General features: G+C 38.5%; 2 protein-coding genes across 8 annotated transcripts; one reads left to right on the top strand and one right to left on the bottom strand.

Moving 5' to 3' along the window:
* Positions 1-845: 845 nt before the first annotated feature.
* On the bottom strand, positions 846-39950 carry LOC122911610 (zinc finger protein 570). Of its 6 annotated transcripts, none has more exons than XM_044256512.1 (5): positions 39939-39950; positions 27920-28105; positions 22802-22928; positions 22183-22278; positions 846-4756 (listed from the first exon to the last, which is right to left on the bottom strand). In XM_044256512.1, the coding sequence occupies exons 2-5, from the start codon at positions 27950-27952 to the stop codon at positions 3399-3401; spliced, it is 1614 nt and encodes a 537-aa protein (XP_044112447.1). In that variant the 5' UTR covers positions 27953-28105; positions 39939-39950; the 3' UTR covers positions 846-3398. The 6 variants fall into 6 exon arrangements, with proteins under 6 accessions (XP_044112447.1, XP_044112446.1, XP_044112443.1 ...); XM_044256511.1 differs by lacking the exon at positions 39939-39950 and adding an exon at positions 29189-29282; XM_044256508.1 differs by lacking the exon at positions 39939-39950 and adding an exon at positions 29189-29272 and having other exon boundaries at positions 27920-28101.
* A 309-nt stretch (positions 39951-40259) lies between these two features.
* On the top strand, positions 40260-98508 carry ZNF569 (zinc finger protein 569). 2 transcript variants are annotated; one of them, XM_044256421.1, is made up of 6 exons: positions 40260-40408; positions 42102-42253; positions 51525-51579; positions 88624-88750; positions 89110-89205; positions 95337-98508. In XM_044256421.1, the coding sequence occupies exons 2-6, from the start codon at positions 42249-42251 to the stop codon at positions 97154-97156; spliced, it is 2103 nt and encodes a 700-aa protein (XP_044112356.1). In that variant the 5' UTR covers positions 40260-40408; positions 42102-42248; the 3' UTR covers positions 97157-98508. The 2 variants fall into 2 exon arrangements, with proteins under 2 accessions (XP_044112356.1, XP_044112357.1); XM_044256422.1 differs by lacking the exons at positions 40260-40408; positions 42102-42253; positions 51525-51579 and adding an exon at positions 84484-84817.
* Positions 98509-144179: the final 45671 nt, after the last annotated feature.

Here is a 144179-nt window from a genome sequence, read left to right on the forward strand (position 1 = left end):
AGTTGGTTCCTTGAAAATAACAGCAAAATTGAGACTTTTGGCTAGATTGACTATTAAAACAGACAAGAGAAAGAAGACTCAAATTACTAAAATCAGAAGTGAAAGTAGGGACTTTACCAACTTTTCAAAAATAAAAAAGATTATAAGAATACTATAGAGAAATGTAGGCTAAGCACTCTGACAATCTTGGTGAAATGGGAAAACTAGAAATAGACCCCTAGAAATACACAAACTACAAAAAGACCTACAAAAAAATAGAAAATCCAAACAGACCTATGCCAAAGGAAAAAAAAAAGAAAAGAAAAAAGAAAAAGAAAGGAAGAAAAAAAGAAAAAGAAATTAAATCATTAAGCAAAAGCCTCCTAACAAAGAAAAGCCCAGGTCCAGATGGTTTCACTGGTGAATTCTTCCAAACACTTAAAGAATTAACACCAATATTCCTCAAACTCTTCCCAAAACTTGAATTAGAGGGATCACTTCCAAACTTATTCTGTGAGGTCAACATTACCTTGTTATTAAAAAACTACAGGCCAGTATCCCTTGTGAATACAGATGAATATAGATGCAAAGGTCCTCAACACAATACTAGCAATAATAATATGCTAGTGAATTCAACAATCTATTTAAAGAATTATACACTATGACCAAATGCAATTTATCCCAGTCCTGTGAGGGTGGTACTAGCTATAAAAATCAATGTGATGTTAGGTGCCAGGGTGACTCAATTGGTTAAGCATCTAACTCTTGATCTCAGCTCATGTCTTGATCTCATGGTCGTGAGTTCAAGCCCTGCATTGGGTTCCATGCTGGGTATGGTACCTACTTTAAAAAAAATCAATATAATGTGCTACATTAAAAGAATGAAGAGACTGTATGATCAATTATGTGTCAGCTTCTCTCTGAAGAGAATGGTGAATATAGATGGGAATACCAGTGTCATGACTGAGGTATAGCAAGGAAATAACTTGACAAAAACAAATATTTAAATGTTCTTTATTTTTTTATTATGAAAGATACAGAGAATAAGAACCTACCTATAAACCAACAACCAGTTATATCGATTTATAAGAATTGGCCACACTTGCTTATTTTTTAAAGAAGTAAATGATTAAAACATATCTCCCTTTGCATCCTTTTCTCAATCTCATTTTTCCCCTTCCATATGTCACTCCTGTATTGGATTTATTATTTCCATGAATGTTGTAACACTAAATCTATATGGTATTTAGCCATATACACATAGCATCAATTTGCATATTTTCAAACTTTATATAAGTGGTACCATCTCATACAAAATACTCTCCAGTTCCATTTCATTAATATTATTTTAACATGTATCCTTTTTTTAAAAAGATTTATCCATGTTGATAGAAGTATCTCTACTTCATTCCTTTTGTCTTGGGCTATAACTTACATTCACCCTAATGGTTATTTTGATTGCTTTGAACTTTTCATTCTCAAATAATGCTGATATAGACTTTCATATACATCACCCTAAACACATGAGGAGAGACTATAGTAGGTTTAAGTATGGAACTGCTGGGTCAGAGAGTATGCACATTTTCAGCTTTACTAGATATTGCTAAATTATCCTAAATACAACTACTTCCAATAGCACTGTATGAACATCCTACTGTTCCACATCTTTCCAGTAATTGGCTGTGTGACACTTTTGCCAATGTGATGATTTTGAAATAGTTACCTGTGGTTTTATTTGCATTTCCCTTACTGTAATGGATATAAACAATTATTCTAATAACCTCAAATCCATCCTTTCTCTACAGGTATAAACCATCTTTCTCATATGCAGAATTTCTGTAGGTCAGACTCAATAATTTTCTTGGTGTCTTAAGAAGTCACACTTCATAGATGAATTTCAGAACAAAGTTGTGAAATTAAAGGGCAAAAAGACCTGAGGAGTTTTAGTTCTAATTGCAGTGAATTTGTGAATTAGGAATAACATAACATTATTATCCTGAGTCTCTTCTGCCTAGATTATATGCTCCTCCCAGTTTATTATTCTTCATTTTGCTGAGTTGAGAGAATCTATTTTATATTTAACTATGAACAATTTCAATTCAATTTGAGCCTTTAAATAACTTTAAACTCCATGAGGACATAGTCTTAGTATTGATCACTACTGTCTCCTCATATCTAAAACAGTGTCCAGCAAACAGTAGCTACTCAATATTCACTGAATGAGTGGAAACATATATATTTCAAATATGTAAAAGCCTATATATATTTGCAACTTCTTTCCCTCAATCCCCTTTTGGTTTCAATTTTACAACCACTGGTTAAAAAATTTACAAAATTTGTACTTTTTCTGTGGTATGGAACAATTAAAACCTTAAATTTACCTAGATTCACCCAATACAATTGCTTGAGCCTGGTGTCTTTTTATGGGATAGTATGAATTTTCTATGTTTATTGTTTTTTGGAGTTAATCGTGATAGTGTTTTCTTTCCTTGATCTAAATGTGAGTTCTGTATTCTGTGTGAATCCCCATTTTCTTTATATTGATTGGTTTATCCAATTATCTTTAGAAACTTCCTAAAACTGGTTGTAGGTATAGGTCTACTACTTGTGTCTATATTGATTACTTATCTAGAGTATGAAGACTCCCACTTATGTTTCTCAAATGTTTGGGTTTTCTCAATTCTGACCTGCTGCTTCCCAGGAATGTTCTACTTTATCCACTGAGGAATCTTATTCTAGCTGTGACGAGTGAGTTTATATATGTTGAGTATGTAGAACAGTGCCTGGTGCATAGTAGGCACTCAATACATGTAAGCTATCATGACTTACTGAAAATCTGCTGTTGTGCTATGTGAAGCACTTTACATGCAAATTTATTACTTAATATGCATCAATCTACGACAGACACTATTTCATTTAATAATCACATTTCTACAATACAGTATCCTTTATTATCCCTATTTTAAGAATTAAAGAAAACCCTGAGGTTTACATAGGTCAAACAAATTACTCAAAGTCACATAATGCCACAGTAGTTGTAGAGCTATGATTTTCCAGAATCTAAGCTCTTAGTCCTGGGAAGTGCCTAGTGCTCAGAGGAGGAGACTGGAACAAAATAAGGCTGAAAGGTTTAGAACCAAATATGAAATGCCTCATAGACAATTTTAAGACTGTAGATATTAGCTTAAGACCAATAGTAAGCCCCAAAAAAGTTTTAATTGGAGGCAGTGATGTATTCTTACACTCAAAAAAATCAGTTTGGGTCATGGTGGGAAATGAATTTAAAGGGACTAAAAGTTGATACAGGGAGACATGTTAGAAAGCTATAGCATGGTGATCCAGGTGAGATGAATTGTAGACTATGGCAACATTAGACATAGAGAAAAGAGTATAAATTCTGGAAATATTTATGAGAATGTCTAGAGGACCTGGTGATTGACTGGTTTGGGTGGTGATAGTGATTCCCCAAGATGGATTCTCTGATGATGAGCAAGGTGTGCATGCTGCCTGAAAGTTTTCTTGCATTCCTTACATTCATAAGGTCTTTCTCCAGTATGAATTCTCTGATGTTGGGCGAGGGATCCACAGTAACTAAAAGCCTTTCCACAAACATTACATTCATAAGGCTTCTCTCCAGTATGAACTCTCTGATGTTGAGTAAGGGATGAGTCATTGCTAAAAGCCTTTCCACATTTAATACATTCATAGGGTTTCTCTCCAGTATGAACTCTTTGATGTTGGGCAAGGTAGGCAATCTGGCTGAATGCTTTCCTACATTCTTGACATTTATAAGGTTTTTCTCCAGTATGAATTCTCTGATGTTGAGCAAGATGTGAATTCTGGCTGAAAGCCTTCCCACATTCCTTACATTCATAGGGTCTCTCTCCAGTATGTATTCTCTGATGTACAGTAAGGTATGCACGAAGGCTAAATGCTTTCCCACAGACATTACATTCGTACGGTTTCTCACCAGTATGAACTCTCTGGTGTTGAGCAATGGATGATCTATTGCTAAATGCTTTCCCACATTCAATACATTCATAAGGTTTCTCTCCAGTATGAACTCTCTGATGTTGAGCAAGGTAAGCAAACTGGCTAAAGGCTTTCCTACATACCTTGCATTCATAAGGTTTTTCTCCAGTATGAACTCTCAGATGTTGAACAAGGTGTGCATTCTGACTGAAGGCTTTCCTACATTCCTTACATTCATAGGGTTTCTCTCCAGTATGAATCCTCTGATGTTGAACAAGATTTGATCTCTGGCTAAAGGCTTTTCCACATTCTACACATTTATATGGTTTCTCTCCAGTATGAATTCTTTGATGAAGAGTAAGAGATGAACTCTGGCTAAAGACTTTTTCACAGTCATTACATTTCAAGAGTTTCTTCTCTGTATAGATACTCTTGGGCTTAATGGCCATTAAATTTTTTGTAAAGCTTTTCTTATGTGTATCATGCTTAAGAACTTTTTCCTCTTTGGTGATTATCTGTTGTGTATGAAGCAGTGTGTTCAGATGGAAACCTCCCCAAGATTTGTTATATTCTTGTGCTCTTTTATTAATAAGGGCTTCTTCATGAGTGATTGTCTCTTCTTTGAAACACGCCTTCTGATTAACTGACTGTTTCTCAAAATTGCCCTCACATTTCCATTCTTCTCTCAAACTAGAATACTCAAGGCCATAGCTTGTGAGTTTTTCTATTATCTTCTGTGATGACTGTGCTTCATAAATGTTCTGCTTTGAAGTTAATTCTTCAGTGTCACACATAGAGTCCCAGCCTGAAAAATAATAATTAAAGAAAACGTCTTGTGCTTGCTTCAACAGTACAGTTGAAGTATATGTTACATATATAGATATATATATACAGTTAGTATATGTTCATAAGTACATATACTAAAAAAAAGAAAACATCTCCTCTATCATGTACTAGAAGAAACATTTATGAAAGTACATTCATCCAGTGAAGTATGCAAATTTAATAAATCCACAAGAAAATTGGCTTTTATAGTTCTAATGTTTGCAAGAAACAAAACAGGTCACACAGAAACTTAAGGAGGAATGATTAGAATTATAAGGAAATCAATAAGGTAAATCTAAGGAATTTTAGAAGTGGAGGAACTAGTGGCACCTGGGTGGCTCACTGGGTTAAAGCCTCTGCCTTCGGCTCAGGTCATGATCCCAGCATCCTGGGATCGAGCCCCGCATCGGGCTCTCTGCTCAGTGGGGAACCTGCTTCCTCCTCTCTCTCTGCCTGCCTCTCTGCCTACTTGTGATCTCTGTCTGTCAAATAAATAAATAAAATCTTAAAAAAAAAAGAAGTGGAGGGACTTGGTTATAATTTTATGCATGTATGATTAACACAGGCACTGAAATAACTTCCATTCTTATAGTTGCTTCTTTCAAGAATATTCACTGAAACTTGTGCCATATAATCTTCTGAGTTTTTTAAGATTTTACTTATTTATTTGACACAGAGAGAGACACAGCAAGAGGGAACACACGCAGGGTGAGTGGGACAGGGAGAAGTAGGCTTCCCACTGAGCAGCGAGCCCAATGCGGGGCTCAATCCCAGAACCCTGGGATCATGACCAGAGCCAAAGGCAGATGCTTAAGGACTGAGCCACCCAGGCACCCCTTGGACCTTATATTCTTAGGAGGGATGGGAAATAAATGCTAAATGAATAAATTTTATTATATATTAGGAAGTACTACGTGCCACAGAAAATGAAAAGCAGGGTAAAAGAGATTAGGAATGCTGGTGAAGCAAGAGGTAAAAATAATTAGTAAGTTAACATTTAAGCAAATATTTGAAGCAAGCAAAGAAGTTAATCACTTAGATATATGGAGAAAGCATTCTGGGCAAAGGAAACAGCCTAAAAGTTTGTTTTCTATGTGTGAGAAATAGTAAGTAGGCCAGTGTTACTGGAGAGGTGTAGTAGGAGATGAAATCAGGAGATAAAAGATTATATAAGCTTAATAAGCTTTCTAAGGAATTTGGCTCTTACCTTGAGAGGGATAGAGAACTACTGAAGTGTTAGTGGAGTAAAGGAGTGATATCTATTTACAGTTTAATAAAAATACTGAAAGGTGGAAAATAGGGAAGAAGCAAGGGGACCTAAGATTTTAGTAATCCAGGTGAAGAGATGAGTAACCAGACCAAGGAGCTATCAATGGAGGTATAGTGAGATGGTCAGATTCTAGGTATATTTTGTAGGAAATGCCAAGAGTATATCCTGACAGATTGGATATGAACCGTAACAGAAAAATGAGACAAGCAAGCCTTCCAAATCTATGATCTGAGCAATGGCAGGATGGATTAACCAACAACAGTGAAGGGGAAGGCCATGGGCACAGCAGGTTCAGGTAGAGAGATATGGAAGATCTGGAGTTCAATTTTGAATATAGTAAACTTTTAAGGTATTTTTTTAGATAATGAAATGGAAATGCTGAGAAGGCAGATGGACCCATAAGACTGAGTTTAAGATAGAGGTCTGGAATTTTAAACTAGGAATTGCCAACATATACATGGTAGTTTGTATGCATGTGTTTCTTAAATATTTTATTTATAAAAGTATTTTATAATACCCTGCTGAGTAGGGAGCCCGATGCAGGGCTTGATCCCAGGACCCTAAGACCATGACGTGAGCCAAAGGCAAACGCTTAACCCACTGAGCCACCCAGGCATCCTAAATATTTTATTTATTTATTTATTTGTCAGAGAGAGAGAGCACAAGCAGGAGGAGCAGCAGGCAGAGGGGGCTTCAACCCAGGACTCGATCCCAGGTCTCTGAGATCATGACCTGAGCTGAAGACAAATGTTTAACTGACTGAACCACCCAAGCACCTGCCAACATATACGTGGTAGTTAAAGAGAATATATTACCAAGAGAATGAGTGTGGATAAACAGAAGAGAAAGAAGCAAGTAATGAACAACCCTAAAGCACTCCAACATTAAGATACCTGAGAAAACAAAACAAAGTAAAAGAGATTAAGAAGGAGTAAGTGTTAAAAAAAATGTTAAGGGGCACTTGGGTGGCTCAGTCAGTTAAGTATCTGCCTTGGGCTCAGGTCATGATCCCAGGGTGCTGGGACTGAGCCCTGAGTCAGGCTCCCTGCTCCCTGTGTTTATACTGAAAAAGAATAAAATACTGAAAAAGAATAAAATTGGGAGACCTGGATGGCTCAGTTAGTTGAGCAACTTGCCTTTGGCTCAGGTCATGATCTCAGGGTCCTGGAATCTAATCCTGCTTTGAGTTCCCTGTTCAACAGGGAGTCTGCTTATCCTTGTCCCTCTGACCCTCCTCCCTGCTTGTGCTCTATCTCAAATAAATAAAATCTTTTTTAAAAAATGAAAACCTGGAATATTAGTCAAGAAATGTCACAAAAATAATAATAACAGCTAATGATAGTAATCATTAAAAAGAATTATGTGCGGGGCGCCTGGGTGGCTCAGTGGGTTAAGCCTCTGCCTTCGGCTCAGGTCATGATCTCAGGGTTCTGGGATCAAGTCCCGCATCGGGCTCTCTGTTCGGCAGGGAGCCTGCTTCCTCCTCTCTCTCTCTCTCTGCCTGCCTCTCTGCCTACTTGTGGTCTCTCTCTGTCAAATAAATAAATAAAATCTTTAAAAAAAAAAAAAGAATTATGTGCATGTTGTGACTTGCAAAACACCAGAAATGAGTCATACATAAATAAAAGGTGCCTAATAGAATGTAGAAGCTATGTAGAAGGGAGATTACTGTAGTATTTATACTTACTCTTTCAAATAAGAATGTATCATTTTGCAATTTTATTTTATTTTTTTTAAAGATTTTATTTATTTATTTGAGAGAGAGACAGTGAGAGAGAGCATGAACGAGGAGAAGGTCAGAGAGAGAAGCAGGCTCCCCGTGGAGCTGGGAGCCCGATGTGGGACTCGATCCTGGAACTCCAGGATCATGACCTGAGCCGAAGGCAGTCGTCCAACCAACTGAGCCACCCAGGCGTCCCTCATTTTGCAATTTTAGAATCAATTTTAGAAAGCAATAAGGGAAAACATAAAGAAAATAATTAACCTCAGAAGAAAACTGTAACATTGACAACAAAAATGAAGAGGGAAAATAGCCTAAAAATAAACTTTACAAGAAATAGGCAAAAGCTTTACAATTCTAATGAGGGACCCAATGCCCCCCCACCATAAATCTGCATAAAGGGAGAAGATGCATACTTTGCTTTTCTATGTGAAGAACAACGTAAAGCCATTAATTCTAAATCAATATATTACTTTCACTCATAATCAGAATTGCATTGTGAATTTTTTTAAAAAATTGTTTAATAAAGTATTTCGCAGAACTTTGTGGTCCATCTAAAGCCTCTATATTCCTGGAAGGAGTGTCACTGTTATTCATAGTGAGCCCCTTGGACCACACCTGATAGTTTATAACTATAGTTTATGACTCCCCAAATACCCCTATATAATTTTTGCTAATGTGATGATTTAGTGTGGAGGCTGGCCATGCCAGAAAGACCAACCATGTAACTAAAGTATTGATGCTTTGAGCTACCATGGTATCAATTTGACTTTTGGGAAGGGAAGGAGGCTGGAGTTTGTATCATATTAAGGACTCAGCAGTGACTCACTCAATCATGCCTACATAATGAAACTGAAACACAAAAAAACAAATAACCCTGTACAATGATGCTCTCTAGAGAGCTTATTCTTTTAAACACTGAAATGTCGGGAGGGCCCCTTCATGTTTGCAGGTCTCGGAGACCTTGCCCTTGGTGTCTCTACTTTTGGCTGGTTCTTTGTATCTTTTATTAAAATAAAACTGTAATCATAATATAGTTCTTCCCTGACCTCTGTGAACCACTGTTGTGAATTACCAAATGTGAGGGTGTCTGCGGGTACCCCCTTATCTATAGCCAGCTCGTCAGAAATGAGGGCAGCCCTGAAGATCCAAACTTGCAGCTGGTGTCTGAAATAAGCACGGTCTTGTGCAGACTGTTCTCTCAGATTTTGAAGTTTGGAAAACTGACCTTTTTAAGAATCCAGGGGCGCCTGGATGGCTCAGTGGGCTAAGCCTCTGCCTTTGGCTCAGGTCATGATCTCAGGGTTTTGGGATCGAGCCTCACACTGGGCTCTCTGCTCAGAGGGGAGCCTGCTTCCCCCTCTCTTTCTGCCTGCCTACTTGTGATTTTTCACTCTTTCAGATAAATAAAAAAATCTTTAAAAATGTTTTTAAATCATAAAGCACATCAAAAAAGTAAACATGTATTTAGGATAGAATATGCGTTGTCCATAAAAGATGCATTAATAAAAAAAGATTGAAATCATACAAATTATCTTTCTCAATCATAATGAAATTAAACTAGGAATCAAGAGCAAAATGAAAACTGGAAAAATCCACAAATATGTGGAAGTTAAACACTTAATCAACCAAAGAAGATATCACAAGTTATCTTGAAACCCATGGAAATAAAAATATAACATACCAGAAATTATGGGATGCATCAAAAGCTGTGCTAAAAGGGAAATATATAGCTATTAATGCTTACATTAAAGAAGAAGGAGCCAAAATCAACAACCTAACTTTGCATCTTAACCAACTAGAAAAAGAGCAAACTAAATCCAAAGCTAGGAAAGACTAAGCAGAGATAAGCAAAATAAATAGAAAAATAATAGAATCAGCAAAACCAAGAGATAGTTATTCAAAAAGACAGGCAAAACTGACAAACTTTTATTTGGGTTGTCTAATAAAAAAGAAGACTTGAATAACTAAAATCAGAAACAAAAGGTGCCACATTATTACCAATCATACAAAAATAAAAAGGATTATAAGAGAGTACTATGAACAACTGCATGCCAACAAATGGAGTAAACTGGATAAAATGGACAAATTCTAAGAAACATACAACCTACCAAGACTGAATCATAAAGAAATAGAAAATCTGAACAGACACATAACTAGTAAGTTGACTGTATCAGTAATTCAAAACCTCCTAACAAGAAAAGGCCTACGACCAGATAGTGTCTTTGGTGAATTCTATCACACATTTAAAACATTCAGGCAAATCCTCCTCAAACTCTTCCAAAGAAATGAAGAGGAGTGATGAATTCCAAACTCATTCATTCAAACTCATACAGGCCAGCATTACTCTGATACCAAAGCAAGACTATAAGATACTATGAGAAAACTAGAAACCAGTATCTCTTATGAGCACTGATGTAAAAATCATCAACAAATACTATCAAACTGAATTCAACAGCATATTGTAAGGATTATACACCATGACCAAGTGGAATTTAATGCTGGACTACAAGGATGGTTCAGCAAAAATTAATGTAACACACATTAACAGAAGGAAAAATGATCATTTCAATTGGTTCAGAAAAAGCATTTGACAAAATCCATAACCCTTTCATGATAAAAAACACTCAACAAACTGGCAATAGAAAGAAACTACTTCAACATAATACAAATTATATATGAAAAGCCCATAGCTAAAATCATACTTAATGGTAAAGACTGAAAGCTTTCCTCCAAGATTTCCAGGAAAAAGGCAAGAATGCCTACCTTTACCATTTCTAGTCATGACAGTACTGGATGTTCTAGCCAGAGCAATTAGTCAAGAAAAATCTAAAAATCCATATTATAAAGTTAGAAGTAAAATTATGTGTTTGTAGATGACATGCTCTTCTATGTAGAAACACTAAAGACTCCACTTGCCCCCACCATCCATTTGAACTAATAAACAAATTCAGCAAAATAGCAAGATACAAAGTCAACACATCCCAATCAGTTGCATTTCTATACATGAACAATGAACAATCTGAAAATGAAATGAAAACAACTCTATTTATAATAGAATAAAATAGGAATTAATCAAAGAGGTGAGACTTATATAATGAAAACTGCAAAACATTGCAGAAAGAAATCAAATAAGCTGTAAATAAATGGAGATACCCTGAGTTCATGAATTAGAACATTAATATTGCTAAGAAGTATATACTATTAGGGGTGGGAGGTTGGGGTACCAGGTGGTGGGTATTATAGAGGGCACGGCTTGCATGCAGCACTGGGTGTGGTGAAAAAATAATGAATACTGTTTTTCTGAAAATAAATAAATTGGAAAAAAAAGAAGTATATACTATTAAAGCTATCTACAGATTCAGTACAATTCCTGTTAAATCCCAATGATTTTTTTTCAGATATAAGAAACAATTGATCCTAAAATTCATATGGAATCTCAATGGACCCCAAATAGTGAAAGTAATCTTGAAAAGGAAGATCAAATTTCCAGAACAAATCTGGAAAAGCAAGAACAAAGTCCCACAATTCCTGATTTCAGAAATTTCTACAGAGCTACAGTAATCAAAACAGTGTATTACTGGCATAAGGACAGACATACAGACTAATGGAATAGAAAATAGAAAGCCCAACAATAAACCCTCACATATATAGTCAAATGACTTTTGATAAGGGTGCCAACGTATATGAAAAACCCAGCAATTATCAACCTCAACAGGGAAAAACTGAGTTTTTCTATAGTCAAGAACAAGAGAGTGATGTCCACTGTCACCACTGTTATTTTTTCAAAAAGATTTATTTATTTATTGGAGAGAGAGAGAGAGAGCACTAGTGGGAGGGGTAGAGGGAAAGGAGAGAGAAACTTAAGTAGACTCCACACAGAGCGCAGAGCCCTCAAGTCCTCTTAAGCTGAGATTAAGAGTTAGATAATCAACTGAGCCATCCAGGCACTTCAGGAGAATGATAACTACAGAGAACAAACTTAGCATGCTGGAGGAGAGATGGGTGGAGAAGATGGGCTAAATGGGTGATGGGCATTAATGAGGACAGTTGCTGTGATGAGCACTGGGTGTTATATGTAAGTGATGAATCACTGAATTCTATTCCTGCAAGTAGTACTACACTATATGTTAACTTAACTTGGATTTAAATAAAATCTTGGAAAGAAAAAAAAAGGAAAGAAATTTGTTGCATTTCCATACATCAATAACGAAGCAACAGAAATATAAATCAAGGACTCAATCCCTTTTACAATTGTACCAAAAGCCATAAGATAGCTAGGGATAAACCTATCTAAAGAGGTGAAAGACCTGTACTCTGAAAACTATAAAACACTGAAGAAAGAAATTGAATATGCTACAAAGAAATGGAAAGACTTTCCATGCTCATGGATTGGAATAACAAATATTGTTAAAATATCTACACTACCCAAAGCAATCTATAGGTTTAATGCAATCCCTATCAAAATACCAACAATATTTTTCACAGAACTAGAACAAACAAGCCTAAAATTTGTATAGAAACACAAAAGACCCTGAATAGACAAAGCAAATTTGAAAAAGCAAAGCAAAACTGGAGGCATCACAATTCTGGACGTCAAGTTATATTACAAAGCATAGTGAACAAGACAGTATGGTACTGGCACAAAAACAGACATACAGATCAACAGAACAGAATAAAAAATCCAGAAATGAACCCACCACTATATGATCAGTTAATCTTTGACAAAGCAGGAAAGAATATCCAATGGAAAAAAGACAGTCTCTTCAACAAATGGTGTTATGAAAACTGGACCACTTTCTTACATAATACCCACAAAAATAAGTCCAAAATGGAGGAAAGACCTAAATATGAGACAGGAAGCCATTAAAATCCTAAAGAACATGGACAGTAACCTCTTTGACTTCAGCCATAGCAACTTCTTGCTAGATGTCTCTTGAGGCAAGGGAAACAAAAACAAAAACAAACACTATTGGGACTTCATCAGACTAAGTTTCTGCACATCAAAGGAAACAATCAACAAAACTAAAAGGCAACCTACAGAATGGGAAATGATATTTACAAATGACGTATCTGATAGAGTTAATATTCAAAATCTATAAAGAGCTCACCACACTCAAACCCCCAAAAACAAATAATCCAATTCAGAAATGGGCAAAAGACATGTATAGACATTTTTTCCCAAAGAAGACATACAGATGCTAAGGGTGCAAAGACCATTCAGTGGGAAAGGACAGGCTTTTCAACAAACAGTGCCGAGAAAACTGGGTATCCTTATGCAAACAAAAGAGCTGGGCTCTTACTTTACATCATATACAAAAGTTTACCTCAAATGGATCAGAGACCTAAATGTAAAACCTAAAACTAAAATACTTTTAGTTTCCAACATAGGGAAAAATACTCAAAAATACTCATGACATTGAATTTAGCAATGATTTCTTGGTTATGATATCATAAAGCATAAGCACCAAAGGAAAAGTAAAACAATTTCATGAAAATTAAAATCTTTTATTTATTAAAGGTTATAATCAACAAAGTAAAAAGGCAACCCACAGAATGGGAGAAAAACATCTGCAAATCATACATCTGAAAATGGATATATCAGAATATATAAAGAACTGCAACTGGATAAGAACACAACTAAAAAATAGACAAAGGACTTGAACAGACATTTTTCCAAAGAAGATATACAAATGGCCAACAAGTATGAAAAGATGTTCAACATCATTAATCATTAGGGGAATGCAAATCAAAATCACAAGATGCTACTTCATACTGATTAGGATGGCTATGATTAAAAAAGAAAGAAAGAAAGAAAAAGTAAATAACAGGTGGTAGTGAAAATGTGGGGAAATTGGAACCCTTGGCACTGTTGGTGAGAATGTAAAATGGGAGAGCCTCCATGGAAAATAGTATGGCATTTCCTCAAAAATTAAAAATAAGACCCAGCAATTCCTCTTCTAAGTATATACCCAAAAGAATTAGAAGCAAGGTCTTAAAATAGGCGGTTGTGCTCCTATGTTCACAGGAGCATTATTTACAATAGCCAAAAGATAGAAGCAACCAAAGTGTCATTAAATGGATGGATAAACAAAATGTGGTGTGTGTATATACACACACACAATCAAATGTTATTCCCCTTTTGAAAAGGAGGAAATTGGGGCACCTGGGTGGGTCAATGGGTTAAAGCCTCTGCCTTCAGCTCAGGTCATGATCCCAGGATCCTGGGATGGAGCCCAGCTCTCTGCTCAGCAGGGAGTTTGCTTCCTCCTCTCTCTCTGCCTGCCTCTCTGCCTACTTGTGGTCTCTGTCTGTCAAATAAATAAATAAATAATCTTAAAAAAAAAAAAAATGAAAAGCTGGAAATTGTGAGACATGCTACAATGTGATTCAACTTTGAAGACATTAACCCATGTAAAATAAGCCAGTCACAAAAAGACAAATGCTGTCCACTTATATCAAGTACCTAGATTATTGAAATTCAAAGAAAGAAGGTGGAATGGTGGTTGCCAGGGACTAGGGAAGGGGAGAATGGAGACTTAACTGTTTAATGCATATAGAGTTTTCAGTCTTACAAGATGAAAAGAGTTCTATGGAAAGATTCTGGTGATTGTAGCAAAACAATCTGGACAATATACTTTAAAAATAGTTAAGAGTAAATTTTATTACAGTAGCTTACTATAAAAAATTAATGTTTTTAATATAAAACAAATGAAAAAAATCCGTAATAAGGTAGAACCCTTATAAATATGCAAAATGTATTAATAATTCATTAAAAATAGACAAATGATGTGAAGACACAACTTTTAACTGGGTAACAAATGCATGTAACAATATCAATCTCATGTATTCAAAGAAATGTAAATTAAGAAAATACATTATGATATTATATTTAATCTACCATGTTATCAAAAGGTATAGATGCACTCTTTTCTCATTCACATGGAGTGTATATGGGTATAAAATTAGAGACCGCAACATGGTAGTGAGTTGCCAGTCCTTTTAACAGTGTCAGGATTCCTGTCCAGCAATAGAGCAGGCTGGTTAATATGACAAACCTGTCTGGTTAAAACAACTAAAAAACACAAGATGTTACATAAAATACAGAAAATTTCTTTTTAGATGTGTTGCAAAGCTGGCAAGAAATTAAGGTAAACTCCCAGAAGTCAAAAAGACTCCAGAAGGTACTTTCAAGTAAGTAAGGGGCAACTGAAGCTAACACCCTCAGTTTAACCCTAATGAGAAAGAAGGTCTTAGCCACATCTAACTGGAGTCTTAGGAAAAGAAAATACAGAGAATAGGGAAGTGATAATATGTGAAAAATAACCACTGATCATTACCCAGGACCTATTAAGACCTGAATGGTCAGATATCAGAACCATAATCCCAAGTAGAGCAATTAAAATGTTATTTAATTTAGATATGTCATAGTGAAAATACAGAATAACAAGGGCAAAGAGAAGGTAGTTTTTAAAAGAAGCAAGGAAGAAAATATTAATGAAAACTGACATCTTAAAACCAACAATAGAAGCCAGAAAAGTATGGAGTGGTATCTTTAAGGTGCTGATAAAAATAATGACTGTCAATTTATGAGTGCATATATATATTCTTATATGCATGAAAGCAAAATAAGTACACCAAACAAATGAATAAATTAGTAATAACAAAACAGACTGTATAAATAGTATATTTATTGATAAAGGAGTTGACATAGGAAAATGTTCTGGGATATAGAAAGGAATGATGAAAGAAGAAAATGAAACATGGGTAAATCTAAACAACACTAACTGAACAAAATAATGGTCTAATTTTGTAACTTCATAAAATGAAATAATTTATGGGATTAAAAAAACTGAAATGAGGGGCGCCTGGGTGGCTCAGTGGGTTAAGCCGCTGCCTTCGGCTCAGGTCGTGATCTCGGGGTCCTGGGATCGAGTCCCACATCGGGCTCCCTGCTCAGCAGGGAGCCTGCTTCCTCCTCTCTCTCTGCCTGCCTCTCTGCCTATTTGTGATCTCTCTCTCTGTCAAATAAATAAATAAATAATATTTTTAAAAAACTGAAGTGAGGATAAGTGAAATTAAATCATTCTAAAGTTCTTATATTTTTAAGGGAGGAAAATAAAGGTAAGGATTAATTTTAGACTTTTTTTTTAAAGATTTTATTTATTTATTTGACAGAGAGAAATCACAAGTAGATGGAGAGGCAGGCAGAGAGAGAGAGAGGGAAGGAGGCTCCCCGTTGAGCAGAGAGCCCGATGCGGGACTCGATCCCAGGACCCCGAGATCATGACCTGAGCCGAAGGCAGCAGCTTAACCCACTGAGCCACCCAGGTGCCCCAATTTTAGACTTTGTTAAGGTGATTATTAATGTTAACTTTTTTTTAAAGATTTTATTTTCAAGTAATCTCTACAGCCAAACTGGGGCTCAAACTTACAACCCTAAGGTCAAGAGTCATATGTTTTACTGACTGAACTAGCCAGATGTCCCATAAATGTTAAATTTTTTAAGCTAACCAATAGAAGAATAGAAATAGACTGTTTATCTTTCAAAGTAGCAGATGGAGTAAAAGTCAAGAAACAAAATATAGGAAAAGAATTTATAAAAGAAAATAAGATGGTGGAAATCAGTCCAATTCTACCAATAATACCAAAATATGTAACTATCATCATTTAGTTAAAAGATACAGATTATCAGAGTAGACTAAAAAACTCTTTAGCGGGGCGCCTGGGTGGCTCAGTGGGTTAAGCCGCTGCCTTCGGCTCAGGTCATGATCTCAGGGTCCTGGGATCGAGTCCCGCATCGGGCTCTCTGCTCGGCATGGAGCCTGCTTCCTCCTCTCTCTCTCTGCCTGCCTCTCTGCCTACTTGTAATCTCTCTCTGTCAAATAAATAAATAAAATCTTTAAAAAAAAACCTCTTTAGCTATAAATACTCTTTATAAGAGAAACACAGAAAGTAAGGGAGTAGAGGAATAGAAAAACTATACCAAGGAAGTATTAACAAAAGAAGGCTAGTATAGCTACACTAATATCAAGCAATATAGTTAAGGGAAAAATCATCACTAGATTTAAAGAGGGTAACAATAATATATGGAGGAATTTACCAGAGAAATAAAACAATTGCAAAAACATATGACCTTAAAATACTTTTAAAATATAAAAAACCAGTTGTCAGAATTACCCCAAAAATTATGTATTCACCATTAGAGTTTTTGGACAAGTCTTCCTATAATTGACTTCTCAGAGATTTTTTTAAAAATCAATGATACAGAAGATTTGATCAGCAAAATTAATGAGCTAATTCAAAGGACATATATCAAATGCTATATATTGCACAACCAGAAACAGATATTATTTCCTAGGACATACCAACTATTTATCAAAATTAACCACTAAGACATAAAATAAATTTTCGGCAGCACATATATACTAAAGAATTTGAATTAAATAGACCATATTCTCTAACTACAGTGCAGTTAACGAAGCAAAAACTTGAATTTGGAACTTAAAAATCCCAAGTAATTCATGGGTCTGCAATTTACCCCAAAGATACAGATGTCGTGAAAAGAAGGGCCATCTGTACCCCAATGTTTATAGCAGCAATGGCCATGGTCGCCAAACTGTGGAAAGAACCAAGATGCCCTTCAAAGGACGAATGGATAAGGAAGATGTGGTCCATACAAACTATGGAGTATTGTGCCTCCATCAGAAAGGATGAATACCCAACTTTTGTAGCAACATGGATGGGACTGGAAGAGATTATGCTGAGTGAAATAAGTCAAGCAGAGAGAGTCAATTATCATATGGTTTCACTTATTTGTGGAGCATAACAAATATCATGGAGGACAAGGGGTGTTAGAGAGGAGAAGGGAGTTGGGGTAAACTGGAAGGGGAGGTGAATCACGAGAGACTATGGACTCAAAAACAATCTTGAGGGGTTTGAAGTGGCGGGGGCGGGGGTGGGAGGTTGGCGTACCAGGTGGTGGGTATTATATAGGGCACGGATTGCATGGAGCACTGGGTGTGGTGAAAAAATAATGAATACTGTTTTTCTGAAAATAAATAAATTGTAAAAATTTTAAAAAAATAAAAGGAAAATGAGTATTACTGTAAATATCTCTGTCAGTATCACTCAACTCACCCCCCCAGTACTCCTCCCTAGTCTTTTATGTTCTTGTTAAATTTTTTTTTAAGATTTTATTTATTTATTTGACAGACAGGGATCACAAGTAGGCAGAAACACAGGCAGAGAGAAGGAAGCAGGCTCCCTGCTGATCAGAGAGCCCTATGTGGGGCTCGATCCTAGGAACCTGGGATCATGACCTGAGCCGGAGGCAGAGGCTTTAACCCACTAAGCCACCTAGGCACCCCTCTGCTATTTCATTTTTGGTCGTATGGAAATGCAACAGGTTTCTGTACATTTGGTATCCTGCAACATTTATAATCACTACTGAATTCATTTATCAGTTTTAGCAATTTTTTGGTGGAGTCTTTTGGATTTTTCTATTATATACAGTATCATGTCATCTAATAGTGAAGACATTCTTTTTGATTTGGATGCTTTTTATTTCATATAGTTTTGTGTGATGATAGCAAGCATTCTTGCTCACTTTTGGTCTTAATGAGAGTGCTTTCATATTTTGTTATTAATAACTGATATTTAAAGGTTTTTTGGGTCTTTTTGCTTCTGTTTGCTAGAGTTTCATTATAGAAAGCTTTTGAAAGGCATCCGGGTGGCTCAGTTGGTTGGGCGTCTGCCTTTGACTCAGGTCATGGTCCCAGGGTTCTGAGATTGAGCCCCACATTGGGCTCTTTGCTCAGTGGGAAGCCTGCTTCTCCCTCTCCCTTTGCCTGGAGCTCCCCCTGCTTGTGCTATCTCTGTCAAATAAATAAATAAAATCTTAAAAAAAAAAAAGAAAGCTTTTACGTTTTAACAAATGTTTTTCCAGCTCTGTAGATGATTAGATGGTTTTTAGTTTTTCATCTGTTAACATGGTGAATTACATATTACATTTTTAATGTTGAACTAACTTTATAGACATGAGACAAACCCATTTATATCTTTTTCATTCATGGCTACTTGCTGTTTGCCAATATATTTTTTAGGTTTTTTGCATCTACAGTAATCAGTGAGTAATGTTGATGTTCAATTTTTCCTTCATGTACTCTTCTTGTCAGATTTTGGAATCAAGATACTACTCTCTTAACATTTATTGGTGGGTATTCCTCTTTTTTCTTCCTTAGAATAATTTGTGTAAAATCAAAATTATTTGTTTTTTGAATGGTAGAACTTTGTTCATCTTGACCTGTGATTTTTCTTATGAAAAGAATTTAAACAACTAATTCAATTTATTACAAGATCTTGTTTCTCTTATAATCATGGAGTTATAGTATTTTTCTAAGAATTTCTATGTCTTATGTAAATATTCAAATTTATTATATAAAGTTACCATTATCTTCTCTTATCTAAAGTTGGCATTGTTTGTAATTATAACCTATTTTTTTCTTCCAAAAAGAGAGAAACAAAATTTTCCATGGATTTCTCTTTTTTTTTGTATTTTCAGACACTTTTCACTTCACTGATCCTCTCTAATTTATCTTTTTAAAAATTTCATGGGGGTGCCTGGATGGCTCACGTCAGGATCCCAGAGTCCTGGGTTCGAGCCCCACATCAGGCTCTTTATTCACGGCCTGCTTCTCCATCTCCTCTGCCTGCTGCTCCCCCTGCCTGTGCTCTCTCACTCTGTCAAATAAATAAAAATCTCTTTTAAAAATTTCATTTATTTATCTTCTTTATTATTTAATTCTTCCCTTGTTTGTTTATGCTAAACTTTTTTAACTTCTAAACTTTCTAAACTTCTTCCCTTGTTTATTCTAAACTTTTTTTATTCTAGTTTTTAAAAAAGATTTTATTTATTTATTTGACAGAGCTAGGTAACAAGTAGGCAGAGAAACAGGCAGAGAGAGAGAGGGAAGCAGGCTCCCTGCTGAGCAGAGAGCCCAATGCGGGGCTCGATCCCAGAATCTGAGATCATGACCTGAGCCGAAGGCAGCGGCTTAACCCACTGAGCCACCCAGGTGCCCCTCTAAACTTTTTTTTAAAAAGATTTTATTTATTTATTCGACAGAGAGAGAGAGATTACAAGTAGGCAGAGAGAAAGGGAGAAGCAGGCTCCCTGCTGAGCCAAGGGCTTGATGTGGGGCTTGATCCCATGACCCTGGGATCATGACCCAAGCCAAAGGCAGAGGTTTTAACCCACTGAGCCACCCAGGCGCCCCAATCTTTTTTTAACTTTTAAAGTTAGATAATTCATTGTTTTTGAGTGTCTCTCTTCTCTATTTTAAGCACTTAAGACTTAGGAACAGAGGCACCTGACTGGCTCACTCAGTGGAGCATATGACTCTTGATTTTGGGATTGTGAGTTCAAGCCCCATACTAGGTATAGTGATTACTTAGAAATAAAAATTTTTAAAACCATATTAGGAATATATTCCACATATATTATATGTTTATATCATGATATGTTGATATGATATGTTGATAGGTTGTGTTTTTGTTATCATGTATATCTAAGCATTTTCTAATTTCCATTGATTTTTTAAAAATTTATTTATTTTAATTAATTTATATATTTTCAGAAGAACAGTATTCATTATTTTTTCACCACACCCAGTGCTCCATGCAATCCGTACCCTCTATAATACCCACCACCTGGTACCCCAACTTCCCACCCCTCCGCCACTTCAAACCCCTCAGATTGTTTTTCAGAGTCCATAGTCTCTCATGATTCACCTCCCCTTCCAATTTACCCCAACTCCCTTCTCCTCTCTAACATCCCTTGTCCTCCATGATATTTGTTATTTTCCACAAATAAGTGAAACCATATGATAATGGAGATAGCACTGATAGCAACTAACAGCCTTTGAGTTCACAATATGAGAAGGGAACTGTCAAAGCACTTTTAAAAATATATCTCCAAAGACGACATACACATGGCTAATAGACACATGAAAAAATGTTCATCACCACCAGCCATGAGGGAGATTCAAAGCAAAACAACACTGAGATACCACCTTACACCAGTCAGAATGGCAAAAATTAACAAGATAATAAACAACATGTGTTGGAGAGGATGTGGAGAAAGGGGAAACCTCTTACACTGTTGGTGGGAATGCAAGTTGGTATAGCCACTTTGGAAAACAGTGTGGAGATTCCTTAAGAAATTAAATATAGAGCTACCCTATGACCCTGCAATTGCACTACTGGGTATTTACCCCAAAGATACAGATGTAGTGAAAAGAAGGGCTATCTATATCCCATTGTTCATTGTGGCAATGGCCACAGTTGCCAAACCATGGAAAGAACCAAGATGCCCTTGAATGGACAAATGGATAAAGAAGACATGGTCCATATACACTATGGAGTATTATGCCTCCATCAGAAAGGATGAATACCCAACTTTTGTATCAACATGGACGGGACTGGAAGAGATTATGCTGAGTGAAATAAGTCAAGCAGGGAAAGTCAATTATCATATGGTTTCGCTTATTTTTGGAGCATAAGGAATAACATGGAGGACATGGGGAGATGAAGAGGAGAAGTGAGTTGGGGGAAATTGGAGGGGGAGACAAACCATGAGAGACTGTGGACTCTGCAAAACAAAGGGTTTTGGAGGGAAGGGGATGGAAGGCTGGGTGAGCCTGGTGGTGGACATTATGGAGGGCACATATTGCGTGGAGCACTGGATGTGATGCATAAATAATGAATTCTGGAGCACTGAAAAGAAATTTTTTTAAAAGATTTTATTTATTTATTTGACAGAGAGAGATCACAAGTAGACAGAGAGGCAGGCAGAGAGAGAGGAAGGGAAGCAGGCTCCCCGCTGAGCAGAGAGTCCGATGCGGGACTCGATCCCAGGACCCTGAGATCATGACCTGAGCCGAAGGCAGTGGCTTAACCCACTGAGCCACCCAGGCGCCCACTGAAAAGAAATTTTAAAAAAGAAGTATATCCCATTTTATAGATAACAAAATAAAAATAGAGAGATTAAGTAACTTGCCTAAAATTTTATTGCATGTAAGAATCAAGACTTGAATCTAGCCCTTTAGTTACAGCTGTCTGTACAGCTCAAAAAGTTTATCAGATTAGGAAAAGATTAAAAGACTGGAAGAGACTTATGAAACTGGGAAGGAATGGGACTCAGAATAGATAAATGAGTTTTTAGAAAGGAGGGAGCAAAGTATTAAAGGAGGGACCATGAAGAATAAATGGGAGAGAACATTAAAAGGCCTCAAGTTTCTAGTAAGACCTAGAACATCAGAGAACATGCCAACAAAGAATGAAGAGATGATACCTCTAAGTCAGGCTGAGCCATCATCTCCAGAGGTTTTTGCCTGCCTATTTCCTCTTCACTCACCTGAGCACAAGCCTTTTGCCAGCTCTCTCTTCACCATCCAGGGCTCTTTCCCTTGTTCCAACAATAATATCACATTTGGCTTAGAAAAGCAAAGTCCTGCGTGTATGAAAAGAAACAATCTGGTCATGCAGAGGATATCCCATAACTTATAACCTAACTTTTTTTTTTACAATTTATTTATTTTCAGAAAAACAGTATTCATTATTTTTTCACCACACCCAGTGCTCCATGCAAGCCGTGCCCTCTATTATACCCACCACCTGGTACCCCAACCTCCCACTCTCCCGCCACCTCAAACCCCTCAGACTGTTTTTCAGAGTCCATAGTCAAACGCTATTATATAACCTAACTTATAACCAATCCTTTGATCAACAGGGAAGAGGGAGTTTACAGTAAGCCAGAGAAAAATATATAAAGGATGTGTATTCAAATTACAGGAAAGCTGAAGCTTCCAGCATAGATTAATAACAGACCCATCTACTGGCAACTTTACAAATATTAAACCATTACTCTGGCACAGCAACTTCAGCCAAGCACTGAGGATGCCACCCAAAGATTCAAAATAATGGTAGGCCTTTATGAGCAGAAGCTCAATTTTACAAGGATAAGATATCCTTACCTAGGGACACCAAGATCCGGTAGTTCTCCAACATCACATTACTATACAGATGCCTCTGAGAAGAATTTAGACAGTCCCACTCCTCTTGGGAGAAATCTACAGCCACATCTCTGAAGGTTACCAACTCCTGAAATGAAATAAGTGAAATAACTTCATCTCTTACTATATTCACCTTACTTGTTTTGCCCTAGGTATACTGTGCTTTCCCTGATATTACATCCTCAAATCAAAATAGTCAAACACGTTCCCCCTCAGGCCTCTTGGACTTCTCAGATCATTCTGTATTATAATAGCAAGCTCTTACTCCTGTTCTGTATTTCCCTAACCCTCCTTTGTTGTTTGCCATGGCACTTAATTATTTTGTTATTGTGTGCTCCCAACCTCCACTAAAATGTCAAGTCCAGGGGCACCTGGGTGGCTCAGTGGTTAAGCCCCTGCCTTTGGCTCAGGTCATAATTTCAGGGTCCTGGGATCAAGCCCCGAATAGGGCTCTTTGCTCAGCAGGGAGCCTGCTTCCCCCCACCCCCGCCTGCCTCTCTGCCTGCTTATGTTCTCTGTCTGTCAAATAAATAAAGTCTTAAAAAAAATGTGAAGTCCATGAGGGCAGAATACATTTTTCCTTTCCTCACTGTTACAGCCCTAGTTATAGGACAGTATTTGGCACACATGAGGCATTCAAATACTTGCTGAATAAACTGAATTAATGAATGATCAGTCTGAAGAGTCCAAGAAACTATGAGAGGATCAAAAATGAGACCAGGAAGTGCTGGGGTACCTGGGTGGCACAGTGAATTAAGCATCCCACTCTTGGTTTCTGATCAGGTCATGATCTCAGGGTCCTGAGATCGAGTTTCGTTGTCAAGCTCTGTGCTCAGCTTGTAGTCTCTCTCCCTCTGCCCCTCCCCTTGTGCATGCTCTCTTTCTCTCTCAAATAAATAAATAAATTTTTTAAAAAAGAGAGAGAGAGGGAGACCAGAAAGTTCTTGCTATATCTCTGAAAATTGTGCTAGACCAAGGACAGCAGATCATCGATTCTATTAAAATTCAAATACTTTAACCCAGAGTACTTAAAATTTTGTATAAAGAAATGGGTGGGGGTGCCTGGGTGACTCAGTGGGTTAAGCCTCTGCCTTCAACTCAGGTCATGATCTCAGGGTCCTGGGATTAAGCCCCGCATCGGGCTCTCTGCTCAGCAGGGAGCCTGCTTCCCCCCACAAGCCCCACTGCCTGCTGCTTTGTCTACTTGTGATCTCTCCCTCTCTGTCAAATTAATAAATAAAATCTTTAAAAAAAGAAAGAAATGGGTGTTCTTCTCAGAATATTGCTTCTGTCTATAGGGGCTGGGCAAAGTGCTTAAAATTTGGAGCTATGCTGTGATTCAGCTGGATATTAGTTTGCTATAATGTGACCACCTGCTGATGAAAGCTAACGTGTTTGTGTGTGTATATAATTTTTAGAAGAGGTGAATCTGTCAAGGCAAGAAAACATTTATTGGGCATTTGATACAATTTTGTCATAAACTGTCTCTACAGAATAAAAATTACTAAAGTGTTTTACAGAGGTGCCTGGGTGGCTCAGTCAGTTAAGCATCTCCCTTCAGCTCAGGTCATGATGGGATCCTGGGATCCCAGGTCCTGGGATCGAGCCTTGCTCAGCAGGGAGCCTGCTTCGCCCTCTCTTCCCTGCTTGTGCTCTTTCTTGCTATCACTGTCTCTCTGTCTCTCAAATAAATAAATAAAATCTTTAAAAAATTCTTTATTTTTTTCAAAGTTATTTTTTAAAACGTGTTTTACAACACTCAGTAACTTTTTCTTATTTATAATGTGAAGTAGTTTGTGAATTTCTTCATCTCTGCCCTACCAATAACATCCCTCATATATTGCAGAAATGTTCCTGTTAAGAGTTTGGTTCATATGCCATATATGCTTCCAAAAATGTTTTCCTTACCTTATATAAATATATATAATAAATGTATAACTATTTTTTAATATATGACATATACTTTTCAATGATTCTTTTAATGAAAGTTAATGAAAATAATGGCATCAACATAAGGAGCTTTAAATTATTACTTTAAAATACCTGATCTCTAACAAATAATCTCTTAAAAATATTTGACCTCTCTCTCTCTCTTTCTCTACACACACACACACACACACACACACACACACCATGGAATATTACTCAGCCATAAAAAAGAATTAAATCTTGCCATTTGCAACAACACGAATGGAGCTAGAGAGTATAATGCTAAGTGAAATAAGTCAGAGAAAGATAAATACCATATGACTTCACTCGTGCGGAATTTAAGAAACAAAGCAAATGAACAAAGGGGGGAAAAGAGAGATAAACCAAAAAACAGATCCTTAACTATAGAGAACAAACAGATGGTTACCAGAGGAGAGGTGGGGGGAGGCAGATAGGTGAAATAGGTGAAGGGGTTAGGAAAGCAATGGTTTTGATGCACACCCAGTAATATATAGAACCATTAGATCACTATATTGTACACCTGAAAACTAATATAGCACTGTAAGTTAACTACACTGGAATTAAAAAAAAATAAAAATAAAATGTTGATCTCTAAAAAAAAAAAAAAATGTTGATCTCTAACCAAATACTTGGTTTCAAAATCCATTATAATTATAATTAAGCCAGGATGAAGAAAGTCAACCGTTCTCTTCACCTTTCTGCCTGCATAGAAATATGGCTCCTTGCTGAGAGGACTGACTACTTCCCTTGAAGCCCTGTCATGTGGTGAGTGTTTTTATTTCCCACATTCCTTGTACCACAGCACCTGGAGGTAAGGCAGGTGATGTCTCTGCTCCTTACATTTATTTTTAGACCATTACTCCTCCCACCTCCCTGAAAGACACCTAGTTTTAAATCTTATGAAATCAGACTCTATCATCCCTCCCTGTTTTAGTCGTCTACCAGTTCCTGGTAGATACCAATACTCTGTCACTCCTTCAACACTTCAGCGCCTGGCTCACTGTCACTCTCTCCAATGCTGCTCCTATCATACATAATATTTGGTTATTTCAATATCTGTATAAATAATCCTCCTAACAACCAGGCCTCCCAGTTCTATGTCCCTTCTCTCCTCCCGTAGTGTTGTCCTCCACACTTCAATAGTCATTCACTTCCAATGCCATGCCCCAGACTTTGTCATTACCAGTAAGTAGCAAACCCTCCCTAATCTCAGCTCTCCCATTCTGACTTCTACCTCCTATATTCCAAATTTTGCCCTCTGGTACCCCAATTAGGATAATTCTTTGACCCCACTAGAACCTACAAATCACTGACTTACCATGTTTTCACTTCCTAGCACTACCATTTGTTATAATCACCCCATGGATATACCCTGGACTTCCCTGCCCTTACCAACCTGGTTAAACCACTGCCATCTCTCAGCATACTCTATTTCTGTACCTTGAACCACTGTACTTTCCTGGAGAAAATCACACCAATCATGTTAACTTCTCTCACTTTAAATTCATGACACGAACCTCAAGAGGCCCCAAATACTTTTATGATACATTTCTCTAGTCCATTCATGTCCCTACTCCCCTAAATGACCATTTCATACTTTCCCTCTCTCCTCAAATCTTCAATACCTTTTTCCTCATCCTTACCAATGATCTTGCTTTCTGTTTTACTCAAAAACCAAAATCCATTCTAGGAGAATTTCTACAATCTCCCACAACATCTACACATCTATCTGCACTGTCCCAACATACTCTAACTTGCTCCTATTACTAGTCTATATGAACAAACACTTTCTTAGCAAAGTCTGACCCCTCCACTTGTCCACTAGCCCTCAGATCCTCCTCCTACTCAAGCAGTGTTCCAGCAATCCCCTCTTCACTTTTCTTCATCTTCAAATTTCCCTTTCTACTGAATCTTAAATATCAGAATACAGCTATAAACCCATCTTGAAAAAACCTTGTTGACCACACTTCAGTTACTACCCTTTCTCTTATTCCCTTACAGCTAAAATACTTGAAAGAATGTCCTATACTTTCTATTGTTTCTATTCCTACCATGAAGAATCATATAATATGACTTGTGTAACAGAATCACTTTGACTGCTCTGTTGAGAATAGGCTAGAAGAGAGGAAGGGTGGAAGTAGAAAGAAAAAGTAGAAGAGCAAAGCAATAACCTAGATGAGAGATGACAGTTCAGACCAGAATGGAAGCAGTGTGGTAGTAAAAGTGGTCAACTTCTGGATATATTTTGAACATAGAACAAACCAGAACTTCATGATGGAAGACTTTTAGCTTGTGTAACTGAGACAGGGACGTATGTAAAAGTTTCCTAATTGGTTTCCCTATTTCTATCCTTGTCCCATTCAGTTTATTCTCAACAGTAGCCAGAGTGATTCTATTAAGTGAGAATTAGATCGTGTCACTTATGTGCCCCCAAACTTCTAATGGCTTGTTTCACTAAGTTTGAGACATTTGAGTTTGAGGTATCATTATACAACCAAATGAAGATGCTAAGTAGGTAGCTGGATATACAAGTCTGGATTTCAGGAGAGAGGTCTCGACTATATATAATTTGGTGATTGTTGGCATATAGATGGCATCTGAAGTCATGAGACAGAATGAGATTACCAAAGGAGTGAGTGTGGGTGGAGAAGAGGACCAAGGACTAAGCCTTCTTACTCAACAGGTGCTCAATAAAAATTTGCTGAGGGAATGAATGTTTGAGCAGAATCTATAATGAAGAAGTTAGTCTGTATCTTGGGGAATAGCATTCCAGGCAGAGGGAACAGCAAGTACAAGTCTATGAGTTAAGAATGTATTCAGGTAAAAAAAAAATTTTTTTTTTAAATGTACTCAGCTCACTACAAGGACATTAGTGTGCCTAGAGCTGAGTGAGTGAGTTACAAATGGAGTGATTACCTGAGCTCAAAAAGTGGACCAGATTATGTACAGCCTTGCAGGCTAAGGCAAGGACTTCAGCATTTATCCTGAATGAGGTGGGAATCAGCTGCAGGAGGGATATAATAAGTGACATGATTACTCACCCAGGAAAGTTTCAGCAAAAGCAAAGTTAATATCTGTTTGGTATAAAGAGCAGTAAAATATTTCAGGAAATAGAAAACACCAACTGACCTGGTACATGGCTTTAAGAAGTCCAACAGCCATTCTTTCCTCCTCTTAGCTCTTCTCTTGGGAAATGGCAGTGTCCTCAGATGACTGAGATGGGGAAGAGAACATGAAAAACTAGGGTTTCCTTGCAGCATCCAGAATCACCAGCCTAGAATTTTTCAGCTTCTCTTTCCTTCTGTTGCACCCTTCCTTCCAACAGAGAGAAAGCATAAAGGAGAGATCTAGAAATTTGTTTGCATGCAATTTAACCCATGATTAAATCACTGCCTAATTTGTTATTTTAGCAATAGATTTTCTAGGTTTTTACAAATAAAGACTCCCAAGGAATGTAATCATTTACATAAAGACACACAACTAATGAATAACAGTACTCAGATCAAACAAAGGTCTTCCTGACTCCAGTCTTTCTTCTCTCCAATAAATAGACCAGTGCTTCTGAAACTTGGTGGCACACTGGCATCACCTGGCTAGCTTCAAAAGATATTGGTGGCACACAGTCTCACTCAGTATGCCCACCTACTCATTCTTAAAAACTACAGCGCCATCCACGGTCTTACACATAGAACAATCAGTCGCCATGGGTATGGGCAGTCTCACCCCGTCACGCTCATCTGTAGCTCCAAGTCTCAAACACTAGGGTACCACAACCTACGTTTACCCTCAAACAACTCCAGTTATAAAGAGGCCGTGGGTACTGGAACAACGGGGGACACAATACCCTCCCACCCCCACTCACAGTCTCACACTCTGTAGCACCAACCATCGACTCGCCTGCGCCCACGGTCACAGATACGACGTGCACAGTCACATCAGATGACAGCCTCACGCTGTATGACAACCAACCACCATCTCGCACCTAGAGTCACACCGAGGGCCTGGGAACCGACGTCCGGGTGACCCCCAGCCCACTCCTCAGCCCATTCCCTACCTGCAGAAGTCAACTGCAGAAAGAGCCCGTCCCTGCTCCGAAGGCTCGGGCAATCTCTATTCCGGCCCACCTCCTGCCTTAAGAGTCTGATGGGAACCCACCCCCGCGGGCCCGGAAAGAAGCAACTGGGCCTCCGGAGGACACAAAGGGACCGCCGGCCCTGTGCTCGCAGGGGCCACTGGGAAATGTAGTCCAGACCAAAAAAAAAAAAAAAAAAAAGCGGCGCTGCAGAGTTCGACTGCACTGGCGCGGCGCTATTCGGGGGGTTAGTAACGCAGCCCCTCTGCCCTGGTCCTCCCCACGCCGGGCTGTTCCAGACCCTGCAAAGGGAGCCTAAATCTCACCTCGGATCCTGGGTCCGCCAAAGGAACCGGGTCGAGCGTCAACTAGAAGGACTGGGACTGAAGTGCGCAGGCACAAGTGCTTGGTCCACCTCCCTTTGCAACGGGGCGGAGAACTTAGAGGCGCCGAGTAGCCGCAGGGGGTGCGGTTCGTGTGTCCGGTCCGCACAAACGGGGTGAGGGACGTGCACCTACAATTGAGCTGGGGTACCCGAAAAAACTGTGTGGGACAGGGAGAGCAGAGAGTAGAGTGCGCAGGTGCATTGTAATTCCACCCAGCTCCGCCTTCCCTAGGGCGTTTTTGGTTCGGAATGGGTTAGCTTGAAGATCCGAAGGGAGTGAGTCACCCTTTGTGTAAGGTTCTTGTATTTGTGATTTGGTGATTATGGGTGTGAATGTGTCCCCCCACCCTTACTAAAATGGCTCTTCTGCTGGGTATCTTCAAAGTCCCCTTACTCTGTCCTTTCAGATATTAATGTCACACCTCCAAAAAGGCCTTCCCTGATCACTCCTCTCTGATCGCCTTAATCTGATCTATACTCCCTTAGAACAATAGCGTTTGTATTTTAAATTTTTATTTATTGTCTCCCCACAAGTTCTATCACAGAACTAATTTTGTGAGTTGCTGCATGACCCTTTGATTCTGTCATTGTGTGTGTTTCTGTGTAAAACTCTGGGTTTTAGGGTGGGTATGATGGTTTTCTGTGACCATGTGTAAGGTTGTATTATTGTGTGACATTTGTGGTGTTACCTGAGAGAATGTGTTATACAGAAAGGGACTGACTGGTGGAGAGTGGGGTAAGAATGTAATAGGATAGTGTGTGTGACAGGTCCTGAGCACTAGTCTAATGGATGTGGATAGTGATTGAAATTTTTCTCTGAGGTATCTAATTAGAAAGCACCAACTGTGTGCCAGATACTCTTCTAGGTGCTGGGATAGACATAGACAAAATAAACTTTAAAAAATCGCTAATAGAATACTAATGAGCAGAAGGACAACCTCAAGAGGCTAAAATATATGTATGATTGAATAACAAATAGAAATCTGGATCTACACAAGGGAATGAAGAGCATTAGAGATGATAACTGTAGGGTAAATATGTAAGACATTTTTATTAATTAAATCTCACCAAAAGATAAGTTACTGTTGAAAGAAAAACAATGTAGCTTTGGATATATATGGAAATCATAGAGTAACAATAGCAGAAAGGCCAGGAGAAGAGAAGGAAGTGGAAATAAACTATGTTTATTTCCTTATAGAAGTGGAAATAAACTATCCTAAGTTTACTACATTCTTTTTTTCTTTAAGATTTTATTTATTTATTCGTCTGAGAGAGCGCACACTTGAGCAGGGAGGAGGAACAGAAGGAGAGGGACAAGCCAACTCCGCGCTGCATGCAGAGCCCAACATTGGGCTTGATCTCTGAACCCTGAAATCACAACCTAACCCAAATTCAAGAGTCAGACACTTAACTGACTGAGCCATCCAGATACCCCTAAGGTTCCTACATTCTTTGTGAAGTAATATAGTATCACTTGAACAAACACTGTAACAAGTGAAAGATTTTCACTCTAAGCCCTACAGCAACCACTAACCTAACAAAATAAAAAGTTATAGCTAATAGTCCAACAAGGAAGATAAAGTGGAATCCAATTATCATAAATCACTCAATCCAAAAGAAGTTAGAGAAGGGAACAAAAACCAGATAGGAAACAAATTGGAAAATGGAAGGCTTATATCAATTATCAGACTAAATATAATTTACTGAACATCCAATTAAGAGGCCCAGAGTTTCAGATGGGATGAAAAAGTATGACTCAACCACATACTGCCTCTGAGAAGTTAAATAGAACTCTACCAATAGTTAGAAATACAAGGATGGAAATACACCACGGTAATGCTGTGTAGAGAAAGCTGGAATAACCTCAGATTTGGCAATGGGTTCTTAGATGTGACAACAAAAGCACAAGCAACCAAAGGGAGAAAAAAACATATATTAGACTTCCTCAAAATTAAAAACATTAACAAGAAAGGACCTTATCAAAGGACATTATCAAGAAAGTGAAAAGAGCCTACAGAATGGGTAAAAATATTTGTAAATCATGTATTTGACAAGTATTTAATATCAGTATATAAAGAACTCCTAAAGCTCAACAAGAAGACAATCCAATTAAAAGATGAGCAAAACACTTGAATTTATATTTCTCTAAAGAAGATATAAACGGCCAATAAACACAAAGATGCTCAATATTATTAAAAATGCAAATAAAACTATGAGATACCACTGTATACCTACTAGGATCAGTATTATCAAAATAGCAAATATTGATGAGGACATGTATAACTTAAAAGCTTTGTATGATGATGTTAAGAATATAAAATGGTGCAGCTGCTATAGAAAAGTTCGTCAGTTCTTCTAAAGCTTAGCATAGGTTTACCATATGACCTAGCAATTCCACTCCCAAAAGAATTGAAATCAGGGGCTTGAACAGATACTTGTATTCCAGCATTCATTATAGCATTATTCAAAATAGCCAAAAGGTGGAAACAACCCAAGTATCCATCAACAGATGAATGGGTAAACAAATGTGGTATGTACATACAATGGAATGCTATTCAGCCATAAAAAGGAATAAAGTTTGAGAACACATTACTACATGGATGGACCTTGAAACAATTATACAAAGTATAAATCATACACAAAGGGACAAATATTGTATTCTGCTTATATGAGATATTTGGATTAGGCAACTTCATAGAGAAAGAAAATAGTAGTTACCAGAGGCTGTGGGGAAGGAGGGATTGAGAGTTGATTGCTTAGTATGTTTAGTGATTATAGAGTTTCCATTTTGGATGATAAAAATTTTGGAAATAGACAGTATTTGTGATTGTACAACATTGTGAATGCACTTAATGCCACTGAATTGTACACTTAAAAAATGTTAAAATGGCAAATTTTGTTAAACATTTTATAGTAATATAAAATTTAATAATGTAACATACCAAAAATTGAATTGTACACATTAAAAGGTTGAATTGTATGATAGGTGAGTTGTATCTCAATAAAGCTGTTAAAAAAAAACTGGAGTAGCTGTATTAATGTATACAACATAGATTTCAGAACAAAAAATATAGGGATAAAGAAGATCATTTCATAATAATGAAGGTCAGTTCATCAAAAGAAAATAACAATCATAAATGTTTATGCATCTAACAATACTTTCAAAATACATGAAACAACAACTGACTAAACTGGAAGAAAAAGAAAAATCCACAATGGTAAATCAGAGAGTCCAATACCATTCTCAGTAATTGCTAGAGGGGCACCTAGGTGGCTCAGTGGGTTAAGCCTCTGCCTTCAGCTCAGGTCATGATCCTAGGGTCCTGGAATGGAGCCCCGCATCGGGCTCTCTGCTCGGCAGGGAGCCTGCTTCCCTTGCTCTCTCTCTGCCTGCCTCTCTGCCTACCTGTGATCTCTATCAAATAAATAAATAAATAAAATCTTAAAAAAATAATAACTGCTAGAACAAGTAGAAAGAAAATAAGCTAAAACATAGAAGATTTGAAAAACACTGTCATTTGAGCTAATTAATATTTACATGGCACTACAACCAACAAATGAAAAAAAATACTCATTTTTTTCAGGAGTACATGGATCATATACAAGGAATATATTCTGGACCACAAAACAAACCTCTTTCCAAAATGAAACTGAATTAGAAATCAATAGCTGAGGGGCACCTAGGTGGTTCGGTCAGTTAAGCATCTGCCTTTGGCTCAGGTCATGATCTGAGGGTCTCAGGATCCAGTCCCACGTGGGACTCTCTACTCAGCGGGGAGTCTCCTTCTCCCTCTCCCTCTGCCCATGCTCTCGCTTGCTCTCTCTCAAATAAAAAAATCTTAAAAAAATAAATAGCTAAAAAATATGTGGATAATTCTCTAATATTTGAAAACATACCGTTTTAAGTAACCCATGGATTTTAGAAAGTATTTTGACCCAAAAGAAAATGAAAACATAAAAATTATGGGATGCCACTGAAGCAGTAATCAGGAGGAAATTTATAGAATCAAATACTGTACTAGCAAAGAAGAAATCAAAGTCTTAAACCCATGACTTCATTTTCCACTTGAACATACCAGAAAAAGAGCAAATTAAACATAATGCAAGTAAGAAAAACAAAGGAAATAATAAAGATCAGAGCAGAAATCGATGAAATAGAAAACTGAAAAATAAAGATAAACCAATGCAACCTAAAGGTAATTCTTTGAGAGTAATAAATATAAAACTAGCCAGACTGAAGAGGAAAGAAAGGGAAATAACAAACTAACGCAAACCAGAAACGAGAGAGGTGCCATTACTACAGATTCTAACATTAAAAGGATAACACAGTATATCACAGCAACTTTAATCCAATAAACAACTTAGATGAACTAGATTTCTTGACAGTCATGAATTATTAAACCTTACTAAAGAAAGTAGTTAACCTGGGGCGCCTGGGTGGCTCAGTGGGTTAAGCCTTTGCCTTTGGCTCAGGTCATGGTCTCAGGATCCTGGGATCAAGCTCCACATCGAGCCCCACATTAGGCTTTCTGCTCAGCTGGGAGTCTGCTTCCACCCCCTCTCTCTGCCTGCCTCTCTGCTTACTTGTGAATTCTCTCTCTCTCTCTCTCTCTCTCTGTCAAATAAATAAATAAATTTTAGAAGAAGAAAGTAGTTAACCTGACTAGCCCTTATATCTATTAAAATAAATAGCATTTGTAATTAAAAACCTTCCTGAAAAAATAAAAATAAAAATACCAGTCCCAGACAGCTTCACTGATAAATTTTATTACACATTTCTATTTAATTTTAATTTCTAGTAAACATTTTAAATTCTCTTAAGCATTTGAAGAAAAAAATGATGATTCTATACTCTTTCAGGATACTGAAAAGAGGGGAAATCTTCTCAAATCACTCTAGGAGTTATCTAGACAAAAATACTACCCCCTCCCAAAAACCACAGACAAGCATCCCTCATGAATTATTAGTAAAACTTTAGCAAATTGAATCCAACAATATATAACAATAATGCACAATGGCCAGGTGATATCTGCCTCAGGAACCTAAGATTGGTTTAAGATTTGAGGCCCAGTGTAATTCACTATATTACTGAACTAAAGAAAAAAAAAGAGAAAATCAGTATTACCATCTCCATAGATGCAGGAAAAGCATTTGACAAAAATCAACATCCATTTTTAATAAACACACTTACTAGGAAAAGGAAAAAACCTTCCTAATAAAAGCTATCTAGCAAAAACCTTTCATCTCCCATTTCACGGAACAACACTGCATACTTTCCCTCTAAGATCAGATACAGGGCAAAGATATCCCTACTTCTATTCAGTCTTTTTTTAAATTAAATTTATTTTCAGCATAACAGTATTCATTATTTTTTCACCACACCCAGTGCTCCATGCAATCCGTGCCCTCTATAATACCCACCACCTGGTACCCCAACCTTGTATTGAAAGTTTTTGCTGGTGAAATCAGAAAAGAAACAGCATTCAGATTTGATAATGTAATGAAGAGTCTAATTCTATTTTTTGATGTTTGACTGCTCACAGATTGGAAAAAAAAACCCACAGCTTTTTTTAAACAAGACACTTGACACAAAGGGAAAACTATCTAGGGTTCATTTCTTTTAGAGTAATTTATCCTAACTTAAAGACAGATTGTCTTACATGTAACAGCTATGTACAAAGAAGTTATAAAATTATCCTTGGTTTAACAATTATAAATGAAAAACATTAAAATTATCCAATCAAACAAGGTAAACAAGGATTTTTGTTCTGTTTTTGTTAAACAGAGCAAAATAACTTAGAGTATATAAAGATAAAAGCTGAAGAGCATATTACTAATGGAAATGGGGTATTTTCACAAAACCAGTATTTTTCCCCAGCCCATCTCCATTTGATGTTAATTAGCATTTAGGGTTTTTTTTTTTTAAAGAGTTTATTTATTTATTTGACAGAGAGAGATCACAAGTAGGCATAGAGGCAGGCAGAGAGAGAGAGGAGGAAGCAGGCTCCCTGCCGAGCAGAGAGCCCGACGTGGGACTCGATCCGAGGACCCCGAGATCATGACCTGAGCCAAAGGCAGCGGCTTGACCCACTGAGCCACCCAGGTGCCCAGCATTTAGTTTTTTTTTAAAGCAATATGCTCATGCCACGTACACTATTTTATGTACAATAAGGGAATAGGGAAGAGGAAAATGAAAGACCAGAAAAACTGTATGGTAACAGTTAAGATGTGGTGGAACCAAATTGCATTTTTCTAATTGAGGATGTCTTCTTTATCTGGAGGAACACAGTTCTGGAGTAATGTAGCAGATCCCTTTTTAGGGATCTGTCTGCTGTTAGAACACATCAATTATATTTTCATCATCCATTTCCAACGGTGCAGATGAGTCTGTTTCACTGATTGGCTGCCTGTCAAATCAGAATCTAATTCACCTCATTAACAAACCCTATTGTTCACAGTAGGCTTTCATTTATACTAAGTATTGTATGCCCTCTTAATCTTAAAACTGCACCACAGGACCATTCTATAATCACCACCTCCAAGTGAATATGATCATTGTTCTCAATCTTGACTCATTCCTTGGGCTGTTTGCCAGCTGCATGGTGGTCTAGTCTCCTCAGCTGCTTCCTCACCAGGCGTGCACAGAAGGAGCATGCAAGCAGCGTGGAGAGTGGCAGAAGTTCCTGGTTTTTAAGCCTCACTCCTCCTCTTTCCTCTTGTGCCCACAAGCTCAGGTGCTCCCTCCTCTGGCACTTGCAGATTTAAACCCCACAAGCCCTGCCAATTTCAGTTCCTTCCTTTTGCAAACCATTTGCAGACTTTCTTGTGAAGCCTGCCCTGCTTCTCCTAGGAAGCTTCATTATGTGAGTAATAAAACTTTCATACCCTCTTGGGATGTGTGTGTGTGTGTGTGATCATCAGTCTTAATATGCCAACCAAATTTTATGGGTAGTACCTGAAAATTGGGAAAGAAATGGGTATCACTATTTCCAACAATTAGGAATAGGTACCGATGTCTTTTTTTCACAGGTGACATGATCATCTATGAGAAAATCCAATGGAACCTCCAAAATTGTAGTAGAAACACTAAGTGACCTTAGTAAAGTAACAGGCTACAAGATCAACGTACAAAAATCAATTGTATTTCTATACGCTGGCAAGGAACAACTGGAAATTGAAATTTTTAGAAATGCCATTTACAATAGCATCAACAAATCTGAAATACTTGGGGATAATTCTGACAAAAGATTTCACTACCTTCAAAAACTACACAATATTCCTGAGAGAAATGAAAGAGGATCTAAATGGAGATATATATTGTGTTCAGGGGTCACAAGATTCACCATTTTAAAGATGTCAGTTCTTCCCAAATTCATCTGTATTTTCAACACAATTGCAATCAAAATCTCGAGGTTTTTTTCCATTTCTGTTTTTTGGTATAAATTGACAAATTCCTTCTAAAACCTTTCCGAGGTATTCACCTAAAAGAAATGGAAATCTAGTTCACACAAAAAACTTTACACAAATGTGTACAGCAACTTTACTTATGATGGCCAAAAGTTTAAAACAATTCATGTTCTTCAGTGACTGATTGACTAAAGAAAGTGTAGTACATTCACACTGAATACTACTCAGCAATAAAAAGGAATGAATTACTTACACATGTTGATGAAGTTCTAGAACCTAGGTGAGGTTCGCTGGGCTGAGGTCCGGAGCCGATGACCAAGAAAGAATTCTTGAGACATCTTTGGTGCAGAATGGTGGTTTATTAAAGCACGGGGACAGGACCCATGGGCAGGAAGAGCTGCGGCCCTGGGTTGTGAGGGTAGGCATGTTATATACCTTGCGGTTGGGGGAAGGTGAGGGGAAGGGATGGGAGGTTTCAACAGAGTTTTCACATGTTAAGGAGGGCCTACAAGGTGCCGGGGGGAGGCCTTGCCCTTATGGCCTGATCAGTGTCGTCTTTGGGTCAGGCATTAACATCAAGATAGTTGGGAGAGGGGCGCCTGGGTGGCTCAGTGGGTTAAGCCGCTGCCTTCAGCTCAGGTCATGATCTCGGGGTCCTGGGATCGAGTCCCACATCGGGCTCCCTGCTTGGCGGGGAGCCTGCTTCCTCCTCTCTCTCTCTCTCTGCCTGCCTCTCTGCCTACTTGTGATCTCTGTCTGTCAAATAAATGAATAAAATATTAAAAAAAAAAGATAGTTGGGAGATTCTTGGTGGGGTGTTATGATCCTGCTATAATTTACATTCCCTTCTACCTCAGCCTCCTCCAGTTTATGGTGGGGAGGGAGACATTAGGGCTTTAGGAACTGAGAGTTATTTGCCTCTGGAAATTTGTGCTATTGATAAGGTAACCTCCCTGTTTAGATCTCTAGGACATCTGTAGAGCAAGGGAGATTCCTGTTCTGCAGGACTGCGATCTCTGCAAGTTAACTATTTATGGTTTTATGGCAGTCAGGGGTGCCTGAGGAATGCTACACATAATACGGAGGGGAGCCGGTGGAGAGGGGGTGCAAGGCACCAGCTTTTGCTTTGTCTTCAGCCAGCCTCCTGTTCCCTCATCAATGTAACAACATATCTGAATCTCCAGGGAATTAAGCTGCATGAAAAACCAATGCTTATATTACATATTTTATCATTCCATTTATTTAATATTCTTGAAAGGTAAAATTACAGAGATGAGAGAACAGATTAGGGTTGCCCAGCCTTAAAGAGGAGGCTGGGGGCAGAAATGACGTAGGGGTGGCTATAAATAGACACATGAAATATCTTTGTAATGATGAAAATATTTTAAATCTTGACTGTGTCAATGTCAATATCCAGGTTGTGATATTATATATAATATTATATATAGTTTTGGGAGATGTTGTCATTGGGAGAAACTGGATAAAGGGCACATGGGATTTCTGGATTATGTCTTACAACAAATAATTCTAGCAAATCTAGAATTATCTCAAGTAAAAAATTAAAATTAAAAAGCTAGGCCAAAAAGTAAATAAATTCTAAAGTGGTAGACCAAAATCCAACTACATTAAATGTAAATCCACTAAATGTGTCAAATTAAAGAGTAAGATTGTCATTATTTTTAAAGTAATGCTGTTTAATAACATACGCACTTTAAAAAATAAAACAGGTTAAAAGCAAAAGGGTAGAAAGAGATAAACCATGCACTAACCAAAAGAAGGATGGTGAAACTATAGTAATATCAATATAGACCAGACAAAAAAAGCAATTATTATAAAGAGAAAATTCTATAAGAGACTGTTGGATCAATCCATAAGAAAAGTTACCACAACTCAAAATATATATCATCCAATAAGAAAGCTTCAAAATATGTAAAGCAAAGTTAACAAATCAAAGGAGAAATAGACAAATCTACAAGCATAAAAAAATCAGGACGCTGGACGGACATAGAACAATTAATTCTGTTCTTTTATCATCTCTAAATAAAATAAGCAAAAATAATTATTATAATAATTCAGTAGACAGAAAAAAATTACTATTGGTAGAGACAAAAGACAGCAAAACTTATTTGGAGGACTTGTTCTGTCTTATGTAGTGTTTGGGAGTCTCTTGTCCCTTCTTATATATTCACACTACTCTGAAAAAAATGCCCTTTATCGCCTAGTGAAAGGAAGACTATCTTCTACTGCATCCTGGAGGTAACATAGTCATGTGGCCTTTATAAGGCTTCATGGTAAGCTTATGAGTCAGAATCCTCTCTGATACCTTCAACCACCACAAGGTCCTGATATTTAGCATGCTGTAGTCTGCAGCATTTTGTTCTTTGTGAACATACCATAGCAGAAAAACACTGGGTTAGTGTTTTCATAGACATTTTCTCCATTTTAGTATCTACTGAAAAATTATTGCAGTCTTCAATTTTCATTGTCAATAGTTTTTTAATTTTTCTGGAGTCAGAGCCAAACGCACAGGAAATGCTGAAAAAAAGAGTGAGATCTTTGGAGCAGAAGTGACATATAGCCTGCTTTGTTAGATTTTTAGGTTTTTGCTCCTGGTTATTTCTCTACTTTCCCCCGTAGACTTTCCACTCCCGACATGACCTTTCCATTTGATGGCTCATGTCTTTGCCCTCTTCAACAGTATCTTTCTAAATTACCAGTATCACCTTTGTCCATGTAACACACACTGAATATGGAGTAACACAGAATTAAAAAGCATGGGTGTTTCAGTAATATGGATTCACAAAGCTCTAAAATCCTTCCCATTTAATATCTTGGTGACTGTGGTTTATTGGTAATCTTTAAGTTTCAATATTGTAACAGGGGCCAGTCAGAAACGCAGAAACACACAAAGAATTAACAGAAGGACACGGTCTCTGAAAAAACCGCAGGATTCGAATCAAACGGTCACAAGAACATACACCGCGACCATGGTCACACAGATGATCGCGAATTCGCATGACCCCCAAAGTCACTGGATCTGAGAGTCTCTCGACTCCGCAGACACCCTACCCCAAGTTCCACGGCCGATATCTCCCACACACGGTCACACAACGCCACTCCTCTTTTCTGACTGCCAACAGAAGCTTGAGGCTCAAGCTGGCCCTTCTAGTCCCTCCACGGACGCCTGATTTTTTGGCCCACCTTCCCCCCACTAAAGTCCGGGAGGGGCCTGGACCAGACGGAACTACACCGACTCAGCGGCGCTTCCTTCACGGATCACGCACCATAACCCCGGGAACAGGAGACCCAGCCAACCATAAGGACCAAGAGACTTTTCGCAGAAAATTGACTTGGCCGTGAAGACCTCTGGGAAATGTAGTTCGTATCCTAAAGTTGTGCACCCTTTCAGATTCTTCTCAGCACCAAGTTGCACTCCCGGGCTCCGAGTAGAGTGCCCGGCTCAAGCGAAGCAGCTGCAGCAAAACTCAGCTGAACCTCCTCGGCAGATCTAGACAGTCCTTAAACGCAGCGGTAGATTATTCCCGCTACTCGCCGGCAGGAAAGCCGACCCGCCCCCCCGTGAGCCGCGGGGGCCTCTGGGAAGCGTTGGCCGGCGTCTAACGGACCGAAGCTCGTGCTGCCCTCAGGCACAGCCGGCGCTGACCTTAGAGGCTCCTCAGATTCGGTCCGCACCCGCGGTGCCCCTTGGGCGGCACTGAGGTGTGGAACTGTGCCTATCTCCGCGGGTTCGCTGGTGAGTCTCCGGGAGGCCGCGAGCTCTGAGTCCGGGACCCTTTGTGCTGGTTGGGAGTAGGGGCCTGCGGACCCGCTGCCTGTGGTGCTGGAGGAGGATGCCGGTGGGGCTGCACGGGTGCGGCTGGTCCCCCGAGGCCGTGGGAGGGGCCCGTGAAGGACTGGGAGTGTAGCGTGCTGTGACTGTTTGCCAGACATTTGTTTGCGACTAAGTGTGGCCGTGACACCGTGTGTGAGCGGATTTGGGGGACGTGCTTTTTCCTTCTGTTTCATTATGAACGTGGATGCGAACGTGCGTGATGTGGGATCGTGAGTGCTTGAGAAGCTCCGTGGAGGAAAGGTAGAGCACGGCTGTGTGTGTCGATTTGTGCGACTTTTTGTACCAGGGCTTCATTTCTTTGGTTTATGGTAACTGGAAATACGTTTTTATGAGAGCTACCAATAGCCCCAACACTTTTAGTATTTATTTATCTTAAATTTTATTTTTGTCTATTAGCCACGTTGTTTTATGTGCGTACTAACTTCCTGCCCCTTGTCCCCGACTGCCCGCCCCAATCGCAAAATATAGAAAAGCTCAAAGAAAATAAAAATCATTCCGAATTCTGCCAGCAACTATCAAAATTTACTTAACCATCTTTACCCCCTCTGTGAATACATACACACCCATTCATTTATTAACATATATGTGCATAATAGCTTGGAAATTGTTATTACACTATACATACAGTTCTGTAACCTACCTTTGTCATTTAACAATACACTGTATCTTTCCATTTAAATTTATGTCGTCATCTTAAAGTTTTTCATGCCATACATTTTTTTTAAAGATTTTATTTATTAATTTGACAGAGAGAAATCACAAGTAGATGGAGAGGCAGCCAGAGAGAGAGAGAGAGAGAGAGAGAGAGAGGGAAGCAGGCTCCCTGCTGAGCAGAGAGCCTGATGCGGGACTCGATCCCAGGACCCTTAGATCATGACCTGAGCCGAAGGCAGCGGCTTAACCCACTGAGCCACTCAGGCGCCCTCATGCCATACATTTTAGTACATTTACCCCTTTTGATGGGTAATTTGTTTTATCCAGTTTCTTGCCATTATGAACAACGTGTTTATCAGCAATTAGTTGTCATATGTTATAATGCGCTTTTCTAATTTGTGGGGGGTGGGGGACAGGTTCCTAGAAGTGTAACTGATTGGGCAATATGTATGTGTTTATTAAAGAGTCCCTAAGGGGTGCCTGGGTGGCCCAGTGGGTTAAAGCCTCTGCCTTCCGCTCGGGTCATGATCCCAGGGTCGTAATCCCAGGGTCCTGGAATCGAGCCCCGCATCTGGCTCTCTGCTCAGCGGTGAGCCTGCTCCTCCCCCCTTCTCTGCCTACTTGTGATCTCTGTCTGTCAAATAAAATCTAAAAAAAAAAAAAGATTCCCTAAGTCTATCCAATTATTGTCCTGTAAGGTTCAAATAATTTACACTATTATTGGCATAGTATAAGATTGCCTATATCCATACACCCTGATAACAATGATTATCTGCTATTAGTAATTTTTGCTAACTTCATAGATACAAAATTTTCTTAATTTGCAGTTGTTTGGTTACTACTGGTCAACATTTAAAAAAATTTTTTGTGTGTGTGTGAATTATGTATTTCCCAAAATGTTCTTCTAAAGCAGTATTCTGTTTTCAAATTTATTTTCTAGATTCTTCAGGTATTCATTTATTCATCAACACACCATTTATTGACTGCTGTGTAACAGGAACAGTTCTAGATGCTTCAGGTATAGCACTGAACAAAAGAGAAACACTCTGCTGTCATGGTACTTACATTGTCGTGGTCCAGATAATAAATGAGGTGAGTTAAATATCACATATATTCAGCAGTGAAAAATATTAAGAAAAAAACAGGAAAAAACAGAAAAACATACAGCATTTGAGAAGGGAATTAGAGTTTTAGATGGGGTAGCCAGGAAAGGCATCCTGAAAAGGTAATAATAAAGATTTGAAGGAAGTAAAGGGGCTATTTATGCATATAATTGAGAAGGCTATTTATGCATATAATCTAGGCAGCATGGACAACAGTTTAAAAAGTCTTGAGGTGGGACAAACCATAAGAGAGACTTAATCTCACAAAGCAAACTGAGGGTTGCTGGGGGAAGGGGGGTCCAGAGAGAGAGGTGCGGTTATGGACATTGGGGAGGGTATGTGCTGTGGTGAGTGCTGTGAAGTGTGTAAACCTGGCGATTCACAGGTCTGTACCCCTGGGGATATAAATACATTATATGTTTATAAAAAATTTTTTTAAAAAAGTCTTGAGGTGGGAACATGTCTGTTACAGCAAAGAGGTTGGTGTGGCTGAAAAAGAGCAAATGAAATGAAGACTAGTGAGAAATGAGAGAAGGGAAGTGGAGGGAAGGGGGCAGATCAGGTTGAATCTTATGGGTCATATTCTGATTTTGGCTTTCACTGTGAATGAGCTGGGAAGCTGTTGGAGATTTTTGATCATGGGAGTGATCTTACCTGCTTACGATATAAGTGGATCACTTTGGCTGCTCTGATAAGAGAACTATAGGAGGAAGACTGCAGTGGGGGGTCAAGGGCAGAAGCAGAAAGACCAATTAGGAATACAATACAATAAGTACAATAATCTAGGGAAAAGATGTTGATGATCTGGACCAGAGTAGTAAAAATGGCGAGAAGTCATGTATTAGATATAATTTAAAGATGGAGCTGATACAGTTTGCTGATGGAACTGATGTGGAATATAAGTATGACAAGATAACAAAACATTTTTTAATCTGAGCAACTTGAAGAATAGAGTTATCATTAACCGAGAAAGGAAAGACAGTAGGAAAAACTGACTTGGGGCATAGGGAGATAGTGAGATTTCAGTTAGGAATTTAGTATATGAAGCAGGGGATGTCCACTAGACATCCAAAGAGAGATACTAAATTGGCTGTATGGTATATAAGTCTGAAGTTCAAAAGGATCTAAGATCTAGGTTGAAGACATAAATTTGGTTATTATCAGTATTTAAATGATATTTAAAGTGTATTTACTGAATGAGATCAGTTAGAGGGTAAGATAGATAGAAAAAGGTAGAGGGGTCAGTCCAACAAAGTCTGGGAAATGAGGAGGAACCAGCGAAGAGGATTGACAGGAGCTAGTTAGAATGGCTGGAGGGAATGTAGGTGAGTTTTTTTTTTTTTTAAAGATTTTATTTATTTATTTGACAGAGAGAGATCACAAGTAGGCAGAGAGGCAGGCAGAGAGAGAGAGGAGGAAGCAGGCTCCCTGCTGAGCAGAGAGCCCGATGCGGGCCTCGATCCCAGGACCCTGAGATCACGACCTGAGCCGAAGGCAGCGGCTTAACCCACTGAGCCACCCAGGCACCCCTGTAGGTGAGTTTGATTTCCTGGAAACGAAAGGAAAAATGTGTGTTAGAAAGAACTGTGTCAGTGCTGCTGATAGGCAGGACTATGAGGACTGAGAAAAGAATGTTGACATTAGTAACATGAAAGTCATTGGTGATCCTGAAGATCAGTTTCAGTGGAGTATGGGGCTAAAGAGAGAAATGGAGAAGAAAATTGGAGCTACATGGGGTGTTTGGGTGGCTCAGTGGGTTAAAGCCTCTGCCTTCGGCTCAGGTCACAATCCCAGGACCCTGGGATCAAGCCCCACATGGGGCTCCATGCTCAGCAGGGAGCCTGCTTCCTCCCCCCTCCCCAGCCTCTCTGCCTACTTGTGATCTCTGTCAAATAGATAAATAAAATCTTTAAAATTAATTAATTTTTTAAAAAAATGGAGCTACAAAGTATAGACAACCCTTCAAGTTTTTCTCTGTAAATGGAAAAGGGAGGGAAATGGAGGGGTAGATGGAGTTGGATTTAACCAAAGTGTTGGTTTCATGAACTAATTAGGAATAATGTGAGAGGCAAGAGTGTCTAAGTTGGCAGGAATTAATTATATTGATTGACTGTGAATTTTAGTCCAGATAGGTAGAAAAGTCAGGATAGGAAGGTGAGGGACAGTGGAAAATTGGTAGAACAGAGGAATGGAAGTTCTGATGGGGTTGGAGAACTGTTGGGTTGGTTGTAAGGTAGAGAGATTGGAGGATATTTGCCCTTTAGTTGTCCACTGTTTTCAAAATAGAACTGTCTTCCTTTTTACCAATATACCAGTTTAAGAAAACATGAGAGATTATCAGCTACATTTTAGTAGGGGTTACAGAATGATTTCTATCTATATCCCTTCTTCATTTACTGGCTGGAATATTTTTTTAAAGAAAAAATTTCTGTCATCAACTCTTTGGTTACCTTGAGGAAAGTTTTTATAGGAAAAATAAAATAAATTGATTCTTTCCCCTTTTAGGTTTTCAGGCTATTGAATTGGTTTCTTAGCATTTCCCAGTGAATGATTACTTTACTGTTATATACACATCGATTTTGATATTGTGGTTATTTCCTTTGTGAAGCTCAAATTTTTCCCATCTTTGGTTATCTCTTTGAGAGGCCTCTAAGTCTTTTCAACACATCTCCAGAAGTCTTTGATAATGTTCTACATTCTGGTATGAAGGGATATTCCAAGATCATTTTGAACATTTCCTGCCCTAGGCATGGAATCAAGCATTTCTTTCTTTCTTTTTTTTTAAAGATTTTATTTATTTATTTGACAGAGAGAGATCACAAGTAGGCAGAGAGGCAGGCAGAGAGAGAGAGAGAGGAGGAAGCAGGCTCCCTGCTGAGCAGAGAGCCTGATGCGGGACTCGATCCCAGGACCCTGAGATCATGACCTGAGCCGAAGGCAGTGGCTCAACCCAATGAGCCACCCAGGCGCCCCTCAAGCATTTCTTTATGGTCAACTAATCTACAACAAAGCAGGAAAGAATATTCAGTGGAAAAAAGAAAGTCTTTTCAGTAAGTGTGTTACTTGGGTTACTTGTGTGTTAAATGGGTACTTTTTTTTTTTTTTTGAAGGGCACAAACTACCAATATTTACTCAATAAGAAATAATCTGAATCGTATATTTATTAAGGAAATTGAATTTGTGTTTAAAAACCGATGACCGGGGCGCCTGGGTGGCTCAGTGGGTTAAGCCGCTGCCTTCGGCTCGGGTCGTGATCTCAGGGTCCTGGGATCGAGTTCCGCATCGGGCTCTCTGCTCGGCAGAGAACCTGCTTCCCCTTCTCTCTCTGCCTGCCTCTCTGCCTACTTGTGATCTCTGTCTGTCAAATAAATAAATAGAATCTTTGAAAACAAAATAAAACAGAAAAAAACCCATGATACCAAAAGCGAAAGCAAGGAAGTTAAAAACAAACAAGTGGGACTACATAAAATTTAAAAGCTTATGCACAGCAAAGGAGACCAAGAAAATGAAAAAGCAGTCTTCTAAATGAGAGAAAATATTTACAAATCACATACCTGATAAAGGAGTTTATAAATATATAAAGAACTCATAAAACTCAATAGCAAAAAACCCCAAACAATCCAATTTTTAAAATGGGCAGGAGAGCTAATAGGCATTTTCCCAAAAAAGACATACATACGGCCAACAGATACATTAAAAAGATAAAGTGATATTCAGCAATTAGTGATCTGGAAGTGCAAATCAAAGCCACAATGAGGTGTCACTCACATCTGTTAGAATGACTATTATTGAAAAGACAAGGAAAAGCAAGTGTTGGCAAGGATGGGAAGAAAAAGAAACACACTTATGCATTGTTGATTGCAATGTAAATTGGTAGAGCCACTATGGAAAATAGTTGAAGGTTCCTCAGTAAATCAAAAATATAAATGATCCAGCAATTTTACTTCTTGTTATTTATCTGAAGAAAACAAAAACACTAATTTAGAAAGATTCATATACCCCCATGTTTGTTGCAGCATTATTTACAATAGCCAAGATATGGATACAACTTAAGTGTCCCATTGATAGATGAATATGTAAAGAAAACGTGTGTGTGCATGCACGTGCACATACATACATACATACAATGGGATATTATTCAGTCATAAGAAAGGATGAAATCTTGCCATTTGTGACAACATGGATGGACCTCGAGGGCATTATGCTAAGTGAAATAAGTCAGAAAAAGAGAAGTACTATATAATTTCTCTTTTATGTGTAATCTAAAAAAATAAAATAAAATGTCACCCTAAAATACCAAGATCATTGATAAAAAGAACAGACTGATGGTCGCTAGAGGAAGGGCGTTGGGTAGAGGATGAGAGAAATAGGTGAAGGTTGTCAAAAGGTGCAAACTTACGGTTTAAACTTAAGCCCTAGGGATGTAATGTACAGCACGGTGACTATAGGTAACAGTACTGTATTGCATATGTGAAAGTTGCTAAGATGGTACATCTTAAAAGTTTTCATACAATAAAAAAATTCTTGTAACTATGTAAGGTGATAGAAGTTAACTAGACTTATTTTGGTGATCCTTTCACAATGTACTCAAATATTGAATCATAATATTGTACACCTGAAACCTATATAAGGCCGTATGTCAACTAGACCTCTTTTTTTTTTTTTTAAAGATTTTATTTATTCGACAGAGGGAGCACAAGCAGGAGGAGCAGGAGAGGGAGAAGCAGCCTCTCTGCTTAGCAGGGAGCCTGATGCAGGGCTCGATCCCACAACCCTTGGGATCATGACCTGAGCCAAAGGCAGACAGATGCTCAACTGACGGAGCCACCCAGGCACCCTTCAATTATACCTTAATAAACAAAAAGACTTTCTAAAAAGGAAACTACACACCCAGAGAATTTCACAAGTGAAATCGCAAACATCTAAGGAAGAAATCATAACAATCGTATATAAACTTTCCCAGTTTATGTGAGCTGAACACTTGCCAACTCATGTTATGAGACCACCCTTACCCTGGTACCAAAACCAGACAGAGACAAGAAAAAAAACTGCACACTAATATTTCTTATGGACTAAAACCAAAAATCTTCAACATCAAAATGAAAAATTGAATCTAGCAATATAAAAAGGATAATATATCATGTCTAAATGATAAATAAATAAATAATCTTTAAGTTTAAAAAAAAAAATTATTTTGTATTCCCAAAATGAACCCTTAAAGATTTATTTGAGGGGCGCCTGGGTGGCTCAGTGGGTTAAAGCCTCTGCCTTCGGCTCAGGTCATGATCCCAGGGTCCTGGGATCGAGCCCCGCATCGGGCTCTCTGCTCCTTGGAGAGCCTGCTTCCTCCTGTCTCTCTGCCTGTCTCTCTGCCTACTTGTCATCTCTGTCTATCAAATAAATAAATAAAATCTTAAAAAAATTCTATAAAGATTTATTTGAGAGAGAGAGCATAATCGGGGTTGGGGGGCAAAGGGAGAGGGAGAAAGAATCCTCAAGCAGACTCCCCACTGAGTGGGGAGCCCAATGCAGGGCTCAGTTTCAGAAACCTGAGATCATGACCTGAGCCAAAATCAAGAGTTGGCCACTCAACTAACTGAGATACCCAGGCACCTCAAGATTAATTTTAAGTTCATTATTTGAAAATTAGTTACTGTGGGCGCCTGGGTGGCTCAGTGGGTTAAGCCGCTGCCTTCGGCTCAGGTCATGATCTCCGGGTCCTGGGATCAAGTCCCGCATCCGGCTCCTTGCTCAGCGGGGAGCCTGCTTCCTCCTCTCTCTCTCTCTGCCTGCCTCTCTGCCTACTTGTGATCTCTCTCTGTCGAATAAATAAATAAAATCTTTAAAAAAAAATTAGTTACTGTAATTCACCAGAAGAAAGTAAAGAATTATATGATCATTTTGATAGATGCAAAAGAAGCACTTGACAAAATCCAGCATTTATTCATGAAAAAAATAATTCTCAGCAATTTAAGAGCAGAAGGGAATGTTCTTTATTAAAGGTCAAAAAAAAAAAAAAACCCAAATACTAGAGCTTACATTATACTTTGTGTTGAGATAATGCTTTACCTCTAAGACTGGCAACAAAGTGAAGATATCCTCAGACCACCATTATTCACCGTTCTATTGGAAGTTCTAACTAGTGCAATAAAGCAAGAGAAAGACAAAGACACACAAATCAGAAAGGAAGAAATACAGCAGTTTCTGTTGGAGACAACACAACTATTAAGATAGAAAACCTCAAAGAATCTATAAAAAAGCTCCTAGACCTCTTATATGAATTTAGCATGGTTGTAGGATACATAATCAGTATATAAAGTTAAATCATTTTTATATTCCAGCAATGAACAATTGGAATTTGAAATAAAAATTTATTAGCATGCCCCAAAATAAAGTACTTAAAAATAAATCTCAGAATATGGGTAGGCCCTGTATGCCGAAAATGAAAAAAACTATGATCAAAGAAATAAAACATAAGTGGAGAAATATACTATATTCATGAATTGAAAGACTCCTATTTTCATTTGATCTTTAATTTGATTTATAGATTAGACGCGATCCCAGTCACGTTCCTAGCAATCTTTTTTATAGATAGCAATGAAGATGGAGGTGGAACTTAAAATGGAAGGCAGAATGAGACAAACTTATTTACATGTACTATTATATAAATGTAGGACCTAACTGTGTTGAAGGTGACATAGAAGAAACCCTCTTTAAATAAGAGCTCACATTTTGTAAGTCCTTAACGAAAATATAATTTTTTTGAACCATCCTTCCAGTTCACATACTGCTGCTATTAGAAATTTTTTTTTTAATTTGAGAGAGAGCAAAGCAGGGGGTGCAGAGGAAAAGAGAACCCCAAGCAGATTCCCCATTGAATGGGAACCCAATGCAGGGCTCGATCCTAGCACCCTGAGATCATGACCTGAGCCTGATGTGGCGCTCAATCCCAGGATCCTGAAATCGAGACCTGAGCTGAAGGCAGACACTTAACCAATGGAGCCACCTAGACGTCTATGCTGCTATTAGAAATTCTGTGATGAAATCCATCATGGGGCACCTGGGTGGCTCTGTTGGTTAAGAAGGGAAAGAGGAAAGAGAGTAGAGGGAGTTCTGATTGGTGTCCACTCTTCAGATAGTTGATGAATTCAGTTCACCATAAGCAATTGTTTTTAAATAAAATAATTCTCTTTTAGTCTGTACCCATGCCCACCTTTTTTTTTTTTTTTTTTTTAAGATTTTTATTTATTTATTTGGCAGACAGAGATCTCAAGTAGGCAGAGAGGCAGGCAGAGAGAGAGGAGGAAGCGGGCTCCCTGCCGAAAGTGAGCCCCAAGCGGGGCTATATACCAGGACCCTGGGATCATGACCTGAGCCAAAGGCAGAGGCTTTAACCCACTGAGCCACCTGGGCGCCCCCATGCCCACCTTTTAATAGACCGATGTCCACTACTAGAACTGGAACAGTCCTGACAACAGAATGTGCTGGTATGCACCTCCAGGCCCAAAGGGCTGCTATATTCAGGAGATAATATGCAGAAAAATAAAATATCACAAATTTTTCCATATCTCTACTCCCCCCATTTAAGGAGTTAAATACCTTAACTCCTGTTATCCAGTATTGTGTCACATTGTAACTCAGAGCTGCAAGGGTTGCTGGAAAAGCGGGTAACAGGAAAAGGGGAATAGAATTACCTTCACTGTCCTGGATCAATCATGATTCATCCTTGGGAGAATGTATATTGCCATGTGAAAAAATTAGTTTTCAAGGAATAAAGTGAGGGCAACTGGCTATTGTTGGTAACATTATCTGCCACATATAGCCTTTTGGAATATGCTGGTTCTCTCTCCTTAGCAAGGTATCAAATTTTCTTTACAGAATTTTGCACTGTTACTGCTGGGGAACTACTGAGACACCCATTTTATTCTGCCGTTCTCTCTCTCTCTCTCTCTCTCTTTTTATTTGAAAGAGAGAGAGAGACAGCGAGAGAGGGAACACAAACAGGGGGAATGGGAGAGGGAGAGGGAGAAGCAGGCCTCCAGCTGGGCAAGGAGCCCAATGTGGGGCTAGATCCCAGAACTCTGGGCTCATGACCTGAGTGGAAGGCAGACACTTAACTGCTGAGCCACCCAGATGCCCCTCTGCTATTCTCTTAAGGATTGATTGTAATGGTTCTAAGAATGTGGGGTTCCCAGGGTCACAGTGCTTATTAGTGGTAGAGAGACTAGAAAGCAAATCTTTGCTCTCAAGTCACTGTTCTTTCCCACTATAATTCATCTGTCCTAAAGCTTTTCTAAAAAGATGCTTTAAGAAAAAACTTCAAATGAGTGACAAAAATCAATTACAATCCAACAACAACCAAAAATATTTTTTTTACTTAGTAAAATAAGATTAATTTTCTTTAAAGTAAAACTGGGAAAGAAACTGTGCACGGTGGGGGAGGACATCTGCGTTGTTCATTATACACTATAGTACTGATTGCAATGGTATGTGTTTTCTTGATTAAATTTTATTTTGGAGAAAATAATAGGTGAATTTTTATTTTAAAAACTGAAATAATGCTACTAGACTTGTAATAATATGAAAAACTGTGTCCTGTTTCTTTTTTCCCCATCCCTAATTCCTGTTTCCAACAAGAAAGCACTTTTAGCTCCTAAATCTCTAAGTGTGATTTCTTAAATTTCTTCAGTTTTTCCAAATCACATGTTTATCTTGTTATTATTTGATACTTTACAGATTTATATGTATATTTTTTACTATGACAGATAAGAATTTAACTCTCTTACCACCACCAATATCTCTGATACACATCACTCAGACACACAAACTTCTTCTTACTCCTTCTTTGAAATATATTACCATTTTGGGCAAATTCCCATTTTGTTGGTAATGTCTCAATACATTAAAATACCTTAGGTATTTTGTCAATTTCGTAATTATCTTGGTTATGTTCTTTCATGGAGCTATATAGCTTACCGTTCCTTGTGAACTGTTTTGTTCTGTTTTCTCATACAGAGTTATTGACAAATTCATGGGACATCTCCCACATATGAGCTCTTATTCTGACCCACCTTATGCCTAAGCTATGCATGATCATTCTAGTCATCCTTATACCTGTCAGCACCTCTGGTATGAATATTCTTGGCCTTTCTGCTGGATCCAAGAATCATTTACAGGGCAACCTTTAATCCACAGTGTGGGTGCAGGTTTCTGAAACCACAAAGCGTGCCTGGTCTAATGGCTTTTCTTCTCTTTCACAGCTTTGCCTTTTCAAGCCCTGTCTATTACCAGAAAGAGGAAATGACTGAATCCCAGGTAAGTTTTAAGTAGTATATTTGTTCTCTACTATATTCTGTAATGTGGTTTAAAAGGATTACAATAATCCGTACAGTAAATTGGAAAATCCTATATAGATAAACTTTTTCAGAGGAAATAAAGTTGGAAGATTAAGATCAGGAAAGAGTTAAAATATGGTAATGCAGAAAGGTATTCATCTAGAGAGATTAAAGTTGGGCTTCAGTTTTCAGTTTCATTATTATAGGTGAAACAAACCAGAGCAAAAATTCATGACATAATTTGTATTGTAAATAAAAATTAAAATGAACTTTTCTTAGGAGAAGTAAGCTCTTCTTTGACACCTAGGTCAGTGAATATATTAGAGTGTGACCTCTTTTTTTTTTTTTTTAAGTTTTTATTTATTTATTTGACAGAGATCACAAGTAGGCAGAGAGGCAGGCAGAGAGAGAGAGGAAAGCAGGTTCCCTGCTGAGCAGAGAGCCGATATGGGGCTCGATCCCAGGACCTTGGGATCATGACCTGAGCGGAAGGCAGAGGCTTAACCCACTGAGCCACCCAGGTGCCCCTGGAGTGTGACCTCTTATACTTGACAAATCCAGCTATTGTGATGGTCTGTTTTGGTAAAGGATAAAACAAAGTATATGTGTTAAAAAATAGCCAGCATAGGAAAGAATGCAAATAAAGATTATCAGAAAAAGGGATTAATTATCCCTTGCATGCAAAGGAAGACCACACAACAGTTTTTTTTTAAATGGCAGATACTGGTTACCCACAACAATATAGATAAATTCCAGAAACATTGGAGTGAGAGAAGCCAGAAACAAAAGATATGGTTCCATTTATATGCAATTTGAAAGCTGGGAAAACTAATCTCTTGTGATAGAAATCAGGATAGTAGTTACCTTAAGAGGATAGTAACTGGGAATGGGCGGGAGAGAATCTTCTGGAGTGCTGAAAATGTGGTTGTTTTGACCTGATTACATAAATATTTAAATGTATAAAAGTGTATCATGTACATTTAAGATTAGTGCATCTTAGGGGTGGCTGGCTGCCTCAGTCGAGCATGTGACACTTGATCTTGCAGTTGTGAGTTTGAGCCCCATGTTAGGTGCAGAGATTACTTAAAAATAAAATCTTAAAAAAAAAGGTTAGTGCATTTCACCACATTATTCTATATGTGTCATACATAATTTTAAAGAATACTAGAATGTCCGAAGAAATAGATGAGAAATGTGTATCTCAATGACCCTACATAATTATATTTTTCGGTGGATATTTACTGTAGATTGGGCCACAGTCAAATAATTTCTGGTAAATTATTTTAGTCCACTGAAATGTGAACAGAGAATATGCTTTATTTGGTTTACTGATGTGTCTCCAGCCCCTAGAACATTCTGTGCCTTGTATACATAGTTTTTGTGAATATTTGTAGTTTTAATGTCTTGAATCCATGGTTCCTTGTTTTTTTACTCTTAAAATAAATGATATTGGGATGCCTGGGTGCTCAGTCAGTTAAACAATTGCCTTAAGCTCATGTCATGATCTCAGGATCCTGGTATCAAGCCCTGCATTGGAGCCCCACATTGGCTCCCTGCTCAGCAGGGAGTCTACTTCTCCCTCAGCCCTTCCCTCTTATGCTATCTCTCTCTCTCTCTCAAATAAATAAAATCTTTAAAAAAAAAAAAGTAGTTGATGTCCACCTCCTCTTCAAGGATAATCCTTTTCCTCAGAACTTCATCTTTCATACTTTCTTTGGAATCCTTATCTTTCAGATTTATCCTGCACTCTTAGCTGTTAAACATATCTCACTTTACTGCTTTTTCATCTTCAGGTCAAAGTTTTCATATACTGAGATATACCTTTCTTTGACTGTGTATCCGTATATAGCAGCTTCTCTATATATCCAGTTTTTTTCTTCAAACACGTTAATTTTCAAAGTGAACACACTGTCAGTGTGTAACTTGCAAAAGCAATAGATCGAGAATTAGAACATTACCCTAATAACCATGAGATTTCTTCTGCACTTTTCTTTTTTTTTTTTTTTTTAAAGATTTTATTTATTTATTTGACAGAGAGAGATCACAAGTAGGCAGAGAGGCAGGCAGAGAGAGAGGAGGAAGCAGGCTCCCTGCTGAGCAGAGAGCCCGATGCGGGCCTTGATCCCAGGACCCTGAGATCATGACCTGAGCCGAAGGCAGCGGCTTAACCCACTGAGCCACCCAGGCGCCCGTTCTGCACTTTTCTAAAGTCATTACCCCTACCCCAGGGGTAACCGCTATTCAATTTCTGTCACTACAGATTATATCTGTCCGAGTTTAAACCTCATTAATATATATACTCTGTGTCTGGCTTCTTTTGCACAATACTGTGTGTGTCAGATTCATGTTGAATTATTGCATGTAGTTATAGTTTGATTAATTTCATTGCTTTATATTATTCACTTATGTGAATAAACCATAATTTTATTTATCCATTCTATTATTGATTGCCATTTAGGTAGTTTTTATTTGAGGAAAATTACAAATATTACTGCTATGAATTTTCTTATAGCTGTCTTTTATTGCACATATGTACACTTTCTTTTGTATATAAACCCAAAAGTAGAATTTCTGAGTTCTAGGTCGTATACATAGGTTACCTTTTACTGATACTACCAAACGATTTCTGAAGTGACTGTCCAAAATTTTCTTTAAAAGAAAGGAAAAGTCTGTGTGTTAATATCAGGTATGGTAAAAGTCAAAACAGTAAGCTCTAAACAAACAAAAAGAACAGAGCTTTAAAATGAGTGCAATAGATAATACAGATCAATGGTTTAGGACTGCTTCCTTATCAGATAGCCAACAGCAAATTTACTATAAGTAACACTGAAAATAAGAAGATATGTATTGGTAGGGAAACTTTCATTAATGTCTTAACTCATGCTAGATGAACTAGATATAAAAAATGTATCTACCAATAATAATTTGATAGAGCTAATAGATTAAGGTAGCTTATAGCCTCAAAATAGTTACTATTCCTTATTTGGATGCGAAATAACTTAAAAACTGACCATGTATTAGGCATGAATAAAATTCAGTAAATTTCAAAAGTAGAAACTACATTTCAGTAGTTCCACAATGCAATTAAATATGAAGTTAATAATAAAAGATTCAAAAAGAAAAATATTCACATGGAAATTTTTTAACTAGCATAAACAACCCAGACCAACAGGGACTTAAAAATTTATGTTGCAGAACATCTTTTTTAAAAAAATTTTATTTATTTATTTGACAGAAATCACAAGCAGGAGGAGAGGTAGGCAGAGAGAGGGGAGGAAGCAGGCTCCCCGCTGAGCAGAGAGCCCGCCGAGAGGCTTGATCCCAGAACCCTGGGATCATGACCTGAGCTGAAGGCAGAGGCTTTAACCCACTGAGCCACCCAGGCGCCCCATTGCAGAACATCTTCAAAAATAAAACAATGCGCAGGAGCACCTGGATGGCTCAGTGGGTTAATAAGTCTCTGCCTTTGGCATAGATCTTGATATCAGGGTCCTGGAATTGAGCCCCGCATCCTGCTCTCTGCTCAGCGGGGAGCCTGCTTCCCCCTCTCTCTCTGCCTGCTTGTGATCTCTCTGTCAAATAAATAAAATTTTTTTTAAATCTTTAAAAAAATAAAACAGTGCACAGAAGAAAAGCTACAGCCTGAAAAAGTGTTAATAAACGTATCAGAATGAAATGAATGAACAAAATATACCATTCTAGTCATTAGAAACAAAATGAGAAAATTTAAAAAGGAATTGGTAAGAATAAAGTTTAAGTCAGTCAGTTAGAAAACACAAAATAATAGAACTAATAAAGAGCTGCTTTTTTCTTTTTTTTTTTTTCTTCTTTCTTTCTTTATTATTTTAAAATCTAAGAAGAGGGAGGGAGAAGTGGAATAAGCAGCCACATATGCAGGTCCCCAGATTAGCAGATTTTAATCTTTTGTCATTTTTGCCTCAGGATTTTTTTTCAACAAAGTAGTCAGAATATTATAGATACTTTGTCTCACAGGCAGTCACTTTTATGAATCTTATCTATATCCATAGAGCTCATAGTTTTATATTTTTACCACATGATTTTGTATATATAAATACTACTTGAAGTTGTTCTATGTTTTAGATTTTTAAATAACTGGGAACCCGATGGACTTACAGTTCTGCAACTCATCTTTTTTTTCATTCCACATTGTGTTTTCAGACCTATTCATGTTAGTATATGTATTTTTGACTTTATGTCCTTTTCCATAGTTTTGATTTCCTGTGTCAATCCAGCTACATCTTAATTACCGTATATAGTTATAAAAATATTTATTCGATAATGCAAGTTAATCCTTCATCTTTTTCTTCTTCAGCATTGCCTTAGCTACTTGTAGCTACTTCTATTTCCTTATCGATTTTAGAATTAGTCTGTTTCCACAATTAAAACTGCTGACATTTTGACATCGAATTACATTCAAAAATATATTATCTGCAAGTGAACAGTTTTCTTCATTTTAAATTTTCATGCCCCCTTTTTTTCTTGCCTAATTTTGATTGTTAAATGTAGTATAATGTTGAACAGATGTGGTGGTGGGTGATCTTTGTCCCATTCTGTTTTAGGAGTATATATTCAGTAATTATGAGTAAGTATGATAATTTGGTATAGGTATTTTTGTAAATACTCTTCTGGTTCAAAGAAATTTCCTTGTATTCCTAGTCTGCTAAGAGTGTCAGTCATAAATTGGTGTTAAGTTTTGTCAAACACTTTTTGTGTATGTATGATCTTGATCAAAGTTTTCTCCATTTTTCTGTTAATTTGGTTAATCACGAAACCAACCTTGGTGGGTGTATACTCACTTGGGTTTTTCCTGGAGAGTTAATATAGTAGTTTATAATAAGGTATATTTGACAGACATCAGAACTTTCTTGAAAGCAGATTTTGGTAGGTTGACTTCTGGCATTAGAAGGTAGGGTGGAGGGACGCCTGGGTGGCTCAGTTGGTTAAGCAGCTGCCTTCGGGTCAGATCATGATCTCAGTGTCCTGGGATCGAGTCCCACATCGGGCTCCTTGCTCGGTGGGGAGCCTGCTTCTCCCTCTGCCTCTGCCTGCCACTCTGTCTGCCTGTGCTCGCTCTCTCCCTCTCTCTCTCTGATAAATAAATAAAATCTTAAAAAAAAAAAAAAAAGAAGGTAGGGTGGAACCAAGATATAAGTGCCTTTGCAAACCTGTTTTATTTAGCAGTTCCTGTAGTGCCTACCACAAGTGCTCAATGAATGCTCTTTGGACAGAGATGTCCAAAACTATGAAGACGAATTTTGCCTAATGCCAGTGCGATTCTAGCATTGTCAATTTTGTGACTATAAATTCTTTAGAGAATTTGAACATTGTCAGACTCTCATTTACCTCCTCACAGCATCCATATTTTTTGTCTATTAACTTTATTCAGTGATTTCATATATATAAAGGTTACAGAATTACTGTACTACACTGAGATGTGCATTAAAAATAGTTTATTAAAAATATGTTAACATCCTTTATGAGTTCTGTTTAACAGAATGAAAAAAGCTAGTTTTGTTTTTTTTAACATTTTAAAATTATTATTATTTTTTAAAAGATTTTATTTATTATTTATTTGACAGAGATCACAAGTAGGCAGAGAGGCAGGCAGAGAGAGAGGGGGAAGCAGGCCCCCTGCTGAGCAGAGAGCCCAATGTGGGGCTCGATCCCAGGATCCTGGGACCATGACCCGAGCCGAAAGCAGAGGCTTTAACCCACTGAGCCACCCAGGTGCCCCTAAATTATTTTTTTAATAACATATGATGTATTATTTGCCCCAGGGGTACAGGTCTGTGAATAGCCAGGCTTACACACTTCCCAGCACTCACCATAGCACATACCCTCCCCTGTCCATAACCCAACCACCCTCTTCCTACCCCCCTGCCCCTGGCAACCCTGTTTGTTTTTTCAGATTAAGAGTCTCTTATAGTTTGTCTCCCTCCCAATCCCATCTTGTTTCATTTTTTCCTTCCCTATCCCCCAAACCCCCCACTTTGCCTCTCAAATTCCTCGTATCAGGGAGATCATATGATAATTGTCTTTCTCTGATTGACTTATTTTGCTGAGCATAATACCCTAATACCCTCTAGTTCCATTCACGTTGTTGCAAATGGCAAGATTTCATTTCTTTTGATGGCTGCATAGTATTCCATTGTGTATATATGTGTGTGTGTGTGTCTGTGTGTACACGTACATATATACATATGTGTGTGTGTGTGTGTGTGTGTGTGTACTTTATCCATTCATCAGCTGATGGACATCTAGGTTCTTTCCATACTTTGGCTATTGTGGACATTGCTGCTATAAATGTTTGGGTACACGTGCCCCTTTGGATCACTACATTTGTATCTTTAGAATATATACCCAGTAGTGCGATTGCTGGGTCGTAGGGTAGCTCTATTTTCAACTTTTTGAGTAACCTCCATGCTGTTTTCCACAGTGGTTGCACCAGCTTGCATTCCCACCAACAGTTTAGGAGGGTTCCCCTTTTTCTGGATCCTTGCCAGCATGTGTCGCTTCTGGACTTGTTAATTTTAGCCATTCTGACTGGTGTGAGGTGGTATCTCATTTTGGTTTTGATTTGTATTTCCCTGATGCCGAGTGATGTGGAGCACTTTTTCATGTGTCTGTTGGCCATCTGGATGTCTTCTTTGCAGAAATGTCTGTTCATGTCCTCTGCCCATTTCTTGATTGGATTATTTGTTCTTTGGGTGTTGAGTTTGGTAAGTTCTTTATAGATTTTGGATACTAGCCCTTTATCTGATACGTCATTTGAAAATATCTTCTCCATTCTTTCTATTGTCTTTTGATTTTGTTGACTGTTTCCTTTGCTGTGCAAAAGCTTTTGATCTTGGGGCGCCTGGGTGGCTCAGTGGTTTAAGCCTCTGCCTTCAGCTCAGGTCATGATCTCAGGGTCCTGGGATCGAGCCCCACGTCGGGCTCTCTGCTCAGCAGGGAGCCTGCTTCCCCCTCTCTCTCTGCCTGCCTCTCTGCCTACTTGTGATCTCTCTCTATCAAATAAATAAATAGAAATCTATTTAAAAAAAGCTTTTGATCTTGATGAAGTCCCAGTAGTTCATTTTTGCCCTTGCTTCCCTTGCCTTTGGTGGTGTTTCTAGGAAGAAATTGCTGTGGCTGAGGTCAAAGAGTTTGCTGCCTATGTTCTCCTCAAGGATTTTAATGGATTCCTTTCTCACATTGAGGTCCTTCATCCATTTTGAGTCTATTTTTGTGTGTGGTTTAAGGAAATGGTCCAGTTTCATTCTTTTGCATGTGGCTGTCCTATTTTCCCAACACCATTTGTTAAAGAGACTGTCCTTTTTCCACTGGACATTCTTTCCTGCTTTGTCAAAGATTAGTTGACCATAGAGTTGAGGGTCTATTTCTGGGCTCTCTATTCTGTTTCATTTGTCTGTGTGTCTGTTTTTGTGCCAGTACCATACTGTCTTGATGATGACAGCTTTGTAATAGAGCTTGAAGTCTGGAATTGTGATGGCACCACCTTTGGCTTTCTTTTTCAACATTTCTCTGGCTATTCAAGGTCTTTTCTGGTTCCATATAAACTTTAGGATGATTTGTTCTATTTCTTTGAAAAAAATCAATGGTATTTTGATAGGGATTGACTTAAATGTGTAGATTGTTTTAGGTAGCGTAAACAGTTTCACAATATTTGTTCTTCCAATCCATGAGCATGGAACAGAAAAAAGCTAGTTTTAATGCAATTTGTTCAAAACTTAGTACATCAGTAAATTGTTTCTTTGAGTAATTATTCAGTCAGTCTGTACCCTGTCCTCTTTTAAGGTGGTGTCTGAGGTATGGAAGAAGATCTTTCTGACTTGGGGAGGAAGATGTTCCCTGGTCTCTTCATGAATCTGTGCTAGCTGGTATCTACTGAATCTGATTTATCTGGCTTCTTTTTCTTGGCATTCTATAGCTGATAAATTTGTGTTATGTTTCATCTCAGTCATGGTGCAAGAGCCTCTTCTTTTCAACTGTCCTCCTTTGGATCTTGCTTCCTCCATAGATTTCTTGAGTCTCTGTCATGTCCTTCAAAGAGTTGCTGGATTCCATATATCCCACAGTCTGGGGTCCTCTTGTCTTCTGCAAGAGCCCTGTCATACCCTACTCAGGATATATGCTACAATGGGAACCAAAGGCTACTTAAAGTCCTTCTAACTTTTGACCATGACACTTTGCCCTCCTAACTACTGTCTATCTCACTCCTCCTGAATGTGCTGGAGTTGGGGAGTTCTGAGCACACATTTAACTGCCTACCTCCCTATGTCCCAGTCTTTCTTTTCTATCCCAGGTCTCCAAGGGGAGGGAGAAGGTTTTCCTCTTCCAATTTATCCTCCATCTTGAGTCTGTGAGTGCCAGTATGAAGCCTGGCATAGTATAAAAGAAGGCCATGGAAGGTCCCAGGATATTGATGACAAAGTGCATCTATTCAGAAGGAAGAAAATTAGCCACTAGAGGAAGACTATTTTGTGCTTTTCTTTCCATATTATCTGTTTTTCATCTGGAAATAGTAGGTTCATTTCTCCAGAAACATAGAGCAGAGTGCCTAGGAAAATTAAATTGACAAACCTACTGTGTACTCTGCATTTGGCTTGGATTAGTCCTTTACTTGAACTACTTATTTTTTCATGAAGATTTTAGTTAATGTTTAGTGTCACTTCCTTTGAGTCTAAGGAACTTCCTTTATTATTTTTGGTGAGGCCAGCTGCTAGCAGTGAATTCTCTGTTTAACTGGAAATATTTTTCATAATCCTTTTCTTAAGGTGAAATTCACAGAATATAAAGTAAATTATTTTATTTTTTTAAAAGATTTTATTTATTTGTTTGGCAGACAGAGATCACAAGTAGGCAGAGAGGCAGGCAGGGGGAGGGGGGAGCAGGCAGAGAGCCTGATGTGGGGCTTGATCCCAGGACCCTGGGACTATGACCCGAGCTGAAGGCAGAGGCTTAGCCCACTGCACCACCCAGGCACCCCTAGAGTAAATTATTTGAAATTGAACGTTCAGCAGCATCCACTCTGCCATTCATAGTGTTGTGCATCTACCACCTCTACCTAGCTCCAAAGCATTTTCATCACTCTAAAATAAACCCTATGCATTAAGCATTTACTCCTCCATCCTATTCTTCCCCTAGCCCTTGGCAACAACCAGTCTGCATTTTGTCTCTATGAATTTGCCTATTCTGTATAATTCATACTGGTAGAATAATAAAATATGTTACCTTTTCTGTCTTGCTTATTTAGTATAATCATTTTATTTTTTTATTTTTTATTTTTTTTAAAGATTTTATTTATTTGTCAGAGAGAGACAGGGAGAGAGAGCGAGCACAGGCAGACAGAATGGCAGGCAGAGGCAGAGGGAGAAGCAGGCTCCCTGCCGAGCAAGGAGCCCAATGTGGGACTCGATCCCAGGACGCTGGGATCATGACCTGAGCCGAAGGCAGCTGCTTAACCAACTGAGACACCCAGGCGTCCCTAATCATTTTATTTTTGAAAGATCACCTTGCTAGATATATCATTATTATTTGAGGGGTACCTGGGTGGTGTAGTTTATTAAGCATCTGACTCTTGGTTTTTGCTCTGGTCATGATCTCAGGGTCATGAGATCAAGCCCTGTATAAGGATCAGGCTCTGCACTGAGCAACAGAGTCTGCTGGGGTCTCTCCCTCTGCCTGCCTCCCCCCACAAACCCCCATGTGCATGTTCTCTCTCTCTTTGTAAAACAAGTAAATCTTAAAAAAAAAAAATTATTAGTAGATAATTTTTTTTAAGTATTTTGAATATATTGTCTCAATGCCATTTGGCTTTCATTGTTTCAGATGAGAAATCAGCTGAACAGTTCTATCGTGGTCTATAGATAATGGATTGAAACTCTTGCTGCTTTTAAGTTTTTATCTTTACTTTTAGCATTTTTAAAGTTTTATTTTTTAAAATTTAATTTTTTTAAAAGATTTTATTTATTTGACAGAGAGAGAGATCACAAGTAGGCAAAGAGACAGGCAGAGAAAAGGGGGGAAGCAGACTCCCTGCTGAGCAGAGAGCCTGACATGGGGCTCAATCCCAGAACCCTAAGATCATACCCAAGTGGAAGGTAGAGGCTTAACCCACTGAGGTACCCAGGCGCCCCTTTAAGTTTATTTTTTCAGTGTTCCAAGAATCATTGTTTATGCACCATACCCAGTTCTCCATCCAATACGTGTCCTCCTTAATACCCACCACCAGGCTCACCTAACCCCCCAAGCTCCTCCCCTCCAAAACCCTCAGTTTATTTCTCAGAGTCCACAGTCTCTCATGGCTTGTCTCCCCCTCTGATTTCCCCCAGTTCACTTTTCCTTTCCTTACTCCTAATCTCCTCCATGTTATTCCTTGTGCTCCACAAGTAAGTGAATCCATTTGATAATTGACTCTCTCTGTTTGACTTATTTCACTCAGCATGATCTCCTCCAGTCCTGTCCATGTTGATACAAAAGTTGGGTATTCATCCTTTCTGATGGAGGCATAATACTCTATTATATATATGGACCATATCTTCTTTATCCATTCGTCTGTTGAAGGGCATTTTGGTTCTTTCCACAGTTTGGCGATTGTGGCCATTGCTGCTATGAACATTGGGGTACATATGGCCCTTCTTTTCACTGCATCTGTATCTTTGAGGTAGATACCCAGTAGTGCAGTTGCAGGGTCATAGGGTGGCTCTATTTTTAATTTCTTAAGGAATATCCACACTGTTTTCCAAAGTGGCTACACCAACTTGCGTTCCCACCAGTAGTATAAGAGGATTCTTTCTTCATATCCTCTCCTCTTGTTTACTGTCTTGTTGATTTTAGCCGTTCTAACTGGTGTAAGGTGGTATTTCAGTGTGGTTTTGATTTGAATCTCCCTGATGGCTAATGATGATGAACATTTTTTCATGTGTCAGCCATTTGTAAGTCTTCTTTGGAGAAGTGTCTGTTCATGTCTTTTACCATTTTACCCATTTTTTAACGTGATTATCTGTTTTTTTGAGTGTTGAGTTTGAGGAATTCTTTATAGATCTTGGATATCAGCCCTTTGTCTGTAGTGTCATTTGCAAATATCTTTTCCCATTCCATGGGTTGCCTTCTTGTTTTGTTGACTGTTTCCTTTGTTTCCATGAGCAGAGAATGCTTTTCCATCTTTTTGTGTCTTCTTCAGTTTCTTTCATGAGTGTTCCTCGAGTACAGATCCTTTGCCTCTTTGGTTAGGTTTATTCCCAGGTATCTTATGGTTCTTGGTGCTATAGTAAATGGAATTGATTCTCTAATTTCCCTTCTGTATTTTCACTGTTAGTATATAAGAAAGCAACTGATTTCTGTGCCTTGATTTTGTGTCTTGTCACATTACTGAATTGCTGTATGAGTTCTAATAGTTTGGGAGTGGAGTCTTTTGGGTTTTCGGTATAAAGTATCATTAATCTGTGAAGAGAGAGAGTTTGACTTCTTCTTTGTGAATTTGAATATCTTTTATTTCTTTTTGTTTTCTCATTGCTGTAGCTAGGACTTCTAGTACTATGTTGAACAACAGTGGCAAGAGAGGGCATTCTTTTTTTTTAATTTATTTTTTTTATAAGCATATAATGTATTATTAGCCCCAGGGGTACAGGTCTGTGAATTACCAGGTTTACACACTTCACAGCACTTACCATAACACATGCCCTCCCCAATGTCCATAAACCCACCACCCTCTCCCTCTCCCTCTCCCTCTCCCCCCGCCCCCCTCAGTTTGTTCTGTGACATTAAGAGTCTCTTATGGTTTGTCTTGAGAGAGGGCATTCTTTTTGTGTTCCTGATCTCAAAGGGAACACTGTCAGCTTTTCCCCATTGAGAATGATAGTCACTGTGGGTTTTTTATAGATAGATTTTATGAAGTTGAGGAATGTCCTCTCTATCCATATGCTTTGAAGAGGTTTTTTTTTTTTTTTCTGAAAGCACTTTTAATTTGAAAAGCACAACATCCACAGAGTAAAGCCTTCAAACAGGGCATAAAGGTATATAATGAAAAACAAATCCTTCTCCTTAGAAGAAATGGTTTCTTTCCTGAAATTTGTTATGTATAACACAAGCATGTTTACATCGGGTTGACTCATATTTTTTTTAAGATTTTATTTATTTATTTGAGAGAGCGAGAGTTCACATGTGAGCGAGTGGGAGCAAAGGGAGAGGGAGAGAGAGAGAATCTCAAGCAGACTCCATGCTGAGCATGGAACCCAAAGTGGGGCTCAATCCCAGGACCCCAAGACCATGACCTGAGCCAGAATCAAGTCAGACACTCAATCCACAGATTGAGTGTGTACAGAATACACACTCAGGTGCCCTGGTTGACTCACTTTCAATGGCACTAGGATTGATCAGTGTGTTCCAGTGAGGTAGTCTGGTCCTCCATTATGAAGTTCCCCATCAACTTTTCACCCAATGGTATCATCCATTGATGATCATTGCATGATAGTGATTTTCTGATTCAGTCATTTCTCCTACCTTTGTTAGCCAGAATCCATTCATTCGTCCATCCATTAATCCTGCCATTCATTTCTTTCTTTCCTTTTTTCTTTCTTTGAAGAGTTTTAATTGGGAACGGATTCTGTACTTTGTCATATGCTTTTTTTGCATCAGTTGAGAGGACCGTGTTGTTCTTCTCTCTTCTCTTATTGATTTGTTCTATCACATTGATTGATTTGTGAATGTTGAACCATCCTTGCATCCCCAGGGATAAATCCCACCTGGTCATGGTAGATAATCTTTTTAATGTACTCCTGGAGCTTATTAGCTAGGATCTTGTGAGAATGTTGGCATCCATATTCATCAGGGATATTGGTTGAAATTCTCCTTTTTGATGGGGTCTTTGCCTGGTTTGGGGATCAGGGTAATGCTGGCTTCATAGAAAGAGTCTGGAAGTTTTCCTTCCGTTTCTATTTTTTGAAACAGCTTGAGGAAACTAGGTATTATTTCTTCCTTTAATGTTTGGTAGAATTTGCCAGGAAATCCATAGGGTCCTGGCTCTTGTTTTTTGGGAGGTTTTTGATCACTGCTTCAGTCTTGTTACTAGATACTGGTCTATTCAGGTTGTCAGTTTCTTCCTGTTTCAGTCTTGGAAGTTTATACGTTTCCAGGAATGCATCCATTTCTTCTAGGTTGCTTAACTTATTGGCATACAACTGTTGATCATAATTTCAGATGATTGTTTCTATTTCCTTGGTATTAGTCCTGATCTCTCCCCTTTCCTTCATAATTTTATTAATTTGGGTCCTCTGTCTTTTCTTTTGGATTAGTTTGGCCAGTGGTTTATCGATCTTATTGATTTCTTTTAAAGAACCAGTTTCTAGATTTGTTGATGTGTTCTACTGTATCTCGGGTCTCTAACTCATTGATCTCTGCTATAGTCTTGATTATTTCCTTTCTCGTGTGTGGAGTTGGCTTAATTTGTTGGTGATTTTCCAATTCTTTAAGGTGTAAAGAGAGCTGGTATATTTGGGATTTTTTGGGTTTTTTGAGTGAGGCTTGGATGGCTGTGTATTTCCCTGTTAGGACCATCTTTGCCATATCCCATAGGTTTTTGGACCAATGTGTCTTCATTCTCACTGGTTTCCATTAATTGTTTAAGTCCTTCTTTGATTTTCTGGTTGATCCAAACATTCTTGAGCAGGTTTGTCTTTAGCTTCCAAGTGTTTGAATTCCTTCCAGACTTTTTCTTGTGGTTGAGTTCCAGTTTCAAAGCACTGTGGTCTCAGAATATTCAGGGAATAATCTCAGTCTTTTGGTATCGGTTGAGCCCTGATTTGTGACCCAGTATGTGGTCTATTCTGTAGAAAGTTCTGTGTGCATTGGAGAAGAATGAGTATTCTGTTTTAGGGTGGAATGTTCTGTATATATCTATGAGATCCATTTGGCCCAGTGTGTCATTCAAAGCTCTTGTTTCTTTATTGAATTTCTGCTTGGATGATCTGTCTGTTATTGAGAGTGTTGTGTTACTATCCCCTCCAATTAATGTAGTCATATCAATATCACTCTTTTTTTTATTAAATATTTTATTTATTTATTTTTGACAGACAGAGATCACAAGTAGGCAGAGAGGCAGGCAGAGAGGAGGAAGCAGGCTCCCCGAAGAGCAGAGAGCCCGATGTGGGGCTCGATCCCAGGACCCTGAGATCATGACCTGAGCCGAAGGCAGCAGCTTAACCCACTGAGCCACCCAGGCGCCCCTCAGTATGACTCTTTATTTTGATTAACAGTTGGCTTCTCCCATATTGGGGGCATAAATATTTACCTGTTAAATCTTCTTGGTGGATAGACCCTTTCAGAATGATGTAGTTTCCTTCTGTATCTCTGACTAGAGTCTTTAGCTTAAAATCTAATTTTATCTGATATGAGAATCGCTATCCCAGCTTTCTTTTGAGGCCTGTTGGCATGAAAGATGCTTCTCCATCACTTCACTTTCAGTCTGGATGTATCTTTAGCTTCCAAGTATGTCTTTTGTAGACAGCATGCAGATGGATCCTGTCATTTCATCTGATCTGCAACCCTGTACTGTTTTGTGGGAGCCTTTAGGCTGTTCACATTGAGAGTGATTATTGAAAGATAAGCTTTTCTTGACATCGTGTTGCCTGTGAAGTCCTTGTTTCTATAGATTGTTTCTGTAAATTTCTGTTCTATGTCACTCTTGCGTTCTTTCTTCTTTTATATATCCCCCCTTAAGATTTCTTGTAGTGCTGGTTTGGTGGTCACATACTCTTTTCAACCTTGCCGGGCTTATAAGCTCTTTATCTCTCCATCCATTTTGAATGTCAGTCTTGCTGGATAAAGTATTCTTGGCTACAAGTTCTTCTCATTTAGTGCCCTGAATATGCCTTGCCAGCCCTTTCTGGCTTGCCAGATTTCTGTGGACAGGTCTGACATTATTCTGATAGACCTTTCTCTGTAGGTAAGGAATCTCTTTCCCCCAGATGCCCTTAGAACCTCTTGTCTAAAATTACGATTCATGAATTTGACAATCAAGTATCTGAAGATCTTTCTAGATTCATTGATTTTGGCAGGTGTCCTTTCTGCCTTTATCTAGGACACGAATGCTTGTTCAATTCCCCATATTGGGGAAATTTTCATATAGAATTTGTTCAACTATATCTTTTATAGTCTTCTTTCTCCACTCCCTCAGAGATCCCAATAATTCTGACATTGAAACATTTCACGGTATCATTTATTTCCCTAATTCTGTTTTCATGGCTCATGGCTTCTAAGCTATTTGTTTCATGCCACCTCTTGATCCTTTTTCTCTATCAGTTTGTCCTCTAGATCAATAGTTCTGTCTTCTGCCTTGGTTACCCTCGCTGTTAGAATATTTAGATTAGAGCGGGGGGACAAGATGGCGGGGTACTAGGAAGAGGCGTCTTTTCAGCTGGTACCCCAAAGTGAGCTGATAATCTACCAAAGAACTCCGATCACCCATGAAATCAGCCTGAGATCAGAATTACACACGTCTGGATCTCTACAGGGGCAGAAGACGCCAGTAAGCAGGTAAAGCGGAATGGGAACAGCGGACTGATATCGGAAGATAAACAAAAGGGGGAGGGAGCCACCAGAGGCGACCGGTGCAAAAGTAATACCCCGACACGAGCGAGAGTGCCCTGCGTCTGGGGACCAGCATTAACTTGGAGACTGGTTGAAAGCACTCCAAAAGAGCAAAGGATCGCGGGGGGGAAATTGTGGGAATCGGGGCAGCTAGGGACAGGGGCTTAAATCCCTGGACCCAGACGGCCTCCCCGGAGTGGAGGCAGAGAGAGTGCGGCGGAGAAACCGGCTCCTGGTCCCTAAGCCGCCAGCGCGCCCCAGAGCGCGGGGGTTCCGGCTCCTGTGAGGGGATGGGAGCTGCGCCGGTCTGCAGAACGCGCACTAGCCCTACCACAAAGCTTGAGATGCAAGCGCACGTCCCTCCAGCTCTCCAGGGTTTCTAAGGCCCGGGGGCGCTTCTTGACCCCCGCCATTGTTTCAAAATCTAAGCCGCCCGCGCGCGGGAAACTCTTCCCCGGACAGAGGCGCGCAAAAGCCCAGCCTGCGGCTTACAGACCAGCGCCCCGTTCTCAGTGCCCCAGACGCGCGCCCGACCCATAGCCGCCTCTGAAAAGAGGTGCGCGCAAGCCGGGCACTCCCAGCCCGGGCCGGCGGCAAAATCTCAGTGTGCGATCGCTGCTTGGAACCTCTCTGGCGGTCAGGAGCTCCCAGACAGCCGCCACTGCCTTGGCTTTGGGGACGAGCAAAAGATCCTGCGCCCACAGGGTCTTTAACTTGGAACCTGCACTGCCAGCATCCAAGGGGGAATTTATTCAGCTTCTGCACCCAGACTGAGGCTTCTCTCTGAGACGGAGATCAGGAAGTGTTCCAGGGTGCACCTTGACTGCACCAGAGTTGATACATCCAGCTACATCTGTTCAGTCTTCTTCCACCAAAATGACTAGGAGGAGGAATGCCCAACAGAAGAAAAATACAGAGGATGGACCTTCTGCAACAGAGCTAACGGCTATCAACATAGACAATATGTCGGAAAGAGAATTCAGGCTAACAATTATCCAGGCAATAGCTAGGTTGGAGAAAGCCATGGATGACCAAACAGAATTGATTAGGGCCGAACTGAAAGCGACCAGACAGGATGTTCACAATGTTAGGGCGGAGCTCAAAGCTACCAGGGAGGAGGTCCACAATGCTCTCAATGAGTTCCAATCTAATCTAAACTCTCTCAAAGCTAGGGTAACTGAGACAGAAGATAGAATTAGTGATCTGGAAGACAAACAGATAGAGAGAAAGGATCAGGAGGAAGCCTGGAACAAACAGCTTAGATCCCACGAAAGCAGAATCAGGGAAATAAATGATGCCATGAAGCGTTCCAACGTCAGAATTATTGGAATTCCTGAAGGGGAGGAGAAAGAAAGAAGTCTAGAAGATATCGTGGAACAAGTCCTTCATGAAAATTTTCCGAATCTCGCGAATGAAACCAGCGTTCATGTACTAGAGGCTGAACGGTCTCCACCCAAGATTATACACTCCAAAAAAACATCACGACACCTGATAGTCAAATTGAGAAATTATAATTGTAGGTATAATCTCTTGAAAGCCGCCAGGGCAAAGAGGCTCCTTACTTACAGAGGGAAGCCCATCAGAATAACGTCAGACATGTCCACAGAGACCTGGCAAGCCAGAAGAGGCTGGCAAGATATATTCAGGACACTAAATGAGAAGAACATGCAGCCAAGAATACTTTATCCAGCAAGACTGACATTCAAAATGGATGGAGAGATAAAGAGTTTCCAAGACCGGCAAGGCTTAAAAGACTATGCAACCACCAAGCCGATACTGCAGGAAATATTAAGGGGGGGTCTATAAAAGAGGAAAAATCCCAAGAATAGCATTGAACAGAAATATAGAGACAGTCTACAGAAAGAAAGACTTCAAAGGTAACTCGATGTCAATAAAAACGTATCTATCAATAATCACTCTCAATGTGAATGGCCTAAATGCACCCATAAAACGGCACAGGGTTGCAGATTGGATAAAACGACAGGACCCATCCATTTGCTGTCTACAAGAGACCCATTTTGAACCTAAAGATACACGCAGACTGAAAGTGAAGGGGTGGAGAAGCATCTTTCATGCCAATGGGACTCAAAAGAAGGCTGGGGTAGCGATTCTCATATCAGATAAATTAGACTTCAAACTAAAGACTGTAGTCAGAGATACAGAAGGACACTACATAATCCTTAAAGGGACTATCCACCAAGATGATCTAACAATTGTAAATATCTATGCTCCCAATATGGGAGCAGCCAATTACTTAAGAAAACTGTTAATCAAGATAAAGAGTCATATTGATATGACTACACTAATCGTAGGAGATCTTAACACACCTCTTTCAGAACTAGACAGATCATCGAAGCAGAAAATCAATAAAGAAACAAGAGCATTGAATGACACATTGGACCAGACGGACCTCATAGATATATACAGAACATTCCACCCTAAAACAGCAGAATACTCATTCTTCTCAAGTGTACACGGAACCTTCTCCAGAATAGACCACATACTGGGTCACAAATCAGGACTCAGCCGATACCAAAAGACTGAGATTATTCCCTGCATATTCTCAGATCACAATGCTTTGAAACTGGAGCTCAATCACAAGGAAAAGTTCAGAAGGAACTCAAACACCTGGAAGCTAAAGATCACCTTGCTTAAGAATGCTTGGATCAACCAGGAGATCAAAGAAGAACTGAAACAATTCATGGAAACCAATGACAATGAAGACACTTCGGTCCAAAACCTATGGGATACAGCAAAGGCGGTCCTAAGAGGAAAATATATAGCCATCCAAGCCTTGCTCAAAAAAACTGAAAAATCCAGAACACACCAGCTGTCTCTACACCTTAAAGAACTGGAGGATCAACAACAAATCAAACCAACTCCACACATAAGAAGGGAAATCATCAAGATTAGAGCTGAGATCAATGAGGGAGAAACCAGAGATACAGTAGAACGTATCAATGAAACTAGAAGCTGGTTTTTTGAAAGAATCAATAAGATCGATAAGCCACTGGCTACACTAATCCGAAAGAAAAGAGAGAAATCCCAAATTCATAAAATTATGAATGAAAAGGGAGAGATCACAACTAACGCCAAGGAAGTAGAAACAATCATCAGAAGTTATTACGAACAGTTATATGCCAATAAGCTTAGCAACCTAGATGAAATGGATGCATTCCTGGAAAAATATAAACTACCAAAATTGAACCAGGAAGAAATCGACAACCTGAATAGACCGATATCTAATAACGAGATTGAATCAGTGATCAAAAATCTCCCAAAAAACAAGAGCCCAGGACCTGACGGATTCCCTGGGGAATTCTACCAAACCTTCCAAGAAGAAATAACACCTATTCTCCTGAGGCTGTTTCAAAAAATTGAAGCAGAAGGAAAACTTCCAGACTCTTTCTATGAAGCCAGCATTACCCTGATCCCCAAACCAGGCAAGGACCATACCAAAAAGGAGAATTTCAGACCAATATCACTGATGAATGTGGATGCTAAGATTCTCAACAAGATCCTAGCCAACAGGATCCAACAACACATTAAAAAGATTATCCACCATGATCAGGTGGGATTCATCCCTGGGCTACAAGGATGGTTCAACATTCGTAAATCAATCAATGTGATACAACAAATTAATATGAGAAGAGAAAAGAACCACATGGTCCTCTCAATTGATGCAGAAAAAGCATTTGACAAAATCCAACATCCGTTCCTGATTAAAACGCTTCAAAGTATAGGGATAGAGGGAACATTCCTGAACCTCATCAAATCTATCTATGAAAGACCCACAGCAAATATCATCCTCAATGGGAAAAAGCTTGCAGCCTTCCCATTGAGATCAGGAACACGACAAGGATGCCCACTCTCACCACTCTTCTTCAACAGAGTATTAGAAGTCCTAGCAACAGCAATCAGACAACAGAGAGAAATAAAAGGTATCCAAATTGGTAATGAAGAAGTCAAACTCTCTCTCTTCGCAGATGACATGATTCTTTATATGGAAAACCCAAAAGACTCCACCCCCAAACTACTAGAACTCATACAGCAATTCAGCAACGTGGCAGGATACAAAGTCAATGTGCAGAAATCAGTGGCTTTCTTATACACTAACAATGAAAATACAGAAAGGGAAATTAGAGAATCGATTCCATTTACTATAGCACCAAGAACCATAAGATACCTCGGAATAAACCTAACTAAAGAGGTAAAGGATCTATACTTGAGGAACTATAGAACACTCATGAAAGAAATTGAAGAAGACACAAAAAGATGGAAGACCATTCCATGCTCTTGGATCGGAAGAATAAACATTGTTAAAATGTCTATACTGCCTAGAGCAATCTATACTTTTAATGCCATTCCGATCAAAATTCCACCGGCATTCTTCAAAGAGCTGGAGCAAATAATCCTAAAATTTGTATGGAATCAGAAGAGACCCCGAATCGCTAAGGAAATGTTGAAAAACAAAAATAAAGCTGGCGGCATCACCTTACCTGATTTCAAGCTTTATTACAAAGCTGTGATCACCAAGACAGCATGGTACTGGCATAAAAACAGACACATAGACCAGTGGAACAGAGTAGAGAGCCCTGATATGGACCCTCAACTCTATGGTCAATTAATCTTCGACAAAACAGGAAAAAATATACAGTGGCAAAAAGTCTCTTCAATAAATGGTGCTTGGAAAACTGGACAGCTATATGTAGAAGAATGAAACTCGACCATTCTCTTACACCGTACACAAAGATCAACTCAAAATGGATAAAAGACCTCAACGTGAGACAGGAATCTATCAGAATCTTAGAGGAGAACATAGGCAGTAATCTCTTTGATATCAGCCACAGCAACTTCTTTCAAGATACGTCTCCAAAGGCAAAGGAAACAAAAGCGAAAATAAACTTCTGGGACTTCATCAAAATCAAAAGCTTCTGCACAGCAAAGGAAACAGTCAAAAAACCAAAGAGGCAACCCACGGAATGGGAGAAGATATTTGCAAATGACAGTACAGACAAAAGGTTGATATCCAGGATCTATAATGAACTCCTCAAACTCAACCCACACGAAACAGACAAACACATCAAAAAATGGGCAGAAGATATGAACAGACACTTCTCCAATCAAGACATACAAATGGCTATCAGACACATGAAAAAATGCTCATCATCATTAGCCCTCAGAGAGATTCAAATTAAAACCACATTGAGATATCACCTTACACCAGTTAGAATGGCCAAAATTAACAAAACAGGAAACAACATGTGTTGGAGAGGATGTGGAGAAAGGGGAACCCTCTTACACGAATGCAAGTTGGTGCAGCCTCTTTGGAGAACAGTGTGGAGATTCCTCAAGAAATTAAAAATAGAGCTTCCCTATGACCCTGCAATTGCACTCCTGGGTATTTACCCCAAAGATACAGATGTCGTGAAAAGAAGGGCCATCTGTACCCCAATGTTTATAGCAGCAATGGCCACAGTCGCCAAACTATGGAAAGAACCAAGATGCCCTTCAACGGATGAATGGATAAGGAAGATGTGGTCCATATACAGTATGGAGTATTATGCCTCCATCAGAAAGGACGAATATCCAACTTTTGTAGCAACATGGACGGGACTGGAAGAGATTATGCTGAGTGAAATTAGTCAAGCAGAGAGAGTCAATTATCATATGGTTTCACTCATTTGTGGAGCATAACCAATAGCATGGAGGACAAGGGGCGTTAGAGAGGAGTAGGGAATTTGGGTAAATTGGAAGGGGAGGTGAACCATGAGAGACTATGGACTCTGAAAAACAGTCTGAGGGGTTTGAAGTGGCGGGGGGGTGGGAGGTTGGGGTACCAGGTGGTGGGTATCATAGAGGGCACAGCTTGCATGGAGCACTGGGTGTGGTGAAAAAATAATGAATACTGTTTTTCTGAAAATAAATAAATTGGGAAAAAAATAAATAAATATTAGGCATTTAAAAAAAAAAGAATATTTAGATTAGATAGGATCTCATTGATAGCATTTTTAACCTCTGCCAGGTTGGCTCTCACCTCTGCTCTTAGAGATTCTGTGTTATCACTAATGGTTTTCTCCAACCTAGCCATTGCCTGGATAATTGGTACCCAGAATTCCCTTTTCGACATACTGTTTATATCCATACCCAACAGTTCTGTGAGAGGGGGCATATTCTCTGAATTTTTCCTCTCTTGGGTGTTCCTCCTCCTAGATATTCTGATGAGAGGTGGTTGAGGGGATTTATAGCTGAATATATGAACCACAATCCAAGCAACGTGCACCCTGGAAAGTTTCAGAGTGATCAGAAGTCACCACCAAAAAGAAAGAAAAAAAGAGAGAAAGAGAGAGAGAGAGAGAAAAAAGAGAACCTACCCAGAATGAGCCCCCAAAGTAAGATTTATGACGTATATAAACAAAAATGAACAAAGAAAAAGACCGACAAAAGTATATGATAAGAAAAAAAGAACTCAGCCAAAATGAACCCCAAGAATAAGATTTGTATAATAGAGCAAAAACAAATACACAGAAACACTAACAGACAAATAAGATGGGAGAGTAGTTATGAATCCTTGAAGTGGGCACAGAAGGTTATTTTGGTTCTTCTTGGGTGTATCTTGATATCTTTGTTAAAGGACTCAACTTTCCAGAGATAGAGGAAGATTAAAACTGATTTATATATAGAGATATTATTGAGTAGGGACAAAGAATTATCGTGAAACTTAGATCTATATGTATATTAAGGAAAAAAAAAAGAAAAGAAAAAGAAACAGGTATATGTATGAAAAAAGGTCAATTTTAAAAGTTATGGAATATGTTGTATTAAACCTCTAGTTGTAATGGTAAGTAGGTTAAAAAAATTAAAAGAATAAGAAGTGTGAGAATGAATTTTTTTTAAAAAGTTGTGTCTATGAAATAAACAGGTTTTAAGGCAATACCGGGAGCTTAATATATTGTTTTTCCCTGATGTTGGGGTTTTACAGTTTTATGTGGACCCGGTGGTGGTTTTCCTCCTGTTCTTTCAGCTTGCCTTCTGAGGGAGAGGCCTGTTGCATTGTTCTGTCAGTCTTGCTTGGGTTGAGTTGCCCTGCAGGTTATCCCCTGGGCTGGGCTTTGTGGAAACCGGTTTTTCAGGCTTTTGTTCTCTGGAGGTATTTGTTTTTCTGAAGCTTTTTGCCCTTTTTCAGAAGGTCAGAGTAAAGAAAAAGAGAGAAGCCTTAGACTGTTCCCCTCTGGGTGGTCCAGAACACACAGACTTTACCTCTACAAACTCCACTGAACAGTGCAACCACCCACAGGCGTTTTGTACCTCCAGCAACCATCATCCCAGTGGTCACCCGAGGCACTCGCTTGTCTCTGCACCTCCGTGCCACTAAAACCGCGAGGGAGCCCGCTTCCAGTGGCTGCCTTTGCCAGGACTGCTGTCTGGAGTCCAGGCCCACCGGCAGGTGTGCTCGGACCTAGTGGTCCCTCAGTTCACCGAAGGGTGCCACCAAGGGATCCCGACCAGAGATTGTGCTGGGTTCTCTCATGTGGGGGCTGGTAGCATTCAGACCCCATGGCCGGTCACGGAAGGCTGTGGTCCTAGAGACCGCCGTCTGGCGCCCACACTAGGCTCTCTCGGGTGCTGGCAGAAGGGGGAGTGTGCCCAGTTGACTGGTGGTGCAAGCAGTGGAAAGGCACGAGCTCAGGGACCTCGGACTGGAGGCTCCACTGGACTCTCTGGCAGGGGTGGTCATCTGCGGTGGCTGTCCTGGTGCCATGGGCTTAGGCCTGTGCCCGAGACCGCCCAATTCTACCAGTTGCCCCTTAGGATCTTTTGCTCTTTTTGAGTGCTTTTAACCAGACTCCAAGTTAATTCTGGTCCCCAATCACAGGGCAGTTTCATATTGGAATATTACTTTCCAGTGGGTCGCTTCTGGTGGCTCCCTCCCCCATCTGTTTATCCTCCAATATCAGTCCGAGCGTTCCCACTCCACTTTTCCTCTCCACTGACGTCTTCTGCCCCTGTGGAGATCCACAAGTGTATAATCTTATATTTCAGTCTGATTTCATGGGTGTTCAGAGTGTTCTGGTAGATATATAGCTCACTTTAGAGGACCAGTTGAAACTCCTGCTGCTCTGCCATCTTCCCCCAGGAACCAAGTTTTTATTTTATTTTAATGCCAGTATAGTTAACATACAGTGTTGTATTAGTTTCATGTGTACAATACAGTAATTCAGCAATTCTGTATATCACTCAGTGGTAATTATACGTGTACTTTTAATCCCCTTCACTTATTTTACCTATCCACCCCATCCACCTCCCCTTAGGTAACCATTAGTGTGTTCTCTATAGTTAAGGACCTGTTTCTTAGTTTGTCTTTTTTTTGTTGTTAGTTTTGTTTCTTAATTTTATATATGAGTGAAACCCTATGGTATTTTTCTTTGCCTGAGTTGTTTCACTTAGTATGATACCCTCTGGCTCCATCTGTGTTGCTTCAAATGGCAAGATTTCATTCTTTTTTATGTCTGAGTAGTACTCCTGTGTGTGTGTGTGTGTGTGTGTGTACCACGTCGTTTTTATTCATCTATCAATAGACACTTCGGTTGCTTCCATAATTTGATTATTATAAATAATACTGCAATAAACATAGGGTTGCATGTATCTTTTCAAATTAGTATTTTCTTCTTCTTTGGGTAAATACCTGGTAGTGTAATAACGATTATTTTTTTAAAGGTTTTATTTATTTATTTGACAGCGATCACAAGTAGGCAGAGAGGCAGGCAGAGAGAGAGAGAGGAGGAAGCAGGCTCCTTGCTGAGCAAGAGGCCGATGTGGGGCTTGATCTCAAGACCCTGGTATCATGACCTGAACCGAAGGCAGAGGCTTTAACCCACTGAGCCACCTAGGCGCTCCTTACTTTTTAATTTTTTGCAGAACCTCCATACTGTTTTCCACAGTGTTTGCAACAGTTTGTGTTCCCACCAACAGTGCGTAAGGGTTTATTTTTTTTTATTATTATTATTTTACAGTGTTGCCAACACTTGTGCCTTCTGTTGTTGCTCCCAGACTATTACTAGGGCAGCAGTATGATAATTGCTTGTAGATATCTTTCCTTCTAACCAGGGCAGGAGTCACTTTGGAGTGGTGGTGGCCTCTATAAGGGTTGCTTACACGCTGACAGACTTGTGGCACTGCTTTGGATGGGCTTTCAGTAAGCATTTTGCAGGGGGCAAATCCACAGAAGCAAGTAGGAAGAGTTCAGGAGGTATGCTATTAGCAAGGTTTGCGTGGGTCTGCTATGTAATGGGATCTGGAGCTGAGGCCTGGCTGGAAGGGGTATGTCCACAGAAGAATGTGGAAGCAGGGCACCCTGTTAGCAAGTTAGGTGGCAGCAACTGTCAGCACTGTACTGGTTCTTGTTATTCCTGGAGAAATCTCGCAAGGATCCCGGTCTTCTAGCACAATGCTCTGAGATTAGTAAACAAATCCCCCCCACCCGCCCCGGTTATACCCCAGAGTTTTTCAAACTGCTATTTCTATGTTGTATCTCTGTAGGGGTTTTTGTGCTCTCTTTATGGGTGGGGGCTCAATTTCCTCTCACCCAGCTCTCCCAGAGCTGAGCCGGCTGATTTTTCAAGTTCTAGGATTTGAGTCCCACTTACTATAAGAACACCTGAATCTTAGCCCCCTTGGTTTTCAAAGCCAGTGTTCCGGGGATTCATCTGACTGGACTCCCCAGTGAGAGAGTCCATTTCTCTCCACTTTCTGTGCCTGCGGCATCCTTCCCTCTTGAATGTGATTCCGTGGGGTTGTTTAGTTCCCAACTATGTCTCTACCCTTCCTACCCTCTTTGATGGTGCCTCTTCTCCGTATTTAGCTGTAGTGAGTTGTTTTGACGTTTCCTGGGTCATTTTCTGGGTTACACTGATGTGAATGTTCTCTAGTTGTCTTTGTAGGGTCCTCCTGCTCCACCATCTTCCCTGGAATTCTCCTTTCAGCCTCTTGAATATGAAGTGTTTGGGTTTGACTCTCCATGTTTATCCTGCTTAGAGTTCATTGACTATTTTGGATTTGTGTATTAGGGGGTTTTTAAATATCAAACCAGGATGTTTTCAGCCATTTCTTTTAATTCTTTTTTGTCCTTTCCTCTCTTTCTGATGTTCATCTATACCTATGTTCATATCCTTATTGCTGATTCACATTTCTAAGTCTGTGTTCATTTTCAAAAATTTTTTTCTTTCTTCCTCAGATTGTATAGTTTCTTTTAATCTATTTCTTTTTAAGCTTGTTGATTCTTCTGGTAACTCAGATCATCATGCAACTCTGATAAAGCCTTAGCCAGTTCAGCGACCAAACATTTCTTATTAGAAGAGTCTCACATCAGGTAGAAATGGTCCAGGCTTTAATACCCTCACTGTTAGTCTTAGCTGGAAGTATCTTGGGAAGATCATGGTCTCAGCATGAACTCAATAGTAGAAGCAAAGAAAGAACAGCTGGAGGATGTCCACCAACTATGCTTCTCAAAGTTGATTCTGTTGAAGGGGATCTTAGAACATATCTTCATCGTTGCTGCAAAGGTAGTTTGAAATGCTCTCTGTCTGGCATGAGCATTTTTATCTGTCTATGTAGATTTAACTATTGATGGCTTGTGATAGCAATCCTAGATAACAGTTGCTTAAACAGGACAGAATTTTATTTGTCCCTCATGTAGAAGTTCAGGTACCAACAAACAGATCTAGTCCTCTGTCTCCAAGGTATAGGAAACCAGAAAACTTCTATATCATTACTCTATCTCATCCTCTAATAGTTCGCTTCTGCTTCATTAGACCAAATGTGTATTTACCTGGCTGTCACATTTCCTTACTATTCCATAGGAAGGGGGAAGACAGAAAAGGTATCACCTCATCCCTTTAAACTCACTTACCAGTAGTTACACATAATATTTCTACTTTCATCTCATTGTCTAGAATTATTATTATATAAAAATACCTTTTCCAAGGAATTTTAAAATGATAATTTATTTCAGGAGGCCATGAGCCCAGGCAAAACTTTGGAAAAGGGGAAGAATACATCCTGGAGTAAAAGAGTAATGTTCTGTGCTACGGTAGCACACTGTTAACAGATTTCTTCTTTTTCTTTTTAGAGGGTGTAGGTTTCATATTTCCTTTTATTTATTTTATTATTGGAGTATGATTGACAAACTATGCCGTTTCCTTTCAAGTGTATAGTATTTGATTCAGCAATTCTTAAATTACTCATTGCTCACCATGATAAGTGGTTACCACCTATCACTATACAAAAATATTATAAAATTATTCACTTTGTTTTCTGTGCTCTACTCTTCATTTTTGTGACTTATGTATTTTATAAGTGGGAGGTCACACCTCTTAATCTCCTTTATTTCACTCATTCCCTCCACACATCTGCCCTCTGGCAACCAGTAGTTCTTTGTATTTGAGTATTTTGTGGGGTTGTGGGTGTTTTTTTGGTATGTTCATTTGTTTTGTATTTAAGATTTCATATAGAGGTGAAATCAGCTGATATTTGTCTTTCCTTCTCTGGCTTATTTCACTAATACCCTCTGGATGCATCTATATTTTTTCAAATGGTGAGATCTCATTTTTTATGGCTGATTAATATTCCATCATGTATGTTTGTATATATATCACATTTTAAAATCTATTCATCTATCAGCGGACTCTGGTATCTTGGCTATTATAAAGAAGACTGCAGTAAACACAGGGGTGCATACTTTTTTTTTAAGATTTTATTTATTTGACAGAGGGAGAGAGAGATCACAGGCAGGCAGAGCAGCAGGCAGAGGGCAGGGGAAGCAGCTCCCTGCTGAGCAGAGAGCCTGATGTGGGGCTTGATCCCAGGACCCTGAAACCAATCCCAGGACCCTGAAATCATGATCTGAGCCGAAGGCAGAGGCTTAACCCACTGAGCCACCCAGGTGCTCCTGCATATATCTTTTTGAATTAGTATTTTCATTTTGCATTTTGATGTCCAGTTTTCCCAACACCATTTGTTGAAAAGACTGTCTTAACCATTGGATATTCTTTTCTGCTTTGTCAAAGATTGACCATATAATTGTGGGTTCATTTCTGAGTCTTGTGTTCCTCTGAGCCATTCCATTGTCTGTTCTTGTGTCAGTACCATACTGTTTTGATTATTACAGCTTTGGGCTTTTATTTATTTAATTTTATTTTTTCAGTGTTTCTTGTTCAGTTTTCATTGTTTATGCTCAATGCCAAAGATACAGATGTAGTCAAAAGAAGGGCCATATGTTACTCCAATGTTGATAGCAGCAATGTCCACAATCGCCAAACTATGGAAACAGACAGAATTATTATAGATTTTGTAATAAACCTTGAACTCCAGAATTGTGATGCCTCCAACTTTGCTTTTGTTTTCAAAACAAAACTGGGTCTATTCTGGGTCTTTCATGGTTCCATACAAATTTTAGGATTGTTTGTTCTAGTTCTGTGAAAAATGCTGTTGATATTTTGCTAGGGATTGCCTTAAATATTTGGACTGACTTGGGGAATATAGGCATTTTAACAATATTTGTTCTTCCAGTCTGTGAGCATTGAGTATCTATTTCTTTGTGTCATCTTCAGTTTCTTTCATCATTGTTTTATAGTTTTTAGAGTACAGGTCATTTACCTCTTTGGTTAGGTTTATTCTTAGGTATTTTACTGTTTTTGGGCATTTGTAAGTAGGGTTGATTCCTTGATTTCTCTTTCTGCTGCTTCACTGTTGAAGTATAGAAATGCAACAGATTTCTGATTGATTTTGTATCCTGTGGTTTTGCTGAATTCGTTTATCAGTTCCAGCAGTTTTTTGGTGGAGTCTTTGGGTTTTCTCTATATAGTATCATGTCATCTATAAATAGTGAAAGTTTTACTTCTTCCATACCAGTTTGGATGCCTTTTATTTCTTTTTGTTTTCTCATAGACTTCCAGTACTATGTTAAATAAAAGTGGTGAGAGTGGACATCCCTGTCTTGTTCCTGACAGTACAGGAAAAAGCTCCGAGTTTTTCCTCATTTAGGGTATTGTGGGTTTTTTATATATGGCCTTTATTATGTTGAGGTATGTTCCCTTTAATCCTACTTTGTTGAGTGTGTTTAGTATGAATAGATGCTATCGCTATACTTGGTTCAGATGCTTTTTCAGCATGTACTGAAATGATCATGTGGTTCTTAGCCTTCTCTTATTAATGTGATGTATCATGTTGATTGATTAGTGAATATTGAACTGCCCTTGCAACCCAGGAATAGTTCCCACTTCATCATGATGAATGATACCTTAAATGTATCGTTGGATTTGGTTTGCTTGTATTTTGCTGAGAATTTTTGCATCTATGTTCATCAGGGATATTGGCCTGTAGTTCTCTTTTTTAATGATGACTTTATCTGATTCAGGGTAGTGCTGGCCTCATATAATGAATTTGAAAGTTTTCCTTCCTCTTCTACTTTTTGGGATAGTTTGAGAGGAATAGGTATTAACTCTCCTTTAAATGTTTGGTAGAGGGATGCCTGGGTGGCTCAGTTGGTTGGACGACTGCCTTCGGCTCAGGTCATGATCCTGGAGTCCCGGGATCGAGTCCCGCATTGGGCTTCCAGCTCCATGGGGAGTCTGCTTCTCTCTCTGACCTCCTCACTCATGCTCTCTCTCACTGTCTCTCTCTCTAAAATAAATAAATAAAATCTAAATAAATAAATAAATAAATGTTTGGTAGAATTCACCTCTGAAGCCATGTGGCCCTGGACTTACTTTGTTGGGAGTTTTTGATTACTGATTCGACTTCTTTGCTGTTTTTGTTTTTGTTTTACTATCCAGGTTTTCTATTTCTTCCTGTTTTAGTTTTGGTAGTTTATATGTTGGAGGAATTTATCCATTTCTTCCAGGTTCTCCAATTTGTTGGCATATAGTCTTCATAATAATTCTCCTATAATTATATGTATTTCTGTGGTATTCATTGTTATTTTTCCTCCCTGGTTTGTGATTTTATGTATTTGTGATTTCTCTGGTAAATTTAGCTAGAAGTTTATCAATTTTATTAATTTTTTCAAAGACCCAGCTCCTGGTTTCAATTCTCTTTCCTGTTGTTCTTTTAGTTTCTATATCCTTTATTTTTGTTCTGATCTTTATCATTTCCTTTCTTCTGCTGGCTTTAGGTTTCATTTGTTGTGCTTTTCCAAACTCCTAGGGTATAAGGTTAGATTGTTTGAGAATTTTGTTTCTTTTTTTTTTTTTTAAAGATTTTTATTTATTTATTTGACAGACAGAGATCACAAGTAGGCAGAGAGGCAGGCAGAGAGAGAGGAGGAAGCAGGCTCCCCGCGGAGCAGAGAGCCCGATGCGGGGCTCGATCCCAGGACCCTGAGATCATGACCCGAGCCAAAGGCAGTGGCTTTTTTTTTTTTTTTTTTTAATTTTTTATTTTTTTTATTTTTATTTTTAAAGATTTTATTTATTTATTTGAGAGAGAGACAGTGAGAGAGAGCATGAGCGAGGAGAAGGTCAGAGGGAGAAGCAGACTCCCCATGGAGCTGGGAGCCTGATGTGGGACTCGATCCCGGGACTCCAGGATCACGCCCTGAGCCGAAGGCAGTCGTCCAACCAACTGCGCCACCCAGGCGTCCCAAAGGCAGTGGCTTTAACCCACTGAGCCACCCAGGCGCCCCGAGAATTTTGTTTCTTGACGTAGGCCTGGTATCACAATAAACTCTTTTCTAACAGCTTTTTCAACATCCCCCAAATTTTGGACTGCAGTGTTTTCATTTTCATTTGTCTCCATATATTTTTAAATTTCCTCATTGATTTCTTTGTTGACCCATTGGTTGTTTAATAACCTGTTTTTTAGCCTCCATGTGTTTGTTTTTCCCAGTTTTTTCCTTCTGTTTTCATTTCATATTGAGGTAGAAAAGATGCTTTATGTGATTTCAGTCTTCTTATATTTATTGAGACTTCTTTTGATGTCTAAATATTATCTGTCCTGGAGAATTTTTCATGCCCCCTTGAACATAATGTGTATTCTGCTGTTTGGGGAAGTAATGTTCTGTATGTATCTGTCAGGTCCATCTTGTCTAATGTGTCATTCAGAGCCACTGTTTCCTTGTTGATTTTTTGTTTGATTGATCTATCCATTGGTTTAAGTGGGTTCTTACAGCCTTTTAATACTACTATATTATTCTCAATTTCTCTATGTCTGTTAATGTCTTTTATATATGTATTGGGTATGTAGATATTTACAATTGTTATATCCTCCACTTGTATTTATCCCTTTATCATTATGCAGTACCCTTCTTTGTCTCTTGCTAGTCTTTTTTAAAGTCTGTTCTGTTTATATAAGTATTGGTATCCTGGCATATGTTTTTTCATCTGTTCATTTTCAGTCTCTGTGTTTCCTTAGATCTGAAGTGACTCTGTTATAGATAGCATATAGATAGGTATTGGGTTTTTTATCCATTTAGTACCTTGTGTCTTCTGATTGGAGCATTTAGTCATTACATTTAAAGGATTATTGATAGGTATATACTTATTACCATTTTGTTGTTTTCTTACTTTTAGCTCTTCTGTTTTTTTCTTAAAAAGATCTCTTCCTGTGTGGTTTGATGGGGTTTTTCTTGGTCTTATTCTTGGGGTCTTTTCCCTTTAGTTTTTGTGTATGTATTATAGATTTTTGATTAGTGGTTATCTTTAGGTTCATATATAACATCTTTTGTGTACAGCAGTGTATGTTAAGTTGTTGCTTGAGTTTGAACACATTCTAAAAGCTCTGAGTGTTTACTCTGCCTCGACATTTTATATATATAATGATGTCATATTTTACATCTTTTACTTTTGTGCCCCTTGACTAATTTTCATAGATATAATCAATGTTGCTACTTTTATGTTTTAATTTCTGTACTGGCCTTTTAAGTGATTAATCTACTACCTTTATTATATATTTGCTTTTACGTGTGAATTTTTTTCTTAGATAATTTTCTTACCCCTAGTTTTAGCCTTTTTTTCCCACTTAAAGATTTCTTGTTAACATTTCTTATAGAGATGGTTTAATGGTGATGAGCTCCTTTAACTTTTTTTTTTTTTCATCTGGGAAACTCTTTATCTCTCTTTTTATTCTGAATGATAACCTTGCTGGATAGAGTATTCTTGGTTGTAGGTTTTTCCCTTTCAGCACTTTGAATATTTCTTGCCACTTTCTTGTGGCCTGCAAAGTTTCTGCTGAAAAATCATCTAATAACTTTATGAGGTTTCCCTTGTTATGTAACTTTTCTTGTCTTTTGCTGCTTTAAAATTCTCTCTGTATCAGGTTTTTCCCATTGTAATTGTGTGTCTTGGTGTGGACCTACTTGGGGTCATCTTGTTTGGGGCTCTCTGCAGCTCCTGGACGTGGCTGTTTCCTTCCCCACAGTAGGGAAGTTTTCATTTATTATTTCTTTGAAGTTTTCTGCCCTACCCCCATTCCTTCTCAGATATCTATAATACAAATGTTATTTCTCTTAATGACATTGCAGAGTTCCCTTAACCTATTCTTCTTCTGCATCTGCTTCCTTCTTATATCTTTCTTCTTCACTTTTCTTCTTTCTTTTCTTTTTCTCCTCCTCTTCCACTTCCTCCTCCTCCTCATTATTTTTATTTTGCATTCATCTCATTTCATTTCTTCCAGATCACTGATCATTCTTCTGCATCCTCTAATCTGTTAATGTCCTCTAGTATTTTTTTATATCAGTTGTTGAATTCTTCAGCTCTGGTTGGTTCTTTTTCATATTTTCTATGCCTTTGCTGAATTCTGAGTTCATCCACTCTTTTCTCATGTCCTGTCAGAATCTTTATGATCATTACTTTGAATTCTTTTTCAGGCATATTGCTTATCTCCATTTAGTTTAGCTTTTTAACTCTGATTTTGTCTTGTACTTCCATTTGGGACATACTCTTCTGTCTCCTTTTGTCTGATTTTCTGTGTATGTTTTTTGTGTACTACGTAGGTGAGCTACATCTCCTGGTTTTGAAAGTTGAGGCTTATGTAGAAGAGGTCCTGTGGTTCCATGTAATGCAATCCCTACTGGTGACCAGAACCAGGTACTCCACTGGTGTCCCCTGTGTAGGTTTCATGCTCCCTCCTCTTGTGCCTGAACTGTATTTGCCTTAGCCAAGCCAGCTGCAATGACCCGATTTGCTTTTTTTTTTTTTTTTTTTTTAATTATTTGACAGGGAGAGAGAAAGCACAAACGGGATGTGGTAGAGGGAGAGAGAGAAGCAGGCTTGAGCAGGGAGACACTTAACTGACTGAGCCACCAAGGCACTCCCTGCTTTGCTTTTTGTGGGCATATTGAGCAGAATTTGCTCCCTGAGTTTTCAGGGGGCCTGGCTACCACCAACATGTGCTTATTGGTGGGTAGGGCCAACTTTTAGCCTACCTGTCTACAATTAGCCTCTCTGTCACAGCTGCAGGTGCACTGAAGGGCAGAGTTTGCTCCCTGTACAACCAACTAAGAGACCCTGCTTCAGGAACTGCATGTGCACTAGTGTGTGCTGTTATCGGTCCTCCTCCCCAGAGCAGGAATCCATTGAGAGTGGCACAGTTCTGTCCAAGGCTACCTGCCAAGGGTAAGGAGGTAGAAGCTGCTTTAGAGGAATGCCTACTGAGGTGGATGAGTTGGGTGGGGAAGGTTGGCAGGGGGACGTCGGGTTGGGGCAGGCAGTGCTAGCAGGGTAGATAGGGTTAGTGTTTGTCTGCTTCATTATTTATGTTTGGTTTTTTTTTAAGATTTTATTTATTTATTTGACAGACAGATCTCAAGTAGGCAGAGAGGCGGGCAGAGAGAGAGGAGGAAGCAGGCTCCCCACTGAGCAGAGAGCCCGATGCGGGGCTCGATCCCTGGACCCTGAGATCATGACCTAAGCCAAAGGCAGAGGCTTTAACCCACTGAGCCACCCAGGCGCCCCCATTATTTATGTTTAAAACATCAACTTTTAGGGTCGCCTGGGGGGCTCAGTCAGTTAAGTGTCTGCCTTCAGCTGAGGTCATGATCCCAGGGCCCTAGGTTCAAGTCCTGCATCCTCTGTCTGACAAATAAATAAATAAAATAGAAACTTTTAAATCTGGAGATTTATGTATATGTCTAGATTTCTCATTTTTAGGCTATTTTCACATTTGCAAAATTATATTAAGTATTTTCAAGATTATTTAATTATTTCTTTTTGAATTCTCTCACTCTTGAGTTGGGTGCAGTTAGGATTTTCTTGCCAAATCTGTGGTGTTTGTTTTTAAATTTTATTTACTAGTTTATTGATCCATCTTAGGAGAAATATGAGGCTGAGGCAGTATTATCAAGAATTCATCTTACATGGTTCTGTCCTTCTATGTGATTAGTGAAACCATTATGCTAGGACCAGCTTTCTGCATTATGTTTTCTCCTCAGCCCTACTTCTTAACCAGGCGCTTTGTTCAAGCTTAGGTTGGTCATTAGCCCCATTAAAGGGAATTCCCAAGAACTCCCTGAATTTCAGGATCTTAAAACTTTGGCACTTTGCTTTTTAAAAAAATAATTTTCAGCTTTATTAAGTTTAAAGAATACAGTGGTGGGTACCTGGCTGGCTCTGTCAGTAGAGTATGCTTCAGCTCTTGATCTCAAGAGTTGTGAGCTTTATGAACTTGGATAATACAGTCTCCAGATTTGGAAGTTTTCAGGCATTTTTTCTTTAAATAGGCTTTCTGCCCCCTTTTTCTCAGTCTTCACATTCTGAGATTTTCATAATATGAATATAGTTTTGTTTGATGATGCACCATGATTCATGTAGACTTCACTCTTTTTCTTCTCTGAACAGATCATTTATAGTTCTGTCTTCTAACTCACAGATTCTTTCTTCTGCTTAATCCATTGTGTTGTTGATGCTCTTTAGTGCATTTTTGTTTCATTTATTGTATTCTTCTGCTCCAGAATGTTTGGTTCTTTTTTATGATTTCTCTGAGAAATTTTGATTTTGTTCATGTCTGTTTTCCTAATATCAAGATATGTTTCTGTGTTTTTTATAGCTCTTTGGGTTTCCTTAAAACAGCTACTTGGAAATATTTATTGGGAAAATCACATTTCCATGTCTTTGAGATCAGTTACTGATAGATTATTGTGATCCTTTGGCAGTATCATGTTTCCTTGATTTTCTTCATATTCCTTGAAGTTTCTGCCTTGCTGTCTTCACATCTGAAGTAGCTCTCACATCCTCCAGTCATTAACTACTTAAAAGTAGTTAATTTCTCTCCTGAAGGAGAGAAATAACTTTCATCAGCACTGCTAGGGATTCTGAGGCTTTCTTAGAACTTCTATTAATACACCTGCCCCACTGTTCTTGCTCTTTCTTGTAGCAGAATTCTTAAGCTTGTCTACCTTCTCTTCATCCTACAGCACACTAGGTTGCTTGCAGACAGCCTCCTTGTTTTTCCAAAGGCAGCACTAAAACTCACGTTTCTGGTCTCTTCCTTGCCTGCATTCAGACTGGCTCTCTGCTGTGGGGTGGGAGTTTGTGGAGATGAGGTCTGCAGAACTCTGAGGGTGCCCACGGGTGAGGGGGATTTGTAGGCAAAAAACATGCAGCAGCTCATGAGCAGTCTTCTTAGTGGAGTTTGCAACACAGTAAGATGTGGATCCCTTTAATGCCTTATGAGATTCTTTTATCTGCTATTCTCCCAGACTCATTAACCCTCCAGGGATGCAGCTCAGAATTAAGTACTCTGGATGCAGTGAAAGAGAAATAAGCCACTTTGGCTCTATCCCACGCAGCTAGGAAACCAAGTGCTCACTCATACATTCTCACTTTCCTCCATGGATAAGTTCATCGGCTATGAACATCCCTCATGGTCCTAAACTGTGCTACCTTGGGAGATAGGTGATGTGAGTAAAATCACACTGTTCTTCTTATCCCCTGTGATAAGTCCAAACTCATATATATATTTTTTTTTTTTTCTCTCAGCAATATGCTGGGACATAAGAGAACAAAAGTTCTCTTATTCATGGGTGATTGTCTAGACAGTATTTTCCAAAGGTCCAGGACCTCAGCCAAGAGGGGTAGATTGGTTTATGGGTCATTACAAAATCCACACCTAGAGCTGAGCTCTTAAATGCCTGTTACCCCAAGCATGAGTAGGCGAGTCTCCTCCTTCGCCTCTTGGTGTATGGTGCTCTGACAGCTCCCACAAAAGCACTTTTGTCCATAGATGGAAATCAAGTTGTTGAGTCAGGGAAACAAATGAGCCATATTCAGGCATATGGCCTTTGGTTTCTTAAGCCTGTTTACTTCAAAGGTCTTGATACTTATTAAAAAGGATTCCAAAAGAGGATTTCAATCCTACAGCCTACTCTGAACCCTTTGTGTTAGTAGATGTTCATATTCGTAGGGTCCTTTTAGACCTACAAATAAATTCTTAAAAACATGGATTGTGAATTAGCTCCTGGTGATTTCATCTCACCCAGTCTCTCATAGAAATTCCTCAAAGGGTAGGAAGTTTGGACAGACCTCTTTGTTCTGTTGCTGTTGAAGATTTTTTTCCTCTGTTAATCTTTTGAACATTTCAGGTTTTTTATTATTATTATTATATTTTATTATTATTATTATTCAGGTATTATTATTTTTTTATTATGTTCATTTAGCCACTGTATAGTACATCATTAGTTCTTGATACAGTTTTTAACTAGGAAGATTGCATTATATTTCTATATACAAATCATATTGCTCTCATAAAACTTGTCACGGGTACCTCATTTCTGAACTTACTCTAAAGCTTTCTTGATACTCTTTTCTCATGCTTCTAGTTCAGCATGGTTCAGACCATTTAAAAAACTTTGTTAATCTTTTTAAATTGTTTTTATTTATCTGTTGTTTGCTAACAAAGTTAGCATTTCCCATTTTCCCATTTTCATGGCTGCATACACTTATTATAGGCTTATGAACAAAACATCCTCATTTTTCTAAATTTCTCTTGATCTAATGAACAATACATCCAGCTGCTACTGCACTTCAAATTGTGTATATCATTCTCTCCCTGTTTCTGCTTCCACCCAAATCCAGTTTTCATTTTTGCCTACCTTAATGAGTCACAAGCATCTAGTGAGTTCCCAGACCACATGAGTATAGTTTTATATTCCTCCCATTTTCCACACTCAGTATAATTTGGTGCCGAAGATCTCTTTAAACCTATGGTAGGTATTTAAGATACATGCTTGCTGATTCTGTGAATGAACACAGACTGATAGAATGTTGTTAATATGTTGGGTTTTTTTATGTTGTTGTTTGTAACAAAACCCCATAAAATTTTAAATAATCTCGTACCTTTGGATACTCTGAGAACATGGTTCAGTATGTTTTCTACATCATTTAAAATGGATTACTTCAGATTAAGTAGGAGTGTGTTGTTACAGGGAACAGTGACATTCAAAGATGTGGCTATTGACTTCACCCAGGAAGAGTGGCAGCAGTTGGATCCTGCTCAGAGGAACCTGTACCGGAATGTGATGCTAGAAAACTATAACAACTTAATCACAGTGGGTAAGGGTAGTTTCTTGTATAACTCAAATTCTGGGAGTAAAATACTTTTCCCCCAAATTTCTGAAATGTGTGGAACCTTTAAATGTTAGACTGGTTTCGCCTTGAGGTGCCTTTGCTTACATGAATATATGTGCTGCAGCTTTCAAAACTAATGGTCATCCCCCTTATGTTTCAGGGGCAGCATCCCCACAAACCATGTCCTTGTCCTTCAGAAAGCCTGGTTTCCCTGGACCAGTGTCAATTCTTGAATGATTTTTTTTTATTTTTTATTTTTTATTTTTTTTTAGTGTTCTGAGATGTTGAATGATTTTTTTGTTCCTGGTGTTTATGCCCAAATCTTATGTTACTTACCTTGACAGGCTGTCCATTCACCAAACCTGATGTGATTTTCAAGTTGGAGCAAGAAGAGGAGCCTTGGGTGGTGGAGGAAGAAGTGTTAAGGAGACACTATCCAGGTTAGTTAGGGAGGGAACAGACAAGTGAGGTGGGACCAGAACTCTTTAATGGTTAATCCATGACTAGTTGACCCCTCTGAAATGTTCTCCAAATATATTTTCCTAGAGACTGTAGACTTTTAAGTAATAATAGTCTATATGAATAATTTACTAACCTAAGATGTCTTTTCTAGATAACATTCTTCTTTCCACAGAACTTAAAGGACTAGTTGGCCTTTTTATCCGTGTGTTAGCATTTCCTAATTCACTTCCAGCTTTACTTTGACAATCATTCTGTTACTAGCATCTTCAGTCCCTCTGCCCACCTTGTTACATAGGATTCTTTCATTTTGCATTCGCATATTCACATAACCAGTTGCTCAACTAAACTGTTGACATTTATGTTAAAAACTTTCTTTTCTTCCTTCTATTATAAATGCCTTAGTATTTTATTTTGTACTTAGTTACATTTCCCATTGTATTTTTAGCTTTTGCTTTCATACTTCAGTAATGGCTACAGCTGTTTTACTCAGTAAGTTTTCAAGTCAGTGATACTTTTCTCATAGCTTTATTTTTCTGCTGCATTTGCCATGTATTTGTGCACACAGTTGTCTGCACATGTATTTATACACACACATAGACCCACATACATATACATACACATATAGGCAATATGTATATACACATATGTGCATATATTTCTAATTTGGTAGTAGATAGTGCCAAGTCTTTTTTTGCTCCAAAGAAACTACATTTTTATTTCTACCAGGGATTTCTGCTGACATAGTCTTAGCATTTTTAAAAACTTTCCCAATTTGATAGGTGAAAAACAATTCATTTTAGTTTGAATTTGTATTTCCTTTATTATGAGTGAAATCGAGGATGTTTTCATATGTTTAAGCTCTGTATTTCTTTATAAATGGCCTATGTCTTTTGCCTGTTTTTCTGTTGAATTTTTAATTTATATGACTATATTGATGTGAGAAGCCTTTTATCTTTTGTATCTTTTTCCAGTATTTTTTCACAGTTGGACATTCCTCTTTGAGGTACTTTTGGAACCTTAAGTTTTTTTTTAATGTTCATTTAGTTAAAATAATCTTTCCTTACAAGAGATTATCCTATGATTTTTTCATTCATGTATATAGGTGAATTATGTCTTCATACTTCTTCGTAATTACTCATGCTTACATTTTTACCATGAATTTAAATAATTGTTCAAACTTTTTCAGGCTTTGGATGCACTGTTACACTGGTTTCATAATTAGAATTTAAAACCATTTCTCCTTCTTCTGGAGTACTTGTAATAGCAAATAACTCCCTTAAAATTTTGGTTTATCTTACTTGTTCACCTATTTGGGCCTTGTGGGTTATTGAGGTAAAGTGCTCTTGACAGCTTTTATCCATTGTTACTTTATACTGTTCTCTATAGGTGTTTTGTATCTTTTGGCATTAGTTTTTGGTAATAGGTTATAGTGTTCTAGAAAATTACCTACTTAATTCTGGTTTTCAAATTAATTTTTACAGAGTTGAACAACCTAATTTCCATAAATACTTGTTTGCTCTGTATCTGTAAAGTTTTACTATACACTCATGTTCCAAGGTAGTCTATTTAACAACTTGTTTCATCTGTATTTTCCAATCTATTAGTATAACATTTCCCATGATGCTCTTATTTTTGTCTTCCTTAATGCTGTAGATTTCTTAGCCAACATCATCAGATATTGACTTCCTTCATTCTCTCTACATCTCCTTCTGGGACTCCTAAAGACAGAGGCTAGATCTTTTTTCCTCCATATTTTTTTTCATTTCCTTTACTATTTTGTGTCTCCCTTTCTGTGTTGAGTTCTCAGTAATTACCTTAGATATCTTCAGATTTACTCATTCCTTCTTCAGCTGTGTCTATTCGTCTTTTATCTCGTTTTCTTTTCTTTTCTTTTTTTTTTTTTTTTTTGGCTTTTTTTCTCCTATGTCTTTCTCGCCCCTGATTTCTGTGGCTTGTTCATGTTTGTGTTTTTATCCTTTGCTTTTTTCAAGATAGTCTATGTAGTTGTTCTGTTTTTTGTATCTGACAATTCTAATATTTTATGTCCTCAGGATTAAATATATTGTTTTGATGATTTGCTTATTGTACTTGATTCTTCACATGCTTGATGACTGCTGATTGTGAATTCAGCATTTTTAAACCTTTTTGCAATAATCTTGTTGTCCTAAATTGGGGTTGCATTCTTCCAAAGATGATTCCTATGTGCTTCTGATAGATGCCAACAGCCATTACCAAGTGAAGACCAGTTGACCATTCTTTGAATATGCTGGCTTTTTGTAGGAACCTCAGTTGATCTTCTTTTCCTTATTCCTGGCCCGAAGCTTATGCTTCAGTTAATAGGCTTTCATTTGTCTAGGAAGTCAAGTCAAATTCATCTTCCCACTTGCTTTCTAAAACCCTCTTGCAGACCTGATTTTGCCTAATACTTGTTTGTTTTTGTTTTATTCATTTTTTAGTGTATGGTATTCAGGTGTGGTTGGTGGAGTGTGTTGTGGTGGTCTTGGAGGTTTATGCTACTTTATGTAAGCCCAGTGATGCATCAGAATTTGTTTTACCATTAGCTTATTCACTGTGAGGCTACCGTACCATAATTTCAATACTAAAAGTACTACCTAGTCTCTTTTCCTCCACATTTGCATGGTATTCTTCATTTTGCTTGGTTTTATTTTTCTCTTCCATTTCTTTCCTTGGTACTACCACTTATTTTTTTCACCTATCCCTTTCTGTTTTCTTATTTTCACCTCATTTGTTTATATTTTCAGCTCTTGATTTATAGATTTATTATCATTAAGCCTTGCCATTTGTGGAAATAGCCAACATTTTCCTTTACTGTGTGCCATAATTGTTTAGCTGGTGCCTTTTTTCTTCTTTCTTTATATCATGTTTCTTTTATGTTTTTTCTTTTGTAATACATCTTACAGATCTGGTTTTAGCACCTTCTCATTTTTAGTGGTAGGCTAGTTCTTCCTTGACTTGCTTTTTTAAAAAAGGGTAATGTTAGGGAAAGAAAATGAGTACTCTGATCTAGAACAGGGATCATCAGCAAACTATACTATGGTTTGTAAGCCTGCCTCTTATTTTTGAAAATACAGTTTTATTAAAACATAGCCACACCCAGTCATTTACATCTTGTGTAGGATTGCTTTCACATTATAATGGCAAACTTGAATAGTTGGATCAAAGACTGTATGACCCACAAAGCCTAAAACATTTACTATCTGACACGTTAAGAAAAAAGTTTACCAATTCTTGTATATGAATGCATCTGTTTTTCATATTGAAGCCCTTTATTGTTGTGGAATCAAATTCTTTTTCATTTCTCTTTGGATGTACTTTGGCAGCCTAATCTGACCTTCAACATCATTTGCTTAATGGGACTTCTCTTTTTCTCCTAAGTTACCCAAAAGGTTAGTATTCTGCCTTTTCACATGTGTAATGTGCAACCAAGTCTCTTAAGTTTACCTGCTTTACAGTTGCACAGGAATTTTCCCTTCCTTTATTATCAGTCTGGCAGAGAGGGAGAAAAATCTCCTTTTTCCAACCTCGGAGCTAAGCAGCAACAGGGAACTGAATGTTATACTTCAGTAAGTAGGTAGGTTTGTAGTTACTCTATGCTTGAGGCAGTTCCTTTATTTTGTATCCTCTGCCTCATGTTCCTGACTTGACAGCATTTCTGTTTCCATTTCTTAAGAGAATGGTCTTCCATCTATTCTTGGATAGTCTTTGTAAGTTTATGCATTTTTCTTTATCTCACATTGGTGTGATTTGGGATTGGATGAAATAAATTCATGTATTTATTATACCATATTTAAGCTTAATTTCTCCCTCTTTGTTTTCCCTTCTGCTCACCTTACCTACTCCCTGTCCAGTCATGCTAAGTAGGCTCTTCCAATTTTATGTTCCAACTCTTTGATTGAGTTTTTATCTGCCCATTGTTTGTTCTCACTTTATTAGTGCAGTACTCAGAACAATTTTATTTACTTTTGAAAATACATAATACATGCTTATAGTATAAAAGCTCTAAGGTACAAAAGGATACATATTGAAAAATAGCTCTTCTCTTACACATTTCCTAAGGTGGTAACCCCTAGCATCGTTTTCCTTTGAGCTGTATGTAACCTGTATTTTCAAATATTTTTAATGAAATTACATTGATAGTTTAGTTTGTGAATAAACGTCATTTTTGTGGTTGAATGTTCTTTTCCAGCAATGTGATTTTCTTAGTTTCCTAGGGATGCCATAATGAAGTACCACAAACTGGGTGGCTTAGAATAACGGGAATTTATTCTCACAGTTCTGGAGGCTAGAAATCCTAAATCAAGGTGTTGCCAGGCCATGCTCCCTCTGAAATCTATAGAGGAAGGACCCTTTCTTCCCTCTTTCAGCTTCTAGTAGCCCTAGACATTTCTTGGCTTGCAATGGCACAAGGCCAGCCTGTGTCTTTATTCTCATGTTGTTCTCCCTGTGTTTGTCTGTTCACATTGCATCCTTTCTGTCAGAACACCAGTCAGATTATGAGCTACCTACTCTGGTATGACCTCATTTTAAGTAGTTGCATCGGCAGTGACCCTTTTTCCAACTAACTTCACATTCTGAGGTACTGGGAATTAGGACTTCAGCATATCTTTTTTGCAGTACACACAATTCAACCTGTAGCACCTTTCCATTTGATCAAATCTGTGTGCACATTTTAATTTTCTGGAAATCTTGGGATCTTACTTACTAAATTCCCATATTTTTCATATTTTTTGTTGTGATTGTAAGTATAGTCTTCTGTTATGTTTTCTAAATAGTTCTTTGTATTTATGAATGTTATTGAAACTATTAATTTCTAAGATACAGTGAATTTAATGATGTTTACTTTTATAATAATTTTTCACTTTTGATCTTGCATGTAAATTGTTTTATTCCTGACAAAAATGTTAATCTTACCTTTCCTTTCCACATTTTCTACCTCTGATTTTGTCTCTCAGGGCACTACACAGTACTGTAATAATAGTGCTGATAGTATACTCTTTTTATTATGTCAGTGCTTCGGGATTTTTCTTTTTTGGGCGTTTTTTGGCTGCGGGTAGATTTTTCTTATTAAATATAGTGCTGTTGAAGTTGCATTGTACTTTTTCCCAAGTTAAATAAGTATTCCCATTTTTTGAAAGTTTCATTGTGGAAAATTGATGTTTAGTTTTATCATTTTTAGAAATATCTTTGGAAATGATTAGATTTTAGAAGTAGATTTTTCTAATAGTAAAATAGTTAAAAAAATAGTAAAATAGATTTTCCTAATAGTAAAACATACTTCTGTACCTTAAAACCTACACAAATATGATGTAATATATTTAATGTTCTCGAGGTCACTTTTTTTTTCCTTCTGGGTTATTTTGATGTTTTAGGTAGAATTTTTACATTGATATTCATAAGTGAAGTTGGTGTGTAGTTTGTTTTTTTGGTTATCTTTTTCATGTTTTGGTATTGTTACATTTTACACACACAAAAATGGGAAATTCTCTTTTTCCGTATTTATAACGTTTTTGCAAATCATGAAAGCGAATGTCCCCTAAATGTTCAAATTCCCATATGGATCTCTGTGGGCCTTTTGGATTTGTTTTTATGGGATTGCTTTGTCATATTTTTCCTTTATTTTGTGAAAGTTGGTTCATACAGGTTTTCTACCTCTTACAGGGTCAGTTTTGGTAATTTGCATTTTCCAGAAAATTATTTATGTTAAGCATTTTGTAAAAGCTTATTTTAATAGAGTCCTACAAAATAGTTTTATAATTAACTTCCTATTTTTTTCCTCTGTCATTTTTTCTTACTTTGTACATTCTGCACTCTCCCTTTTATTTATCTGGCAGTTCATCTGTTTTGTTTCAGATCCCATTTTTAAACACAATCAAAGCTATTTGTATTCCTATTTTCCTCTACTCATATTTTTCCTGGGATCTCCGAAAGCTTCAAAAATAGGAGATCTACACACCTGAAATTTGCTTTATAATGGGGAACTAAACCGTAAACCAAGAATCAATCCCATGATAGCATATTTCCTGACATTTTCTTCATTTTACAATATTGGAAAATTTTTCAAGTGATATTTATTTGCAATCTGTTTTAGGAGAAATGTGGGGGATTGAGCATCAGAAAATCCAGGACAGACTTTTGACACAATTTGAAGATAAATACACAAAAACACTGACTGAAGAAAAAGTCAATGAATGTCATAAGAAATTTGCAAATGCATTTCCTCTTAACTTGGACTTTTTTCCTTCCAGTCACAATCTCTATGAATATGACTTGTTTGGAAATTGTTTAGAACATAATAATTTTGACTGTCATCATAATAGAATCCTTATAAGAAAGGAACATTCTGAATTTAGTGAACCTATGAAATCATTTTGCATTAATCCATCCCATCTTGCAGTAACTCCCTTTAAGTGTAATCATTGTGGGAAAGGATTCAGTCAAACTTTGGACCTCATCAGACACCTGAGAATTCATACTGGAGAGAAACCTTATGAATGTAAAAAGTGTAGCAAAGCTTTCAGCCACAAGGAAAAACTCATTAAACATCATAAAATTCATAGTAGGGAGCAGTCTTATGATTGTAACGAATGTGGGAAAGCTTTCATTAAAATGTCAAATCTCATTAGACATCAAAGAATCCATACTGGGGAGAAACCCTATGCATGTAAGGAATGTGGGAAATCGTTCAGCCAGAAATCAAATCTCATTGATCATGAAAAAATTCATACTGGAGAGAAACCATATGAATGTAATGAGTGTGGGAAAGCATTCAGCCAGAAGCAAAGCCTCACTGCACATCAGAAAGTTCATACTGGGGAGAAACCTTATGCATGTAATGAATGTGGTAAAGCCTTCCCTCGAATTGCATCCCTTGCACTTCATATGAGAAGTCACACAGGAGAAAAACCTTACAAATGTGATAAATGTGGAAAAGCCTTCTCTCAGTTTTCTATGCTTATTATACATGTAAGAATTCATACAGGTGAGAAACCCTATGAATGTAATGAATGTGGAAAATCCTTCTCTCAAAGTTCAGCCCTTACTGTACATATGAGAAGTCATACTGGTGAAAAACCTTATGAATGTAAAGAATGTAGAAAAGCCTTCAGCCACAAGAAAAACTTCATTACACACCAGAAGATTCATACTAGAGAGAAACCTTATGAATGTAATGAATGTGGGAAAGCTTTCATTCAGATGTCAAATCTTGTTAGACACCAGAGAATTCACACTGGAGAAAAACCCTACATATGTAAGGAATGTGGCAAAGCCTTTAGCCAGAAATCAAATCTCATTGCCCATGAAAAAATTCATTCTGGAGAGAAACCCTATGAATGTAATGAATGTGGTAAAGCCTTCAGTCAAAAACAAAACTTTATTACACATCAGAAAGTTCACACTGGAGAGAAGCCTTATGATTGTAATGAATGTGGTAAAGCCTTTTCTCAAATTGCATCTCTTACTCTTCATCTGAGAAGTCACACCGGAGAAAAGCCTTATGAATGTGATAAATGTGGGAAAGCCTTCTCTCAGTGTTCACTACTCAATTTACATATGAGAAGTCATACTGGTGAGAAGCCCTATGTATGTAATGAATGTGGAAAAGCTTTCTCTCAAAGAACTTCTCTTATTGTGCACATGAGAGGTCATACAGGTGAGAAACCCTATGAATGTAATAAATGTGGAAAAGCCTTCTCCCAAAGCTCATCCCTTACTATACATATACGAGGTCACACAGGTGAGAAACCCTTTGACTGTAGTAAATGTGGAAAAGCCTTCTCTCAAATCTCATCTCTTACACTTCATATGAGAAAACATACAGGTGAGAAGCCTTATCATTGTAATGAGTGTGGTAAGGCTTTTAGCCAAAAGTCACACCTTGTTAGACACCAGAGAATTCATACTCAGTAGAAATAGAAACACTATGAATATTGTGAAGATGGAAAAGCCTTCAGAATTAGCATCTCCTTTCACATTACATAACTGATTTTAGAGCAGAAAACTATGAATGTGGAAAGCCTTTTGAAGAAGTCACACAATTGTGAAACATGAGTTTCACAGCGTGACAAATTGTGTAACAAATAAGTTGAACATCAAAAACCTTGGTAGACCTCTGTTGATATTTATTCAGGATTCTTATTAAAATATGAAACAAGATGGCTGCTACAAGCATATCAGCATTACAGTTGCTCTCCTTTTGTAGCCAGTACGTTAAGCAAGAAAAAGAAGATTTGGGGGGAAGGAAGAAACTATAAAAATATCCTCCTATACAGGAAATAGTTAATTGGATAATGTGTTGATATAAAATGTATAAGGATAACAACAGCAATTACAAGACACACATATATATAAAGTTACAAAAAACATTTTGAAGAACATAAAGTAGGACCTGAAATTCTGAGAAAAATAACACTGAAAACACATTTTCAAAAATATAAATTCACAAATCTTTAAGGTACTTCCATTCTAAGTTTTCACTAAATTTTAAGAATTTCACAAACTGATTTAAAATTTTGTATGAGAACATAAAGGACCACAAAGAGCTGAAACAAGTGAAAAACAAGAGAAAACACAGTCTACCAGATAGCATCACATATTTAAAGCTGGTATCTAAACAATGTGTTCTTGCTAAATAAATGAATCAGTGGAAACAAAACAAGGATTGAAGAAAGGAGATAAGGAAATTTTTTGTACGGTATTGCTATTGAAAAGTCATTGGAGAAAGAATGGCCTATTCAATAAACAGAAGATGCATTTGCAGTCAAATGCTCTACCACTGAGCTATACCCCCTCTCAGAAGATGCATTTGAACAAAAAATGACAGTTGTCTACTTTATACTATATATAAAAATAAAATCCAGATCGACTGAAGACTAGAATATAAAAAGCAAAATTCTAAAACTCTGATGAAAATGAAATAGATTTATTACTTTAGAGTAACTGGATCACTCTAAAAACACATAAATATGAAATAGTCATTTCTATTTTGGTGTATTGCACACAGATACGGGCACGAAGATACACATCTATGTTCATCGTGGTTTGTATTACACTAAATTGGACATAACAGATTCTCATTAGTAGAAGGATAGATTAATACCATGTAATTATTGTTATGATAGAATACAGTATTTAGAGAGAAGGTACAAATTTGACATATAGTACCTAGATCACAATATAAATATTGAGAGGAAAAAAAAAGCAAAATGTACAATGAAAAGATGTAACATTTGTATAAGTTTAATAAAATAATGCAAAGAACAGTACTGTGTGTTGGTCATATATTCATTTATGACATTGGTTGCCTTGGTGGAAGTGAGAGGGGTTTAGATGGAATTGTTATATTTATCTGTAACATTTCTTTAATTAAAAAATGAAAGAATGAAAGCAAATATGGTGGTAACAAATCTGGTTGTTAAGATATGTTGCTATCTTTTGTATTCTTTGGCCTTTCCTTATTTTCCTGTTTCTCTAAAATAAGAATCAAATGAGAGGAGGACACGACCTATAGGAACAACTTAAAAATTGATTGTCTATGACCAAATACTAACATTTATAGAAGACTATATTTACTAATACACAAACCAAACTGAATTAAGATGATACTTTGCTTACCCTCTCCTCACAATGTTAACTTAGATAATAAAAACCAGCAGTATATACATAGCATTTACTTGCTGGGAATTTTAAAATTTTTATTTTTATTTCAAACACAAATTCTCTATGCTGAAAGCAGTGAAGAAACAAAAGAAATAGTCAATTCTTGACATAACTGGCTCTTCATTGGGAAAAAAAATCACCTACATTTGGCTTGGTTTCAGATCGAGGAGAGACTGGCCCTTCATACATACTGTAAAACATGATTAATATTCTGACAGTGTCAAGCCAAGTATAGGTGCCTGTATCTGAGCAGAATATTTAGGATATCCCAACAAAGCTTTATTTGGTTTCTGAATCCTTAAATGAGGGTGCAGATGCTCGTGATTTTAGACATTGTGAGGTATGTGGCCAGCGGATATGAAAGTTCACTTCCCTGTATCAGATCTAAAATGTTTTATATTTAGACCTTTCAAATATTTATTGAACTCAAATATCCTTTTCTGTGAATAGCTGATTCATTATTTTATCTCTGTTTTCTACTGGGACTTTGAAAAGATGTCTTTATTGGGGCACCTGGGTGGTGCATTTGGCTCAGCATTGGACTTTTGGTTTCAGCTCATGCTATGATATCACGCCCTGCAACAGGCTCTGTGCTCACCTCTGAGTCTGTTTGAGATTCTCCCTCTTCCCCTCTACCTCTCTACCCCTTCCCCACTTTCTCCAATAAATAAATCTTTTTTCTTAAAAAGATGTTTTTATTTAGAAATAATGATTTATAGGAGGTTGCCAAAATAATATTCTATAGTACTGTTTAGTTCGTGTGTCCTACATCCAGATTCCCCTAATATTAACATTTTACATAATTCAAGTACAATATCAAGTTTGACACTGGCATGATCTGTACATGTTTTCAGGTATCAGTGGTTCTACATGCACTCAAGTATGTGTCCATGTAGTTATATATGGTTTTGTCTCCTGTTGATTTCTCTGCCACCACAATCAACATACAGAACTTCCACCACCACAAAGATCCCTTGTTCTAACCCTTTGCTGTCATACCCTTAACCCCTTTGGCAAGCAGTAATCTCTCCTATAATCATGTCCTATCAAGAGTGTTTTACAGGGGCACCTGGGTGGCTCAGTCAGTTAAGGGTTGACTCTTGATTTGGCTCAGGTTATGACCCCAGGGTTGGGAGATCGAGCCCTGCATCAGGCTCTGTGCTGGGCAGGGAGCCTGCTTGGGAATCTTTGTCCCTCTCCCTCTGCTGCTCCCCCTGTGTGCCCTGCTCACTTTACAACAACAACAAACAAAACAAAACAAAACAAAAAACACATTATAAATGGAATCAGGGTGCCTGAGTAGCTCAGTCAGTTACGCATCCGGCTCAAGTCATGGTCTCAGGGTCATGAGATTTTTTCATTTGTTTTTTAGTTGTCACATATAAGTGAAATAATACAGTATTTGTTTTTTTCTATCTGAATTAGCATAATATCCTCTAGACTCATCAGTGTTGTTGCAGTTAGCAATATTTTGGCTTTTTATGGCTGAGTAATATTGTTTTAAAGATGTCACATCTTATTTATCCATTCATCTATCCTTAGACATTTAGGTTGCCTCCGTGATGAGCATAGGGGTACATATGCCTTTTCTAATTGTGTTTTCATTTTCTCCAGATAAATAACTAGAATTACTGGCCCCTATAGCAGTTTTATTTCCCATAGTGATACACCAATTTACATTCACACTGACAGTGCACAAGAGCTCCCTTTTCATTACATCATCACCAAACGTCTTTTTTTTTTTTAAAGCCATTTTGATAGATAAGAGTTAATATCATATTTTGGTTTTTACTGGCATTTCCCTGATAGTTAAGTGATACTGAGCATCTATTCATGTGTCATCTTCCTTGGAAAAATGTGTATTCAGATTTTCTGCCCACTTTTAATCAGATTACTTTTATGTTGAGTTGTATGAGATTTTTAAATATTTTGAATGTTAACTGTTTATCAGACAGACTAGTGGCAAATACCTTCATTCAGTAGGTTGCCTTTCTTTTTATTTTTTTAAAAGATTTTATTTATTTATTTGACAAGAGATCACAAGTAGACAGAGAGGCAGGCAGAGAGAGGGGAGGGGAAGAAGGCTCCCTGAGCAGAGAGCCTGATGTACGGCTAGATCCCAGGACCCTGGGATCATGACGGGACCGAACACAGAGGCTTTAACCCACCGAGCCACCCAGGCACCCTGCCTTTCTTTTTATTGATGGTCTCCTTTGCTGTACAATAGCCTTCTCATTTATGTAATCCATTGTATATTGTTCTTTTTGTTCTCCTTGCCTAAGGAGATCAAAAAAGATATTGCTAAGACTGATGTCAGAGTTTACTGCCTTTGTTCTAGGAATCTTATGGTATCAGGTCTCAATTTAAGTCTTTAATCCATGTGAGTTTATTTTTGTATACACTATAAGAAACTGGTCCACTTATGAAAGAAACTGTCTTTCACCATTGTATATTCTTACCTCCTTTGTCATAGATTAATTGGCCATTTTAGCCTGGGTTTATTTCTGGGCTATCTATATTTATCCATTAATGTATATTTCTGTTTTTGTGCCAGGATCATCCTATTTTGATTACTATAGCTTTGTAGTATAGCTTGAAATAAGACAGTGTGATACCTTCAGCTTTGTTATTCTTTCTCAAGATTGCATTGGTTATTTGAGGTATTTTGTGATTCTCTTCAAATATTAGGATCATTTGTGCTAGTTTTGTGAAAAATGCCATTGATATTTTGATAGGGATCATACTGAATATGTAGGTTGCTTTGGGTATAAATTCTTCCAATCCATGAGCACAGTATATTTCCACAAGTTTCTGCCATCTTCAGTTTATTTCATCATGTCTTACAGTTTTCAAAGTACAGGTCTTTTTCCTCTGTGGTTAAATTTATCCCTAGGTACTTGATTCTTCTTAGTGCATTTGTAAATGAGACTTTTCTTAATTTATCTTTATGATAATTTTTACTTAGTATGTAGATGGGCAAGATTTTTGTATACTAATTTTAGATTTTTGTATATTCACTTTCTATCCTGCAACTTCACTGATTTCATTTATTCTAATAGTTTTTTGGTGGAGTCTTAGGGTTTTCTATATATAAGATCATGTCATCTACAAATAGTGACCATTTAACTTCTTCCTTTCTGATTTGGATGCCATGTTTATTTTTCTTACCTAATTGCTATGGCTAGGATTGCCAATACTATGATGAATAAAAGTGGTGAAAGTGGGCATCCTTGTCTTGTTCCTGATCTTAGAGGAAAACTTTTAGCTTTTCTCCACAGAGTATGATGTTTGCCCTGGGTTTATCATGAATAGCTTTATTATGTTGATGTACTTTCCCTGATAAACACTTGGTTGAGAGTTTTTACCATAAATATGATGAACTTTTGTCATATGGTTTTTCTGGATCTATTGATGATAATATGATCTTTATACTCTGTTAATGTGGCATATCGCATTGATTGATTTGCATGTATTGAACCATCCACTTGACCATGGTGTATGATTTCTTTGATCGTATTTTTTTATTCAGTTTGCCAATATTTTGTTGAGGATTTTAGCATCCATGTTCATCAGGGATAATTGCTGCTAAATAATTATCTTCCTCCCTCCTTCCCTCCTTCTCTCCTCTCCCTGCCTTCCTTTTGTGGATGTCTGGTTTAGGTATCAGTGTAATGCTGGCCTCGTAGAATGAGTCTGGAAGCTTTCCTTCCTTTTTTTGTCTTGACATGAAACTGTACTGGTATAATCTCCTGTTAGAACAATTTTTGCTGCATCCTATAGATTTTGAATATTGTGTTTTCATTTTTATTTGCCTCAAGATTTTTTTTTAATTTCCTCTTTGATTTCTTCATTGACCCACTGGTTGTTTAGCAGCATGTTGTTTTGTCTTCACATACTTGTGTTTTTCCAGTTTTCTTCTATTACTTGATTCATAGTTGCGTTCATGTGGTTGGTAAAGATGCTTAAATGACTTCAATATTTTAAATTTATAGAAACTTGTTTTCTGCCCTAACATGTAATTTATCCTGGAGAATGTTCTATGTCCACTTGAGAAGAATGTGTATTCTGGAGTGGAATGTTCTATATATATATCTGATAAATCCATCTGTTCTAATGTGTTTAAAGCCAGTGCTTTTTTTTTCTTCTATCTAGATGATCTACCAACTTATGTGAGGTGTTAAAGACCCCTGCTATTATTAAATGACTGTCAATTTCTTCCATTATGTCTGTAAATACTAGATTTATACATTTAGGTATTCCAATGTTGAACACCTAAATAAATGTAAGTGCTGTATCTTACTGGATTAATCATTTGTTATTTAATGCACTTCTATGTCTTTTGTTACACCTCAACTTTAAAGGCTATTTTGTTAAGTATTGCTACCCCAATATTATTTCCATTTCCATAGAATCTTTTCCCATCCATTCTGCCTTAGTCTGAATCTTTAGATCTGAAGTGAGTCTCTTGTAGGCAGCATATAGATTGTTATTGACTTTTAATCCATTCAGCCACATTTCATCTGTTCCAATTTTGATTGTAGCATTTATTCCATTTACAGCTAAAGTAATTATAGATGTGTTATTGCCATTTTGTTGGGGGTTTTTTATTGTTTCAGTAGTTCATCTTCTCCCTCTTCCCTTGGGATTTAAGAACTTTCTTTAGTTTCATGTTTGGATTCCTTTCTCTTTATTTTTGTACATTGCAGTATATATTAGATTGGTGATCTCTTAAGTTTAAACACATTCTAAAAACACTACATTTTTTCACCACTACCACCCCCATGCAATAAGTTTTTTTGTCATAGTTGACGTGTGTGTGTGTGTGTAACCCTTAAAAAACTGTTGTAGATATGATTCATCTTACTTTTGTCTTTCTTTAATAACAGCTTTATAAATGGTTGGTCCACTACTATATGATCACCTTTGTCAATGAGATCTTCTCTTTCATGTATTTTCTTGTATCCAGTTATGGCCTTTCCTGATTAGAAATGTCTCTTTAATATTTCTTATGAAGTTCATTCAGTGACAAACAACTCCTTTAGCTTTTTCGTATCTGGGAAACTCATTATTGCCTCTACAATTGTTTTTATACCTATCTTATTTAACTATAGTTGACACACATTACATTATGTCCAAGTGTACAACATAGTGATTCAACTTCTCTATGTTATACTATGCTCATCACAAATGGAGCTATCATCTGGCACCACACAATGGTACTACATTATCACTGACTAGATTCCCTATACTATACTTTTTATTCCCATGATTTATTCATTTCATAGCTTAAAGCCTATATCTCCTCCCACTCCCCTTCATCCATTTTATCCACCTCCCCTATGGCAACCATCACCTCGTTCTTTATTTATAGGTTTGATTTCATTTTTGTTTCTTTACTCAATTTTGTTTCTTAGATTCCACATATGAGTGAAATTATGTATTTGTTACTTGGTCTGACTTATTGCACAGCATAATACCTTTTAGGCCCATCCATGATGTGGCAAATGGAAAGATCGAGTATTTTTTTTGAAGATTTTATTTCTTTATCTGACAGAAATCACAAGTAGGCAGAGAGACAGACAGAGGTGGGGGTGGGGGGTGGGAAGCAGGCTCCCTGCCAAGCAGAGAGCCCAATGAGGGACTCGATCCCAGGACCCTGGGATCATGACCTGAGCTGAAGGCAGAGGCTTAACCCACTGAGCCACCCAGGTGCCCCAAGATCTAGTACTTTTGTGACTACATAATTTTCCATTGTACCACATCTTCCTTATCTGTTCATCCATTGGTAATCACTTGCTTCCATATTTTAGCTGTTCTAAATAATGCTGCCATAAACATAGGGATGCATGTATCTTTTCAAATTAGTGTTTTCATTTTATTTCAGTAAATACCCAATAGTGAAAATACTGGATCATATGGTATTTTTGTTTTTAATTTCTTGAGGAACCACAATATGGTTTTCTGCAGTGGCTGTACCAAATTCCATTCCCAGCAGCATTGCATGAAGGTTCATTTTTCTCCACATTCTTACCAACACTTGTAATTTTTTCTTTGTCTTTTTTAGTTTAACCATTCTAACAGGTGTAAGATAATAGCTTATTGTGGTTTTGATTTTTTTGATAATTAGTGATAGCATCTTTTATGTGTTCCAGGTATTAACTTTATATCCTGCAACTTCACTGAATTCATTTATTCTAATAGTTTTATAAGTGGGGGAGCTCTTTAGGGTTATCATGTATATTATCATGTCATCTGCAGGTAGTGACAGTTTAAATTCTTCTTTCCAAAATGGATGACTTTTATTTCTTATTCTTCTCTAATTGCTGTGGCTAGGAATTCCAGTACTATATTGAATAAAAGTGGTGAGAATGGACATCCTTGTCTTGTACCTAATCCTAGGAAAAAAGCTCTATTTTCACCATTGTGTATGATGTAACCTGTGGATTTTTCATATATGGCCTTCACTATGTTGTGGTATGTTCCCCCTAAACATACTTTGTTGAGAATTTTTATCATGAATTCATGTTCAATTTTGTCAAATATTTTTTATGCATGTATGAGATGATCTTATAATCTTCATCCTTCATTTTATTAATATGGTATATCACATTGATTAATTTACAAACACTGAACCATCCTTTTTTCCCTGGAATAATGTCACTTCACCATGGGGAATAATCCTTTTAATGTATTGCTGAATGTAGCTTACTAATATTTTATTGCAGACTTTTCCATCTGTTTTCATCAGAGAGATTTTTGGTGGTGTCCTTGTCTGGTTTGGGTATCAGAGTAATGCTGGCTTTGTAGAATGTATTTGGAAGTTTTCCGTTCTCTTCCACCTTATGAAATAGCTTCAGGAGAAGAGGTACTAATTATCCTTTAAATGTTTGGTATAAGTCCCTGAAAAAATATTTGATACAGGACGTTTATTTCTAGGTAGGTTTTTGGTTTTTTGGTTTTGGTTTTGGGGTGTTTTGTATGTTTTTGTTTTGTTTTGTTTTTTGCTTTTTTAGGGGTTCATTTTTTTTTCATTTTGTTTTGCTGATTCAATTTTGTTACTAATAATTTTTAAAAGATTTTATTTATTTGACAGAGAGATCACAAGTAGACAGAGAGGCAGGCAGTGTTGGGTGCATAGATATTTATGATTATTATATCCTCTCATTGGACTAATCCTTTTATGATTATGTAAGGATATTCCTTTTGTTAAAGTCTGTTTTAAAGTCTATTTTGTCTGATATTAGTATTAGACAAATTTTTTAACTTTTTTGTTTGCATGGTAAATATTTTTCCATCCCTTCATTTTCACTTGATAGGTGTCTTTAGATCTGAGCTGAGCATCTTGTAAGCATTACATAGGTAGGTCTTGTTTTTTTCTTATCCATTCTGCCAATCTATGTCTTTTGAGTATTTAGGCCATCCACATTTAATTGTTGATAGGTATGTGCTTGTTGCCATTTTGTTAATTGTTTTGTTTTTGTAGTTCTTCTCTATTCTTTTCTTCTTCTCTTGCTTTCTGTGTGATTGATGAGTCCCTCTAGTGTTATGCCTGTAATCTAACATGTAATCTATCAAAGAGATTGTTTCCTATGCAGGTCAAAACAGTATACTCTGCTCTTTTTGGATGTAATATCCTGTATGTGTTATGTCTATTTGGTCTAATAATTTGCTTGACGACAGTATTTCTTTATTGATTTCCTGCCTGGTTAATCTATCCATTGATGTAAGTGGGGTGTTAAAGTCCCCTTCTATTATTATAGTACTATCAATATATCCCTCTATGTCTGTTAGTATTTGCTTTACATATTTACTGCTCCAATGTCGAATTTTTTGTTGGATTGATCCCTTTAACATTATGCTTTGTTTTAAAGTCCATTTTGTCTGATACTAAGTATTATTTATTACCCCATCTTTTGTTTCACTCCCATTTGGATGGTAAATGTTTTCCCATCCCTTTACTTTTAGCCTGTGTGTCTGTCTGAAGTGAGTCTCTTGTAGATAGCATATAGATGAGTCTTTTTTTTTTTAATGCATTCCACCATCCTATGTCTTTTGAGTGGAGCATTTAGCCCATCTACATTTAAAGTAATTATTGAGAGGTATGTACATTTTGTTGTCTTCTTGTTTTTGTACTTTAATGTGTTCCTTTCTTGTTTGTGGTGGGTGAGTTTCTATAGTGTTATGTTTGGCTTTCTTTTTGTTTCTTTTTTGGGTATCTAGTATAGGTTTTGAGTCTCTGGTTACCACAAGGTTCATATATAATATCCCAAGTAAATGGCAGCATATTCAAAGTTGATGGTCATTTAATGTCAAACACATTCTTTGAAATCAACTTTAACTCCCTCCTCCAGGTTTTATTGTTTATGTTGTCATATTTTACATCTTCTATTCATAATTTTTCTTACCTCTAATTATGGCCATTTCTTTTCTTCCAGTTTTTTTCTTGTAAGGCCAGTTTGGTTGTGATACACTCCTTTAATGTCTGTTTGTCTGGGAAACTATCTCTCCTTCAAAAATGAATGATAATCTTCCTTGGTTTCTTAGTTGTAGTTGTTTTCCTTTTAGCCCTTTCAATATATCAAACCACTCAATTCTGGTCTGCGAAGATTCTGCTGAAAAATCAGCTGATACCCTTAGGAAGGTTTCCCCTGAACATGTTTTGCTTCTCTCTTGCCACTTACAAAATTCTTTAACTTTTGGCATTTTAATTTTTATGTATTATGGCATGGGCCTCCTTGGGTTCATCTTGTTTGGAACTGTGGTGCTTCTTGAACCTGGATATCTATTTCTTTCCCTAACTAGGGAAGTTTTCAGTTATTATTTCTTCAAGTAAGTATTCTGCCCTTTTCTCTGCCTTCCCCTCCTCCTCTGCCCCTCCTCCCCTCCTTCTCCTTCTTGAGAACATTTATTTCATTTGATGCCATCCAAGAGATCCTTAACCTACTCTCATTTTTATTTTTTAACCTGTCCCACCCACCCTCTTTTATTTCTCTACATGTAAAGCGCACTTCACAAACCCTAAAGCAGAGGGATCATAAAATACTTTTCTTTTATATTTGCTGGTAGGCTTCGGTGATTCCCATTATCCTGTCTTCCAGACTGCTGATCCATTCTTCTGCATCCTCTCTCTAATCTATTGTTGATTCCCTTTAGTGTATTTTTCATTTCAGTTATTGTATGCTTCAACTGTGATTGGTTCTTTTTTATGTTTTCTTTTCTAAAGATCTCACTGAGTTCTTCTACTAGTCTCTCCAGCCCAATGAACATCTTCACAAATATTACTTTATTCTTTTAAAAAGATTACTTATTTATTTGAGAGAGGGACAGTGAGAGAGCGCATGAGATGGGGGAAGGTCAGAGGGAGAAGTGGACTCCCCGTGGAGCTGGGAGCCTGATGCGGGACTCAATCCTGGGACTCCAGGATCATGAACTGAGCCAAAGGCAGTTGCTTAATGAACTGAGCCACCCAGGAGCCCACAAATATTATTTTAAATTCTTTGTAAGACATATTGCTCATCTCCAATTCATTTAGTTCTTTTTTAAGGTTTTATCATGTTCTTTTGGGGCATAATCCTTTGTCACCCCATTGTGCTTGATATTCTCTGTGTGTTCCTATGAGTTAGGCAGAACAGCTCCTTCTCCTAAACTTGAATGGTCTCATGTATGGTCATCTCCTGTGTAGACTGTGTGTGCTTGGTGACTTTTGCTGGCTGGCTGGAGCTGCGGGTTGTATGGGCTGGGGGTGGTGGGGTACTCTGTGCTGGGGCTGCCCTGACAGGATGGCTGGGGCCAAAGTGGACACACACTGGGATGGTCCTGAGGCACTCCACATAGAAGGTTCCCAGCAGGAAAGCTGATGCTGATATAAGTGCAAGGGGAGGTGTCCTGGGACCCTACACACAAACGGTATCTTGGTAGGATAGCAGAAGTTGAGTGAGTGTAAACCAGAACTCTACACAGATGCCTTGGAAGATGCTATTGTTGAGGCGGGGTAGAGGCCAGGGGGGGGTTGGGGTTCCCTGTGCTTGGGAAACTCTGCTGGGACAGCTAAAGCTAAATTTGGTGCAAGCCAGTGTGGTTTCTGGGATTTCTATGCAAAACATGCCCTGGGAGATGGCTGAAGTTGGTTGCGAGCTAGCATGTCTCCATATGCTCAGAGCATGAGGTACCCTGGCTGAGGCCAGTGCAGGCAGCAGTGTGGTGGGGCACTTCCTGCAGGTTGTGGCCTGGCAGGGTGGCTGCAACCAGTAGACACGGGCTGGGTACTCCACACTGGGACACCCTACCAGGGCAGCTAGATCCAAGGCAGATGGCAGCCAGAAGTTTCCAAAGCTGTCTTACTGCCAGGAGTGCTCAAGCAAAGAACCTGAAACTGACTTGGTGAGGGCCTGGAGCGTTGCAGGGTCCAGTGCACCTGCATCATCCTAGTGCAAAACCAGGGCTGCCGTGCACATTACCTAGGAGTATCCTGGTGTGCACTGCCCTGTGACTGCCTTGGTGGGATAACTTGGACTGGTGTGGGCCAGGAGCCTGAGGAATCAGGCTACAGGCGGGTTGTGGTACTTGGACCATTGACTGGTCGTGCTTTCTGTGTAGAAGGGGAACATAGGCCATGTCCCTCCCACCTGGGGAAAGTTCCAGCAGCAACCTCATAATTTGGTGGAGTTCTAGGGGTGGATCTGTTCTATGCTGCTTGTTCTTTCAAACCAGAGCTTTTTTCTTCTTCTTCTTTCTTCTTTCTTCTTCTTTTCCTCAGGGCAACCAGGGCTGGTGTGGGCTAGGGATCCCTAGTGTTCTCTGAGGCAGCATGCTGGTTAGGGTGCTCAAGCTCTATTCCTGTTCATGTTTTTAAGCTGGGGGGTAGTGTAAACCACGTCCACCAGTCCCTCCCACCTACAGATTTTTCCAGCAGTCCCCCATCCCCAATTTGATGGAGTTTAAACAGTGGCTTTTTTTCTGTGCCCCAGTGTATCAGGGGCTGGAGTGAGCTAGGGGACCTGGCATGAAGTGGCTGGCCAGCTATGGTGTCCAGACCCAAATCCTATCTGCACTTTCAAGGTGGAGGGAGGAGTGTAAACCATGTCACTCTCCAGTCCCTCTGACCACCACCCCCACAACTGCTCCAGAAGCTTTTCTGCCATTTGGCAGAGTTCTGGGGCTGGCTTTTTTAATAAACTAGTTGCTCTTTTAAACTATGGCTTTTTTCCCTGTGCCCAAAGATAGACAAATCTGTTCCCACTCTCTCAGTTCTAGCCCTCCCCACTGCAGTTCATATCGATGGGGATGGGGGTTTCATACATTACCATGTACCCATCTCTCTTGGTTCTCTTTTGCCATCCTATATTTTGTTGTATAGAAGCTGTTCAGTCAGCCTTCAGTTCTTTAGGAAGAATTGCTCTATAAATAGGTATAATTTGATATGTTCTGTGGAGGAGGGGAAGTCAAGGTCTTATTTCACCATCTTGGACCAGAACTCGTCTCTTCAATTTTGAAAGATAAACTTGCCAGGTAGCATATGTTGGTTGTACATTTTTTCTTTTCAGCACTTTAAATACATTGCACCATTCCCTCTGGCTCAAAAAATATCTCCTGGAAAAAAAAAAAAAAGCAACTGATAATCTAATCTTAGGGGAGTTTCCTTATATATAATGTGTTGCTTTTCTCTTGCTGATTTTAAGGTTCTCTTTAATTGTTGATGTTTTAATTATGTGTCCTGGTGTGGATCTCTTTGCATTCATCTTGTTTAAGACTCTCTATGCTTGGGGCGCCTGGGTGGCTCAGTGGGTTAAGCCGCTGCCTTCGGCTCAGGTCATGATCTCAGGGTCCTGGGATCGAGTCCCGCATCGGGCTCTCTGCTCAGCAGGGAGTCTGCTTCCCTCTCTCTCTGCCTGCCTCTCCATCTACTTGTGATTTCTCTCTGTCAAATAAATACATAAAATCTTTTAAAAAAAAAAAAAAAAGACTCCCTATGCTTTCTGGACTTGGTGTTTCATTTACCAGGTTAGATAAGTTTTCGGCTGTTATTTCTTAAACTAAGGTTCCTGCCCTTTCTTCTCCTTCTGGGACCTTTATAATGGGAATGTTAGTATATTTGATATTGCCCCACAGGTCCCTCAAACTATCCTCATTTCTTAAAAAGATTATTTATTTATTTATTTGACAGAGATCTCAAGTAGGCAGAGAGGCGGGCGGGGGGGTGGGTAGCAGGCTTCCTACCGAACAGAGAGCCCGATGCGAGACTCAATCCCAGGACCCTGGGACCATGACCTGAGCCGAAGGCAGAGATTTTTAGCCCACTAGGCCACCCAGATGCCCCTAAACTATCCTCATTTAAAAAAAATTTTGGGGGAGGGGGGCGCCTGGGTGGCTCAGTGGGTTAAAGCCTCCGCCTTCAGCTCAGGTCATGATCCCAGGTTCTGGGATCAAGTACCACATCAGGATCTCTGCTCAGCAGGGAGCCTGCTTCCCTCTCACTCTCTGCCTGCCTCTCTGCCTACTTGTGATCTCTGTCAAACAAATAAATAAATTGAGAACTTGAGGTTCTCACTGTGTTCAAACTATGTTTATGACTATTACTTTAAACTCCTTATTAGGTTGACTGCTTATCTATATTTCATTCAGCTATTTTTTAAAGATTTATTTGTTGGACAGGGATCACAAGAAGGCAGAGAGGCAGGTGGGGCGGAGTTGGGGGAAGCAGGCTCCCTACTGAGCAGAGAGCCCAATGCAGGACTCGATCCCAGGACCCTGAGACCATGACCTGAGCTGAAGGCAGAGGCTTAACCGCTGAGCCACCTAGGCACCCCTCATTCAGCTATTTTCGTGAGTTTTTTTCTTATTCTTTCATTTGAAACATATTTTTCAGTCTCATTTAGCCTCTTTGTTTCTAGGTATTAGGCAGTTCAACTACAGCTCCCTGACTTGAAGGAATGGCCTTACATAGAGATGCCTTGTGAAGCCCTGAAGTGTAATCCTCCCTGGCCACTAGAGTCAGGTGCTCCAGGGGTATCCAGTGTATGGGTTGCACCCTCTTGTCGTGATGGGGCCTTACTGTTGCATATGTGCTGGTAGGTAGGGCTGGCCCTCAGCCTGCCGAAACTGCCATGGGCATGCTGGTGAGCAGGGTGGTCATCCTGTTGACTGCAAGGCCTAGCCAACATGCAGGGTTGTGTGGGGGCACTCAGCAGCCTCTACCCTCTGGCATTAACAGTCTATAGGGAGAATTAAAGAATGGCACCCACCAGAGCAGAATCACCAGGGCACAACAAGAAAACAAAAATACCATCCACCACTGTAAAGTGTCTCAGTCCCCAGGGAAAGGTCCAGGTTCCTTTTGCCTCTCCCAACAGATGCTCCAGGATTCATAAGTGAATCTCCTTCATGTATGATTTATGCACTCTTTGGTGTTTTTCTACTGGTTTCCAGGCCAAGTGAGTCTGTGTTAGCCTTTTAAGAGCAAGTTTTCCTTTATCTACATTTCTATAGTTTTCCTGGACATATTCCCTGTTAGTTTTCAAGGTGAGGTGTTCTGGGGGCCTAGCTCTCCTGAATCTCTTGTTCCTCTGATAAAAATTCTATACCTTTGAGATACCTCAAAGGTATGGAACACCATACCTGGGGTGTGGTTTTTCCTTAGCAAGACCATGTCTGTGTTTATTCTACCCAGTTTTTAGTTCAGAGGAAGTTGTTCCCATGTGTAGTCATAGATTTGTTGTGTTCATTGGAGGAAATAAGCTCGGGATCTTCCCATGCTGCCATCTTGAACCATTCTTTTAACTCTTAAATTTGAGTCATTGGTCCATTTCAAGGCAATTTTTATAAATGGAGTCAGTCAAGGGTTTATTTTAATTCTTTTACTTAGCTTAGCTAGTAGTCCCAGCACCCAGCATTTTTTTTTTTTGAGAGAGAGAGATAAGGGATAAGGTCAGAGGGAGAAGCAGACTCCCCATGGAGCTGAGAGCCCGATATGGGACTTGATCCCAGGACTCCGGGATCATGACCTGAGCCAAAGGCAATTGCTTAACCAACTGAGCCACCCAGTCTTAAAGAGACTATCTGTACCCCCCATTGAATGGTCTTGATATCATCATCAAAAATCAATAGAATATAGATGTTTGGGTTTATTTCTAGACTTGCAACTCTATTTCACTGGTCCCTACGTCTCTCCTCACATTAGTAAGTTTTGATTACTGTAGCTTAGAAGTAAATACTGAAATTGCAAAGTGAATCTTTCAGCTTTGTTTTTCCTTTTCAATATTGTTTTGGCTATTTGGGGCTTGTGTATTTCCATATGATTTTGAGGATCAGCTTTTCCAATTTGCAAAGAAGACTGTGAATTTTAACAGGAATTGCACTGAATCTGTACATTACTTTGGGGAATGTTGCTATCTTACCAGTTTTTACAAACTGAATTTTGTCCCCAAAATTCATATGTTGAAGCCTTAACTCATTGTGTCATTGTATTTGGAGATGGGGCCTATAAGGAATCACTTAAAATTAAATGAAGGCATAAGGGTGGGGCCCTAATCCAATTGGAATAATGTTCTTATAAAAAGAGGAAGAGAAACCAAGAAAGCACACATCCAGAGAAAAGACCTTTTGAGGATACTGCAAGAAGGTGACCATCTGCACATCAAGGAGAAAGACCTTAGGAAAAATCTGCCAAAACTCTGATCTTGGATATTCAGCCTCTAGAACTGAGAGAAATGAGTTTGTTTCTTAAGCCAGTCTGTGGTATCTTTCTATGGTAGCCCTTGTAAAGTTGCTCCCCCCGGTGATAAGAAAAGAGGCTACAAGGCAAATGGATCCGAGAGATGAACTTGATTGCAAGCACCCTCGGGCGAGGTTCTGTGACTCACAGAAAGAGGGAGGAGGGGGATAGTGAGTCGGGGAAGTCATGCTGGGAGAGAGTTGGCAAGGTTCTTTTATCGGGTTGAGGTAGGGCATAGCCTTGCGCCCATTGGGTATGTGGTGATTGGAGGGTATGGGGCGGGGTGGTCCATGATGGCCAGTTCCCAATTTGGAAGCTCCTGGGTGGAGAGTTTCAGTCTCCCGACGGTGAAGTTGAGGCCACTGAGGGTGGCGGGATAGTCCGCCATTTTGGAGCCCCAGTTTCCCAGCCGGCCCATCAGCCCTAGCACTCTATTACAATGTCTTCCAATCTGTGAAAATGAAATGTGTTTATAAATTATTTAATTATGATTTTTATTTTGTTCAGCAATATTTTGAAGTTTTCATTTCCTTAGTTGAATTCATTCCTAGGTTTTTTATTCTTTTGAATGCTACTATAAATAGAATCATACTCTTACTTTCCTTTGGGGATTGTTAATTGCTGGTGAATATAAACACAATTGATTTTTATGTGCTGATCCTGTACCCTATAATTTTGCTCAGTTTGTTAGCCACACCAAAAAACTAGCTATTAGAGCTATCTTAGGCTGTCATCTACAAACAGTTTTCCTTCATCCTTTCTAGTTGGGATGCTTTTAATTAGTTTTTAATTGAGTATTTCTGGCTACAACTCTCAGTACCAAACTGAGTATCAGTGGTAAAAGTGGACATTCTTGTTTTGATCCTGATGTTACCAAGATTTCACTTTTACTACTGGGGATGATGTTAGCTGTGGGTTTTGCATAAATCCCTTTATCATGTTAAGGAAATTCCCTTCTTTTCCTAGTTTGCTGAGCATTATTATCCTGAAAAGGTGTTGACTTTTTTCAAATGCTTCTACATCAATTGAGAGGATGATGTGGGGTTTTACACCTCTTTGTTCCATTAATGTAGTGTTAGGTAGATTTATTTTCATAAACTGAACCACTTTGCATTCCTGGCATAAATCCCACTTTATCATGCAGAATAATCCCCTCAATGTACTACTGGATATGATTTGTTAGTATTTTATTCAGGATTCTTTTATCTATGGCCATAAAAGACATTCGTCTGTAGTTTTCATTTGTAGTGGTATTTTTGTCTAGTTTTGGTATCAAGGATAAGGCTGGTCTCACAGAAGGTTAGGAAGCATTCCCTCCTCATCTTTTGGAAGAGTGAGTAGGCCTGGTGTTACATTTCTTTAAATTCACTGAGGATGCCATCTGGTTCTTGACTTTTCTTTTTTGGAGATCTTGAGGTACTGATTCAACCTTTTGTTATAAGTTGCTTTAGAGTTTTCTATTTCTTTGAGTTAATTTTGGTAATTTCTGTGTATGTAGAGATTTATACATTTAATTTACATTATTTAATTTGAGGTATAATTGTTTTTCACCTAAAATCCTTTAAAACTTTCTTAAGAATAGTAATTTCTTTCATTTCCAATTTTAATTATTTACATTGTCTCTTTTTTCCTAAACAGTTTGTCACTTTTGTTGATCATTTCAAAGAACCAACTTTTGGTTTCATTGATTCTCTATATTGTTTATCTGTTTTAATCTATTTTCTTCCTCCAGCTGTGGATTTAGCTTACATCTTAATGAGAAAATGAGGAGCAAGATTAGATTGACATTTTCTTAAGTAGAAATTTACAACTGTAAATTTCCTTCTGAGTTTTGTTTTTATTGCCTCTCATAAATTTTGGTATATATTGTTTTTATTGTACTTCATCTCGAAGTACTTTTTTAAATTTTTCAGTGTTCTTAAGATTGTTTATGCACCACACCCAGTGCTCCATGCAATGTGTGCTCTCCTTAATATCCACCACCAGGTTCACCTAACCCCCTCCAAAACCTATAGTTTGTTTCTTAGAGTCCACAGTCTCTCACGGTTTGTCTCCCCCTTTGATTTCCCTCAATTCACGTTTCCTTCCTTCTCCTAATGTTTTCTGTGTTATTCCTTATGCTCCACAAGTAAGTGAATCCATATGATAATTGACTATCTCTGCTTGACTTATTTCACTCAGCATAATCTCCTCCAAAGTACTTTCTAATTTACATGGTGATTTCCTTGACTACCAGTAAAGAGTATGGTTTTTAATAATAATTAATATACTATATATAGTTTTCTTTCTATTATTGATGCCAAGCCTCATTCTATTGGTGAGAGAGGATACTTAGTAGTCTTTTGTTATTTTAAGAATTGCTTTATGGCCTACCACTCAGGCTATACTGGAGAATGTTCATGAGAACATTACTTACATACTGAGAAGAATGTGTATCTGCTGTTGGTGGGTGGAGTGTCCAATGTATTGGTTAGGGCTATTTGGGGTTTAATATTATTCAAGTCCTCCAGTTACTTACCGATCTTTTGTCTGTTTTATCCACTAAAGAGATATTTATGTCTCCAACTATTGTTGTGGGACTATTTTGCCCTTCAATTCTGTCCATGTTTACTTCATATATTTTGAGTGTCTGGTGCATATATCTTTATCTTCTTGATGAATTGATCCTTTCATTATTATATCATTTTCTTTGTCTCTTGTAACAATTTTAACCTAAAACACATTTTGTATACTAATATAGCTACCCAAGATCTCTTCTGGTTGCTATTTGCATGGAATATCTTTTTCCATAATTTGATGATGTATCTTCTAGTGTCTTTGGGTCTAAAATGAGTCTCTGGCATGCAGTATATAGTTGCATTGTTTTTTCTTTCATTTTTAAAATCCATTTTGATTCTTATTTTTTAATTCCTAAGTTTAGTTCATTTACATTTAAAATGATTACTGGGGCGCCTGGGTGGCTCAGTGGATTAGGCCACTGCCTTCGGCTCAGGTCATGATCTCAGGGTCCTGGGATGGAGCCCCACATCGGGCTCTCTGCTCAGCAGGGAGCCTGCTTCCCTGTCACTCTCTCTACCTGCCTCTCTGCCTACTTGTGATCTCTGTCAAATAAAAAAAAATTTTTTTAATGATTACTGATAATGCAGGACTCATTTTGCTGTTTTACTATTTTCCATACATGATATGATACCTTCTTATCCCAGTGTGCCATTTTTATTCCCCTTTCTTTTTTTAGTATACTCTTTAAAGAGGTTACTGTGGGGATTACAGTTAACATTCTAACTTTATGCCAATCTACTTTGAATTAATGCCAAATTAGTTCAGTGACACATTACCTCTGCTCCTATCCAACTCTGTCCCAAATTTTTGTTGTAATTTCACAAGTCACATCTTTATACATCATGTGCCCATTGACATAGATTTAGAATTGTTTTATGCATTTGTCTTAATCATGTAGCAAACAAAAAACCAGAAATACAATAATACTAGCTTTCATACATACACCTACATAGTTACCTTTGGTGGTCATCTTTATTTCTTCGTATGACTTGAGTTACTGTCTCATGTCGTTTGTCCTTTTATTTCAGCCTTTAGAACTCCTTTCACTGTTTCTTGCAGGGCAGGTCTAGTAGACAAAAATTCTCTTGCCCTTTATCTGGGAACTATATTAATATTTCCTTCATTTTCAAAGAGCAGTTTTGCCAATAAACACTTGGTTGGAAGGACTTCTGCCCTCCCACCCTAGCACTTTAATTTTTTATCCCATTGAGAAATCAGCTGTTAATTTTATTGATGATACCTTGTCTGCTCTTCTCTTGCTGCTTTCAAGATATTCTTTCTTTCAGCGATTTCATTTTATTCAGTGTGGACCTCGGAGATTATCTTCCTTGAAGTTCACTGAGCTTCTTGGATGTGTAGTTTCGGGTCTTTCATAAAATTTGGGATACTCACTATTATTCACATATATGGATTACAGTTAATATCAGCAGCTGATTACTTCAGCTGGTGCATTTGACACCACTACCTGTATATGACCCTAGGTTGGCTCTGTTTTTTTTTAATATGGTGGTTGGATTCCAATATGGAGCACCCCAAGACTGAGCATTCCAAGACAACTGGACTAAAGCTATAGGCTTTTTATAACCTAGCTTCAGAACCTTACTTCTGCCATATTCTATTGGTCAACCAAACCATTAAGAACATCTCAGATTCAGGAGGCAAGGAATTAGATAAAGGACTCCTGGCATATTTTTAACCCATCAACGATATCTTGTTGATTCCAGGAAAGTTATTTCCACAGCAAGCAAATGACAGAGAAGAAATGTCAAGGATAGGTCTCCCATCTTCTGCGTGGAAAGGGAAGGATTTAGCAATGTCCTACACCTGTACTAGCAGGAGGAAAACCCCTGCATTAAAGACAGAAATATAGGGAAGTCAGGGGTGAAAAAGGGAAAAAAAATCCTGCTTCCCCAGGATAAGAGAAAAAAGTGCTACTTCAGCGATGCTTCTTGGAATGGAAAGGGAGAAGGAAGAATAATCATGGCCTCCAAGAATTCAGAATATTTGAGACCCTTCTATGGCTACAACCTCCATCATCATCACCTTCCAGGTACCCTATGAGCATCCATGTGTTAAAGGCTCAGGGGAGAGAACACTGTCTGTCACTTTTTAGGCATATTTTTATTTTTAGGCATGAGAATATTCCAGATGAGGCACTTGAGGCTGCAGGTCATCTGGAATACACACAACCACATTTTTAAATGTAACTTACTAAGTAATCTTCTCATTCAGTCAAATGATTTTACTCTGAAGAATATCTAACTCACTTTTCACCAGGAATCCCTACTCACTCCCCAATAACTGTGCATCACATTTTTAATAATATTTGACCAATTCTGGGGTAGATATTTTTCCAATTTACTTAGCTTAGATCTTTTTCCAGTTTAATTCTCATACCAAGCCCATTTTATAGTTAAGGAAAATGAAGCTTAAAGATATAACTTTTTTCCAAGAACATGGAGAAAATGGCACAGCTAGGAATAAATTTTGTATCAGTTAGGGCCACAGTGTTTGCCCTTTACTATACAATGTTTTATCCTTAAGACTCAATAAAATTCATATTTGTCATAAGGATAGTCTATATGATTAATTCAGCAACTATGTAGTAATTATGCCTGATTAAGAATATACCTTCTGCCACTGTTGGTGTAAACAGGTACTTAAGTGTATTTAATTTATGAAAGTCCAGTCCACGATTGTGATGTTAGAAGATACTGAACTCACCTCCTCCACAGACAGACCAGATCTCTATTTATACACCACTTCCTCCTGAAGAAGAACTGAAGGATGACTGAACAGCTTCTGCAAAACAAAAGACAGAACAGCAAGACAGATTGAGACATGGTAATGGAGGGAACCCCTAGCCCCAATGAAGTAAACTGCAGTGGGAAAGGACAGAAGGACCAGAAGCAGATTCATCTGTCCTGGGGCACAGGTAAAAAGCCATGGCTTAAAAGAGCAACTACTATAAAAAAGATCCAACACTAGGGGTACCTGGGTGATGCAGTGGTTTAAGCATCTGACTTTTTTTTTTAAGTGTCTTCACTCTTGATTTTGGCTCAGGTCATGTTCTCAGGGTCATGAGATGGGGCCCCATATCGGGCTCTGTGCTCAGTGGGGCGTCTGCTTGAGATTCTCTCTCTCTGCCCCTCCCCTCCAGCTCACATGCACTTGCTCTCTCTTAAAAAAAAAAAAAAAAAAAAAATCCAACCCTGGAACTCTCTCCACCTAGGTGGGGCTGATGAGCACCATGATTTACACAACCCCTCCATCTTGAGAGTGTAGGCTATAGCAGGGTCCAGATCCCATAGCTGGCCTGTTGCCTCAGAGAGGCATGTGTTCCTAGCCTACACCAGCCTCAGACACATGGGCATAGAAAGAAAGCCAAAATTTAAAAGAGCAACTAACATATCAAAAAGCCAGCCCTAGAACTCTGCCAAATGCCAGAAAAGCTGCTGGAATTCTCTCCAGATTGGGAGAGCTGGTAAGAAACATGGTTTATACTCCCCCTCCATCTGGGTATGAATGTGAGCAGGATCCAGTACCCTAACTGGTCTGCCACTTCACTGAGCCCCAGGCCTCTAGCCCACACCAGCCCCAGCTATTCCACCAAGGTAGACATGGGGCAGTGCATACCAGGACACTCCTGATCAGTGCTCACTACAGCTCCAGCCATTGCATCAAGGTGACATAGGCAAAGCACCTTGGAACATTCTAGGCCCACACCACTTCACCTTTAGATGGCTTGTTCAAGCACCCCCAACAGAATACTCCAGGACCTCCTTATTAATGCCTACTTCAGCCATGCCAAAGGACTTCCTGCAGACAGCTCTACCCTTCGTGGATTACCCCAGTGGTTTCAACCACTTCACCAGGGCACATGCTACAGTGAGCACCCAGGGACACCCCAGCTTGCACCTACCTCAGGTGTTCTGCTAGGTCACCCTCAGTGTAGAGAACCCTGGGACATTCCCAAATGGGATCCCGCTCAGCTTCAGGTATCCTCCCATGGCAGACTTTGACTAGAGAGCCCAGAGACCACACTGGCCCATGCCCATCTCTGCTCCATCCATCCTGCATGGGCACTATCTACACAAAACAAGAAAACCCAGACTTATACTCACTTCAGCTTCAGTTGTCCTGCCAGCGTGTCCTCTACATATAGAACCCAAGGACCACTCCACTCTACATCCATGTCAGCCTTTGCTGTTCTGCCAGGGTTCCCTCTGCACAGAGAGCCCAGGGACTGTGTGCCCACTTCAGCTTGTGCTATCCTCAAAGTTACCTTCTGTGTGTCGGGTCCCAGGACACCTCCCCTTGCACTTATATCAGCATCAGCTTTCCTGCTGGGAACCTTCTATGTGGAGTGCCTCAGGACCATCCCAGTGTGTGTCCACTTTGGCCCCAGCCATCCTGTCAGGTCAGCCCCAGCACAGAGTACCCCACCACCCCCAGCCCATACAACCCACAGCTCCAGCCAGCCAGTGAAAGTCACCAAGCACACACAGTCTACATGAGATGACTGTACACAAGAACCAGTGAATTCTACAAAAGAAGAGTTAATACGCTTTCTCTTCAAACTATTCCCAAAAATAGAAGAGAACTGAACGTGTCCAATTCATTCTACAAGGCCAACATTATTCTGATTCCAAAACTGGACAAAGAACCACCCCCCAAAATTACAGGCCAATATTCCTGATGAACATAGGCACAAAAATACTTAACAAACTATCAGCAAATTCTATTCAACAATATATTTAAAAGTATAGTTCTCTACAATAAAGTGGGATTTATGAATTCCAAAATGGTTCTATCTTTGCAAAACAATATACCACATTAAGAAAATGAAGGATAGTGGTGCCTGGGGGGCTCAGTGGGTTAAGCTTCTGCCTTCAGCTCAGAAACTCAGCTTCGTAAACTCGGGGTCCTAGGATCAAGCCCCCGTTGGGCTCTCTGCTCAGCAGGGAGCCTGCTTCTCCCTCCATCTCTGCCTCCCTCTCTGCCCACTTGTGATCTCTCTGTCAAATAAATACAATCTTTAAAAAAGAAAATGAAGGTTAAAAACTATGATCATCTCAATAGATGCAAACAAAGGATTTGACAAAACATAACATGCAATCATGATCAAAACAAAGTGGGTACAGAGGGAACATTACCTTGACATAGTGAAGGCCATATGTAAACAAAACCTACAGCTGACATCACACATAATGGTGAAAAACTGAAAGCTTTTCCTCTAGGTTCAGGAACAAGACAAGCATGTCTATTCTCACCACTATTATTCAACACGGTACTGGAATTCCTAGTCAAAGCAATTGGACAAGAAAATAAATAAAAGATACCGGTATAAGAAGTTAAACTGTCTCTATCTGCAGATGATGTGATACATAGAATACCCTAAAGATTCCACCAAAAAACTACTAGAATAAATGAATGTAGTAAAGTTGCAGGATAAAAAATTAATACCCAGAAACTCAACAGGAGATTGAAGAGAAGAGCAGCAATTGTAGGAACAGAAAATTGACCTCTTTCTGAAAGGTAGAATGTGTGGAGAAGTGAATCCAAGCTACAGGAAGATAGACCATGATGGAGGAGGGTCCACCTCCTGGCAAGCGGTGGAGCAGCGGAGCACAAAATCAGAACTTTTAGAAGTCAGCTCCACTGAGGGATGTTGCTCCAGAGGTTAAGCAGGGGGATGGAGCCCTCATGGGGACAGTGTGTTCTCAGGTCCCATGGGGTCACAGAAAGATTGGGGGTGCCTAAGTGTGGCAGAGCTCCCAGGTACTAGAGCAGGGAAGCCAACTACAGAGACAGAGCTGAGGAGTGAGCACTCAGCTCAGGGTTACCGTAAACTGTGATCCGTGCCACAGTTGGACCACTGATCTTTGAGCAGGGACCCCAAAAGTGGCAGATTAGAGGAGACTCACCTTCCTCCCCCAGAGGAGCAGCGGCAGGAATCTGCTGGGCTTGGAGACTCTAACTGGGGCTGTACGCCAGAGACCAATACGCTCAGTCACAGGCCAGGTGAGCTCAGAGCATGGCCGAAGACCAGGAAGAGGGGAGGGATTGACTGCTTTTCTCTGAGGAAGCACTGAGGAGAGCCTGAGTTCTAGGCTCCTCCACGTCGGAGATTGGGAGACCGCCATTTTCATTCCCATCCTCCAGAACTCTACAGAAAGCATTCAGGGAACAAAAGCCCTGAGAGCAAAACCAAGCAGATGTCTTAGCCTGGCCCCTGACAAGGGCAGAGCAATTCCACCCTGGGCAAAGACATTTGAGAGTCACTGCTACAGGCCCCTCCCCCAAAAAGATCAGCAAGAACATTCAGCCAAGACCAAGCTTACTGATCAAGGAAAACAGTGGAACTCCAGAGCTAAGGAAAAGCAATCCATGAAATCCATGGAATTCATGGCTTTCTCCCCATGATCCTTTAGTCTTCCAAAATTAAGGTTATTTTATTTTTTTCTTCTTTTAACATTTTTTAAACTACGTATCTTAACAATACTTTATAAAAAAATTATTTATCCTTCATTGTACTTTACCTTATTTTTTGTATACATACAGAGTTTTTTTTTTTTCCCCCCTAAAAAATTCTGGGATACAGTTTCTTCTTATAGATCAAAATATACCCTAAATCTACCACAGGGCTTTGTTTTAGTCTCCAGCCTAACACATTTGCTCCTCTTTTTTTTTTTTTTCCTTTTTCCAGCCAACTTACCAATTCCTTTCTTAGAATTTTTTTTTAAATTTTCATCTTTATGGTCATATTCCATCCCTTCATTGTATTTACCCTTATTTTTGTATACATACATATTTTTTAAACTTTGGGAGGTAGTTTCTTCTAAGAGACCAAAATACACCCAAAATCAAGTAGGTGGCTCTGTTCTATTCACTAGTCTAATATATATATATATATATATATATATATATATATATATATATATTAGACATATATACAAACATATATATATATTTTTTTCCTTTTTTACCCTCTATCTTCTCCCCCAGTATGGGGTCTCTTCTGATTTGGTTAACATACATTTTTTTCTGGGGTCTTTGCCACCCTTTTAGTATTTTATTCTCTCATTCATGTATCTTATCTGGATAAAATGACAAGGCACAAAAACTCACCACAAAAAACAGAACAAGAGGCAGTACTGACAACTAGGGACCCAATCAATATGGGCATTGGTAATATGTCAAATCTAGAGTTCAGAATGACAACTTTCAAGGTGCTAGCTGAGCTCAAAAAAGGCATGGAAAATATTAGAGAAACCCTGTCTGGAGATGAAAATCCCTTTCTGGAGAAATAAAAGAATTCAAACAACTTGAAATGTTAAAAAGCTATTAATGAGCTGCAATAAAAAAATGGAGGCGCTTACTTTAAGGTAAAGAGTCAGAAGAGAGAATTAGTGATATAGAAGAACAAATGATTGAGAATAAAGAAGCTGAACAAAAGACAACTACTGGACCACGAGGGGAGAATTCGAGAGCTAAGTGATATCATAATACAAAACAATATTAGAATAATTGGGATTCCAGAAGAAGAAGGAGAGGGGCAAAAGGTATACTGGAGCAAATTATAGTAAAAAATTTCCCAAATATGGGAAAAATCCAGGAGGCACAGAGAGCCCCCTCAAAATCAATAAAAATAGCCGCACAACCCATCATCTAATAGTAAAACTTATAAGACTTAGTGACAAAGAGAACATCCTGAAAGCAGTTTGGGACAATTCTGTAACATACAATGGTAGAAATATTAGATTGGCAGCAGACTGATCCAGAGACCTGGCAGGCCAGAAAAAACTGGCATGATATATTCAGAGCATTAAACAAGAAAAATATCCAGCCAAGAATACTATATCCAGCTAGGATGTCATTGAAAATAGGAGAGGGTGCCTGGGTGGCTCATTGGGTTAAAGCCGGTGCCTTCAGCTCAGGTCATGATCCCAGGGTTCTGGGATCAAGCCCCACATCAGTTCTCTGCTCAGCAGGGTGCCTGCTTCCTCCTCTCTCTCTGCCTGCCTCTCTGTCAAATAAATAAATAAAATCTTTAAAAAAAAAAAATAGGAGAGATAAAAAGCTTCCAGGACAAACAAAAACTGAAAATTTGTAAACAACAAACCAGCCCTACACGCAATATTGAAAGGGGTCCTCTAAGCTAAGAGAGAGACTAAAAGTAGTAGGCCAGAAAGGAACAGAGACAATATGCAGTAACAGTCAATTTACAGGCAATACAATGGGATTAAATTTATATCTTTCAGTAGTTACCTTGAATAGGCTAAATGGGCTAAATGCCCCCAATTAAAAAAACACAAGGTATCAGAATGGATTAAAAAAAATACATGAATATGCTGCCTGCAAGAAACTAATTTTGGACCCAAAGACACCTCCAGATTTAAAGTGAGGGGGTGGAAAACAATTTAAGATGCTAATGGACAACAAAAGAAAACAGGGGTGGCAATCCTTAAATCAGATAATTAGATTTTAAGCCAAAAACTATAATAAGAAATGAGGAAGTACACTATACCATACTCAAAGGGTCTGTCCAACAAGAAGATCTAACAATTTTAAATATCTATGCCCCTAACATGGGAGCAGCCAACTATATAAACCAATTAATAACAAAATCAAATAAACACATTGACAATATGACAATGATAGAAGGGGACTTTAACACCTCCCTCACTGAAATGGACAGATCATCCACGCAAAAGATCAATAAGGAAATAAAGGCTTTAAATGACACACTGGACCAGATGGACATCACAGATATATTCAGAACATTCCATCCCAAAACAATAGAATACACATACTTCTATAGTACACATGGAACATTCTCCAGAATAGATCACATCCTGGGTCACAAATCAGGTCTCAGCCAATAACAAAAGATTGGGATCGTTCCCTCCATATTTTCAGACCACAATGCTCTGAAGCTAGAACTCAGTCACAAGAGGAAAGTTGGAAAGAACTCAAATACCTGGAGGCTAAAGAGCATCCTACTAAATAATGAATGTTCATCATCACTAGCCATCAGGGATATTCAAATTAAAACCACATTGAGATATCACCTTACACCAGTTAGAATGGCCAAAATTAACAAAACAGGAAACAACATGTGTTGGAGAGGATGTGGAGAAAGGGGAACCCTCTTACACTTTTGGTGGGAATGCAAGTTGGTGCATCCACTTTGGAGAACAGTGTGGAGATTCCTCAAGAAATTAAAAATAGAGCTTCCCTATGACCCTGCAATTGCACTACTGAGTATTTACCCCAAAGATACAGATGTAGTGAAAAGAAGGGCCATCTGTACCCCAATATTTATAGCAGCAATGGCCATGGTCACCAAACTTGGAAAGAACCAAGATGCCCTTCAACAGATGAATGGATAGGAAGATGTGGTCCATATACAGTATGGAGTATTATGTCTCCATCAGAAAGGATGAATACCCATCTTTTTTAGCAACATGGATGGGATTGGAAGAGATTATGCTGAGTGAAATAAGGAGAGAGCCAAGTATAATATGGTTTCACTTATTTGTGGACCATAACAAAGAACATGGAGGACATAGGGAGATGGAGAGGAGATGGGAGTTGAGGGAAATTAGAAGGGGAGGTGAACCATGAGAGACTGTGGACTCTGAAAAACAATCTGAGGGTTTTGAAGGGGCGGTGGGTGGGAGGTTGGGGGAGCCAGGTGGTGTGTATTAAGGAGGGCATGTATTGCTTGGAGCATTGGGTGTGGTACAAAAACAATGAATTCTGTTGCGCTGAAAAGAAAAAAAAAATGAGTCAACCAGGAAATCAAAGAAGAAATAAAAAAATTCATGGAAACAAATGACAATGAAAACACAACTGTTCAAAGCCTTTGGGACAAAGCAAATGCAGTCCTGAGAGTAAAGTATTTAGCAATACAAGCCTTTCTCAAGAAGTAAGAAAGCTCTCAAGTACACAACCTAACCCTACATGTAACGGAACTGGAGAAAGAACAGCAAAGGAAGCCTAAACCTAGTAAGAGAAGAGAAATAATAAAGGTCAGAGCAGAAATCAATGAAATAGAAACCAAAATAACAGTAGAACAAATCAACAAAAATTGGAGCTGGTTCTCTGAAAGAATAAGATTGATAAACCCTGGCCAGACTTATCAAAAAGAAAAGAGAAAGTACCCGAATAAATAAAATCATAAATGAAAGAGAAGAGATCACAACCAACACCAAAGATATACAATTATAAGAACATATTATACCAGCAAATTTGACAATCTGGAAGAAATGGATGCATTCCTAGAGACATATAAACTAACAAAACTGAACCAGGAAGAAATAGAAAACCTGAACAGACCCATAAACAGTAAGGAGATTGAAGCAGTCATCAAAAATCTCCCAACAAACAAGAGCCCAGGGCCAGACGGCTTCCCAGAGGATTTCTACCAAACATTTGTTTTTAAGATTTTATTTATTTATTTGACAGAGAGAGAGAGAGAGAGATCACAAGTAGGCAGAGAGGTAGGCAGAGGGAGAAGGGGAAGCAAGCTCCCTGCTGTGGGGCTCAATCCTAGAACCCTGAGATCATGACCTGAGCCAAAGGCAGAGGTTTAACCTACTGAGCCACCCAGGTGCCCCTCTACCCTATATTTAAAGAAGAATTAATGCCTATTCTTCCGAAACTGTTCCCAAAAACTGAAGTGGAAGGAAAACTTCCAAACTCATTTTATGAGGCCAGCATTACCTCAATCCCAAAACCAGACAAAGACCCCATCAAAAAGAATTACAGACCAATATCCTTGGTGAACACAGGTGCAAAAATTCTCACCAAAATACTAGCCAATAGGATCCAACAGGACATTGAAAGGATTATTCACCACGACCAAGTGGGATTTATTCCTGGGCTGCAAGCCTGCTTCAACATCCACAAATCAATCAACATGATACAATACATAAAATTATGAATGAAAAGGGAGAGATCACAACAAACACCAAGGAAGTAGAAACAATCATCAGAAGTTATTATCAACAGTTATATGCCAACAAGCTAAGCAACCTAGATGAAATGGATGCATTCCTGGAAAACTATAAACTCCCAAAATTGAACCAGGAAGAAATTGACAACCTGAATAGACAAATATCTAGTAACAAGATTGAAGTGGTGATCAAAAACCTCCCAAAAAACAAGAGCCCAGGAACTGATGGATTCCCTGGGGAATTCTACCAAACTTTCAAAGAAGAAATAACACCTATTCTCCTGAGGCTGTTTCAAAAAATTGAAGCAGAAGGAAAACTTCCTGACTCTTTCTATGAAGCCAGCATTACCCTGATCCCCAAACCAGGCAAAGACCCTACCAAAAAGGAGAATTTCAGACCAATATCACTGATGAATATGGATGCTAAGACTCTCAACAAGATCCTAGCCAACAGGATCCAACAGCACATTAAAAAGATTATCCACCATGACCAGGTGGGATTCATCCCTGGGCTACAAGGATGGTTCAACATTCGCAAACCAATCAATGTGATAGAACAAATTAATAAGAGAAGAGAGAAGAAGCACATGGTCCTCTCAACTGATGCAGAAAAAGCATTTGACAAAATCCAGCATCCGTTCCTGATTAAAACACTTCAAAGTATAGGAATAGAAGGAACATTCCTGAACTTTATCAAATCTATCTATGAAAGACCCACAGCAAATATCATCCTCAATGGGAAAAAGCTTGCAGCCTTCCCGTTGAGATCAGGAACATGACAAGGATGCCCACTCTTACCACTCTTGTTCAACATAGTATTAGAAGTCCTAGCAACAGCAATCAGACAACAGAGAGAAATAGAAGGTATCCAAATTGGTAATGAAGAAGTCAAACTCTCTCTTCGCAGATGACATGATTCTTTATATGGAAAACCCAAAAGATTCCACCCCCAAACTACTAGAACTCATACAGCAATTCAGCAACGTGGCAGGATACAAAGTCAATGTGCAGAAATCAGTGGCTTTCTTATACACTAACAATGAAAATACAGAAAGGGAAATTAGAGAATTGATTCCATTTACTATAGCACCAAGAACAATAAGATACCTGGGAATAAACCTAACCAAAGAGGTAAAGGATCTGTACTTGAGGAACTGCAGAACACTCATGAAAGAAACTGAAGAAGAGGGGCGCCTGGGTGGCTCAGTGGGTTAAAGCCTCTGCCTTCGGCTCAGGTCATGATCCCAGGGTTCTGGGATCGAGCCCCGCGTCGGGCTCTCTGCTCCGCAGGGAACGTGCTTTCTCCCCTCTCTCTCTCTGCCTGCCTCTCTGCCTACTTGTGATTTCTCTCTGTCAAATAAATAAAATCTTTAAAAAAAAAAAAAAGAAAGAAACTGAAGAAGACACAAAAAGATGGAAGACCATTCCATGCTCTTGGATCGGAAGAATAAACATTGTTAAAATGTCTATATTGCCTAGAGCAATATATACTTTTAATGCTATTCCGATCAAAATTCCACCAGTATTCTTCAAAGAGCTGGAGCAAATAATCCTAAAATTTGCATGGACTCAGAAGAGACCCAGAATTGCTAAGGAAATGTTGAAAAACAAAAATAAAACGGGGGGCATCACGTTACCTGATTTCAAGCTTTACTACAAAGCTGTGATCACCAAGACAGCATGGTACTGGCATAAAAACAGATACACAGACCAGTGGAACAGAGTAGAGAGGCCAAATATGGACCCTCAACTCTATGGTCAAATACTCTTCGACAAAACAGGAAAAAATATACAGTGGAAAAAAGACAGTCTCTTCAATAAATGGTGCTGGGAGAACTGGGCAGCTATATGTAGAAGAATGAAACTCGACCATTCTCTTACACCATACACAAAGATAAACTCAAAATGGATAAAAGACCTCAATGTGAGACAGGAATCCATCAGAATCCTAGAGGAGAACATAGGCAGTAATCTCTTCGATATCAGCCACTGCAACTTCTTTCAAGATATGTCTCCAAAGGCAAAGGAAACAAAAGCTAAGATGAACTTTTGGGACTTCATCAAAATCAAAAGCTTCTGCACAGCAAAGGAAAAAGTCAAGAAAACAAAGAGGCAACCCACGGAATGGGAGAAGAGATTTGCAAATGACAGTACAGACAAAAGGTTGATATCCAGGATCTATAATGAACTCCTCAAACTCAACACACACAAAACAGACAATCATATCAAAAAATGGGTAGAAGATATGGACAGACACTTCTCCAATAAAGACATACAAATGGCTATCAGACACATGAAAAAATGTTCATCATCACTAGCCCTCAGGGAGATTCAAATTAAAACCACATTGAGATATCACCTTACACCAGTTAGAATGGCCAAAATTAGCAAGACAGGAAACAACATGTGTCGGAGAGGATGTGGAGAAAGGGAAACCCTCTTACACTTTTGGTGGGAATGCAAGTTGGTGCATCCACTTTGGAGAACAGTGTGGAGATTCCTCAAGAAATTAAATATAGAACTTCCCTATCACCCTGCCATTGCACTCCTGGGTATTTCCCCCAAAGATACAGATGTAGTGAAAAGAAGGGCCATCTGTACCCCAATGTTTATAGCAGCAATGGCCACGGTCGCCAAACTGTGGAAAGAACCAAGATGCCCTTCAACAGATGAATGGATAAGGAAGATGTGGTCCATATACACTATGGAGTATTATGCCTCCATCAGAAAGGACAAATACCCAACTTTTGTAGCAACATGGACGGGACTGGAAGAGATTATGCTGAGTGAAATAAGTCAAACAGAGAGAGTCAATTATCATATGGTTTCACTTATTTGTGGAGCATAACAAATAGCATGGAGGACATGGGGAGATAGAGAGAAGGGAGTTGGGGGAAATTGGAAGGGGAGGTGAACCATGAGAGACTATGGACTCTGAAAAACAATCAGGGTTTTGAAGGGGCAGAGGGTGGGAGGACGGGGTACCAGGTGGTGGGTGTTATATAGGGCACAGCTTGCATGGAGCACTGGGTGTGGTGCAAAAATAATGAATACTGTTATGCTGAAAATAAAAAATAAATTAAAAAAAGAAATATATTCTTATAAGAAACATTTGGAAAAAATGATACAATATATTAATAAAAGAAAATAAGAATCATATGATACTCTCAATAGATGCTGAAAAAGCATTTGACAAAGTATAGCATCCTTTCTTGGTCAACATTCTTCAAAGTGTAGGGATAGAGGGTACATTTCTCAATATCAAAGCCATCTATGAAAAACCCACAGTGAATATCATTCTCAATGGGGGGAAAACTGATGAGAGCTTTTCCCCTAAAGAACATGGCAGGGATGTCCACTATCACCAACTTTTGCTAAATTTTTTAATTTTAAATTTTTTTAACTTTTTTTTAACTTTTTTCCTAACTTTTACCCTTTTCATTTTTAACGTTTTTTAAAGTTTATCATATATATATATATATATATTCTTTTTCATACTTTTCTTTATTTTCTTTTTTTAATTCCTTTTTTTTCCTTTCTTTTTTTTGAACCTCTTTTTATCCCCTTTCTCCCCCCTCACGATTTGGGATCTCTTCTGATTTGGTTAAAGCATATTTTCCTGGGGTTGTTGCCACCCTTTTAGTATTTTACTTCCTCCTTCATATACTCTTAGCTGGACAAAATGACAAGGTGGAAAAATTCACCACAAAAATAAGAACAAGAGGCAGTACTGAAGGCTAGGGACCTAATCAATACAGACATTGGTAATATGTCAGATCTAGAATTCAGAATGACAATTCTCAAGGTTCTAGCCGGGCTTGAAAAAGGCATAGAAGATATTAGAGAAACCCTCTCAGGAGATATAAAAGCCCTTTCTGGAGAAATAAAAGAACTAAAATCTAACCAAGTTGAAATCAAAAAAGCTATTAATGAGGTTCAATCAAAAATGGAGGCTCTCACTGCTAGGATAAATGAGGCAGAAGAAAGAATTAGCCACATAGAAGACCAAATGACAGAGAATAAAGAAGCTGAGCAAAAGAGGGACAAACAGCTACTGGACCACGAGGGGAGAATTCGAGAGATAAGTGACACCATAAGATGAAACAACATTAGAATAATTGGGATTCCAGAAGAAGAAAAAAGAGAGAGGGGAGCAGAAGGTATACTGGAGAGAATTATTGGGGAGAATTTCCCCAATATGGCAAAGGGAACGAGCATCAAAATTCAGGAGGTTCAGAGAATGCCCCTCAAAATCAATAAGAATAGGCCCACACCACGTCATCTAATAGTAAAATTTACAAGTCTTAGTGACAAAGAGAAAATCCTGAAAGCAGCCTGGGAAAAGAAGTCTGTAACATACAATGGTAAAAATATTAGATTGGCAGCTGACTTATCCACAGAGACCTGGCAGGCCAGAAAGAGCTGGCATGATATTTTCAGAGCACTAAACGAGAAAAACATGCAGCCAAGAATACTTTATCCAGCTAGGCTATCACTGAAAATAGAAGGAGAGATTAAAAGCTTCCAGGACAAACAAAAACTGAAAGAATTTGCAAACACCAAACCAGCTCTACAGGAAATATTGAAAGGGGTCCTCTAAGCAAAGAGAGAGCCTACAAGTGGTAGATCAGAAAGGAACAGAGACAATATACAGTAACAGTCACCTTACAGGCAATACAATGGCACTAAATTCATATCTCTCAATAGTTACCCTGAATGTTAATGGGCTAAATGTCCCAATCAAAAGACATAGGGTATCAGAATGGATAAAAAAACAAAACCCATCTATATGTTGCCTCCAAGAAATTCATTTTAAACCCGAAGACACCTCCAGACTTAAAGTGAGGGGGTGGAAAAGAATTTACCATGCTAATGGACATCAGAAGAAAGCAGGAGTGGCAATCCTTATATCAGATCAATTAGATTTTAAGCCAAAGACTATAATAAGAGATGAGGAAGGACACTATATCATACTCAAAGGGTCTGTCCAACAAGAAGATCTAACAATTTTAAATATCTATGCCCCCAACGTGGGAGCAGCCAACTATATAAACCAATTAATAACAAAATCAAAGAAACACATCAACAATAATACAAAAATAGTAGAGTACTTTAACACTCCCCTCACTGAAATGGACAGATCATCCAAGCAAAAGACCAGCAAGGAAATAAGGGCCTTAAACAACACACAGGACCAGATGGACATCACAGATATATTCAGAACATTTCATCCCAAAGCAACAGAATATACATTCTTCTCTAGTGCACATGGAACATTCTCCAAAATAGATCACATCCTCGGTCCTAAATCAGGACTCAACCGGTATCAAAAGATTGGGATCATTCCCTGCATATTTTCAGACCACAATGCTCTGAAGCTAGAACTCAACCACAAGAGGAAGTTTGGAAAGAACACAAATATATGGAGACTAAACAGCATCCTTCTAAAGAATGAATGGGTCAACCGGGAAATTAAAGAAGAATTGAAAAAAATCATGGAAACAAATGATAATGAAAACACAATGGTTCAAAATCTGTGGGACGCAACAAAGGCAGTCCTGAGAGGAAAATATATAGTGGTACAAGCCTTTCTCAAGAAACAAGAAAGGTCTCAGGTACACAACCTAACCCTACACCTAAAGGAGCTGGAGAAAGAACAAGAAAGAAACCCTACGCCCAGCAGGAGAAGAGAAATCATAAAGATCAGAGCAGAAATCAATGAAATAGAAACCAAAAAAACAATAGAACAAATCAACGAAAGTAGGAGCTGGTTCTTTGAAAGAATTAATAAAATTGATAAACCCCTGGCCAGACTTATCAAAAAGAAAAGAGAAAGGACCCAAATAAATAAAATCATGAACGAAAGAGGAGAGATCACAACTAACACCAAAGAAATACAAACTATTATAAGAACATACTATGAGCAACTCTACGCCAATAAATTTGACAATTTGGAAGAAATGGGTGCATTCCTAGAAACATATAAACTACCACAACTGAACCAGGAAGAAATAGAAAGCCTGAACAGACCCATAACCAGTAAGGAGATTGAAATAGTTATTAAAAATCTCCAAACAAACAAAAGCCCAGGGCCAGATGGCTTCCCGGGGGAATTCTACCAAACATTTAAAGAAGAACTAATTCCTATTCTCCTGAAACTGTTCCAAAAAATAGAAATGGAAGGAAAACTTCCAAACTCATTTTATGAGGCCAACATCACCTTGATCCCAAAATCAGACAAGGATCCCATCAAAAAAGAGAGCTATAGACCAATATCCTTGATGAACACAGATGCGAAAATTCTCACCAAAATACTAGCCAATAGGATTCAACAGTACATTAAAAGGATTATTCACCACGACCAAGTGGGATTTATTCCAGGGCTGCAAGGTTCGTTCAACATCCGCAAATCAGTCAATGTGATACAACACATCAATAAAAGAAAGAACAAGAACCATATGATACTCTCAATAGATGCTGAAAAAGCATTTGACAAAGTACAGCATCCCTTCCTGATCAAAACCCTTCAAAGTGTAGGGATAGAGGGCACATACCTCAATATCATCAAAGCCATCTATGAAAAACCCACCGCAAATATCATTCTCAATGGAGAAAAACTGAAAGCTTTTCCACTAAGGTCAGGAACACGGCAGGGATGTCCATTATCACCACTGCCATTCAACATAGTACTAGAAGTCCTAGCCTCAGCAATCAGACAACAAAAGGAAATTAAAGGCATCCAAATCGGCAAAGAAGAAGTCAAACTATCACTCTTCGCAGATGATATGATACTATATGTGGAAAACCCAAAAGACTCCACTCCAAAACTGCTAGAACTTGTACAGGAATTCAGTAAAGTGTCAGGATATAAAATCAATGCACAGAAATCAGTTGCATTTCTCTACACCAACAACAAGACAGAAGAAAGAGAAATTAAGGAGTCAATCCCATTTACAATTGCACCCCAGACCATAAGATACCTAGGAATAAACCTAACCAAAGAGGCTAAGAATCTATACTCAGAGAATTATAAAGTACTCATGAAAGAAATTGAGGAAGACACAAAGAAATGGAAAAATGTTCCATGCTCCTGGATTGGAAGAATAAATATTGTGAAAATGTCTATGCTACCTAAAGCAATCTACACATTTAATGCAATTCCTATCAAAGTACCATCCATCTTTTTCAAAGAAATGGAACAAATAATCCTAAAATTTATATGGAACCAGAAAAGACCTCGAATAGCCACAGGAATATTGAAAAAGAAAGCCAAAGTTGGTGGCATCACAATTCCGGACTTCAAGCTCTATTACAAAGCTGTCATCATCAAGACAGCATGGTATTGTCACAAAAACAGACACATAGATCAATGGAACAGAATAGAGAGCCCAGAAATAGACCCTCAACTCTATGGTCAACTAATCTTCAACAAAGCAGGAAAGAATGTCCAATGGAAAAAAGACAGCCTCTTCAATAAATGGTGCTGGGAAAATTGGACAGCCACATGCAGAAAAATGAAATTGGACCATTTCCTTACACCACACACAAAAACAGACTCAAAATGGATGAAGGACCCCAATGTGAGAAAGGAATCCATCAAAATCCTTGAGGAGAACACAGGCAGCAACCTCTTCGACCTCAGCCGCAGCAACATCTTCCTAGGAACATCGCCAAAGGCAAGGGAAGCAAGGGCTAAAATGAACTATTGGGATTTCATCAAGATCAAAAGCTTCTGCACAGCAAAGGAAACAGTTAACAAAATCAAAAGACAACTGACAGAATGGGAGAAGATATTTGCAAACGACATATCAGATAAAGGACTAGTGTCCAAAATCTATAAAGAACTTAGCAAACTCAACACCCAAAGAACAAATAATCCAATCAAGAAATGGGCAGAGGACATGAACAGACATTTCTGCAAAGAAGACATCCAGATGGCCAACAGACACATGAAAAAGTGCTCCATATCACTCGGCATCAGGGAAATACAAATCAAAACCACAATGAGATATCACCTCACACCAGTCAGAATGGCTAAAATCAACAGGTCAGGAAATGACAGATGCTGGCGAGGATGCGGAGAAAGGGGAACCCTCCTACACTGTTGGTGGGAATGCAAGCTGGTGCAACCACTCTAGAAAACAACATGGAGGTTCCTCAAAATGTTGAAAATAGAACTGCCCTATGACCCAGCAATTGCACTACTGGGTATTTACCCTAAAGACACAAACGTAGTGATCCAAAGGGGCACGTGCACCCGAATGTTTATAGCAGCAATGTCCACAATAGCCAAACTATGGAAATAACCTAGATGTCCATCAACAGATGAATGGATCAAGAAGATGTGGTATATATACACAATGGAATACTATGTAGCCATCAAAAGAAATGAAATCTTGCCATTTGCGACAACATGGATGGAACTAGAGCGTATCATGCTCAGCCAAATAAGTCAAGTGGAGAAAGACAACTATCATATGATCTCCCTGATATGAGGAAGTGGTGATGCAACATGGGGGCTTAAGTGGGTAGGAGAAGAATAAATGAGACAAGATGGAATTTGGAGGGAGACAAACCATAAATGACTCTTAATCTCACAAAACAAACTGAGGGTTGCTGGGGGGAGGGGGGTTGGGAGAAGGGGGTAGGGTTATGGACATTGGGGAGGGTATGTGCTTTGGTGAGTGCTGTGAAGTGTGTAAACCTGGCGATTCACAGACCTGTATCCCTGGGGATAAAAAATATATATTTATAAAAAATAAAATAAAAAAAAGAAATACAAAACAAAAATAAAATAATAATAAAGCAACAGAAAAAGAAATTAAGATAATCCCATTTATAATGGTACCAAAAATAATAAAATACCTAGGAATAAACTTAATCAAAGAGGTGAAAAGACCTATACTCTGAAAACTCTAAAATGCTGGTGAAAGAAATTGAAGACACAAGGAAATGGAAAACATCCCATGTTCATGGATTGGAAGAATAAATATGGTTAAAATTTCTATATTACTCAAAGCAATCTAAACATTTAATACAATCCCTATCAAAATACCAACAGCATTTTTCACAGAGCTAGAACAAAAAAAAATCCTACAGTTTGTATGGAACCACAAAAGACCCTGAATAAAGCAATCTTGAAAAAGAAAAGCAAAGCTGGAGGTACTAAAATTCCAGGCTCCACAAGGTCTATTACAAAGCTGTAGTAATCACCCCCAAACTACTAGAACTCATACAGCAATACAGTAATGTCGCAAGATACAAAATCAAAGCATAGAAATCAGTTGCTTTCTTATACAATAAAAATAAAATATAGAAAGGAAAATTAGAGAATTGATCCCATTTACTATAACACCAAGAACCATAAGATACCTGGGAATAAACCTAACCAAAGACGTAAAGAATTGGGGTGCCTGGGTGGCTCAGTCATTAAGCATCTGCCTTCAACTCAGATCATGATCCCAGGGTCCTAGGATAGAGCCCTGCATCAGACTCCTAGCTCCGTGGGAAGCCCGCTTCACCCTCTCCCACTCCCTCTGCTTGTGTCCCCTCTCTCACTGTGTCCTCTCTGTCAAATAAATTTAAAAAGTCTTAAAAAAAAAAGAGAGATAAAGGATGTGTACTCGGGGAACTATGGTACACTCATGAAAGTAACTGAAGATGACACAAAAAGATGGAAAAGCATTCTATGCTCATGGAGAAGACTAAACATTGTTAAAATGTCTATACTGCCTAGAGCAATCTATACTTTCAATGCCATCCCGATCAAAATCCCACCAGCATTTTTCAAAGTGCTTGAACAAACAACCCTAAAATTTGTATGGAACCAGAAAAGACTCCAAATCACTAAGGAAATGTGGAAAAAAAACAGGGGCCATCATGTTGCCCGATTTCAAGCTTTACTACAAAGCTGTGATCACCAAGACAGTATGGTACTGGCACAAAAACAGACACATTGACCAGTGGAACAGAGTAGAGAGCCCAGATATGGATCCGCAACTCTATGGTCAAATAATCTTTGACAAAGCAGGAAAAATATCCAGTGGAAAAATGACAGTCTCTTCAATAAATGTTGCTGGGAAAATTGGACAGCTATGTATAGAAGAATGAAACTTGACCATTCTCTTACACCATACACAAAGATAAACTCAAAATGGATAAAAGACTTCAATGTGAGGCAGGAATCTATCAAAATCCTAGAGGAGAACACAGGCCTCTTCAACATCAGCCACAGCAACTTCTTTTAAGGCATATCTCCAAAGGCAAGTGAAACAAAAGCAAAAATGAACTTCTGGTACTTCATCAAGATAAAAAGCTTCTGCACAGCAAAGTAAACACTCAACAAAACAAAGACAATCCACAGAATGGGAGAAGATATTCACAATGACACTACAGACAAAGGGCTGATATCCAAGATCTATACAGAACCCCTCAAACTCAACACTCAAAAAACCCCAGATAATCACATCAAAAAATGGGCAGAAGACATGAATAGACACTTCTCCAAAGATGACATACAAATGGCTAACAGACACATGAAAAAATGTTCATCAGTAGCCATCAGGGAGATTCAAATCAAAACCTCATTGAGATACCACCTTACACCAGTTAGAATGGTCAAAATTAACAGTAAACAACAAGTGTTGGAGAGGATGTGGAGAAAGGGGAAACCTCTTAACACTGTTGATGGGAATGCAAATTGGTGCAACCACTTTGGAAAACAGTGTGGAGTTTCCTTAAGAAATTAAATATAGAGCTACCTTATGACCCTGCAATTACACTACTAGGTATTTACCCCAAAGATACAGATGCAGTGAAAAGAAGGGCTATCTGTACCTCAATATTCATAGCAGCAGTGGCCTCTGTGGAAAGTGGCCAAACTTTCTACAGTTGTGGAAAGAGCCAAGATACCCTTCAACAGATGAATGAATAAAGAAAATATGGTCCATATATATAATGGAGTATTATGCCTCCGTCAGAAAAGATGAATACCCAACTTTTGTATTGACATGAATGGGACTAGAGGAGATTATGCTGAGTGATATAAGCCAAGCAGAGAAAGTCAATTATCACTTATTTGTGGAGCATAAGAAATAACATGAAAGACATGGAGAGACGGAGAGGAGAAGGGGGTTGGGGGAAATTGGAGGGGGAGATAAACCATGAGAGACTATGGACTCTGAAAAACAATCTGAGTGTTTTGAAGGGGTGGGTATTGGGAAGTTGGGTGATAGGTATTAAGAAGGGCACATACTACATAGAGCACTGGGTGTGGTGCATAAACAATGTATCTTGGAACACTGAAAAAATAATATTTTTAATAAAGCTATATTTTAATTAAAAAAACCCACAAAACTGTAGTAATCAAAACAGTATGGTACTGGCAGAAAAACAGACACATAGATCAATGGATAAAATAGAAAACCCAGAAATAAACTCACAATTATATGGTCAATCTTCAAAGGAGGCAAGAATATCCAATGGGGAAAAGACAGTTTGTTCAATAAATTGTATTGGAAAAACTAGACAGCTATGTGCAAAAGAATGAAACTGGACAACTTACACCATACACAAAAATAAATTCAAAATGGTCTAAAGACCTAAGTTTGAGACCTAAAACCATAAAAATCATAGAAGACATCATAAAAGACATATCTCCAAAAATATAAGGGCAGGGATGCCTGGGTGGCGCAGTTGGTTGGACGACTGCCTTCGGCTCAGGGCGTGATCCTGGAGTCCCGGGATCGAGTCCCACATCAGGCTCCCAGCTCCATGGGGAGTCTGCTTCGCTCTCTGACCTTCTCCTCGCTCATTCTCTCTCACTGTCTCTCTCTCTCAAATAAATAAAATAAAAAATTAAAAAAAAAACAAAAATATAAGGGCAACAGACACATGAAAAATACTCAACACCACTTACAATCACGGTAACGCAAATAAAAACTACAATGAAATATTGCTCCACTCCTATCAGAATGACTAATATCAACAAGAAACATCAGTTGTTGGTGAAGAAGTAGAGGAAAAAGGTACAGTCATGAACGATTGGTGGGAATGCAAACTGGTGCAGCCATTGTGGAAGACAATATGAAGTTAACTCAAAAAATTAAAAACAGAACTACCCTACAACCCAGTAATTGCACTACTGGATATTTAAATGCAAAAACACTAACTCAATGGGATATATGCTCCCTATGTTTACAGTAACATTATTTAAAATAGCCAAATTAAGAAATCAGCCCAAGTATCCATCAATAGATGAATGTATAAAGATGATGTGGTATAAGTGTACACAATGTGTATAATCCGGAATATTATGTATACTTTGAAGAGAATATTGTGCATACTCAGTATACTGTATATACTGTGAATATTACTCAGCCCATTAAAAAGAATGAGCTCTTGCCATTTGCAACAACAAGGATAGAGCTAGAGTGAAATAACTCAGAGAAAGACAGATTCCATATGATTTCACTCATATGTGGAATTTAAGAAATAAAAGAAACAACAGAAAAAGTAAAAGAGACAAATCAAGAAACAGGCTCAACTAGAGAGAACAAACTAATGGTTACCAGAGGGGAGGTGGGTAGGGGATGGGTGAACTAGGTGATGGGGATTAAAGAGTACACTTCCCATGATGAAAAAAATTAAATTAAAAAATAAAAGTGCTGGGAAAACTGGACAGATACCTGCAAAAAACTGAAACCAGACACCTTTCATATACTATACAGAAAGGGATCAAAATAGAGTAAAGGCCTAAATGTGAGAACTGAAACCATAAAACTCCTAGAAGAGAACATAGGCAGTAATTTCTCTGACATCCATCATAGGAATGTTTTTCTAGATATGTCTGGTAAGGCAAGGGGGAACAAAAAGAAAAATAAACTATTGGGAGCACATCAAAACAAAAAGTTTTACACAGTGAAGGAAACCAAAAAGGCAACCTACTGAATGGGAGAAGAGATTTGCAAATAATATATCTGATACAGGATTAATACCCAAAATATATAAAGAACTTATACAATCCAAACCCAAAATACAAATAACCCAATTAAAAATGGGTAGAGGGGGCGCCTGGGTGGCTCAGTTGATTGAGCACCTGCATTTGGCTTAGGTCATGATCCTGGACTTCCAGGATCAAGTTCCACATCGGGCTCCCAGCTCCTTCGGGAGTCTGCTTCTCCCTCTGACCTTCTCCTCTCTCATGTTCTCTCTCACTCATTCTCTCTCCAATAAATAAAATCTTAAAAAAAAAAAAACTAAAAAAAAATGGGTAGAGGACCTGAAGAGACATCTTTCCAAAGAAGATTTACAAATGGCAGACACATGAAAAAATACTCAGTATTACTAATTATCAGGGAAATGCAAAACAAAATAAAAATGAGATAGCACGTCACACTTCTCAGTATGGCTAAAATTAGAAAGACAAGAAATAACTGTTGGCAAGGATTTGAGGAACAAGGAATACTTGTGCACTATTTTTGGGAATGTAAATTGGTACATCCACTTTGGAAAACCGTATGGAAACTCTTCCAATCCTCTAATTCCATGTTGAGTATTTACCCAATGAAAACAAAATACTAACTCAAGAAGATATATGTACTCTTAAGTTTTTTGCAGCATTATTTACAATAGCCATGATATGGAAGCAACCCAAGTGTCCATCAATAGATGAATGAAGATATATATATATACACCCTCCCACATACAGAATATTCCTCAGCCATAAAAAGGATGAAATCATGCCATTTGCAACAACATGGATGGAACTGGGTGATATTATTCTAAGTGAAATAAGTCAGACAAAGGAAAGATAAATAGCGTATGTTTCACTTGTATATGCAATCTAAAAAACAAAGCATATAATTTAACTTATGTGTGGAAGCTAAGAAACAAACAAAAAGCAGGATCAGACCTATGAACATAGAGAACAAAATGATGGTTGCCAAAGGGGAGGGGAAGTGGGGATGGGCAAAATAGTAGAAGCGGAATAGGAGATACAGGCTTCCAGTTGTGGACTGAATCAGTCACGGAAGTAAAAGGTACAACATAGGGACTATAGTCAATGGTACTGTAATAGCATTGTGTGGTGACAGATGGTAGCTACACTCATGGTGAGCATAGGATAACACAGAGTTGTTGAATCACTATATTGTACACCTTAAACTAACATTACATGTCAACTAAAAATTTTTAAAAGATGGATAAGGAAGATGTGGTCCATATACACTATGGAGTATTATGCCTCCATGAGAAAGGATGAATACCCAACTTTTGTAGCAACATGGACGGGACTGGAAGAGATTATGCTGAGTGAAATAAGTCAAGCAGAGAGAGTCAATTATCATATGGTTTCACTTATTTGTGGAGCATAACAAATAGCATGGAGGACAAGGGGCGTTAGGAGAAGGAAATTTGGGTAAATTGGAAGGGGAGGTGAACCATGAGAGACTATGGACTCTGAAAAACAATCTGAGGGGTTTGAAGTGGCGGGGGGTGGGGTGGGAGGTTGGGGTACCAGGTGGTGGGTATTATAGAGGGCACGGCTTGCATGGAACACTGGGTGTGGTGAAAAAATAATGAATACTGTTTTTCTGAAAAAAAAATAAATTGAAAAAAATGATTTCTTTTTTTAAGATTTTTTAAAAGATTTTTTAAAAATTTATTTGACAGAGATCACAAGTAGGCAGAGAGGCAGATGGGGGGGGGAAGCAGGCTCCCTGCTGAGTAGAAAGCCCCATGCGGGACTCCATCCTAGCACCTGGGATCATGATCTGAGCTAAAGGCAGAGGCTTAACCCAATGTGCCGCCCAGGTGCCCCTTTTTTAAAGGTTTTATTTATTGATTCATTTATTTATCAGAGAAAGCACAGTGGGAGCAACAGGCAGAGTGAGAAGCAGGTTCCCCACTGAGCAGGACGGGTCTTGTGGGACTCGATCCCAGGACCCCAGAATCATGACATGAGCCAAAGGCAGATGTTTAACCGACTAAGCCACCCAGGTGCCCATGTTAGCAATCTTGATTGTGGTGATGGTTTCACATGTGTATACCTATGTCAAAATGTATCAACTTGTACAACTTTAAATATGTGTATTTCAATATTTGTTAATTATACAATAATAAAGATGTTTTAAAACTATTAAAAATATAATTTTCACTGACTGTTGTATGTTCTACATTTTCCATAAAGAAATTGACAATTATAAAAATAGCATCTGTAACAACTTTCTCAGATCCTCCTAGTATTCTACATTGAGTGTGCATTTTAATCTCAAAAAATAAACAATTAGGTTAGAGTTACTGCCTTCCTTTTACAAATAAAGAACCAAAGATCAATGGGGGTTAATACCATACCTCAGCTAGCAAGATACAGAGTTACAGGACAAAAGATCTATAACATACAACAGTAGAAATATTAGATTGACAGCAGACCTATCAACAAAGACCTGACAGGTCATGATATATTCAGAGCACTAAATGAGAAAAATATTGCAGCCAAGAACACTATATCCAGCTAGGCTATCATTGAAAATAGGAGATAAAAAGCTTCCAAGACAAACAAAAACTAAAAGAATTTGCAAACACCAAACCAGCCCTACAGGCAATATTGAAAGGGGTCCTCTAAGCTAAGAGAGAGCCTAAAAGAAGTAGACCAGAAAGGAACAGAGACAATAAAAAGTACCAGTCACCTTACAGGCAATACAATGTCACTAAATTCATATCATTCAAAAGCTACCCTGAATGTAACTGGCCTAAATGCCCCAATCAAAAGAACAGGGTATCAGAATGGATAAAAAAAAAAAAACAAGACCCATTAATATGCTATCTGCAAGAAACTCCTTTTATACCCAAAGCACCTCCAGATTTAAAGTGAGGAGTGGAAAACAATTTAACATGCTAATGTACAGCAACAGAAAGCTGCTGTGGCAATCCTTATATAAATCAGATTTTAAGCCAGAGACCATAATGGGAGATGAGGAAAGATACTATATCATTCTTAAAAGGTCTTACCAATAAGAAAATCTAACAATTTTAAATATCTATGCCCCTATTATGGGAGCAGCCAGTTATACAAACCAATTAATGACAAAGTCAAAGAAACACAATAATAATCAATAATAAAATAATAGTAGGGGACTTTAACACCCCCCTCACTGAAATGGACAGATCATCTAAGCAAAAGTCAACAAGGAAATATGGCTTTATTTTTTTAAAAAAGGTTTTATTTGTTTATTTGACAGAGATCACAAGTAGGCAGAGAGGCAGGCAGGGGCTGGGGTGGCAAGCAGTCTCCCTGCTGAGCAGAGAGCTCAATGCAGGGCTTAATCCCAGGACCCTGAGATCATGACCCAAGCCAAAGGCAGAGGCTTAACCCACTGAACCACCCAGGCACCCTGAAATAAAGGCTTTAAACGACACACTGGACCAGATGGACATCACAGATATATTCAGAACATCCCATCCCAAAACAATAGAATACACATTCTTCTCTAGTGCACATGGAACATTCTCCAGAATAGATCACATCCTGGGTCACAAATCAGGTCTCAACCAGTAACAGAAGATTGGGTTGGATCATTCCCTCCATATTTTCAGACCACAATACTCTGAAGCTAGAACTCAATCACAAGAGGAAAGTTGGAAAGAACTCAAATACCTGAAGGCTAAAGAGCATCCTACTAAAGAATGAATGGGTCAACCAGGAAATCAAAGAAGAAATGAAAAAATTCATGGAAACAAATGACAATGAAAACACAACTGTTCAAAACCTTTGGGACAAAGCAAAGGCAGTCCTGAGAGTAAGTATTTAGCAATACAAGTCTTTCTCAAGAAGTAAGAAAGCTCTCAAGTACACAACCTAACCCTACATGTAAAGGAGCTGGAGAAAGAACAGCAAAGGAAGCCTAAACCCAGCAGGAGAAGAGAAATAATAAAGGTCAGAGCAGAAATCAATGAAACAGAAACCAAAATAACAGTAGAACAAATCAACAAAACTAGGAGCTGGTTCTCTGAAAGAATTAGTAAGATTGATAAACCCTGGCCAG

Source organism: Neovison vison, chromosome 7 (genome assembly GCF_020171115.1).
Source record: "Neovison vison isolate M4711 chromosome 7, ASM_NN_V1, whole genome shotgun sequence".
NCBI classification, from domain to species: Eukaryota; Metazoa; Chordata; class Mammalia; order Carnivora; family Mustelidae; genus Neogale; species Neogale vison.

Coding starts and splice junctions, on each gene's coding strand:
- ZNF569 (XM_044256421.1), top strand. Junction 51,580..88,623: donor AGGAAATGACTGAATCCCAG/GTAAGTTTTAAG, acceptor GTGTTGTTACAG/GGAACAGTGACATTCAAAGA. Junction 88,751..89,109: donor TAACAACTTAATCACAGTGG/GTAAGGGTAGTT, acceptor TTACCTTGACAG/GCTGTCCATTCACCAAACCT.
- LOC122911610 (XM_044256512.1), bottom strand. CDS start 27,952: ATGGCTGTTGGACTTCTTAAAGCCATGTACCAG. Junction 22,929..27,919: donor TTCTTAAAGCCATGTACCAG/GTCAGTTGGTGT, acceptor ATTTCATTTCAG/GAGTTGGTAACCTTCAGAGA. Junction 22,279..22,801: donor CCGGATCTTGGTGTCCCTAG/GTAAGGATATCT, acceptor TCATACACGCAG/GACTTTGCTTTTCTAAGCCA.